Source organism: Rutilus rutilus, assembly GCF_951802725.1.
Source record: "Rutilus rutilus genome assembly, chromosome: 10".
Taxonomy (NCBI): Eukaryota; Metazoa; Chordata; class Actinopteri; order Cypriniformes; family Leuciscidae; genus Rutilus; species Rutilus rutilus.
In genome coordinates, this window is record NC_140215.1 from 41,743,989 (window position 1) to 41,888,167 (window position 144,179).

Sequence of the window (144,179 nt, forward strand, 5' to 3'; positions counted from 1 at the left end):
AGTTTTATGGACAACCTTCGACTCCTTCCTGAGATCGCCAGATCACCCGAGGCTATGCACTCTGCCCGGCCGGGCGGAAGTGCTCGCAGGCGCCGGCGAGATCGTAAACAAAGGCGGGGGAAGCGCGGAGGACTAAGAGCTAAGCTAAAGCTAACACCACACCGGCTCTCTTTACCCAGCATTTTCCTTGCCAATGTACGGTCGCTGTTGAACAAAATGGAGGAGATTCGACTCAACATCACATACAGCAAGAGACTTTTGAACTGTAATGTTCTAATTTTCACGGAAACATGGTTAAACAGCGGAATACCGGACAACGCTATTGAGCTAGCGGGACGCCATACATTCCGGGCGGATAGAACATTACATGGCTCCGGTAAGACCAGAGGTGGTGGATTGTGCATTTACATTAACAAAGCTTGGTGCACAAACTCTGCTATTGTTGGGAGACATTGTTCAGCTAACCTTGAGTTTCTCATGGTTAAATGTAGACCGTTTTATCTACCGCGGGAGTTCACTTCCACTATTATAACTGCAGCCTATATTCCCCCGGATGCTGATGCCAAGTTTGCTATGAAAGAACTTCACGCAGCCATCAGTAAACAACAGACCGTTCACCCGGAAGCTGCGTTTATTGTTGCGGGTGATTTTAATCATTCAAACTTAAAGTCAGTGCTACCGAAATTTCACCAGCATGTTTCCTGTCACACCAGAGGAAACAAAACCTTAGACCATGTTTACACAAACATGGCTGAAGCTTACGTCGCGACACCCCTCCCCCACTTGGGACAGTCAGATCACCTTTCTTTGTTCCTCACCCCCAAATATGCACCTCTGATCAATCGCGTGAAGCCATCAGTGAAGACCATCAAGGTGTGGCCTGCGGGGGCAGATTTCTCACTCCAGGAAAGGTTTCTACACACAGACTGGAGTATGTTTGCTTCTCAAGCCACCAGTGGCTCTCACACGGACATTGACTGCTACACCTCCTCTGTACTGGATTATATTAATACCACCATTGACAGTGTTACAACCCAGAAGCAGATCACCACATACCCAAATCAGAAGCCATGGATGAACAGGGAAGTGCGACTCCTATTGAAGACACGCAATACTGCCTTCAGATCAGGAGATGCACAAGCCTATAGCACATCCAGAGCAAATCTGAAAAGGGGCATCAAAGAGGCCAAGCACTGCTACAAGCTTAAGATAGAGGGACACTTTTCCAACGCTGACCCTCGGCGCATGTGGCAGGGCATTCAGGCCATCAGTGACTACAAACCCTCTCACTCCACCCCCGCAGCCACTGATGTCAACTTCCTGAACGAGCTAAATGACTTTTATGCTCGCTTTGAAAGAGACAACAGAGAAACTGCCACCAAGCTCAAATCCTCAGCTGACCACCCACCGATCACACTCTCCTCCACAGATGTCTGCAATGCACTGAGCAGGATCAGCGCGCACAAGGCTGCTGGACCAGACAACATCCCTGGACGCGTACTCAGGGCATGTGCGGAGCAGCTCGCTGGGGTTTTTACAGACATTTTCAACCTGTCTCTTGCCCAAGCAGCTGTACCAACATGCTTTAAATGCACTTCCATTGTGCCAGTGCCAAAACACTCCAGCCCGAAGTGCCTTAATGACTACCGCCCTGTAGCACTCACACCCATCGTAATGAAGTGCTTTGAGCGGCTGGTCCTGGCACACCTAAAAGACTCTCTACCATCCACATTGGACTCACACCAGTTTGCCTACCGTAGCAATAGGAGCACAGAGGATGCAGTCTCCATGGCACTGCACTCTGTGCTCACACATCTGGACAATAAGAACACTTATGCACGCATGCTGTTTGTTGACTTCAGCTCAGCATTCAACACTGTCATCCCAACTAAGTTAATAGCCAAACTTGGAGACCTGGGCTTCAACACCTCCATGTGCAACTGGATTTTGGACTTCTTGACCAACAGACCCCAGAATGTTCGATCCGGCTCCAACTGCTCCACATCCATCACACTCAACACTGGTGTACCACAGGGCTGTGTGCTAAGCCCGTTCCTCTACTCCCTCTTCACCTCCGACTGCAAGCCTGTGTACGGATCTAATTCCATCGTCAAGTTTGCGGACGACACTACGGTGATTGGTCTCATCAGCAACAACGATGAGACTGCCTATAGGGAGGAGATCAAGCACCTGGCCACATGGTGCACCGAAAATAACCAGCTCCTCAACACCACCAAAACGAAGGAGCTCATCGTGGACTTCAGGAAAGTGTCAAGAGGCACACACGACACCATCCACATCAATGGAATGGCTGTTGAGCGTGTCTCCAGTTTCAAGTTCCTGGGGACCCACATCTCGGCGGACATGACCTGGACAACCAACACCTCCAGCCTGGTCAAGAAGGCTCACCAGCGCCTCTTCTTCCTGAGGACACTGAGGAAGAATCAGCTTTCCTCCACTATCCTGGTGAACTTCTATCGCTGTGCAATAGAAAGCATCCTGACCAACTGTGCTACAGTGTGGTATGGGAGCTGTTCTGTTGCAGAGCGCAAGGCACTGCAGCGGGTGGTGAAAACCGCCCAGCGCATCACTGGGACTCCACTACCTGCCATCGAGCACATCCAGAGGAAACGCTGTCTGCATCGAGCTCGCAGCATCCTTAAGGACTCCTCTCACCCAGCCCACAGACTGTTTTCTCTCCTGCCTTCCGGCAGGCGTTTCAGGTGCCTCCGGACCAGGACCAGCAGACTAAAGAACAGTTTTTTCCCCAGAGCTGTCTCTTTATTAAACTCTAACCCTCATTGATCCCACTCCCCTTATATACTGATTGACTCTCCTCTCCCTCCTCACACCTGCCTCCATTTTGTTATTTGCAATACTATAATGTTCATTTGCACTGCTGACTGTTATTACAGTAACAACTGTTTACATATGCATCTTGCACTACTACCTTGACTGGAATATGCTCATTTGCACTGCCGACTGTTTATTTACAGTACCGACTGTTATATATACATTGCAATATCGTACCTTAACTGTAATATGCAATTACTTTCCACTGCACTCACTCGGATAGCTTCTGTCCAAACTTTATTTGCACTACTTTAAATCCATTGTTATACTGCTCATTAGCCTAACTTATACATATATCTATTTGTAAAATTCTGTTTATAGTAATATCCATCTGTATATTATGCTCACATTCTGTTTATAGTAACAGCCATCTGTATATATATTCATAGTACATATCTATCTGTAAAATTATGTTTATAGTAACAGCCATCTGTATATTATATTCAGTACATATCTATCTGTAAACATTCTGTTTATAGTAATAGCCATCTGTATATTATTATATTCAGTACATATCTAGCTGTAAATTCTGTTCACAGTAATAGTTATCTGTATATTATATTCATAGGACAATCTATCTGTAAATTTTTGTTTATAATAGTATTCAACTCTATATTTATTCAGTACATATCCATGTTCTGCACTTATGAACCACTGTATCCTGCACTTGCTGCTATTGCACTTCTGGTTAGACCTAAACTGCATTTCGTTGCCTTGTACCTGTACTTGTGTAATGACAATAAAGTTGAATCTAATCATCTAATCATCTAATCATCTATAATGCAGGTCGATGGTCACCACCTCAAAGAGCATGCACAGAGAAGTCCAAATTAAACATGATTTAATGACTCATAATGTAAGTACACATTGATGGCCTAAGACACGAAACGAGCGGTTTGTGTGAGAAAACGAACAGTATTTATATCATTTTACCTCTTTTAACCACAGCCACGTCCAAGTACTCTGAGGGCGCGGGCGCTTCTGTCTGCACAAGCGCCGGAAAGCCCCGGAAGTGATCTCTCGCGCGTGTACTCCTGTCTATCCAAGCGTGCCGCACAAGCCCTGAAAAGTGAAGCCAAAACGTCTCGATCGCCCCCCGGTGACTGGTCCTAGTATAGGTCATAAGCCCCGCCTCCCCGTGTTATTCAACGGGACATGAGACCAACTAAACAATTAAATTACACTTCAAATATCTTTTTTCCAAAGGTGGTTTCTTTCATTTGTTGTCGTTTTTATCACGCTGATGTAAGTTCAAGTGTCTGTTTCAAAAATAAGTTGGTTTTTAGTTAGTTACATGATGTGGTGGTGAAACGTCATGATTGACAGCTGTGATTGACAGGTTCTCGAGCGAAGTAGTCACTGAAGCACCAACGGACATTTTTTCGGGATCTTCGGAGGACTGAGGAGATTGTATTTACTTTATTTTAAAAAGTCTCTTGTCGTACTGCAATACATTTTTTAAAAAGTGTGCAGAATCCACTCTCCATGAGTGCATTCTGCAAGAGTGAGGGCGGAGTGTTGATTTCACGGCTTTACTTCCTGCTCACTACTGCGCAGGTCTGGTCCCGAGATCGCTACTGCGCAGACTCAAGTTCCAATATGTCAGCGCCATATCGGGACTCTGGCGGCTTCAGTTCTCATCAATGGAAGAGAGCGAAGGGGCGTCGTCCATCTTTTTTTACAGTCTATGTGTCTATCTAATAATTTGTTAATTTGTGTCCTTCCTAGGAAAGTGATGAAGATGCCCAAAGAGAAGAGCAGAGTGCAGAACCTTTCACATTGGCACAGGTGAGACAAAACTACAGTATTCTCTCTCTTTATTTATATGTATCTCTCTCTCTCTCTATCACTCTGTCAATCTATCTATCCAACAAGTTGTTGATTTGTGTCCTTCCTAGGAAAGTGATGAAGATGCCCAAGGAGAAGAGCAGAGTGCAGAACCTTTCACATTGGCACAGGTGAGACAAAACTACAGTATTCTCTCTCTTTATTTATATGTATCTCTCTCTCTCTCTATCACTCTGTCAATCTATCTATCCAACAAGTTGTTGATTTGTGTCCTTCCTAGGAAAGTGATGAAGATGCCCAAGGAGAAGAGCAGAGTGCAGAACCTTTCACATTGGCACAGGTGAGACAAAACTACAGTATTCTCTCTCTTTATTTATATGTATCTCTCTCTCTCTCTATCACTCTGTCAATCTATCTATCCAACAAGTTGTTGATTTGTGTCCTTCCTAGGAAAGTGATGAAGATGCCCAAGGAGAAGAGCAGAGAGCAGAACCTTTCACATTGGCACAGGTGAGACAAAACTACAGTATTCTGTCTCTCTATTTATATGTATCTCTCTCTCTCTCTATCACTCTGTCAATCTATCTATCCAACAAGTTGTTGATTTGTGTCCTTCCTAGGAAAGTGATGAAGATGCCCAAAGAGAAGAGCAGAGTGCAGAACCTTTCACATTGGCACAGGTGAGACAAAACTACAGTATTCTCTCTCTTTATTTATATGTATCTCTCTCTCTCTCTATCACTCTGTCAATCTATCTATCCAACAAGTTGTTGATTTGTGTCCTTCCTAGGAAAGTGATGAAGATGCCCAAAGAGAAGAGCAGAGTGCAGAACCTTTCACATTGGCACAGGTGAGACAAAACTACAGTATTCTCTCTCTTTATTTATATGTATCTCTCTCTCTCTCTCTCTATCACTCTGTCAATCTATCTATCCAACAAGTTGTTGATTTGTGTCCTTCCTAGGAAAGTGATGAAGATGCCCAAGGAGAAGAGCAGAGAGCAGAACCTTTCACATTGGCACAGGTGAGACAAAACTACAGTATTCTCTCTCTTTATTTATATGTATCTCTCTCTCTCTCTATCACTCTGTCAATCTATCTATCCAACAAGTTGTTGATTTGTGTCCTTCCTAGGAAAGTGATGAAGATGCCCAAGGAGAAGAGCAGAGTGCAGAACCTTTCACATTGGCACAGGTGAGACAAAACTACAGTATTCTCTCTCTTTATTTATATGTATCTCTCTCTCTCTCTATCACTCTGTCAATCTATCTATCCAACAAGTTGTTGATTTGTGTCCTTCCTAGGAAAGTGATGAAGATGCCCAAAGAGAAGAGCAGAGAGCAGAACCTTTCACATTGGCACAGGTGAGACAAAACTACAGTATTCTCTCTCTTTATTTATATGTATCTCTCTCTCTCTCTATCACTCTGTCAATCTATCTATCCAACAAGTTGTTGATTTGTGTCCTTCCTAGGAAAGTGATGAAGATGCCCAAAGAGAAGAGCAGAGTGCAGAACCTTTCACATTGGCACAGGTGAGACAAAACTACAGTATTCTCTCTCTTTATTTATATGTATCTCTCTCTCTCTCTATCACTCTGTCAATCTATCTATCCAACAAGTTGTTGATTTGTGTCCTTCCTAGGAAAGTGATGAAGATGCCCAAGGAGAAGAGCAGAGAGCAGAACCTTTCACATTGGCACAGGTGAGACAAAACTACAGTATTCTGTCTCTCTATTTATATGTATCTCTCTCTCTCTCTATCACTCTGTCAATCTATCTATCTAACAAGTTGTTGATTTGTATCCTTCCTAGGAAAGTGATGAAGATTCCCAAAGAGAAGAGCAGAGAGCAGAACCTTTCACATTGGAGGAGCAGGTGAGACAAAACTACAGTAAACACATTTATGAAGTTAATTACATAATTTGATATGACATTAAATAATCACGAGACAAACAATGCTATGACAAAATGCACAGATTATCTCTGCAGCTCATGGAAGTAATAATAATAATAGTAATAATAATAATAATCATAACTTTATTTGTATAGCACTTTTCAAAAACAAGTTACAAAGTGCTGTACAGTGAAACAAACATGATCCATACTTAAAAATGTAAATGAAAATGAAAAATCAACAATAAAATCAGAAAATACAATAACAACAATAATATAATGTTTATAAAAATGGCATACAGCAAAGGCTCGGTCACCTTTAGTGACAAGACTAGACTTTGGAACCACTAGTAGTGCCCTGCCAGAGGATCTTAGGCATCGGTCCGGCTTGTAGGGAGTTATCAAATCAGAGAGTAGGCAGGAGCCTGTCCGTTCAGGGCTTTAAAAACGAGTAGTAAATTCTTAAAATTAATTCTAATACTCACAGGTAACCAGTGAAGGGCGGCGAGGATTGGTGTGATGTGGTCACTCCTCTTAGTGCCAGTTAAAAATATGGCTGCAGCATTTTGAATGAACTGTAATCTATGAATACTTCCCTTACTGATACCAGAGTACAGAGCATTGCAGTAATCGAGTCTTGAGGAAATAAAAGCATGGATGACCTTCTCTAATGGCCCTTTCAGATAGGAAGCGATTTGCACTGCGCTGGCTGCGGGGCTCAGCGCAAAACCGCAGAGTTCAGCGCAAAAGTTCAACTATTTTGAACTTTGACCGCGGCGTGTGCGCGAGGTCGCCGAGCAGTGCGCTGTGCTGTGCTTGCGCTTTGCTGGACGCAACAACAAACCGCTGTTGCGCGGCGCAAGCCATTGAAAATAATGGGTTTCACAGCGCAGCAGTGCGGTCGTCGCAGTCTGTCTGAAAGGCCCATAAGTCAGCAGAGGAGAGACATGTTCTAATCTTAGTTAGCTGCTCAGCTGGACAAAACAGGACTGCACTACTTCTGTCAACTGGGCATCAAAAGACAGCTCTGAATCAAAAATGACACCAAGGGTGCGAGCTTCTTTCTGAATGTTGTCTGAGAAGACACCCAGGCTAGTGGTGAGGTTTTTATGATGTAGCCACTGCTGGTTCCGATGGAGGTAAATACAATTATTTCTGATTTTGTGTCGTTTAACTGCAGGAAGTTGTTAGACATCCAGGCTTTAATTTCAGTGAGGCAAGAGAGAATGCCAGAGACATTGGAAGAACCAGGCCTTAACGGGACATACAACTGGGTGTAATCTGCATAAAAATGGAAATCAATATTATAAGTCTGAATGATTTTTTTGGGGAAGCATGTATATGTTGAATAACAGTGGCCCCAAAATCGACCCCTGGGGGACCCCACAAAATAGAGGAGCATGAGAGGAGGAGGCTTCTCCAAGGATCATGGAAAATGACCTATTTGACAAATAGGAGACGAACCAATCCAGGGCCACATCACTGATACCAACATAGTTTTTCAGACGGCTAATTAAAAAATCATGGTCCACAGTGTCAAAAGCTGAGCTGAGGTCAAGAATAATTAAAATAGAGAACATTCCTGAGTCAGCTGCACGCAGTAAATCATTGGTGACCTTGATCAGAGCAGTCTCAGTACTATGCAGGGAACGGAAACCTGAAAATGTCATTATTGTTCAAAAAGGAGATTAACTGAGTTGAAACGATTTTTTCTAAAATTTTAGATAAAAATGGCAGCTTGGAAATGGGTCTAAAATTATTTAAAACAGAGGCATCTAAAGAGGGCTTTAGATGTGTACAGACACTGTCTGTCTTTCCTCTTTTTGTTTGTTTCTTGCATGTGTTGTGGCTTCCATTAATTTTTTTGTGCTAAGTACAGTAGAGCAAAACAAGGTTACCTTTATGGTAAAGCAGAACCTTATAAGTTTTAATATGGTGCTTCTTTTTCTGTAATTTTAGGAAAATGCCCCTCAAGAAATACGTGATGATATCCACTCTCATGGACTAATGGAAGGGCAAAGTTGCATCTCTATTTTCTCCTTTGCATTGAGACACAACACTACTGGTGTATTGATGGAAGACCTGCTGAAACTTCTAAAGTTACATTCTGCTGGGACAAATGCAGTACCAGCAAGCAAGTATTTTTTGGAGAAACCATTAGCTGGTATTATAGATCAATTAAAACGCCATCATTACTGCAGAGTATGTACTAAGTACCTTGGCACTTCACAATCACAAGAAGAAACACTTACATGTGTGTCATGTTCCTCGTCCATAACAGTAAAAGACAGTTTACAGGAAGGACATTTCTTTATCAGTATTCCATTAAAGGATCAACTGAAGGATGTTCTTGAGAATCAAGGTATGCACGATCTCTGTTTTCGTCCTGATGACAGTAGTAGGCATGTAATAAGTGATATATGTGATGGCACCTTATATCAGACCTTGAAATCAAACAGTGAAGAGGATTTCCTCTCCCTTACATTTAATTGTGATGGTGTACCAGTCTTTCAGTCCTCTAAATTTAGTATTTGGCCTATACTGTGTTGTGTTAATGAGATACCCCCTGAGAGTAGAGATAAGCATGTGCTTTATGTGCTTTATGGTTTGGAGCAAAAAAGCCAGACATGACCTGCTACTTCCAACCATTTGTAGAGGAATGTGCCAATCTTTCACAAGCTGGCTTTGAGTGGCAACATCCTAGTGATCAGTCATGGAGACACGTGAAGGTGCACCCATTGTGCTGTGTGTGTGATGCATTAGCAAGGCCATTACTACAAAATTTTAAGCAATTTAATGGTGAATATGGCTGCGGAGTCTGCCTTCACCCTGGGGTGCAGATGAGGAAAGGAAAAGGAAAGTCAAGGGTTTACACATGTGCAGATGAAAAACCAAGTGACAGAAATCATAAAACCACAGTAGAGATAGGACAAATTGCTGAAAGAGAAGGGACAACAATACTGGGCATAAAGGGCCCATCTGCCATTGTAGATTTACCAAACTTTGATGTAATCAATGGGATGGTCCCTGACTATATGCATTGTGTGTTGCTTGGTGTGTGCAGACAAATGGCGACTTTATGGATCGATTCAAAAAACTATTCTGAGCCATGGTACATTGGCACACAAACAGCTATCTTGGACAGACACCTCTTGTCTATAAAACCTCCAGGTATTGTTGCTCGAGTTCCAAGATCTCTGACTGAACGCAAATTCTGGAAAGCCCATGAGTGGCAACACTGGCTTCTGTACTATAGCTTGCCAGTTGTTCTAAAAGGCATACTTCCACAGAAGTATCACTGTCATTGGGCATTACTGATAGAGGGCATAAGCATTCTGTTGGGATCTGAAATAAATACAGAACAGATAAATCATGCCCATGAGGCATTAGTGTACTTTGTTGGAGGTGTGCAGTCGCTGCATGGGGAAGAGCACATGACATTCAATGTTCATTCACTTCTGCATTTGAGCAAAAGAGTTGTGCATTGTGGTCCTTTGTGGGCGCACTCAGCCTTTATGTTTGAAGATTTCAATGGATACCTCCTGAAACAAGTAAAAAGTAGCTAAGCTGTACCACAACAAATATGCAAACGAGTTCTGTTTTCCCGAGCTTTTCCCCGTTTAGCAAAGCAATTTTTAACAAATGCACCTGCAGAAGTTACAGATTTCTGTAATGAAATGAGAACCGAAAAGCATCATGTCAAGAAGTTTGCGAAGTTCACTGAGGTAACTGCCCTTGGTCCACCAAATGTAAGATTAATGTCTGTTAGTGATCAAGCTGCCCTCCACACAGTGAGAGAGGTTTCCCCAAACTCTGTGGTAAATTACTACAAGAGAATTGCTGTAAATGGAGAGGTTGTTCATGGTCATACCTACAGCAAAACAAAACAAAGAAACAACTCTATTGTGCTTTTGAAGGATGGGAGTATTTTTAGAGTCTCCCACTTTATTGACATGGGTGATCAGTGTTTATATGCCATAGGAAACTATGGTAATTGCACAGTGCAGAAGTTAGCCAGAGGTTCTCTTATCAAAACTCCACTGAGCTACATGTCAACTGTCCTCTTTCCCACAGGCTTTCACAAAGCCATAAACACTGCTCAGGTAGTTAGACCATGTATGTATATTCAGTGTCCACAGTCCAGCTCAATTGTTTGTTGGCTACTTAAGACATATTACTGTAAATGAACTAAATGTGAAGATGGTCACTTATTCATTCAGGGTTGCTGAGCTGGAAAGTAACTAATTGCTTCTACTGTTACTGTAATCTAATGTGAGAATCTGTCAAAATTATAATGAAAAAGCACACAGCAGTGTGAAAAGTTTACTACAAAATGTAAATGTATTCTTCTTTAATACATTTTGCAATGCATGTCATCAACATTTATGTATTTCATTGTAACATCCAAAAAGACACAAGTGCAAGGTATGGTTTCAAAACAATTATTAAAGTAGCATCTTAATAAACTTAGCTATTTTAAAAATATGCATTGCCACTTAAATTTAAAATGTAAATATGCAACTTGTATAATGTCATATACTAATTAAGTGCAAAATTAAATCTTTCTACGGCAAGAAATGAGTGACTGGGGCTTTTTTATTTTTACATGGCAATTTTGAATATTTGCTGCATACACAAGAACTTGAAAATCTAACTGTAAAAAAAAATTTTTTTGACTATTTTATTGGATAGAATTACTCATAAAATCTTAACAAATATAACCCATGTAATCATTTTTGGAAAAATTCACTAATTGAGATTGAAGAAAGTGTGATCTAAAAACCTGATACAATGCTAGTGTCATAAAATCTTAGAAATGCCATAAATTATTTTTGGTAATCTCATCATGTGCTTTTCCATGTACTTTAATGTCCCATATATGTGACATCTTACATATGTCTATTGTCTTGTAAGGTTTTTATACAATATACCAAGATTTTGGTTTCACTAATGATTGCCCAACTCATTTAACTTTGATGTTACGTGTATCTACTAAGAATATTGTATGTGGATTTACTGTCATATATAGTAATTATAAGTTCCCAAATTATCTTAAATCTCATATTACACAATTTTACTAAGGATTCTGTGTCTTGTTTGACTGTTATATATATTACTTACAAATTTCAGATAAAAGATATAAACATTTAGTAAAATTTATCTATATCTTTTCCATATGGGCGTTCAGCGGACAGACACCGACACACTGTATTTATTACAATAAATGACAACAAAAATCAAATCTATAGAAGCTTGAACAGGTCTGAAGTGGCTGCGTGCAAGTTCTGCTAATTCACAACCTGAGTGAGAATCATACATACTCACAAATGTAAAGTTTAGTTTAGTTTAGTTTAGTTTAGTTTAGTTTAGTTTATTAGTTTATAATGACGTGGACAGTCCCTTTTGATAAAAAGAGCAGCTTTAGCCTCTACGGCTAATTTCCAGATGTAGTCCCCGGCCAGTTGTTAGTAGGCATACATCAAATAAAATACATTACAATTATATTTACAGCAGGGCTAAGCAAGAGGTAGTAAGACATATAAATGTGTGGCACACAATTGAGGCAAGCACAAACAAACAAGCTCTGATTGTAAAGGCATAAAAGCAGTTAAAACAGTACAAATCAACATACAAAATAATCACACAGAGGCCACATTGAAACACATACAGGACCTAACGTTGAGGCAGGCAGCAGAGATCTAGTGGCAGCAGCATGACCATGTCACATCAAATACACATCACATCTGTCAGATTAATGTGTGCAGTTATAATTGTCAGACAGCAAGTTTTTAAGGTGTGTAGTAAAGGTGGAATACGTATGTATGTCTTTGATTATAGTGGGCAATGAGTTCCAGTTTTGTATTGCTGTAACAGAAAATGATAATTGACCAAATGTGCTTTTCCTGAATGGGATTAGAAGGTCACCTCGTGTGGTGCTTCTGGTGATCTGACTGCTATTATTACGTTGGATTATGAATGAATTAAAAGGAGCAGGAGCAGTATTACGCAAAATTTTGTAGAGCAGACAGATGTTTTTGTATTTGATTACATCTTCCCAGCTTAGCAGTTTATGGTTATTAAGAATAATACAATGATGTGAACTGTTAGGCTTCTGGTCCAAAACTTTGAGAGTTTTTTTTTTTTATAAAGAGTTGCTAATGGCTTTAGTGATAAACTGTTAGTTTGTCCCCAGCTTGTCGGACAATATGTTAAATGTGACACAATCATGGCATCCATAAATAATCTGGCAGCATTAAAGGTAAGTGCATTTCTAATATATCTAAAATTAGCTAAGCTAAACTTGACCCTATTGCACACTTTCTTATATGTGCTTTAAAAGAAAGATAAGAATCAATAATACTTAATACGCCCAAATACTTAAATTGTGGCACAATACTAATGGTTTGACCTGACAACGTTATATTTGACACAATGTTACATTGTCTCTTTGTGAAAAACATTCCCCCAGTTTTATCTACATTTCGTTGAAGGCACGGCTGATTTAGCCAATTGGTGATCTGATCCATAGCTATGGTCAGTTTGGCAGCAGCCAGATGTTTTGTCTTGGTATGCACATAAATTACAGTGTCGTCTGCATACATTAGTGTATTGATATCAGGGCAAACTGATTGCAGATCATTGATATATAGACTAAACAAAAGCGGGCCAAGTATCGATCCTTGTGGTACCCCTGTGCATAAATTAAGAGCTAATGAATGATGGTTGTTCACAGAAACGTATTGAGTTCTACAAATATGACTCAATCCATTTGATTGCAGAAGGGGAGAATTTAAAAGTAGAGAGTTTGGCAATAAGGACCTGATGGTTGACGGTGTCAAAAGCTTTACGAAGGTCTAAAAACACAGCGCCAACAACACCTCCCTTGTCAACCATAGCTCGAACAGTCTCTAAAAAGAAACAGTTAGCTGTTTCTTTAGAGTGATGGGCCCTGAAGCCAAACTGCATAGGATGAAGAGTAAATAGACTATTATTAAAGAAAGAGACAAGCTGCTCTGATACGCATTTTTCAGCAACCTTGGAGACCACAGGCAGAATACTGATTGGGCGGTAGTTAAATATGTTCAGAGTTCATATGTTCACATTTGACTTAAATATGGAAGTTACAATTGCAGTCTTCCAGGTAGTTGGAAATATCCCCTCTAGTACTCACTGGTTAACAATTTGTGTGATAGGGTAGGCTAGATGTTCATTCAGGGATTTAAGCATTTTAGAATCCATTCCATAAATATCTTTTGCTGTTGAGATTTTAAGAGAATTAATAATTGCCTGGGTTTTAATTTCAGAGATAGGTTGAATGCTAAAAGAAGGCTTGCTTTCATCTATTTTGACAATATCTCCAGTTGTTAGGGGAAAATTCTGTGTGATTTCATCCACAAAATTGATAAAATATTCATTAAAGACTACAGCTATTTGTGCTGGATCTTGTATTAATTACCATTAAGGTTCAACTCTAACTGGTTTCTAAGCCTGTGGCTAATTCCCATCACATTATTAATCTGTTCCCAGATCAGCATTGTGTTACCCTTTCCCTCATTAATAATTGTTATTAAAAAAAATTGGCTTCAGCTTTTCTGATCACTTTGATTACTTGATTACGTAATGAAGTGAACCTATGCCTATCACTGTCAGAATGAGAGTCGTAGATCCAAATGCAAGCAAACAGTTTATTGAAGGCAGGTTGAACAGATGATAATACTCAAAACACCACGTATAGCAGGCGGGTGACCAGGATACAAATACACCGGAGAGGATGAGTGATATGAATAATCCTGTGTGGATGCCAAACGGGAACTGGAATGAAGAGAACTCCAAACGATCTCCAGAAGTCTAGGCACACAGACCAGATCGAGGAAATAACTCCGTAAGGAAACTCAGGCACCGGAACTGGGTAAGAGAGCATAAACAAGAGTGACGAACCGACACCATGCAATAATCACTCCTGCTAGATATAGGCAGCTAACAACAGAATTAACTAGCTGCAGCTGCGGGCTGATTAAATGATCAGCTAGTTACTAAGCAACAAACAAGACAACACACTCAGATCCCACACCCATAACAACCAACAGATACACAAAATGAACACACGGATTGATGAACCGTGACAGTACCCCCTCCCCTAAGAGTGCCACCTGGCACTCCCAGGAGAGCCTACCTGGCGATTGTAATCATCGATAAGGGAGTGATCCAGTATGTCCCTAGCAGGAACCCAACTTCGGCACCTCTGGACGAATGCGTGAGAAGAGGGGACCGCGACTTCGGATTCCAGACTGGGGAAAATAGGTGGCTGGTACCCTACGCTACACTCAAAAGGAGATAGGCCCGTGGATGACACTGGTAATGAGTTATGTGCGTACTCAACCCATGAGAGTTTCTGGCTCCAGGAGGAAGGATTCTGAGAAACCAAACAAACATCGCAACACTCTCTCTAAGTCTTGGTTGGCACGCTCGGTCTGGCCGTTGCTCTGAGGATGAAAACCAGAAGAAAGACTGACACTCGAAACCACAAAAATTCCTTCCAAAATTTGGAAATAAATTGGGGACCCCTGGCAGAGACCACATCCATCGTGAAGCCATGTAAACGAAAGACGTGATCTATGACAGCAACCGCTGTCTCCTTGGCAGACGGTAATTTGGGCAAGGGGATGAAATGAGCCGCCTTCGAGAACCGGTCCACTATGGTCAAAACGACCGTATTGCCCTGGGAGGGCGGGAGGGCAGTGACAAAATCTAGCGCGATGTGGGACCAGGGTCTCGAAGGGACAGACAGCGGTTGGAGTAACCCATCCGGTGGGCGATTGGAAGTCTTACCATGAGTACAGACTGAACATGCCAAAACAAAACTTCGAATGTCGCGAGCCATGGAAGGCCACCAGAATCGTTGCTTGACCAAAAAACTGGTGCGATTGACTCCTGGATGTCATGCTACGTTGGAACAATGACCCCACTGAATCACGTCGGACCGTAACCTCTCCGGCATGAATAAACGACTCGGTGGACACCCGGGCGGAGGCGTTACCCCTTCTAAGGCCGAATGGACCTTCGACTCGATCTCCCATACGAGTGTGGAGACAATAAGTCTCTCAGGAAAAATGCACTCGGGAGTGGACGGGCGAACGGAACGGTCAAAAATTCGAGATAAAGCATCGGGTTTGATGTTCTTAGAACCCAGACGATACGAAAAAAAGTGCCCACCGAGCCTGCCTGGAGTTGAGTCGTTTAGCAGATCTGATACATTCAAGGTTCTTATGATCGGTCCAGACGATAAAAGGTACCCCCGAACCCTCTAGCCAATGGCGCCATTCTTCCAACTCTAGCTTGACTGCCAGTAACTCTCTGTTACCAATGTCATAACCAAGAAAGAACCGCTCCTACCCCCACCTCTGATGCGTCGACCTCCACCACAAACTGACGTGATGGATCAGGGGCTACAAGAATGGAGCTGAAACGAAGTGGCTCTTGAGGTTGGTAAATGCAGCCTCAGCTGCACCAGACCACCTGAACGTCGTTTTGGTGGAGGTCAAGGCAGTCAGAGGAGCGGCTAGTTGGCTGAAATTGCGAATGAAACGGCGGTAAAAATTGGCAAACCCCAAAAACCTCTGTAGGGACTTACGGGAATCTGGAGTTGGCCAATCCACCACAGCCTTAACCTTGTCAGGATCCATGCGCACACCCTCGGAGGAGATGATATAACCCAGAAATGGAACCGACTGTGCATGGAACGAACATTTCTCCGCCTTGACAAAAAGCCCATTCTCTAACAGTCTCTGGAGCACTCGTCTGATGTGCTGAACGTGTTCCTGGAGAGAAGAAAATATCAATATGTCATCCAGGTAAACATTTAGGAACTGATCTACCATATCTCTCAGCACGTCATTCACGAGTGCCTGGAAAACTGCAGGGGAGTTAGACACCATGAAAGGCATGACCAAATATTCAAAGTGCCCCCTGGGGGTGTTAAAAGCAGTTTTCCATTCATCCCCCTTCCTTATGCGAACCAAATGATAAGCAAGTCCAATTGTGTGAAGACGGATGCTCCCTGCAACCGCTCGAAGGCTGAAGACATCAACGGCAAAGGATAAGTATTCTTTACCGTGATGTTGTTCAACCCTCGGTAGTCAATACACTGTCGCAGAGAACCATCCGTCTTCCCCACAAAAAAGAACCCTGCCCCCGCTGGAGAAGAGGGAGGGCGAATGAACCCGGATGCCAGAGAATCAGAAATGTATTTCTCCATGGCCTCCCTTTCTGGTGCAGAAAGTGAGTATAACTTGCCTTTGGGCGGAGACATACCTGGCAGTAAATCTATAGCGCAGTCATAGGGACGATGCGGAGGGAGAGAAGCAGCCCGGGACTTACTGAACACTTCTTCAGGTCAAAATACTCACGTGGCACGTTAGATAAATCCGCGTGTTCATCCTGAAACAGAACAAGACACAGAAGAACACGCAGACATTAAACAGGAAGCATGACAAAATTCACTCCAGGAGAGAACAGAATTCCAGGAGTAGAAGGAGTGTCGATCAATAGAAAGTCAATGTTCTCTGAATGATTACCAGAAGTGACCAGTCTTAAGGTGACAGTAGAGTGTGTGACGGAGGGTAAAAGTTGACCATTAAGTGCAACCACAGAAATGGGCTTGGAGAGCACCACCACTGGTATCTGGAGTCTGTGTACCAGATCAATATCCAAAAAATTACCCTCGGCTCCTGAATCTACTAGAGCCTCACAGTCGAAATTCAGAGTCTGCAGTCTTAAACTTACTGGAAGATGAGTGGCAGAAAAAGAGGATTCAGTCCGTGCAATCCCACCCATCAGTAACCTCTTACCTACTAACGGGTGTTGGCTTTTACTGGACACTGCAGTGCAATGTGACCGGCGTTTCCACAATACAAACATAATCCCCACTTTCTCCTCCTCTGTTTCTCCTGTGACGATAAACGAGACCTGCCCAGTTGCATGGGCTCAGGATCAGGAAGAAATGTTGTAGTCTCGTCAGGAGAATTAAAAGTAGGATTAGGTGTAGATGTAACATTGGCACTGACTCGCTGTGACCGACGACCTCGTCGACGTAGTCTGGTATCCACTTGAACCGCCAGATCAATCAATTTATCCACCGCCGCGGGTAATTCCAAGACGTAAATCTCGTCCTTTATGTACTCAGAAAGTCTGTGTAAAAACATGTCCCATTGAGCTTCGGCATTCCAGCCTGCCGCCAACGTACGAAATTCAATAGAATAGTCTGTTATCGTACGTTCTCCTTGTCACAGCTCTGCAAGAAGACGCGCCGCGTCTCTGCCAGAAGTAGCGCGATCAAAAACCTTTCTGAGTTCATTAGAGAAAGCTTGAAAGGACGCACAACACGGAAGTCTCTGCTCCCAAACAGTCGTTCCCCAACTGCCCACTCTTCCCGCGAGTAAAGTGATCACAAAGGCCACCTTGGACTCCTCCACTGGAAACGCGGAAGGTTGAAGCGAGATGTATAATGAACATTTGGCCAGAAAGGGACGACACAACTGGGACTCACCAGAGTAGAACGCGGGAGGCGGAAGACGGGGTTCAGTAGAACGAATGGACTGGATCACTGGAGTCGTGGATCTGCCGTAGTTTGTTGTCGAGAAGCAGCAGTCTCAATACTTAATTGCTGTACCTGTTTCGTCAGTTCAGAAACTTGGGTCACTAGCGTCTGTATTGCACGACCCGTGGCCACAGTCTGTTCCTCCTGTTGCTGGAGACGAGCATCGCTTCTGGCCAATACATTCTGCAATTCCGCTGTGCTTGCTGGATCCATTGATGGTCGGTTCGTTCTGTCAGAATGAGAGTCGTAGATCCAAATGCAAGCAAACAGTTTATTGAAGGCAGGTTGAAAAGATGATAATACTCAAAACACCACGTATAGCAGGTGGGCGACCAGGATACAAATTCACCGGAGAGGATGAGTGATATGAATAATCCTGTGTGGATGCCAAACGGGAACTGGAATGAAGAGAACTCCAAACGATCTCCAGAAGTCTGGGCACACAGACGAGATCGAGGAAATAACTCCGTAAGGAAACTCAGGCACCGGAACTGGGTAAGAGAGCATAAACAAGAGTGACGAACCGACACCAGGCAATAATCACTCCTGCTAGATATAGGCAGCTAACAACAGAATTAACTAGCTGCAGCTGCGGGCTGATTAAATGATCAGATAGTTACTAAGCAACAAACAAGACAACACACTCAGATCCCACACCCATAACAACCAACAGATACACAAAATGAACACACGGATCGATGAACCGTGACAATCACTATTTAACTTGGTTTTTAATGATCTTTTTAGAGCACAGTCTCTTTCTTTCATCAGATTAAATATTTCAGTATTGAGCCAAGGGAGTGCATTTGTTTTTTTCTTTCCTTTTACCTTTCTGCTGAACTCCTTAACTAGACTTTGTAGCTTGGTGGCAAACATCTTGCTAACTACTTCTATGTTGATCCCTGTAAGTATATTTGTCCATTTAGTCTGCTGTACTGCCCTTTGAAAATTATCCATTTCATTCTTTGGAATCCTGAGTTGCTCCACAGGTTTATTAGAATGATGAAAGCGCTTTTTTGTAAGTTTTCTTGACAGTAATGTCAGATTATGGTCAGACAGTCCAGTAATAAAATTAATTGTTTTTACAATTCGTTCAGGCTTGTTACTGAATATTAAATCTATCTGTGTCTGAGATGATGTGGTTATTCTAGTAGGACCTTCCAACAATTGGGTAAAATCCAGACTGTCTGTGATCTGCTTAAGGGGTTTCCTATTAGTCTTATTTAACCAGTTACAGTTTAGATCACCAAGTAGTATTACCTCGGTTTTAAAATCACATGCTTGAAGTAGCTTTTAAAAAAGTGATATAAAAATCATTATTAGAGGAGGGTGGACGATATACAACAATAAGCACAAAAGACATTTCAGATGAGAGCACTATATTCAACCCAATACACGCCAAATCATGGTCAAGAGGCCAACATATCTGATGACAGTTGATGTGATCTTTTATGTAAATCATGACCCCTCCCCCTCTTCCCTCAGATCTGTCCCGTCTAAAGATATTATACCCTCGTACATGTAATGCAGCAGATGGAGAGTTGTTATGTAATCACGATTCTGACAGGCCTAAAAAGTCTAAGTTAGAGTTAGTGTCACGGGGTGACGTCAAGCGGAACTATTCTTTTCCATTGTTGTTTCCCTGTGGGAGCGATTTCGACGTAACACCAGGCTGGTTCCGGGTCCTTCCGTGTAAACAGTCTGGCCGGGCTTAGTAATGAGGAAATGAGCGTCAGCTGTGTAATAAGCGGAGATTGAGCCGCGAGAGATATGGATTTGCGAGGGGGATTATAAAAGCATTGGTTAATGTGGAAACGGGAAGAGCAGATCATGAGGAGAGCAGACCACGAGGAGAGCAGATCACGAGGAGAGCAGATCACGAGGAGAGCAGATCACGAGCAGAGCAGACCACGAGGAGAGCAGACCACACAGAGCAGATCGCACGGGACGGGGAGAGACTGCATGTTAGGAAGAAGGAGCCTGAAATCAGCGGTTTTGTGGAACTGTGTTACTTCATCAAACAGTTAAGTGTTATCTGTAATTCCTATTAGGAAGCCTAATGCCTGCAGTGCCCGCTATATACCATAGTTTGGTGAAGCTGCCCCGGAGTCTATTGAAATCTGGTTTGAAGCCTCTAATGCCAGTTGTGTGTTCATAGTACACTTCCCACACAGCCCTGGATGTACAGTTTCGTCAATTGAGAGGAGGGAGTCGGCTGGGACCACGAGTGGAGACTTTATTCACTGTGAGTTGTTGTGAGTTGCAGTGCTTAGTGTGAAGTGAACACGTGTGACCATTTGAAGTGATTGATGTATGCACAGGTGTGGATATTATAATTTTGTGTCTGCCCGTGTCCCCAGTTGGCATACTCGTGGGTCTCGACTGCCGAATTGAAATGAACTAACTGCTGTGTGTTGAGTGTATGCTGTACAGGATTGCAGCTCCATCCTGTCTGAGTTGAAGAGGATTAGTGGAATATTCATGCATTGCTGTTCGACTTCCTGGCTCAAAGAGGAAGCATCATCTGTTTATTGAACTGTCCACACTGAAGGGGATCCCTGGCGTGAGTAATACCCATGTATTGCTGTTTGACTCTATGACTTGAAGAGGAAGCATTATTTGTTCATTGAATTGTTCACACTGAAGAGGATCCCTGGCGTGAGTAATACCCATGTATTGCTGTTTGACTCTATGACTTGAAGAGGAAGCATTATTTGTTCATTGAATTGTTCACACTGAAGAGGATTCCTGGCGTGAGTATCTCGTCCCTGTTTGACTTAAAAAGGGATTTGTTGCACACTCATATACGTTTGTTCTGTGAACATGGAGAAACTGCTATCTACCATTGTACGTTGCCATCGTTGACCTGTGGTAAGAAGACCCAGTTGTTGACTGTTGGATTCTGTATTCATCACTGTTGTTCTGTGAACATAGAGAAACGGCTATCTGCCATTGCATGCTGCCATCGCTGCCTTGTGGAAGAAGCCCCGGTTGATAACTGCTGGATTCTGTATTCACCACTGTTGTTCTGCGAACACAGAGAAACTGCTATCTGCCATTGCATGCTGCCATCGCTGTTCTGTGGTAAGAAGACCCCGTTGTTGACTGTTGGATTCTGTACTCACCACCGTTGTTCTGTGAACATAGGGAAATTGCTATCCGCCACTGCATTCTGCCATTGTTGCCCTGCGGGGGATCTTATTGTTCGTCGCTGTATTCCAACTGCTGCCGGCCTGTGAAAGGAAGGTGACACCCAGTCAGCGGGTGTTGTCCCGTGAAAAGAGAGAGTTCCCTGTCTGCTGCCACCCACCTGTAGTCCCTGGTACCCTGCCCGTCGTCTACTGCCGAATACCGCATTCGTCGGATGGTTATTGCCTTCTGCTTGCCATATACTGTTCGGGTTTTCCACCGAAAAGGGTCTTGGTCCCCCGCCCAACCCCCTCGTCCTGTGAAAGAGGTGACACTCAGTTAACTGATGCTGTCCTGTGAGAAGAGTACCCCCCCCCCCCCCCCTGTTTGTTGATCCCTTACCAGTGTCTGCTCCATTACTTACCTCTGGCTGAAGAGGAACCGCTGTGTGAACCCTTACCAGCATCTGCTCCATTACTTGCCTCTGTCTGCCCGAAGAGGAACCACTGTGGAATTCTTACCAGTGTCTGCTCCATTACTTACCTCTGGCTAAAGAGGAACCGCTGTGTGAACCCTTACCAGTGCCTGCTCCATTACTTACCTCTGGCTGAAGAGGAACCGCTGCGTGAATCCTTACCAGTGTCTGCCTCATTACTTACCTCTGGCTGCCTGAAGAGGAACCACTGTGTGAATCTTCACCAGTATCTGCTCCGTTACTTACTGCTGCCTGAAGAGGAACCGCCGTGCAAACCTTTACCAGTATCTGCTCCATTACTTACCTCTGGTTGAAGAGGAACCGCTGTGGGAATCTGTCCAGTGTCTGCTCTATTGCTTGCCTCTGTCCGTCCGAAGAGGGATCGCTGTGCGAACTTCCCACGCAGCCTGTCGAAGAAGAGAGGCGGATCAGCCTGTGAATTTTAGTTTAGGATTTAGCTTATTTTAATTCAATAAAATACAACCTTTTGATACTGATTATCTTGTCTGGTCTTTTGGTGTCTCTGGGTAACTCCTCGAGGTGGTACACTCAACAGGGGGGAGGCCACCCCGGCCTGTGACATTAGTGAGAAGATGATGTACTTGTTCAGACTTTGGGGTGAGGCTACAGATGTTCATATGCCCTCCAAAGAGACCCCTAGGTTTGAGTTGTTGATCCCAGATCAGTCGAGAGTGATTGACTGTTTTAAAAAAGTTCAGTTTGCGGTGTTTTTTCAGAGCAGGGTTTATGATGCTATTGAACGCACTGTGGGTTGTACCATGCAGATTTTCACGCTTACCTTGAGCGCAATGACCAGTTACCGTGACATCAGGACGATATGATCCAGTAGTGACAGAAACGTAGGGCAAGGAAATAGATGTTTGCTCCTTAACGGTGAAAGCTCCGTTGTTGGCGATCCACGCGCCGACAGATGGCCAACCCAGGCCTTCGGTGCTCACCAAGCCCGGCGTCACAGCCCTCTTTGTCCGAGATCTCCGCTCCCCGCCACCGATAGGACCACCTCCCGGTCGATGTCGAGTGAGCCCCAGCCCCTGAGAAGCAGGGATAATGGTCCTTGCGTCCTTGCAGCTGGCACCGCGGAAAGTCGGACCTGGGCATCTCCGAACAGCAACAGGTAAAGTATGATGATGATGCCACTGTCACTTTGGCGTTTGCCCCGGACTGCATTACTTCGCTTGTGTTGATCCTGGCCGGCCACAGTGTTTACAAACGCTTGCATTAAAATATGCTTTCCGTGGGGGCGCTAGTGAGCAGGTGATGGAATAGAACGTGTTTGGCTGAGCTCCTACCTAATTTTTATCTAAATTTGTATTTAAAACAACATATCTTCTGTAATTATCCCCAACGCGATTTATAATGTATTCCTGAACACACAGTGTGCAATGATCGAGCCTCGGAAAGAGTGATGGCCTCTAAGCTTCGAAAATATAAATACAAAGGATCCTGCGATTCTAGGCCCGATACTCCCTCGACGCAGAGTTCAGCTTCTGACCGTAAGCGCACCGAATCCACCAGACATGACCGATATGGAAGAATTGATGTCGCAGATCCTGACATCTTTAAAAGCAGATATTTCTGCAGTGATAAGAACTGAACTTAAGAACTCTCTCGCTGACGATTTCAACTTTTTAAAGAGCGAGCTGCAAGCTGTCAGAACGGAAATTGCAAACAACGCGAAGCTAATGTGGACTGACATTGAACAAATGAAAACTACCATTAAAGATATGGAAGGCAGTATGTCAACGTGAACGGATGAAGTGAACAAACTACAAGCCGTGGTGGGTACTTTAAAATCAGAACTGAGAGAGCTGTGAGACAAATCCGAGGACATGGAGGGGAGGATGCGGAGGTGCAATATTCGAATCATGGGTGTCGCGGAGGGACCGGGATCAGCTTCCACGCAGTCGGTCTCTAAATTACTATCCGAGGAGCTGAAACTGGATAAAGAAGTTCTGGTGGACCGCTCGTATCGCAGCCTAAGACCATTGATCCCCGGAGGAAAGCCACGGGTGATGGTAGCAAAGCTACACTACTATCAGGATTGCGTCGAGCACGCAGTCAGGCTCCGCTCCAGTTGAATGGAAATTCCATCTCAATATTCCAGGATTACACTGTCAGTGTCGCCAAAGCACGGGCCGCATTCACGGACATCAGGAATCTATTACGAGAGCAACGAGGTGTTCGATTTGGCCTACTGTTTCCTGCTCAGTTACGGATCACTCACAACGGCGCGGATAGAGAATTCCTGGACCCGGATAAAGCCATGGCCCACGTTAAGAAGTATATCGTCACTGGGGATGACACCGGAATGTGACTGAAGATTTTTCCCTCTACTATAGCTTAGTTACCTGTTGCGATGCAGTTATGTTCAATTCGTGATTTTGTCTTGCGGTGACTGTTGTCAATTATGTTATTGTTTCAAGTCAGGACAAATTGGGTGGGGGCTCTGCTTAGTTTAGTTTGGCTTAAGAGCTACCCGGATAAGAACATAATGTGTAGACTTAATTTTGGGGGGTTCCTGGTTCATCATGTTCATGTCGATGACAAAGGTAGGGGTAATGTCAGACCATTTCCTTTTCTTTTCTTTTTCTTAAAAGTGTATGGGACTAATATTTAGCCAATGTTTACGCCCCAAATTGGGACGATCACCTTTTCTTTAGTAATTTCTTCTCAAAGTTGCCAAATATGGTAGTGCATCATCTTATTCTCGGTGGCGACTTTAACTGCGTGCTTTCCTCCACTCTGGATCGTAGCGCATCCAGAACGGTTTCAATATCTAAATCAGCACATACGATACAGAATTTCCTTAAAACATACGGAATGGCTGATGTCTGGAGATTTCGTAACCCAATCACCTGGGCCTATTCCTTTTTTTCTCCGGTACACAACTCCTATTCCCGAATAGATTATTTTATCATAGACACAGGCATCTTATCGTCAGTTATAAAATGCAATTACGAAGCCATAATTATTTCAGACTACGGTCCACTGGCTATGACAGTACGTATTGCTACCAAAGAACCAAACTACCGCCTGTGGAGATTCAATTCCACTCTCAGACGAGACTTTTGTGAGTTATATTGCCTCTGAAATAGACTCCTTTCTTAGTGTAAATATGACTCCGGGAATGGCTGTGTCAACTGTATGGGAAGCGTTGAAGGCATATTTGAGAGGCCAAATTATCTCGTTTTGTGCAGGTCAGAGTAAAACCAGAAAGGATCAATTAAAGAAATTGACAGATCAGATATTAGAACTTGACTCTTTGAATAGCTGTTCGCCATCTCCAGCAAGACTAAAACAACGTATGTTGTTACAAACTGAATTCAATTTGCTGGCAACTAAACAAGCAGAATACCTCATCTCTAAATTGAGGTGTAATTTTTATGAGTACGGGGAAAAGGCTGGGAAACTTCTGGCTCACCAGTTGCGACAGCAATCAGCTCATCATATTATTTCTGAGATATGTGATGATCAAGGCCTGAAGCACATGGATAGTACAGAGGTTAATTCTTGTTTTTATAAATTTTATCAGTCGTTATACTCCTCAGATCCACCCTCTGACCTGTTGACTTTAGAAGATTTTTTTTTTAGAAAACTTGATACACCATTGATAGACCCTGAAAAAGCTGCGCATCTTGACTCACCAATTACAATTTCAGAAATAGAAGCAGCAATCAGAAGTATGCAGACCGGCAAAACCCCAGGTCCGGATGGATATCCAACTGAATTCTTTAAAAAATTGTCTACTCAACTTTCCCCATTATTGCTATCTGTCTTTGAAGAATCCTTATCTCACTCTTTACCATGTACTATGCGTCAAGCAATTATTTCTCTGATTCTTAAAAAGGAGAAGGACCCCTTAGAATGTAGCTCATACCGCCCGATTTCGCTTTTGAATACTGACACTAAGATCTTAGCCAAGGTCCTGGCCCGACGAATGGAAGATGTTCTTCCAGTGGTCATTTCACCTGACCAAACGGGCTTTATTAAAAGTCGACATTCCTTCTTTAATACCGACGTCTTGTAAATATCATTTATGGCTCCTCTTCGACTAATACTTCAGAAGTTATTCTATCGCTCGACGCTGAAAAGGCGTTCGACCGGGTGAAATGGGACTTTCTCTTCTGTACTCTTAAAAAGTTTGGTTTCGGATCCAACTTTATGTCTTGGATTAAACTTTTATATTCAGCCCCATTGGCTGCTGTACGTACTAACAATAACATATCACCTTTTTTTTTTTAAGCTAAAGCGAGGCACAAGGCAGGGATGTCCTCTATCGCCACTCCTGTTTGCAATTGCAATTGAGCCCCTAGCCATAGCCTTGAGGATATCTACTAATATCAAAGGGATGTGGAGGGGGGATTTTGAGCACAAAGTATCTCTATATGCGAACGATATGTTGTTGTACATTTTTGACCCATCCTCGAGTCTTCCAAATTTATTAAATTTACTTAATGAATTTGGTCAGCTGTCTGGTTATAAAGTTAATTATCAAAAGAGTGAGCTTATGCCAATTGGCTCCATGATTCCAGATGTGCTCTCTTCTTCAATCCCTTTTAAGATCACCACGACAAAGTTTAAATATTTGGGGTTCTGGTTTACGCAGCACTTTAAAGAGCTTTATAAAGCCAACTATCAACCTCTTTTAGCTAGTCTGAAGCAGGATTTGTTTTTCTCACAAAATCTTTTTTTTGTAGAGTATTTAAATACTCAAATTATAAGTTTTATTTGGAATAAAAAACGCCCTAGGACAATGGATAAAATATTACAAAGGTCCTGTAGTTTAGGTGGTCTTGCCCTTCCGAACTTTTTATATTACTACTGGTCGGTGAATATCAGGGCAATTCTATACTTATTGGGTGAAGATGAGAGAGCCAGCTGGGCACAGATGGAGAAATCATCCATTCGATATAACCTTCTGTCAGTGTTATGTTCTAAGCTGCCACTGGCACATTCAGTATCTAACCTTACACTCTCCCCAGTTGTACTACAAGCCATAAAAATTTGGTTTCAGTTTAGACGTCATTTTGCACTTAACAACCTTCCGCTTGCCTCACCTGTTGTACAGAACCACATATTTACTCCTTCTATGACAGATGCAGCGTTTGATAAATGGTTAAAAAATGGCATTAGGTCATTGCATGATTTGTATTTGAATGACACATTTGCCTCCTTCGAACAGTTAGTCCAAAAATTTGCTATTCCTAATACACACTTTTTTAGGTATCTACAACTTAGAAGCTTTGTGTCATGAAATTCAAGCCGTTTCCCTCGTTGTCCCGCTCCATCTCTCATTGATTCTATTCTCAAGTACAGGTGTGGAGTAAAACAGTCCATAAGTAAAGTCTATGGACTACTCAATCTACACAATCTGACTGCCTTAGAATCTTTAAAACAAAAATGGGAAAAAGAAATTGAGGATCAAATATCAGACGATGTTTGGCAGGAAGCAATTCGGAGAATACACTCATCCTCTATAAGTCTCAGGCACACGGTTGTCCAGTTTAAAATTGTAAACCGTCTCCATTGGTCTAAGGACAGATTGGCTAAATTTAAAAGTGATGTAAACCCTACTTGTGATCGATGTAAACAAGCTCCTGCTACTTTATATCACATGTTTTGGTCATGTCTGAAATTGCTAGAATACTGGGGCCCAATTTTTGAGACCTTTTCTAAAATGTTTGGTACATGTATCGCTCCAGCCATATCGACAGCAATATTTGGAGTTGTTAGTCATATAATAAGAAAAAACAGAAAATCTAAATACTGCCCTAGCAGAAAGGCAGTGTGAAATAAACAAACCAGACCTCAGCTTCAAATTCATACTTTATCTGCATAAAGTGATCATTGGATCACTGCCAACATATGTTGAGATTTTCTGTTTTATACAAGTCTTTCAATTCAGCAGAAAAATCGCTCCTCTTCATAACATAAGGACGCTATAGACGGAGTAACATAGAGCGCTTACTGAAGGCACAGAAGCTGACGATGCTTTCTTCAACGGTACACTATTATGTGTTTGAGCCAATACTACAAAACAGAACAAAACCTTTTTCAATGCTTTTATTGATTGGAGAAATTAAAGTTAAAAAGAGGTTGAAATTCAGATTTACATAATGGAGATGCTGTATGTTTCTATTACACTTAAATTGTCATCAATTAAGTAGGTTCCCTTTAAAAAAATAAGATTTCTGTAGTAAAGATAAATTCAGAATTTTTTTTAATGCATGTTCAATCAATGAACTCTGTGACAGATGGAATGACAGATCCATCAGTCCACATCCACTGTCCTTCCTGAAGAGTGAATGGAGTGGTTAGAAAGTCTTCTGTTCAGAAACTCATTTCACAAGGTCATTTGTTGTTTACACACTTACTTCTTGCAATTGATTAACTTTTTTCCTTTTTGTAAAATATTTGTGCCCAAATTCATATTGCATCCATCTGACTGTTTCGATCACCAGCTGGAGTGCCCTTGAGAGCCACTATTGTGACCCTCATAAACTACATTTCCCATAATTCTCTGCAGGGACTCATCAGCACTCATTGTTTTCAGCTGTGTCTCATTATCCTGTTTAGCTCACCCTATTCACCTTATTTTTAACGGAAATACGGACGCAGCCAATTGACGGTATTTTGTGCGAGACTTCCGGTAAGGCACTTCCGGTCACTGGCGAGCGTTGTTCGTAACAACAAACTCATCGTTATGGCTTCGAGGAAGACCGGGATTGTTTGTGCAGTTAGAGGTTGTCATAATAACTGGCACAAAAGAAAGATTTACTTGGAGCAGGAGTGTTTTAATCATCGAATTATTGACATTTTAATAATCAGGCGCCCTATACGACCGGCGAAACACTGGCTGCGTGGCGTTTTCTATGTCTTTGCACACCAGAAACGTCTCTGACGAGGCGTTGCTGCTGCTAGGTGACATGATAAGCCTCATTGGTGATATATTCGACATATGGGGAGAGAGTTGTGGAAGGCACTTAATGTTAAACATAAATATATAGCAGCAAAGACAACGTCGGCAGTATTGACGGCAAAATAGGCTACAGAATATTTCGTTCTGTATTGACAGGTGCAATATTTGAAAATCGATAATATATATATATATATATTTTTACATTTAGGCTATATCTGCATTTATGTCAAAACCTAAATTCAAACATCAAAATGTCATTAATATGTATGTATTCATATCAAAATGACATACAAACATATTTTCCTATTCTATTTTGCCTGGAAACGCTTCCGAAACGCTTGCGTGTCGCGTGAAAAATAGGCATCGATTCTATTTCTAGCATGCACGCATTTTCCCTGAGACGCGCGTGTCACGCAGGCAGTGTGCAAGCTCTAAATAACCGGTTAACATGGGAGCCGAAATAACGGACACGCCACGCAGCCCATTTGAAGAAACGACCGTATGTTTGTTCTTTTCATTTCGTGAACACAAGACCTACAGAAGACCACCCGATACCAGAAAAGTGGCTGGGCTACGAAGTCTGAATAAAAACTCCAAGGAGAAACAAAATCATTATAGTAACCCCTGTATTGAATTAGTCATCATGGCATTTATTTTGTATGATTTATAATTATTTATAGCCATCTATGATCTACTTATTGCTATCATGTGTTTTGGTTGCATTCTGATGACATTAATACATTTGACATGACAAAATAGCCTACCTCCATAGATATATTAACTTAGTCCAGCGTTGGCTCGACCGTGTTTAGGGCGGTGCAGAAGGCGCCGGCGAAGTTTTGGCAATCTGCCAGCTAGATGCATGAGTGTTTTCAACCAGGTCCAGAACCCGACCTGGGTGAGGCGGGGCTTTAGTTCTTTGTTGTATTCATCTGCTACGGCATGTGTAACATTTTTCTGTCAACTCTGCATAATCCTTCGCAATCGATATCGTTAGTTAGCCCAGAGAAGCGAGGAAACGGAAGTGCCGCACAAAAACCGGAAACTGGACCCATATTTACTTCCGCGTTCGAAAATAAGGTGAATATAAGCCTGGTTCATTATGTTATTCTCTGCAAAGTCTTGTACATTTCGAACGGTATTTTTGAGTGCTTTTGTATCCTGGTTCTCTTGTTTCTCTGTCTGTTCCCTTGGATTTCTCTAAATTCACATTTAGGAGACATAAGCATTTAAACTTATAGTCTCTCACTTCTGCTAAAATGAATCAGGGATTTTTATGACATCACCTTACACTTCAGCTTCTCATCACATCTTCTGTCCAATCAAATGCTCTCTAAAAATCTAAAGCTCCGCCCCCTCTGCTATAAACACCACCTGGCTAAAGTGAACAGTACTTGGTAAAGTGTGTTCGGTTGCTCAAACGCTCTAGTTTTATTCTGTTTTCTAACTGTACGTTGGTTAAGAATGAAATGGCTAGAATTTATTCACATCTACTATTGAATCCAACGTATCATCAGCGCTCGGATATGCTTCCATGGTGCTGTCAGTCTGTGAGGGAAACTAAACGCTATTGGCTATTTGAAAAGGGGGAGGGGCCATTCAATATGCCCCGCCTTAGCTTCCAGTGGAAATTACGTCAATGCATCAGACAAAGCTGCGCGATCCAAAGCACTTCAGTCGACCTTTAACTGTTATTTTGTGGATTGTTTGTTTGTGTGTGACCTTTGCCTGGATTTTGATTAGGATTGTGGATTACCCTCTTGATAAATACTGCATTTGGATTCTCAGCCTTTGTCTCTCGCAACAGTTTGTGACACTTACAGGGCTTTTTGAGACAGATAATGAAAAAATGTTAATTACTTTTAATCTGCAAAACAAATGTTGGGCAAAGTTAGCTGCTACACTCATCATGGTTGCTTATTTTATTATGAAATGTACCAACTAACCCACAAACATATATGTTGGTAGTCTTGATCATGTGCATAAACGATATAAAACAATGCATGATTTTTCACAGCTATCTATATTTTATTCTGAATCTATGAACAAATAATAAAATCTCCAATCTCCTCCTCTGACTTCAAGCTCATGTGATTGCCACTGACTCGCTGTGTGGAACAGTCATGTTGTATAACAAGGGCAGAGGCTCACAACATCCCAAGTGTCCAAAGACAACATATACGCCTGCCCTAAGCTATTTCATGTCACAATATGTAAAGTAACTTTACGAAAATTCAAACGCAACTTTAAGAAAATATAAAAATAATTAAATGTTTTATCATCTGCATAACCACTTACTTTTACAGCATCATGACCACCAACCCAAGTTGTTGTCGAACCAGGCACCATGTTCAGCAGAAGATCGTTTTCAGCTCTACTGTGCACCGATACAAGATTTCCACCAAAAGTTTGACAGTGCTTCTGAAAAGGCAGATTGTTTTTAATATCATCAATCAAAACTAATTATTTTAGTAATTTGTAACATTAATAATGGTAAATGTAGTATCCCCAGCATTACAGATGTGTTTTTCCAAATGTGATCTGCACTGCAAAAAACAAAACTAAACTAAAAGGACCTTTGCAAAAAAAACTTTAAATGTACAGACTTTTACATGCGCACAAGAAACTTTTCACTTTTATGTATACTATAACCTATTTCATTTGTGCGCCACTGCCATTTTACTATGAAGAAGACAGGAGTATGGCACATGAATTAATAACGCTATATTTGCTCAAAATGTGTCTTTCATTAGGGCAGTAGTCTAGTCTATCTCTAATATCACAGCCTTATCTCTGCTTCATGATATGGGCTGATGGCACAATAGTGTACATTGGGCTTATATACAGTGTTTATCGCTGAATATTGTACGCCAAACACAGAGGTTTTTCAGATTTCCCATCATGCCGTTTTCTCCGTATTTATGATTCTTTGCAGCCTTTAAAAACTGTACAAATATAACATTAGAAGCACATCCTGAGAGGTGTCATGTATTGTCAGGACACGGACGTGTCACTAAACAGAGCTGAGGGCCACTGCCGTTTACATAGTGACATGCAGGACTCTTGCTGTCACGGTTCTTGAATTCACTGTCTCTTTCTCGTCTCGTGTGATTGTTGTTGTTGTGTGTGTGTGTGTGTGTGGACGTGGGCGTGGTCACTGATCACTACTATGATATGTTCACAGTTTCGTCTTGTCTTTGTCAGATCGTTGTGGAGTTTTCCAGTGTTGTTCCCGTTCCTGTTTCTGTCTGGCGTCTTCGTGATCGGTGTGTTCCCGTCTGGATTGTTCTTCGTTTTAATCGTTTCCCGTCTGGATTCATTCTCCCACCTGGCACTTCATGGACCACTTTCCAGCCTCACCACCACCATCATCCGTGTTGCCCATCGAGGTCCCTGCGCCACTCTACAGCCACCGTGCTTGTGTGTTTGTCCGTATCTGACCCGTCTGTTAAACTTCCAATAAACAGCTTTTACTTGCATTATTGCATCCTCATTTTTGAGTCGTTACACTTGCTCATGATGCATCACATGACCATACGAGCCAATACATCTCTGCATGAGCAATTCAGTACAAAAACATGTTTAAATTCTACAGATTTATTTTTCAGTGAACATTATTATGCAACAATCATTTCTATATAGACTGTATTTTTTAAATGAACTTATGAACATGTTACGTGTGCACCAGAAGTGTATTTAAAGATGAAATAATACCCAAAGGAGGATCCAAACATTTCTTCAAAAACCCTGGAATAACTCATGAGCCAAGAGGGTGTAAATGTGGTTACTGATGCAAGTTTGGGCATTTCTCAAGATTTCTTCAAGATTTGCAGATTTGTGTTGCTTATTTAAGTTATACTAATTATTATTATTATTATTAGTAGTAGTAGTAGTAGTATAAATATTATTATTTAAAGTTCATTTCAATAAACAAAAATATCAGAATATTTATTTGATGATCAGATTCTTCAGATCAGATTCACTATCAAGAACTCAGTGTCTGAATTCTTGATATTTCTCTGTATAACTTCAGAAAATGACATTTCAACCTCAAATTTGTGCATAAACATATGTTTCATAACTATATGTAACTAACTAACCCTAGTGCTGTCAGGAGCACATTACCTCTGCTGACATCCAGTCAAGTGGTGTTGTGAAGAATTTGACACATTTCAGTCCAAATGCAGACCATCCAGTGGGGCAGCCATCAGCTGTATATATAATATTCAAGAAACAGTGAGAGTATTTACATACACAATCATTGATTATTCTTAATAACCCAACACAACATGTCATGTAAACACTTTAAATAGGGTTAATATTGGGTAAATATCATAAACTGTTTAAGTTTCTCAAATAAGTACATAACTTCTTGGAAGAATATAAAATGTATTCTTTGCTCTCACTGTAATAACAATAATTATTTCAATAGTAACCTGCTGCGTCCTCCTGAGAGAAGGTCATGAAGAGAAGCAGAAGTGTCAGCTTTTCCATGGTAAACCTGGGAATGAATCAGCAGCAAAGGTAAAATATGACTGTGGATTATAAGAAAATCTACAAAGATACCAAGCAAGAAAAAAGCTTTTTGAAATGCACAACAAAAAATAAATGGACTTAATCAGTGTCTTAGGCTTGTTTTATAATAATACATTTAAAAAAAGAAGAGGTAAACAAGCAGCATGAAATATTAAGACATAAATGTAAATTATACATATTGATTCACTGGCAGAACTTTATTCCCTTAAAGATATAGTTCAACTAAAAAATGAAAATATCATGATTTACTCACCCTATACTGTTCCTAAACTGTATGCATGTCTTTCTTTTGTGATACAACAACAAGAAGTCAATGGGGTCCAATTATGAACTGCACTGACTTCCATTCTATGGACACTGAAACATTCCTCAAAATATCCTCTTTTGTGTTTCATGCAAGAAAGAAATTCAGACAGCTTTAGAACGGCATGAAGACAAGAATATCATGACAGATTTTTCATGTTTGGATAAACTTAATCTCTTTTTTATGCTATAAACTAGTGTAAAGATCTGCCAGTGTTACAAAACAAAATATACACCGTCTGAAGAAAATTCTACTGAAATGAAGGGATGTTAAAATACTTAATTTATTTAATTTAATTAAAGTCAAATTTCAGTAATGCTGTAGTGATGCTCTATGAAGCACTTTCCCCTACTTTTATACTAGATGTTATATGTAAATCACAAGTAGGATAATATTTCAATTGATCATTTTGACAAACTTCCTTTTACACCAGATATAATCTGAAATTTGGGTGGAGTGAGAATTGGATGGATATCAAAGATATCAGATACCTTTATTTGGATTCTTCCATAAACATGCTGTAGATAAATACTCCTAAGTAATGTTAGCATGATATGTTTGCTCAGTCCTAGGAATGAGGACCAACAGCAGAGAGAAGGCAAACAGGATGGCAACACCTTTCCATGCCATATGAGCTTGAACTGGATCAGGTTTCTGTGGGCAACAAACAATGCCTTGTGCCTTTTTTTAAGACTGGCTGATGCCAGATAGACTGAACTGAGAAAAGACTACTCCTCGTAAAAACAAAGGACTCTCCTGAGAATTAGCATTTGAACACTCTCTTGCATAAGTAACCATGCCATCCGAGACTCACCACACCGAGCAGTTCACTCCTCACCCTTATAGTCTCCTCATCACCCATCTCTTCTCTCCTCATGCTGGGATAACCTGAAATTCACCCAAAAATCTATATGGTTATCTACATGTTTGGTGACCTATTATCATACAGCACTATACATGTTTGGTATCATTTAAAATGTCTCAGTGCGACTGGTACAATGGTCTCATCCCCACAGAAGTAAACCAAAAGGTTTTAGGAGTTTAGAGATTTCTTGCTTACAGAGGAGGGTGGGTCTTTCATGCAAAAGGCATTCTGTCCTCAAAAGGTGCAAACTCTGGAGACCGTGATTAATGCAAATTCCCATTGTTAGCACATGTTTCCATTTGAAAGAGGTTTCTGTCTTGGGCTGATTATTTAAAGAGATGTTTCTCTTTAGAGGCTCAGGGCGACTTGTAACGAGATCAGCCTGTAATGCTGAATGTCTTTCAGATACTCAGCATTAAGTATACTATATTTTCAGGTATACATCTTTTACTCTTTACCTCAGAGCATTTGATGTTATGCATTGATTATCTTTGAATTGATTCTGTTATTGGCATGATACATTTACTAATAATAAATTGTTACATTTGATTTTATTCTGACTTACCCTGACATTAATTTCTCAAGTAGATTAAGCGAATGCGTATGTTACCGCAAATCTGCATCAGGTTAGTAACAAACTAAAGTCCAGTTTTGAGTGGAGCATAGGGATCACCAACTGAGATTTTAGAGCTCCGGCTAACACTTTGCACTAGGTCAAGTGTATTTAGACTGTAAAGGCTAAAAAGAGGAATTTCCATTTAGGACAGCAAAATGTTGCTCGACCAACCTAAATAGGGTGAGCCTTATCTCTGTTTTAATGTAATGTTACTCTAGCTAAGTGTACGTGGAAAACCAAGCAATGACCAAACCAAAGCTACTATCAGAGAGGTAATATTGGTCGGCTTATATCTGTAGTAGTGGTCATGACCTCTGACTAGAGACAATGTTATTTTAAATCAAGTGTATACAGATCTATGGGGACTATACAAAATATCTTAGATAGAGTAAGTGTGAATGCGACTCTCTATATTAGCCAATTACCTCTGTTTAGTGACCAATAACTGACGAGTTTGTGATCGTGAGACCTGCGTTAAACAGCCGGCATGTGGACCTCAAAGCAACATAGATTTCTAATGAATGGGTAAAATATAAAGTAAAGAGTTAAATCTGTGTAGCTACACTATTATATAAATGACCAATAACCAGTTGGCATTCCTAAATTCGATGTTGTGATAAAATGGAGTCAGATAAAAGTTTAATTGAAATTAAATTACTTTGCCACGCTGAAAGACAGTAACATGCAGAAACCTTCACCAGCTTACCAGAAACTGTTGTTGGACCGGTTGAGCAGGCTTTACACCTTCATTTAAGATCAGCATCTATTAGGGTGAACATACCGCTATTAGAGTTAACAATTACATACAGCTACCGTCACAATCACAAGAACTGCTTTGTTCTGCCTCATTCTTATTCATAAGTGTGAATGATCATAATATTCGACTCCCAGGAACAGCAAGTTTTGCCATGAGGCTGAAGCCAAGGAACAAATGATATTCACATACTTTACACAAAATGGAGCAAATCTTTATAAGCAGTGTTGGGAGTAACGTGTTACAAAAGTAATGTATTACAGTAACTTATTACTTTTTGTTGTAACGCAGTAGTGTAAGGCATTACTAATCAATTTTCAGTAATATTTTACTCGGTACATGTTCAGTAACGCTTGCGTTACAACACACTTTTAGCCCAAAATTTAATTGTTCAAAAAAAAACAAAAAAAAAACAGCCAGACCGCGAGACATTAACGAATGAAAAATGCAAGTAAGTTATTACCTGTTCGTGGTCAGTCAATGGCCGCGTGTAGAGTCCAAGTTGGTAAATAACAACTAAATGACAGCTTCTGATATATTTGTAAGGCGAATTATTTTATTCATCTCCCTCTTGCTGGTGTACCTTTGTATTGTGTGACATAGGCTAGTCCAGTAAAAGCGTGTTTAGGGCAGGTTTACAGGAGTGCCGCGAGGCATGATTTCGGGCTGTGCTCGTACTGGCCAGTGGAAATAAAGCGGTTAATGGGAGAATATGGTAGAAGAATACTGTACATTCGCGGGATGGACGTATGCGCATTACTCTGTTTGTTCTGTTTTTTTCTTTCTAACCAGAGAGCAGTTCGTTTTCTTTCGTTTTGAAATGTTCTGTTTAAAAGTAGACATGTCTGACTGTGAGGCAAGTAGACGCTGAGTTTCGGTTCATTTATGCCGGCGCCTCCGTGTCCTGGTCATCTCTTGTCTACTATATTTACTTCTTACTTATTAAATCCATGCAATTGGTAGATGAAACATTGATTAAAATTAAGATACAATTAATACAAAACGAAATTCACTTTAAAGAAAGGCTTTGTGCTTTCTGTTTGATGACTCTGTGAAAGCTTAAGAAGTCTTTTTGTGCCGCTTTCAGAGTGGTCGCGTCCGTTATGGAGAACTGACACGACCGTAACATCGTTTTTTCCTCATAAATGCGAACACGAAAAATAAAATAAATGAATATATTATGTTCTGTGGAGAGCCAACCCTTCTTCATCCGGTGGGTAGTATTAGGCCTACTTTTGGTTTACGCAGTGTAATTCATAGAATTACTAAAAAATATTTTGCTGCCTAAAAGTTAAAAAAAATTTGTGTCACACATGCATGCATGTCTATTTCCCTCATATTAAATATAAAACGCATGTGTGTAGACTGATATTTTTCTAATGTCTGGACTCCTTTATTAAGGGAGTAGCCTATTATAAACAGACGTTTCAATATATTGGTATTAAATGCATTTGAGAATTTATATTTCAGGTTTTTACTGCAAATGTCACGTCCATAACGCTGGAATTGCCCAATTTTAAAGAATTTATTCTTAACTACTTTTGTGGTGTAGGTACGTATTTTATAATGTTAATTTCAAATAATACTAATAGTAATTTAAAGATGTAGCTTTGGATTTGGACGTGTGGGGTGTGTCGTGATTCTGCCTTCTCACACGGCGCACCGTGACACAGGTTCATGAATCTGAGTGTCGCGGTTTCATATCGCATATCTGTAACGTCTCAGGGTTGATGAAGAAGATGAAGGTAGGCAAAGATACTAAATACTCAATATTTATTTAAACTGAAGAATATACAGAACAGTGTGCGTGCACAAACAGAGTGCTAACACAAACATTGACCGACAAGTGAAGGGTGAACAGAAGGAACTTAAATACACACACAGATGAACACAAGACAGGTGATGCAGATAATGATGATGATGAACAGGTGGGTAATGAAGGGAGTGAGTTCAGGTGTGGAAACAAGGAGGATTCTGGGAACTGTAGTGAAGACAGGACGATGACAGACGGTGAATGTGACAATATCTTTACAGCCCTAGTCATTTTAGAATGTTAAGTTCTACTTCTGTAGTTATTTTGGTTAAAGTAACTCAAAAGTAATACAGGAGTAATGGAACGCATTACAATTCTGAGACAGTAATACTGTAAGGTAAAGAATTACTTTTAAATAACAGTAATAAGTAATGTATAATGTATTACAGTTTGGAAGTAACTTGCACAACACTGTTTATAAGACAAACAGAACCTCAGATACTTGGTCTCCTGAGATATGGACAACACAAACACATACTGCCATTTGTCTCCACACCCCACAGAGTGAAGTTGCGGGAAGCTTCTTCACCTCCTGTCCTTCCCTTTACACATCCTTCTATTCACTCAGGTCACTTAGAAAGATTATATATAAATTAGAATGTTCTATGTAAATACAAGTGAATTAACCGTCATGTTTGGTATCATTTGAAATGTCTCAGTGCGACTGGTACAATAGTCTTATCTCCACAGAAGTAAACCAAATGGTAATAAGGGTTTAGAGATACTTTGCTTACTGGGTGTGCACTTTTTTCCAGGGTCCTTCATGCAAACTACCTCCTGTTCCTCCACAAGGTGTGAACTCCCTATGTCTATAACTCTAGTCAATGCAAATTCCTATTGTAAGTTCATTCCTCACATTGGGGCAGTGGTTCCCAATTCCAGTCCTCGTGACCCACTGCTCTGCACATTTTGTAGGTCTCTCTTATCTGACACACTCAGTTCAGTTCATGGAGTCTCTCCTAATGAGCTGATGATCTGGTTCAGGTGTGTTAAATAAGGGAGACATACAAAATGTGCAGAGCAGTGGGTCCCGAGGACTGGAATTGGGAACCACTGCATTGGGGGATGTTTGGTCTTGGTCTGAGTACTTAAAGAAATTCTTCAAGAGGATCAGTGTGATTTTGTAGTCAGATCAGCCTGTTATGCTGAATGTCCTCGGACGCATCTTTAACTCTTTATCTCTGAGCATTTGATGTTATTGAATTGATTATCTTTGAATTGATTATGTAATTGGCAGGATACATTTACCTGACTAATAATAAATTGTTACATTTGAATTTATTCTGATTTACTCTGAAATTATTAACTCTATAACACCACAATTCTATGCTCAGGTTAGTAAACAGACTTTTAGAGATCCGACTACCACATTTGCATTGGCATTGTTGTTAGACCAATCTAAATAGGGGTGAGCCTCAACCTCTGACTATTGTATAGTATTATTCTTACTAAGTGTATGTGGGGAACCATGGCAAGATTATACAAAGTTACCATTAGAAGAAGTTAAGTCGGTCGGCTTATTTCTATGGTAATGGTCATGAATTCTGGTTTGATATAATCTTACCTTAATTAAGTGTGTTCAGACCTATGGGGACTAAATAATATATTCTAGAATGAGCAAAGTAGAGTACTGCCGTCTAGGATATTAGTCAATCGCCTCTGTCTAATGACAGAGACTGACGAGTTTGTGGTTTTGAGATCGTATACCCGGCCGGAGCAAGAGTCAAAGTGTTATAAGAATCTGGATGACCTGGTGTAATTTCAATAAAGAGTTAAATAGAATAAATCAAATATTCACCTAAATTGAATGACATCAATAACAGACATCAGTTAAACCATTTTCATGTTTGGAGTAAGATGAAACAAAGAGCTCATTTAATGACTTTGCCATGCTGAAAAGACAGTAACACAAAAACCTTCACCCGCTTATCAGAAACTGCTGTCACAGATCAGCCTAGTCACCATCCTCTGCACTACATTTCCCATCACTCTTCTCGGTTCCCACCTGCACGTCATTTCCCAATCACTTACACCTGCACCTCATCATCACCCTCATCACTGCCACTATTTAACCCTCTGGGGTCTGAGGTGTTTTCTGTTTCTATTTCTGTTACTTGTGACATTTTCATGGCTAAAGTCTGATTACACTGTATTTAGCACAAACTCTGCTACAATAATATCAGCAGCATGTGTGTAAAAGTTTGTAGTTTTGAGATAATGACATTTATGTGTGGTTTGTAGTGGTGGGCAGATCGAGGCTTCTAGAAGCAATGAAACAGTTGAACCAAATGGGCCATATTGTTTCGATGCTTCGAATCAATCCGACACCTGTCTCAACTGTGTCACCTAGTGGTCACTTGTAGGTGTTGATCTGAAACAACCTTGACGAGCCAATCAAATTTTTTTTTTTTTTTTTTTTTTGTTGTCACAGGTCGGGGTGGGCCAAGCCAGACTGCACCCACCCCTGGAAACCGGGTACCACCTCGAGGAACGTGCCAAGGACCAGACAGACCAGAGGATAGAGGAATAACAATTTTCTTTATTAAGTTAAGAGCAGTAATTTGAAAATCCTAATTAAAATCTTCTTTCTTGTCACCAGAGGGAATTCAATGGTCCCCTGGACCGTAGAGGGGAGAACGTTCGTGGCGGCCCTGCAGCTCGTTGAAGAGGAATCAGAGGGGAACTCACACCATCTAGGTAGATCACTGGTAAGTACTCTTTACAGGACTCAAGAGGAAGTCGTGGCTATACGGACCCCATTCAAACTGGAACCAGGTACGGACTCGTGGACGGGAGTGGAACAAGTCCCGGATGCTGCCCCAGAGGTAAGTACCCAGAAAGCGGTTGCCTCAGACTCGGACGAAGCACAGGGACACAGATGGCGAACGGACCGGGCCAGGAGGGGACACAGGTAAGTATATCCCGGTAGGTGTCCTTTATGCCGGACCAGTTAGGACGAGGGCCTTTAGCCGAGACGTGAGGGAACCTTGGACCACAGGAAGACCTTTCGATCGAGGCACGTGCCACAACTGTTCCCTTTCCTTCTCAACGGAGACAACGGCTTGCAACGTAGGCATGGAGGGCCACCAGACAGAAGAACGCTTTGAGCGAACGCTCCACTTCAACTGTGTACTGCAACAACACAACAGGGTTCAATGGTTCAGCGGTATTCAAACACTCAACAGTGATACCTTCTCTCTTTCTGAACAGGGCGGAGGCCTTCAATGGGGCAGATAGAAACCACCAGGCGGGGAGGACACTTTAAGCGAGACACTCCTCTTCGGCTGTGCGCTGTAACCAGGTAGCAGGATTTAACTATTCAACAGCATATGAAACATTCAGTTGAAATACCTTCTCTCTTTCTGGACAGGGTAGAAGCTTTCGATGGGGCGTGTGAAAACCACCCGACAGGAAGGACACTTTGAGCGAAACACTCCACTCCGGCTATGCGCTGTAACCAGGTAGCAGGGTTCAACCATTCAACAGTAGATGAAACATTCAGCTGCAATACCTTCTCTCGTTCTGAGCAGGGCAGCGGCTTTCAATAGGAACGTGTGGAGACCACCAGGCGGGAAGGATGCTTTAAGCGAGTCACTCCACTTCAGCTGTACACTGTAACAATGCAACAGGATTCGACCATTCAACAGTAGATAAAACATTCAGCTGCAATACCTTCTCTCGTTCTGAGCAGGGCAGCGGCTTTCAATAGGAACGTGTGGAGACCACCAGGCGGGAGAGATGCTTTAAGCGAGTCACTCCACTTCAGCTGTACACTGTAACAATATAGCAGGATTTAACAGTTCGACAGCATATGAAACATTCAGCATTAGCAGAGCCGGGCTGTCTCAGACTGGTAAGTTGGGCGCTTGATATATCGAACCTTCCTTGGAGACCTTTATTTCCATCGATTATTTTTGGCAATACTTTACTTTTGACTTGTTGCAATGGGCAAAAAAAGGAAGAATCAGTCCTTTCAAGAAAGCGCTATATTAGCTGGTCACCTCGTGGAAGAGAGCTGCATGGAATCGGCCGACCTGGAGAATATTAATATTGAGACAGATGTTGGTGCCTTTGAAGAGGTTTTTGCAAGGCCTGTTTCCTCTACTCCATCCAAGAATCTTGCGAGTGCAAAAGGCAAGGACGAAGTTTCTTTGTCTACAATCCTTGAAGCGATCCAGAAGCTAACTACTAAAGTGGATGAAACGCACGGTAAGGTTGCCGTTTCTTGCGAAAAACTCGACAAACTATCTGAAAAGGTCTCCCAAATTAATGAAGAAGTCAAGAGGCACGAAATCAAGATCGTTCAACTTGAAAAGGAGAATAAGGATCTGCGAGCTGAAAACGTATGTCTAAAAGAAAACCTGGATGAAATGCAGCGGTACTCGTGGAGATGGAATCTCAAACTACAGGGGGTCCCTGAACGCGATGGAGAAGATGTGAGAAGTGTGACGATCGACATCCTAAGAAAGATGATCCCTAGTATCCAAAACAAAATGGATGATGTAATTGATGTTGTACACCGCCTGGGGGCCAAGGAGATCCGACGGAGTACCCCGAAATATCATCATGCGTTTTACCATGCGAACCTACAGAGACTTGGTATGGCGGGCAGCAAAAGACTCTCGCGTTCTAAAGGAAAACAAGCTTCGCATCAAGGAGGTGTTGATCAAGCAGGATGTGGATGCTAGAGCCAAATTATGGCCGCTTGTCAAGAAGGCTCGTGAAGATGGAAAGGTGGTTTCATGGAAGGGTCCCCATGCTTTTGTTGCTGGAAAAAGACTTGAAATTAACCCCTGAGATGCAACTTCGAGGTGTAACAACGTTCAAATTTAACTCCCGAGTTGTATGTGGACTGATTTCTTTAATTCACAGACTACATGAAGCAACTGCAACTCCTTCTGTGTTCTTGTTATTGTTCTGGGTTTTATTCTTAGTATCCAAGTAATATTCTTTCTTGTCTTTTTCTATCTCGTTTCTTTTTTTTCTTTTATGTAAATGCAAGACTTGGAATTTAATTCTTTGAGTATTATTTTGTTAAACACTCGTGGCTTGAGAGATCTCACTAAAAGAAAGGCTCTATTCTCTTATACTGTAGAAGAACAAATGCTGACTTGATACTCTTACAAGAAACTCATTCATGTGAGAGTGATGTTCGTTTTTGGAAATCACAATGGGGGGATAAGGTTTACTTTAGTCATGGATCTAACCATTCCGCTGGTGTTCTTATTTTGATTAACAAGTTTAATGGAGATATTGTTGAGTCTTTGGTTTCTGCGGAAGGAAGATGGGTTATTCTTGTCACTAAACTTGATAATGCTACTTTTATAATATGTAATATTTATGGCCACAATTTAAGTTCTGCCAACAAGAGTCTTATTTCATCATTACAGGGTAAAATTGAAGTTTTAAAAAATAAATATCAACAGGCATTTATTATTATTGCTGGAGATTTTAATGTTGTTTTAGATAATTCAGCTGACAGATTTCCTCCTAAAATGGGCCTCAGTAATAAATTATTTGTACCTTGTGTGATCATCTCCATATTGCAGATGCATGGCGCTACTATCATCCAGATGTTAAGGAATTTACATGGAGTAATAAGTTGCTAACTTCTAAATCTAGAATAGATGATTTCTCAACAGATACTGCAATATGTGTTTGATGTTAGTCACCAGTATGCTCCATTCTCGGACCACTTAGTAATTAAGTTGAATCTGCAGACAAAACAAAAGAAGAATACCTTGCGTGGTTATTGGAAGATGAATAATTCTCTGCTAAAAGATAAAAATTTTAATGATCAGGGGCCGTATTCACAAAGAATTTTAAGGCTAAAAGTAGCTCCTAACTGGCGAATTTAGGAGCAACTCCTAAAAATAATGGGCGTGTCACTCGTAACTTTAGGACTCCTAATTTTTTTGACTAAGAGTAATTCACGAAGTATTTTAGCCCTAAAAGTAGCACCTAAGCCTGGGACAGCTTAAAAGAAGTCAAGAGGACTCCTAACTCACTAAGACTTATTCACAAACCGCTTTTTGTAAATGCGTACGCGGCGGCTACAGGAGCTTCCAATCGCGAGGGAACAATTTTGCATTGTAGGCATAACTAGGGATGCAATAACGCCACCAACAACAAGCAAAACTAGGCTACTCATTGCATGTAAACTAATTTTAACGTTTGATTGTGAATCAAATTAAAATGTTCTTCTCTTTCCAAACGTAGGCAGAGGCATATAGTGACAGATTAATTCAATAATGTTGCAAAGATATTGCATCAATCCATATGTTTCATTAGGCTACTAGGCTATTTGTTTTGCCTCACTCTTTATTCATTTAGGCTATTTATTAGGGGTGTAACGATACACAAAACTGACGGTTCGGTACGTCCCACGGTTTTGACGTCTCGGTTCGGTTCGGTTCATCTAGGTTCATTTAGGTGAGGTGGGGGGTTTAGAAAGCTACATTTTTTTTATTTTTTTTTAACAGTGCTTTAATTAACAAATTGTGTCTTTGTCTTTAAATTAATTCAATTACAAGTAAACGTTTCACAAGGATAAAAAAAATCATCTGCTAATGCTGTAAACTATATAGGAGCCCTTACTTGCACATTACTATAACATTAAAGCTTAACAACAGAGCCTAGACTTTTAGCCTAAATTCCGTTGCTATTTATTTTTAGATATAATAATAATCAACACTCAAGTAACAAATTGTATGAAAACATGTAAACTGCACATAAGGCAGTTTTTACATTAACATATGTTTTTACTTTAATTTATTATTGAATATAATCATTTACACAGTTGCTGTCATTTTCATGACAGATATTTTAAACATACATTAAATAATCAAGATGTCATTAACAGGTTAAGTAAAATATAATATATAGGCTAATATAGTGCATTTATTTAGTGAAAGAGTTCATTTCATTAGCAAACCAACAAACTGTGGACACTGAATGACTTGCCTGAGGTAACTGTTAAATAAAGCTATGTGAAAAACTAAGCGTTTTATTGACGTATTTCCGCTGTTTAAAAAACACTGACTGACTAGTAGCCTACGGTAATCTGTCCCGCCACATCAAAGAGCGCCAAAACGACATTTAATGTTTGAATTTCGTGATCAAATAGACAGAATTTGAAAGATTACACCTTGCTCATTATCGAAAGTAACAAAACACTGAGCTTATTGCGATTAAATGTGGTTAATGGTGGTTAGGCAACAACACTGTATTCGTTGTGTACATATAAGACATGAGGTCCAATGAGCCGGGACAGCAGGGGGCGGGGCGGGCGTGTTCGGTACGCCATGAGAGTATCGCGATTCGTATCGTGGGTGGTGTATCGCGGTTTTTCGGTTCGGTTCGAAAATCGTTACACCCCTACTATTTATTCAGTTATTCATCATCTTCCGTCCATCGCACTACTTGTGTAGCGCACGCTTTCTGAGACCTGTCACCTGTCACTCATCATCGTATGGGAGGTGTTTGGAATCATTCCCGCGTTACAATCATCAGCCAATCAAGGTGGTCACTTCAGTCAAGCTCGTGCATGAGTAATGACGTCATCCATAGCAACGAAGACTCACTCTTAGTTTAGGAGTTGTCATTTTTCTTTATTAAGAGTAGGTCTGAAAGGCGTTGTGAATAACTTTTAAGAGAAAACTCCTAGCTAAAATCTTTTAGGGCGATTTAGGAGTACTCCTAGTGGTAAGATAAAATGCTTTGTGAATACGGCCCCAGATCAAGGGATTAGTTAAACATATATTTTCAAATAATGAGCTTGAATCACATGATGCTAATTGGGATTTTTTTTAATTTAACCCTCTATTGCATAGCGTTGCCATATGGCAACAATTACTTTATCTTAATTTTTTTTAAAAGCTGTGATATAAAATCTATGTTTTTACAGTTAGTTGTGAAAAGGGGGCTTTAACTTTTAAGAAAATACAATTTATGAGGTCACATGACCAGGATATCCTGTTTGCCAGTCCTTTTTGCTCATGGACATTGACATGCAAACATCACTGTCTGGGGCTCCTGAAGATAGCCTTTTATTCAGAATTTTGGAAAATTTTCATCAAATAAAAAAATTAAATCAGTAGGCTATCTGGGGTAAGTAAACTTTAATTTTTTAACATTAAATTCAGTTTTGATTTTAGAAGTTTTTTGTAATATGCTAAAATACATTTGTTGCCATATGGCAACTATATGCAAATATGGAAACGTCCTGGTGCATTCAACCTAATGGAGTCCCATTGACTTACATAGCATGAAACTACTCTGAGACTATGTTTACAACTTTTGCTTATATTTTAAAGGTAAAAACATTAGACCTTCACAAGCTGTTGTGGTGGGGAAAAATAAAAGAGGGCCCCAAAGCTTTGTCCCGCCAGATCCTGTCCGCAGAGACCGCACAGACCACTGGACCTTGCATGCATCTGAGAAGGGCAGATGCAAAATGCCAGGATGCAAGGGCATTGTAAGAAGCAAGTGCTCCAAGTGTTTAGTTTTCCTCTGCTTCACTGACTTTCACAAGTCATGAAGAGAATTAAATGAAATGAAACAGCAAAAAAAATTACTAAATGAAATGAAAGGAATGAATAGTGTATTTCAGTGAGACAGGTTCCAGGTTCCTGGTTATTATTACCAGACATTTCAGATAACTGTTGAAATTATATAATGTTTTTACTGTATAAATGTTTGTTTAAACATTTCACTAAGTATGAGATGGATTTGTTGAGTCTTGTTTTAAATAAAATTAGTTTTTTTTTTTTTTTTTTGATTTTATGGTACTTTCCACGATTGCATATTGTTGCCATATGGCAACAATTTACCAACGACCCCCCTTTAAACTTTTTTTTAGATTTTTTTTATATATATCTGTTATTTAGCTCATGTTAAGTAATAAAAACATGCAAAACATTTTTTACAATGTCTAATTAATAATGCGTGCAATAGAGGGTTAAAGCTCGATCACTAGCTATTAATAGAGCTAAGGCCCTTAAAGTGGTTAATGCTGATAGAGAAGCTAACTTGTTAAGCAACATTAATAACTTAATCAAAAAAGAGAGTCTCTCTGTTACAGAAATTAGTCAGTTAAAAACCTTGCAATTGTCACAGGTCGGGATGGGCCGAACCAGACTACGCCCACCCCTAGACCAAGAACACTTTGAGGAGCGTGCCAGAGACGAGACCAGAGACGGAGGATAAAAGTAACAATTTTATTGAGAGTAAAATAATTTATAATCCTAATCTAAAAGTCTTCTTCTCTCCCTCGTCCAGGGAGGATCCCAGGCGGGGCAAGCGGACACACCCTTCCCCACGGGCGGCGATTCTCAGTAAGGAGTGCTGGACAGGTAAGTATTGGACAGGTGAGTTCCTCACAGGTGGGTAGATGATCCAAGTTTCCTTTCCTCTTGCACGTGAGGGGAACAGTTCCCAGCAGTCAATAATGGACAGGTAAGTATCTTACGATAAGTAGGTTGTCGACGTTCCTTCTCCCAGGCTGGTATCAGGTGCACGGTGGGGGGTAATGGACAGGTGAGTTCTCCGATGAGCGGATGGTCAAAGCTTCCTCTCCTCTTTCACGTAGGGGACAGTTCACAGCAGTCGATGATGGGCAGGTAAGTATCTTACGGTAGATAGATTGACCGCGCTCCTTCTTCCACGCTGGTATCAGGTTCACAATGGGAGGAGGTGAAACGGGTGAGTTTTCCAATGAGCAGATGGTCACAGCTTCCTCTCCTCTTTCACGTGGGGGACAGTTCACAGCAGTCGATGATGGGCAGGTAAGTATCTTACGGTAGATAGATTGACCGCGCTCCTTCTTCCACGCTGGTATCAGGTTCACAATGGGAGGAGGTGAAACGGGTGAGTTTTCCAATGAGCAGATGGTCACAGCTTCCTCTCCTCTTTCACGTGGGGAACAGTTCACAGCAATCAATAATGTGCAGGTAGGTGTCTTACGGTAAGTAGGTCGACCAGGCTCCTTCTACACCAAGGGCAATTACAACGGTAAGAAGTGGACAGGTAGACTGCAGCAGGTCCTCCGTAAACACCATACGAGACTTCCCCTAGGGCAGGAGGGGGCAAGCTCAGGAGCGGTGCACAACTCTCACGGGTGTCTTGGACGGGTGAGTACTTTGCACCCTACAGATGAACTTCAGGGCTATAGCGGACTCACGGTCACAGGTAGAATGGCTCACGTGTGTCGCAAGAAAGACAGGGACTTCACACCGTACCGATGGCTTCAGGGCTGTAGCGAACTCACGGTCACAGACCAAGCTGGGCTTTAGTCACAGCCTGAACTGGGCTTTCTCTAGGACGGACAGAGTCAATACTTCACACAGCAATATAATGTTCTCACATGTATCGCGGAGAAACCAGGAACTTCACTCCATACAGGTGGGCTTCAAGGCTGTAGCGAACTCACAGTCACAGACTGAGCTGGGCTTTCTCTAGGGCAGACAGAGTCAATACTTCACACAGCAATATAATGTTCTCACAGGTGTCGCGGAGAAACCAGGAACTTCACACCGTACAGGAGGGCTTCAAAGCTGTAGTGAACTCACAGTCACAGACTGAACTGGGCTTTCTCTGGAACAGACAGAATCATAACTTCACACAGCAATATAATGTTCTCACAGGTGTCGTGGGGAAGACAGGAACTTCACACCGTACAGGTGGATTTCAAAGCTGTAGTGAACTCAGTCACAGACTGAACTGGGCTTTCTCTGGAACAGACAGAATCATAACTTCACACAGCAATATAATGTTCGCACAGGTGTCGTGGGGAAGACAGGAACTTCACACCGTACAGGTGGGCTTCAAAGCTGTAGTGAACTCACAGTCACAGACTGAACTGGGCTTTCTCGGTGGGCTTCAAGCTGTAGTGAACTCAGTCACAGACTGAACTGGGCTTTCTCTGGAACAGACAGAATCATAACTTCACACAGCAATATAATGTTCTCACAGGTGTCGTGGGGAAGACAGGAACTTCACACCGTACAGGTGGGCTTCAAAGCTGCAGCACACTCACAGTCACAGACTGGGCTGGGCTTTCTCTAGGGCAGACAGAGTCAATACTTCACACAGCAATATAATGTTCTCACATGTGTCGCAGAGAAAACAGGAACTTCACTCCATACAGGTGGGCTTCGGGGCTGCAGCACACTCACAGTCACAGACTGGGCTGGGCTTTCTCTAGGGCAGACAGAGTCAATACTTCACACAGCAATATAGTGTTCTAACAAGTGTCGTGGGGAAGACAGAAACGTCACTCCAGCTGTCCTTCCCAAGCCTTTCCGCAGTTGGACGTACTCGATCTCTCCAAGCTCTGAAGATGTACAATATACCAGCCTGCCTCTTGGGCGAGCACACGGCAGTTAAAAGCAGACCTTCACACACACAGAATTTCCACTCCAATATACCACACGGGGGAAGAGACGGAACGTCAATTCAAACACTGCAAATCCACTCATCAAGTATACTTAAGGCCAGCACTCACCCTGGGTCTCGGTTCAAAACGCAAAGGATCGGCAGTGAGAGGAAGGAGAATTTAAACACTTCATAGGCATAAACTGGATTCGTTTCACCATCCGAACGGGAAGAGGAGATAAGAATGGCAGAGAATCAGTTTAAGTCACTCAGTGATATCCATACAGTACACTCCAAGCACTTCAACCCACATCTATCTCAGTATCAAACGTGTGGTAGGAGATTCAATAATCAGTTACTTATCTTCACTCTTTCATCCCGACGATGCACTTCCCTCTTTAAATCCTCTCTCCCTCCGTCTTCAATTCCTCATACACACGACGTTCCTTTTTCCTCACAACGAGCCCTCAACGACACACTTCAGAGAACACTTCCCAACAGGAGCCAGCCACATCCAAACGAGAACAAAAGCACCACAAGCAGGAGAGGAACAACAACATGCTTTCTCTTCCTCTGACTTTTTATATTCTCATGAGCTAGCATGGCCCCATTCAAACGCTCAGCGCAAATTACCCACACCTGCTATCAATCCGCCACTCGGTTACCATAGCGACAGGCACTCACCCTGGCTTTGGGATGGTGTTTCACTTCCCGGATCTCAACAAGGGCATTTCTCTGGCGGGGATAGTCCCGGGCTTATTTGTCACCCCGTGACACAATTAGAATTAGACCAGCTATATATTAAAATAGTTAAAGGTGCCTTTATTAGGTCCAGGGCAAGATGGATTGAGGAGGGTGAGGAAAAATACTAGCTTTTTTTTTTCACTTGAGAAAAGGAATTTTAAAAGGAAAAGCATTACTGCTTTGCAAATTAAAGGCACAATATGTATTTTTTTTGCTTTAAAAATATAAAAAAATCACTATATCTATGTTATATATTTTTTAAAGTTGTGTATTTACATTATCCCGACAGTTCCAATTAACTTCTAAATCCAGAGAAATTAATATTTTAATTCGAAGACACGGACCGTGTCTTTATTTCCGTTTTGTCGCCGTCTATGCCATAGATATCATATATAAACGCTAGATGTCTTATGGCGCAGTCACTTCCGGCATCACCGTTCGGCCATCTTGTCACAGTGCTCTGTGCATTAAGGTGAATGATCAACATGCACACAAATCCTCATATCTCGCTGAAATATTGACGGATTTACAAACGGTTTGGTTTCTTACAAACGTTATTAATGTGGCTATAATTCCGAATGCTTGAACATGTATGTTATAATTTTTCATATGTATGCAGTGTATGAATGTAGTCTCATAACTACATCTCTGACGTTTATAACACACCAAACCGTTTGAAAATCGGTAGAAAATTGAGCAAGTTATGTTTATTTTAAAGTATTTGCACCATTAAACAGTGAGCGAGCGCACTGTGGCAAGATGGCCGCCACGTGCGGACGTCGACCTCCATTGGCCAGCAGCGCGCACGAGACATCTAGGGCATGTTCAAGTTCAAAACGGTGTGCAACGTTTTGCTACGGTTTCCGGGTTGAACGTCATGTTTCCTGGAAACGGCGTGCACCGGTGTGCAACGGGGTTTGAGAAAGTTTTCTCTTGTTTGGTGGGTGTGTCAGAACTGCAGTCCAATCAGCAGCAACATGTATATAAAGCACGTGGTATTAAAGTGAACTCGCACAATGGGTTCAAGAAAAGTAATTTACAAATGTGTTTGATGCAGCTCGGTATACGCTAAAACTGAGGATATTAGAAGACATGTTTGTCGAAAGTTTTATTGTAAAAAATATAGGATATCAACATAATGATGTAGTTGTTTATATTTTTAGCTTCATTGCAAGTGTATTGGTATAGAAATAAACAAAAATAAAAAATACAGGGTATTAAAACAGTATGACCTACAAATAAAGTCAGTATGTGAGGCTATGTGTTTTAGTCTGCATTAGGTAAGATGTGTGCTTCAGTTTCAGCAATCCCTTCACTCGATTGGGATGTTCTCTTTTGTTCTGGGCGGCAAGTGCAGTAACTGTAACATCGGGCATATTTTGTAGTATTAAACACATATTTATACCGACTTCATCAGGCTCAGAAAATTCTTCACAAAGAACACAAAGAATGGCCTTCTCAGCTGCCATAGTTGCAATTCTTGCGTCATCAGAACAGTGTGTTCAACGCATCACCGTTTCGGTTTAAAAAACGTTGTGCAACGTTTTGTCGGGGCTGAACGCAGCCCTAGCCTTATATGATATCTATGGTCAATGCCGTCATTTCCGTGTTGTCTCTGGTTTCCGCTCGTGCTGCCATGGCAACCAGAGCTATGACCCAGAGCCCTCTGATAGTAACCAAACTGACGCGGACAACTGTGTAGTTCGTAATGTCTATCTGCACGCTGTTGTTGTTTCGTTCAAACATTATGGACCATGGCAAGCAGACTTTGGATAAAAAAGGAGAACTAAACCGAGAATCAATATCAGCGCGGTGTTTTCGAGATGTCGAGAGCTCCCATAGACAGTATATAAACGAGAGCTCCACGTCCGAGACTTCGACAACTCCTACATGTACTTTATTAAACAGGTGATTACATTTACATAAAACTAATCAATATTATATAGTTCAACAATGATAAAATGTTAGAATATGATCTGTATGTTATTCTAATGTTGATCTAGCTTACTGCTAGTCTCATACAGACAAACTAACGTTAACACATACATTTCAACACATTCAAATGCAGTTTAGAGTGATAGTGTAATGTTAGACCAAGTGAAACAGCGCTGCGTTACCTCACAAGTTTAATTTGTCTAATAAACTGACCTGTGAGTAGTAATTCTGCGTGTAGTTCGGTAGAATGAAATGTCCATATTCCTTTTATATCTGCGGGACTCGCGTTTGGAGCTAATAGCTGTCTCTTAGCAATCCCGAACTGCTTCATATCACAGTCATGATAAAAGCATCGATGTATTCAGTCATCCATAAACATTATTAGATCGGCCGGCTTGACGTTGACGACAACATCCATAATTCTTAGCATGTGTTGCGTCATCAAACTACGCCTTTGTTATTGTAAATAGGTTAGCGACCCCTAGTGGAGAAAAATCCCATACTGTACGTTTAAAGGAGAACTCCGGTCAATTTTAACATTGAGCTCATTTTTTTGTACATTTGGAGTGCTGTCAATACAGAGAACAACGACAAAAATCGGTGTTGCCTACACCGTGTTATTCTATTTTTAAAATGTGCACCCTATTGACCTGGGCCAAGATTTCCCATTCTTCGCGGAATAAGACAGGGTTTCCCTTTAAGCCCATTGTTATTTTTAGTGGTTGTAGAAACATTATCTATTGATATTTTGTGTAATGATAACTTTGTTGGTTTTAGTGTCTTTAACAGAGAGATTCGTATCTCACAATTAGCTGATGATACCACTTTATTCTTAAAAGATAAAGAGCAAGTTTCTCCAGTATTAACTACAATTAATGCCTTCTCTAATGCTTCTGGACTCAAACTTAATTTATCCAAGTGTGAAATGATTTGCTTATTTGACAATGTAGAATCTGAAATTGAAAATATACCAGTTAAAAATGAAGTGAAATATTTGGGGATTCATATAACGAAAAATTTAATTAGTAGACAGTTTCTGAATTTTTCTTCACGTTTATCCAAAACTAAATGTATCTTTAATAGTTGGCTGCAAAGAGATCTGTCAATTTTAGGCAGAGTCTTCTTATCCAAAGCAGAGGGATTATCCAGATTTGTGTACCCTTCCCTGTCTTTAGCTGTAGATAATCACACCTCCAAAAATACTGATAAGATTGTTCTTGATTTTATTTGGAATAATAAATCTCACAAATTGAAGAAATATATTTTAGCAAACAAAAGAAGTGAGGGTGGTCTTGAAGTCCTGAACTTTGATGATACCAACAACGCATTCAAAATTAATTGGTTGAAGAGATGCTTGCTTGGGTCAGACACTATGTGGTATTTTATCCCAAATAACATATTTAAAAAGGTAGGTGGCCTTTCTTTTTTGATGAAATGTAATTACTCCACTGGTAAATTACCCATTAAATTGGCTAGTTTTCATCAACAAGCTCTGTTAGCTTGGAAATTGGTTTACAAACACAACTTTTCCCCCCATAAAACCATCTTATGGAATAACTCGGATATTAAAATTAGAAATAGATCATTCTTTCTTGAGAAATGGTTTAATAAAAACATAATTTTTATTGCAGATCTATTCAACTCTAATGGTGATTTGTTATCCTATGAGAGTTTTTTGAATATCTACCAATATCCTGTTCCGTTTAAAGAATTTAACTCCGTTATAAAGGCTATTCCAAGTGGTTTAAAATGTCTGATGAAAGCTTCCCTTACCCATGAGGCATGTTCTAAACAATTATCTTTGTTATGTTTGGATGGTGTTTCGCTTTTAAGTAAAGACTGTAATAATAAATTTATTATTAAAAACTCTCTCAATCTAGGAATCTATGTACTCCAAAAGGAAAATTCTTTTGGAACTCTATAATAGATCAAATTCAGTGGAAGAAAACAATATTTAACAATTTAACAATATTTAAATATTGTATACCCAATAAAATGAGAGAAGTGCATTTTAAAATTTTGCATAATATATATCCTTGTAATGCACTTTTGTCCAAATACTGTGATTTAGCTGAGGTATGCACCTTCTGTAATAATGAAGTTGAAGACATCTGTCATTTGTTTTTTTCTTGTAATGTTTCTTAAATTTTCTGGAATGATTTAAGCTCTTATTGTTTTTCTAAAGTTAATATGATCAGTAATCTATGCATAAAGGATGTAATTTGTCTTTTTGAAAACCCAAACAAATCTTTAGAGTGTACTGTTAACTTCCTTATCCTTGTGGCAAAATTTTACTTTCACAAGCAAAGGTTTCTTAAGAAAATTCCCACTTTTAATGATTTCCTTTGTGAAGTAAAATATTTTATCAAATCACTAAGAACAATTGATAATAGAAAATGTACGTCTTTTCTGAAAAAATATGATGAGATCTTTCATGCACCATGATTTGTCTTTGCTGTTTTATGTTTATTATTATTATTATTATTATTATTTTTTTTTCAGTTTTTTTTATTTATTTCCTTTTTATGCCCTATGGCTGTGCAAAATTGACTACATTTGTTTAATATATGTTTTTTTGGAAATGTTCTATATTTCTAAGAAATGTATGTTTGCACTATTGTAAAACATTTATTGAATAATAAAAAAATGAAAAAAAAAAAAAAAAAAAGTCATTAGTCACGTGATTTTCACGTTAACAACACAAGCCTCGAATCGGCTTCATCTGGCACGCCCACTTTTTCTCGACACAAGCTCTGACGCCTCGGTTCAAATGTCACAATCACTACATGAAACCCATACTGATTATTTCTTCACAAGACTTTTGAAAATTGTATCACGTGTAATTTTGAGGCATTACAAAAAAACGATAACTAACTAAAACTAATGTGTGTTTGGCAAAACTAACTAAAATAACATAACATAAAATTATAGAGTAAATGTCCTTAGTTTTCGTCTTTGTCAATGTCTTTCATAGAGCAAATAACGTTATATCTTTCAGAGTTGACATTTACGACCACAGACATACAGTTTTCCAACTAGCAGTGTTTCCCACACATAGACTAATTTGTGGCGGTGCGCCACAGAATCAACATCGGCCGCCACATATTGCGTTTCGTTATTCATTTTTTGTACGCTATTTAAAACGTGGCAGTCGCAGCGTATTCGTTCAGCTGCACTTCCTTTCCCTGCTCTCCCTCTGTCTCACTGTCACACACACACACACACACACACTGCCATAGACATAATAAATACATAGACGCCCTATTGGCCGCTTTGGAACGTTGCTGCGATACGTCAACGCGTCCGCCATTTTGCGGAGGGCAAGACTGCGCTGTAATCAAATGCAAATAAACAGATGAGCTGCGGTTTTTCTGGATAAAAACCAAAAAAAAAAAAACATTTATCAACCGATTTCAGTGGTTTGTTTGTGGTGTACAAAAAAGTTCCATCTAGTTATTTAAAATCTCGATAGTTAGACTTATAAAATATTTTTTTTAATAAGGAATGGCCAAAGCTCAGGCTTGTCATGTATTTGGCTTTTTATTCTTGGATAAGAATTGTGAACACCCCCATACTGAGATATAGACTAATTTAATTTTCACATTAAATTAAATAAAGTTTTCTTATTGTGAAAAAGCATATTCTGTCATTGACCCGATATTAGCAATAACAAAGATAACTGATGGATCCTTTATGGTAATACATATGATATGGTACACTACAGTGCAATGCAAATAGTAAATATAAAATAAAGTGAGAAGTAGGCTAATAGTAAATAGTTTAGTCAATAAAATAAACAAACAGTATAGGCTACAGCAAATAAAATAGTAATGAAAAGTATAATTATATAATATCATAAGTACTATAAAATAATAATAATATATTGATAATAGCATATAGTTTATGTATAATACTATAATAATAGCAAAAGAATATGAAATATCAATTACAGAATATAGACAATAAAAATAATAAGTTAAATAGTTACTATGAATAGTACAATAATTTAACAGCATAACTATAATAGATTGATAATCGCAAGTGGTATATTATTATAATAACAATAATAAATAATGTAAATTTATATATTTTAAAATATTTTTACATAGGCTATATAAAATGACGCAACCCTGTCTCTTTTTGTTAAATTTCAGTTTTTAAAAGGTATAAGAAGCTATACAAGTCAAGAAATAAAGTAAACGATTCAGTCAAACATACAGCAGGCTACAACGTTAAAGTTAAATAGCCTAAATAAAGTTATGAAACTTCACTTTGCCCTCAGACAAACCGATTTGTCAAGGAACAAATTATAGATTAATGAGACCAAAGTTTGCCCGTTAGATATACACAAGACGAATTATTCTCATGTTTAACCACTAAAGACATCAGATCCAGCGGTGAACGTCAGAAGCACTAGCCGATGGAAGGCTGTTCTACACGGCGGGGTACATGAGCGCTGAACGCCCCGGTGATCGCTGGATCTCACAACTCCGAAACCGTTAGATAACATTTTTAAATAGGCGCTATCTTTATAAATAAACCACAGATTCGAGCTTTAAACAACTACATTGTCGACTGAAAAACTCTTAAAACTACATTTCGTGACACAATAACAGTAGTATTTTTCAATTTCAAATTTTCAGTTTTGCTTGTGAAAGGTAATTCCCTGAGACCTGTTTTCAATTGTGTGGCGATTTGTAAAGCCCCAAGCAGCACACGAAATAGGCATTTTTCTCAATTCTCGTTATGAGAGGTATGGGAAAGTTGCCCTCCGCAGTATGGCGGCGCCGTTGACGTACGATCCAGCGGCCAATAGGGAGTCTATGTATTTATTATGTCTATGCACACTGCCCCCTCCCCTCCGTGCACACCGCGTCTCCATTAAAACGTGTTCGTTGAAAGCAAGTTCGCGAAAGGTTGGTATCTCGTGAACACCTTTACACAATCACACATTAAAAAGTGGTATAAATTATTATTTTTTAATTCTGAATACAATTTTGTCAGCGTGTTAATGTCGACCCGAGAAGCGATTGCGCCTTCTTTAGAGAGTTAACCGGTCAGGCACGTGCACAGGTAGGGCTCAACCTAGCAGAGCACATGCCCTTTTTGCCCTTACACTCCTTACACTTTTTTTGTGGTGTTTTTTATTTTTATTTTTTATCAATGCTATTGGTCACCCTTTACATCTGTCTGTCAGTTTTACAAATATTTAGCCAATGAAAGTTCTTAAAACGAGCTTTTGTAAATCTTATTCGATCCTCAAGCTGTCAGTAAGCTGATAACTCCGCCCCCCTCTATATTCACTGAATCAACTGAAGTTCCACAGCAGACAGCAGCTGAACGAAGTTTTGCGAAGGGTAAATCAATATCTTGTTGTTTGAATAAGTACTACTAAACACTATGTCTTTAAAGGCTCATATTTTATTTATTTGATGTCTGACTCACTGACTGAGACATGTGGGACGTCGATACATAGCCAATATATAGCCTACACTTAAATAGCCTGTGCATACAGTAGCATTTCATCTTTTATAAAATGCGATTTTGGCCAAATGTATTTTACAACAGGAAAAACGGAGCGCCCCGCCTATATAGCTACAACAAACTAGTTTGTAACCTGTTGATGAAAATGTAATGTGATGCCGGCAGGCGCCGTTTTAATGACGGACAAAAAAATGCACATTTGCACACATTCGCTGGTCAAAAACTATATATTGATAAGTAATACAACAACATATAATTTGTTTTTACCATCGGAAAATCATAACAGGTGCGCCCCCGCGCTGTTTCGTACTGGAACTTACACAAGACAAAGCCATGAGTGATCCTCGTCACCTAGGTAACATATATTTCTAAGAAATTTCTTCTTTGATTTATGATTGCTGATACACTTAATTTATAAACATTTAGGCTAATCATGTTATGGTAATAATATTAAATTATGGTTAATTCAAGGCTGTTAATATGCACGTATTCGCTATGTAGCTCATTTTTTTATCTATAGTATTCTGTACTCTCCGCTCGTCCTCACATGTATAAAATGTAGTAAAACATGGTTAACTAAACAAGTAACTAAAAAAAAAACATTACAGAAGATCACTGTGAAATCTTTATATTTTATCACGCAGAATGTAATTCATGATTTAATTCATTCCAAGGCTTCATTTATTTGATCCAAAATACAGCAAAAACAGTAATATTGTGAAATATTTGTACAATTTAAAATAACTGTTTTCTATTTGAATATAATTTATTTCTGTGATCAAAGCTGAATTATGGTTGTTATTAATCATGAAGTATTAATACTCACCCATGCACACTCACTCACGCACACACCCATGGCACACACACTAAAAAAATAAATAATTAAAAGCTGTATTTGAAACAGCTTATTCATTAATGCAAGGGACTTACATTCTTTTGTTTACCACGTTGGACACAAGTTGATGTAAACTTAACATAGAAAAGCAAACCACATCAGTTTCCAGCTGAGATGGTGCAGTATCTTGCTGTCTGGATCTCAGTGTACTTGAAGTGTTCAAAATATTCACTGTTAATTAATTATGTCAAGTATATGCAGTATTGTATTTCTATTCAACTGCAATGATTTGCCATAGAGCTGCAGCACACGCATCTAGTAGCCTAGTTCATTTTGAGATGGTTCATCTAAATGTGTTGACCCTCTAGAGTTTATTTTTTATTTTCCATGTTCTTTTCTCAGATAGAGCTCCCTGAGCTATTTAGGTTTTTTCCTGCCACAGGTCACTTACACATTTTGCACTTACTGTGAAGTCTTGTGTAGACGGTTTACATATTTGTGCCCATATCTACATTTTATGTTCTGGTGTTATTGTTGAATACATATTTCTGAAATTGCATGATGTTTTTGTTGAGTTAATAAATATAATATTTGAACGGTCCAAATTTTATATTGTAATGTATTCTATGTAATGTGTAATACATGCTGATGTAAGCTGTACGTAAGAAGTACGGGATACACACCTGAGACAGCATGACATAAAACGCATGTCAGTTCAGTAGTCTAGTCACCTGTGTGTCGTCTGATTTATTTGGGTACAAACACAACAATACATGGTGTCAGAATTTGTCAGTGCATCGAAAGAAGCATGGCACAGTTACAGCCACCATCGGACCTGTCTACAAGGAAATCTAGCCGACTTGTTCCTGACGGCTAGCGGCATCGCGAAAAAGTGCAGTGCGCCACATTTCTACACGCCGCTGGTGAAGAGGCAATTTAAGCTTTCAATACTTTTGAATTTCATGACGATGAGAGAGACAAAATCAACGTTCTCAAACAAAAGTTTAAAGACTATTGTGAACCAAAAAAAAACCCCTACCTTACATCCGGCTCAAGCCTCTGCCCCTTTTGTCTCAAAATGTATTGTGCACCTCTCTGATAAATGTAAATAATAATAATTATTAAAATAAATATTATAATAAATAACAATCCACTTATACACCATTACCACTAACAATAATAATACAAACAAATTTTTTTTTTTTTTTTTTTTTTTTGGCGGAAGCATTTGGCGGAGGTGAAGTGGCAGTAGGCGGAGTTTCCTTTGCAGCGCTATGTACGCAGCAGTTCGCCGTGAGTCTTCAAACTGCACGGGCAGCAGCTAACATTAAGCTAATACGGAAAAGTTACATTTATCCTACCATGCTACTGTAAAAGTTGCGGCAGCATGTGAGTTATGCTTAACAATCATAAAAGTATAACTCAAGTTCAGCCGCATTCTGAGTCTGACAATGTAATTTGTTTTTGTCCAAGGCCATAGCAAGTGTTATTAGCTTGGGGAAATACATCTAGTGAAAGGGAATGTTAAGTCCATGTCCAGCTCTAAATTGTAAGGAATTTATATCTTTGATTTCATAGTACACTTTACAATAAGGTTCATTTGTTTATTATTCATATTAACTAACATTAACTAATCATGAGCAAAACATAGGGAGCCAACAAACTCCCTTTTTATTGAACTAAAGGCTCTAAAGTTTAAAGAATTAGTAGAACTAAAAACATTACAGATCATGTACAAAGTAAAAAATCATCAATTGCCAGAAAGTATCCAAGGGTTGTTCACAGAAGGAGAATGCCAACATGCCTTAAGGGGAACTTGTATAATTCAAAAAGAACCAAGTAAGGACCAGTGCAAAATACCATTGTATTTCAGTTAAAGGTGTAAATCTATGGAATAGCTGTCATGAGGAACTAAAAATATGTGGGACACTTCATAAGTTAAAGAAACTATTTAAAATAATGCACTGAAACTATATGAAACCATTTAAAGAATGATAAATGAATAAGCTGCTTTTGTTGTATTTGGATTGTGCAACGGTATTGCATAGGAAATACTCATGTTTTTGTATTCTGTTTATATTTGTTTGTCAACATTATAATGATGTAAGACAATGATTATTTTTATTTCTTATTAAAATATGAGATGTTTTAAAAAGGTAGGCATTATAAGCAAGAGCTTCAGCCTACACCTGTTTCAGACTGCTGTAAATATGCTGTTGTTTGTTAGCTCAACTGTGTTGAAATTAAGTTGTCTGTCTGAAAATAAACTAAACTAAACATTTGTTAGGCTACTGTAGGCCTATTTGTTAATCTTAGTTAATAATAATACAACTTTTAATTGTTTCTTCATGTTATGTCACAGTCAGTGCATTAACTAATGTTAACAAATACAACTTTTGATTTTAATAATGTTTTAGTAAATGCTGAAATTAATATTAAGTGAAGAAGTGCAGTTCATTATTAGTTCATGTAAACAAATTTAACTAATGAAACCTTATTGTAAAGTGTTACTGATTTCATGATCGGAGGAGGTCTGTGCACGCCACTGCTCGGCACGGTTGTAAATATGCAAGTTGTCACCACAGAAACGCAAGAAGAAGAAAAATGGTCTGAATTTGCTCAAGATAAGAGACAAGCAAGTGAAATTCAGGTTGGACACTGGTGCAGAATGTAATGTGATCTCGTTAAAGAAAACGTACAATTCTCTGGGTATAACAGAGAAAATCTACCTGCAAGTTACTTACGTACTCTGGACACCAGATGTCGCCATTTGGACAGAAACAGCTAACATGCGAGGACAAAAGTCAAAAACACAAGATTCAGTTCCAGATTGTTGAAAGAGATGCACCTGCAATTCGAGGAAGATCCACATGTCAAGCATTAGGCATGATAAAAAAGGATACATGAAGTGTCTGTTGATGATGATGACATTCTGAAACAGTAGGAAGATCTGTTCAGTGGTTTAGGATGCATGAAATGATATCATCACATTCAAGTTGATCCAACAGTAAAGCCTGTAGTGCAGCCGTCCTCAAACTCTGGACCTCGAGATCCACTTTCCTGCAGAGTTTCACTCCAACCCTAATCAAACACACCTGAACAAGCTAATCAGGGTCTTCATGATTACTATAACAACAATCCCCAGTGGTAATCACCCAGGTGAAAAGGAAATATATACTTAAATTGTGCTTATTTTGACATACTTAATGTATTTCAAGTGTACTGTACTAAGTGTGTATTAAATGTGTTATTTTGGAACAACTTCAAGTATACTATGTATTTAAGTCAAATTTGAAGGTAATAGCAATATATTTTAATATACTTAATTGTGTTAAAATGGAACTACTTTAAGTGCATTTAGTGTGATTTAATAGCACTTCTTTAAATTGTATTTATAATACACTTTAAAGCCGTATTAGAACTACAGCTGAAGTATATTTTTAGCTTCTCATAAATGTGTTCCCAGTATATTTTAAATATAATATCAGCTTATTAATAAAGTATTAGTAGAACACTATGAGAGCCACTATTAGTATATTAAAAAGACATTTTACAAAACCATTCAGTATGAAAATAATATATTTCATTGTATTAAACATACAGTGAAAAATTATCATTCAGTAAAATACACAGTAAAAAATATTTGTATAAAACACACACACACTTTGAAAACTAGTAAACTTTAATGTACTACACCCAGTGTACATCAGTACATCAGCATATGTAAACTGGAAACAAAATACATTAACATAAAATACAGTGATCTGCAGAGGTACTTTACACAACAACAACAAAACCTACCTATAGTCAATAACCGTTTGCAGCTCTAAATAGTTTGTTAGAAATGCACTTTACAGTACTGTAACAACTCAAACCATCTTCATCCTTCAAGTGGAGATCCTTCTCCTAGACCCCGCAAACAAGATACTTCAGGCCAAAGAAACTGGGCCCATATTCTTAAAGCTTCTAAGAATCCTCTCAGAAAACTCCTAATTTAGCTGAAAAACTTCTACGTAGGAGTCTTAGCTGAACAGCGATTCGGGACCTGAGAGCAACTCTGAGCAAGGAAAAGACAAAAACTTTCATCTTAGTGAGGAGGCGGGGCTGTGTGACACAATCTTTTGAAGAATGTGATTGGTTGGTTGTCCAAGAAGGAAAAAAAGAGAGCGATTTTAAGCATAGGGTCTACTCACACACACACACACACACTATATATATATAAAAAAAAATTATTTACCATCCTGTTAATTTCCTATAAGGTATTTGATTGGCTTAGAATGATCAAATATTTTCCACTCTTTCCAGTTACACTGATTGCTGTCTATTTAAGTGGTGGCTTGAATGTTGGTTTTAATGTAGCAAACATGGAATCAAAAACAAGAAGGATGAGAAAGCCCGACTGGACAGAGGAACAGTGTTTACTGTTAGCCCAGTTAGTGGATGAACATAAGGCCATCCCGGGTGTCACAGCACGGGGCAAGAAGCAGACGTGGGAGCTTATAGCGGTTAATAATAAATTATTAACAGTTCATACCCCTGATTGTGTGCACCAGGAAAGCCTGATATATTCATAAATGCAGTTTTTTGAGCCTGCAAGGTGGGAATGTCCAGTGGAAAGGAAATGAACTGCGACACAATAAGAGGTTCTGTTCTGGAGACTTTCTTACTACTGTGGTTCAATAGTAGTGTGATCGCGGAGTGTGCACCGGTTAGAATGCAAAGGAATAGGCTGGATGGATCTTTATGGTTGTTTATTTTCAGATGGGAGAGTATAGAATGACTAGTTATATATGCGTGTGTGTTGGTTCTGTCTCATGGACGCACACAGTGAAGAAAGAAAAAGAACGAGGGAACATGCAACCATCGCCGATGCTCAGGGCCGACTAACTAAACACAGAAGCTTTCCTTATTCACAAAATGGCTGCGCCCCTAGTGGTAGGCCTGGGAACTGCATGCAAACTAAAAATACTGTATATAAACAGTCTTGTCTTCTTAACAGGTTCTGGAAGTGCTGTAATTGTGTGTGTGATCACTCTGCTTACAGAAGGCTGTGACAGACCCAGATCATCACTGCTGCATTGTTGCCTTTTCCTAGTTGCCAAATATCTTAATGTAGTGATTACTTTAATTTCTGACGCTATGGCATTCCTGCGCTGTGTCGGAGATGTTAGCGCGTCTGTTACGGGCAGTCGGACACCACCCTTAACATAAAGGAGAGACGCACACAGATCAGCTCGTATCAAAAATAGGGGTATGTTTATTTAACAGAATGGGTATCAAATAATAGGCAGGTTAACAATAAAACAACAACTACAGAAGCGGAACGCTTTCTACTGCCGGGTGGACAGCTAGACGGCAATCACTCAAAAGACAGAAAGCACGGCTGTGCATCGACTCTGTTCCCAGTCTCTGTGTGCGCGCTCAGGAGCGGACCCAGAAACCTTTTATAGCGCAAGTAGGCTTCGCTCAGGTGTGGCTCATCTGTAATTAAGAAAAGGGGAAGAGACATTGCACTCATACACATGTGTAGGAACAAACACCAGAGCTGAGGGACGTAACAGCGTCTCTAATAAGATCGGTCACAAACATGATCCCTGCACGATCTAATCTATAGCGTCTTATTAACTCACTGTCATCCATTGTCTGCAACACATTTATTCTCCTCTCCTCTCTCACATGATCTGCTAAAGAAACTCTTAAGCCTCTTAAAAGTTCTCGTCCGTACTCTTGTTAACCATATAGAACCTGCTGATGCAGCAGAGCCAATTGTTAGTTGTCATCCTCAGTTCTGTCAATGTTCTGTTGTAAAGTTTTTCTTTCTTCAAAGCAGACCAGGAGACGTTGGGATCACGTTCAAACAGAAGAGTTTCTTTATTTGAACGCGGCTGCGGTGCTTCCAACATAATCTAACTCTAATACAGTATGCATTGTAGTTATATACATTCCAAGGGGGAGGGATTACATAGAGGCGGAGACCCTGAACAAAGCATGCAAATGGAGTAGGAACACACCCTACTCTGAGTCCAATTGAATCAGCATAACTATTCACATGCTGATACTGGCCAGGAACTCCAATTCCAAGAGCCATCCCAGAGCCATTAAAGACAAAAGGTGAAAGTCAATCAACCTAACGATTCAACATCTGGGCTCCGAAAGGTGAGAATCAAGTGATCTGACTCATTTAAAACACAATAGAGAAAACAGGTCTGGCAGGAAAGGAGACTCTTGCTGGAGACTCAATAAATCAGTCTATAAACTTTATCAGTTTATCTACTATTGCAGTGGAAAAACTAAATTAAACATTTAATAAATATGTAATACAACAGTTCCCAACTTATTTTAGAATTATTATTCTTAGTAAACTTGACTAAACTAAGCTTAAATGTGTCTTTAGAAAAAAAGTCCAAGAGATGACACAAATAGAGGAACTTCCTTAACCTTCATCATCAGTGGAATCATCTGGATCAAGCAGATTATTAAGTAATGCTTGTGAAGGGTGACATTTTTTTTAATACTATGCTTATGTAACCCAGGTGGGTTTTCTGCCTTGTTTTCCCCTCTCGCGGCTCCACACAGTGTTCGTGTTGTTGCGAGACTTCGTGACAGTATCGCGAGATTTGACACAGTGTTTGCATCACTTTCCTTTAAATATGGCCGCTCTGTTGTTTGGTGTGTGTGTGTGTGGGAGCCGGTGTGTTTGAGCTGCTGCAGGTGGGCGTTTAGCCCTGTAAACATATAATTTAATTCTTTAAACTGCCGGTTTGATGTAATGCCTGCCAACCTTTTTAGATGCCTCGACCATTCAGTTGAGACTGTGCTGTTTGAGTGACTTAATGATATGGGAACTGGTGAGTGTCATTGTTTGTATTATACTGCGCTAATCAGGGATGTAGTGGAGGCTAAACGCACGTAAACGCCGTTTACGCACCTCCCAAAATTTGTAAATAGCGTTTGCCCACCTCCAAAGTGCGTTTATCCACCTCTACATTGCGTTTATCCACCTCTAAATTTCACATTATTTGAGCGGACTTTGCTTTCCCAGTGCGTGATTGCCGATCGGCACGATTCGAGCATTTGGGCCGTTAACTACAGAGCAGAACGCGCAGCGCGCAAACACGGAGCAGAGAGCGCAGCGCGCGACACACACACACACGGAACAAAGAGAACGGCGCACATACATAGCAGAAAACACACGCTCGTGAAGTTACTAAACAAGCTGCGCGAGAATGAAACTTGATCGCAGCCGCAACAGGAAATCATTAAAACGATGCAAAAAAAAAGCAATTTTTTTTTTTAATAATATTTTTATATTTATAAGTTTAATATATTTTTATTCATTACAGGCAGCTGGTTTAATGTAGGGAGCATGTCAAAACCCAACTGTACAAGAGATTCAGAGGGAATCAAGCCTGCACCAGGTTAAAGACTTTCCCTCTACAGGGAAACACTGATCCACATTTTTCTGATAGACCAAACAACTAATCAATTAATCGAGGAAATATTCAACAGATTAATCAACTATGAAAATAATCCCAAATCCCTAATCATTATGCACAAGTGCATTGCATTGGAAGCCCTGGATATAAGCCTCCCTCTCGATCTCTCTTAAATATTTTTGTTTTCTCTGTTTTGTCATTTAGTAAACTTTATAGATTTCAACCATATTATTCCTTTTTGAGTCTCTTTAACAAGAACTTAGATTAATGTATGCATTGAATAGTGATTGTGTGACCTATGATGAGGGAACAACCAGTGATACCCTTGGTAGTACCATCAAATAATAGCCTATAGCGATGTCATCAGGATACACATATACCGGTAGGCAGTGGCCCACCTTACCGGGTGACCACGTCGTGGTCCACCAAAATGTATAGTTTACCCACCTCTTTTTTTACCACTACACCACTGGCGCTAATATTGTATATGGACCTGTTAGCCGGTGCTGATGCTGGCTGTACTTGTTTAATTGTACCGATTCAGACTATATATATATATATATATATATATATATTAGGGCTGTAATCTCCCAGTCGAATAGTCGATTATTTGGTCGATACGTTCTGGCTCGACCAAAATTCTGACTGAATCCGTTCATTTCATCAGTTTTGCCGCGTTCATTTCATCAGGTGGAAAGCACTAATTGCTAATGGGGGTGTTTCTTTAGAGCACCCCTGTTTCACAGGTAACAGTCTGTCTTCAGAACACCCCCCTTGTTTTCACTTCTTTTGGATTAGCCCAACCCACTGGAGAAGAGAGACAGATTGAAGAAAGTAGGCTACTAGAAGGTTTGCTGAATATTATTTATTTAATTGTGAGAGCGTTTAATTCATAGTCAGTCAGTTCTCTTCTACCATGTCAACAAAGACATTTTTTTTTAAAGTTAGGTGAGCTGACGAAGCTGAAGCTGAGCTCCACAGAGCGGCTGAAATTATAGTGTCTGTCAGTTATTATAATACATATGACAAAAACAATTGTCTAAATTATGTTGCATATTCCTCAAAAGTTCTTGTGATGATATCACTAGTTGACAACATAGTACTATTTTCGGAAATCATAGGCTATGATATTGCGCAGGTGCACGTGATGCAACGCTGTCAGAGCCGACAGACTCGTGTGTCAGACTCATTTCAGTGCAAAATAATTAGGTCAAAAACGATTTAATATAATGCAAATAGCCTACTAGTTTTTTATGTTTATTTATAATTCATTTAGGCAGACAATAAGGCTACCAAGTACTGCGCACAGTGCGCAGCTAATTAATTGAACGTTTTTTTTTTCCTAACGTAATTTTTTGTCGATTTTTTGTCGAAAATTTCAGGACTTCAGTCGACCAAGATTTTCTTTGGTTGATTACAGCCCTAATATATATATATATATATATATATATATATATATATATATATATAATTATTATTATTATTATTATTATTATATATTTTTTTTTTTTTTATGTATATGAACAATGCACTAATAATTAATTCGATTTAAATCTTGATATTGATATTGAATTATTATGAAATGGTCAACCATTATTTGATCCTGAGATGTATTTTGAAATTATTACTGATAATATTGAATATTTATAAGAGTACTCTTTTTGATTTGTTAAATTATTCATATTGCTATATGCAGTATTTAAATTGAATCATGTACATGATGATGAAATGATGCAATATGATGAAATTGTGACTATGATAATATGATGACATTATGGTATTATGATTATGGTAATATAGTTGTGATGCTTGGAACCCGTGTTACTTAGAACCTGGCCTGTACAAAACAGGACCAAGCAATATGTATGGATGGCGAGCCACTAGGCCCGAAACTGAAGCATTGGAGTGCACGCATCTGCCAGTCTGGTAGGAGGCGCTGCAGCTGCTCCCTTCACACACCTTTACACACCTTCACACACATTAATACTGACCTCATGGACTGTTCCCTCATGATTTTTTTTTCTTTCTCTAACTCATTGGACTCTACCTTTTTTGTGGGTTGTGTGTAGTGAACTGTTGCGGCTTCGAGCACTGATCATTGAGTGAATTCTGAAATTGTTTGTATATGCTCATTAACAACTTTGAACTGAATACTAGGGGTGTCCCGATACCACTTTTTCACTTCCAATACCGATACCGATGCTGCAGCTCTGGCTATTTGCCGATACCGATATCAATCTGATATTTTTATTTTATTCTTGAACTAATAATAATAATAATAATAATAAAATATATGGAAGCACTTTGCTCAATTAGCCACATAAAAACATCTCACTCAAATGGAGAACAAATACTTCTCCAGTATATAGTCCACAACAACAGTTGATAATGACTGCCACCCTTTATTCAAAAGACCTTGAGATATGTTTGGTAATTGTACCTGAATGAATTTAAAATTAATTTGCTATATTTCAGATCAATATATTTGTTTCCTTAAAATTTTTATTAACTTTAACTTTATTCTCATCTGAATTATAAATTATTTATTTCTGTATAAAATAATACTACTATTAAAAACACATTTGATTTTCTTTTTTAATCAATGGAGAATGTGTAACTTAAAAATAAACAGATTAGTGCTCTGTTTTAGGACAAGAATGAAAACCTATGCAATATGATGAATGTCCAAAAGATGAGAATTTTTGCTTTTAAACAGCGTGTGTGTGTGATTTTGGTTGGGTGACAGTTGTAGGTTACAGTTTGACAAGAGTTTACAGTTTGACAAAAGCACAATGTTGTGTTTTACACAAATATAAGTAGGCTAAACATTTTGCAGTTTTAATGATGTCCTGTATGAACAAAATGACGGAGTATGTTTTTATGTTTCCGTGCCTCTCTCTCTCTGACACACACACACACACACACACACACACACACACACACACACAAATAATAATAATAATAATAATAATAATACATTTTATTTAGAAAAGCACCTTTCAAGGTACCCAAGGACACTGTACAAATTGGTATAGTCAAGGAAATACAAAGAACTACTAAAACACAATGCAGCTACATCCATGATTGAATTCACTGATAGTACGGACAGTACAATCAGATTGGGACATAGATTACATACAAGGTACATAAAATGCCAAGATGCAACGGAAACATAAACACCCTCAAAGGGCATACAGGAGTACACTGAGCACAAGGTGAAGACCAAGTGTAGGAAAAGAAAGAAAGAAAGAAAGAAAGAAAGAAAGAAAAAAGAACAATAAAAACAGGGAAAATACAATAAAACAAAAATAAAAAGACAGTGCAAATCGAAATCAGGGGGCTGACAGGAAAGCTAAGCTAAAAATATGTGTTTTTAACTTAGTTTTAAAAGTGGATATACTTGTGCTTTGGCGCATCTCAAGCGGCAGGGCATTCCACAGTTTAGGACCTGCCACACTGAAGGCCCTGTCACCCGTGGAGCGAAGCCGAGATGTGGGGACTGCTAAAAGACACGTATCAGTTGACCGAAGGGTGCGGGATTGCAGGTATGGGGTGAGGAGATCTGATAGGTAGGATGGGGCCAAATTATGTAGGGATTTATAAACAAGGAGAAGGATTTTGTAATGAATGCGGTAATGGACAGGAAGCCAATGCAACTGCTGGAGGATAGGAGTTTTTTCCGGGATGCCGTGAAGTAGAGCATTGCAGTAGTCAAGCCTTGATGTAATAAATGCATGTATAAGTGTTTCTGCTGCAGATGAGTTGAGGGAGGGGCGGAGTTTGGAGATGCTTTTGAGATGGAAGAAAGATGTTCTGGTGATATTTTTAATATGTGACTCAAAAGAAAGTGTAGGATCAAAGATTACGCCCAGATTTCTAACTTCAGCAGAAGTTGTAGTGAAATAGCCAGGGATAGATCTAGCTGCAGATGTTGAAGTTTTTTTTAGAATGTTGGGGGTGGAAATAAGAATAGCCTCTGTCTTATCTTGATTGAGTTTGAGAAAATTGAGTCATCCAGTTGTTAATGGCATTTAAGCAGCTAACCAGATTGGATAATGATAATGTGTGAGCAGGCTTGGTGTGAATGTAAATCTGAGTGTCGTCTGCATAACAATGGTAATTGAGACCATAATGTTGTATTATCTGGCCAAGGGGAAGGATGTAAATTATGAACAACAGGGGGCCTAGGACAGAACCCTGGGGGACACCATGTGAGAGAGGTGAATTTGGAGATCTGAAATTCCCAAATGAAACAAACTGTTGTCTGTCAGTGAGGTATGATTTGAACCAGGACAGTGGAACACCAGTGATACCAAGCAAGGTCTCCAATCAAGAAAGTAGGTAGTTGTGGCAAACAGTGTCAAAGGCAGCTGTGAGGTCGAGGAGAATGAGAATACTGACATGGCCCGAGTCAGCAGCTAACAGCAGGTCGTTGACTACCTTAACCAGGGCAGTCTCAGTACTGTGCATGGCCCTGAAACCAGACTGAAATTTTTCCCAAAATCCATGACATTTGAGGTACTCTTGGAGCTGTTTGGCAACTGTACGTTCAAGGAGCTTTGCAATGAACGGAAGGTTAGAGATGGGCCGATAGTTCTTATAATCCTCTGCGGCTGCCCCAGGCTTTTTCAAAACAGGAGTGATAGCTGCTGTTTTGAGAGACAGAGGAACAGAGCCCAGAGAGAGTGAGGAGTTTATTATTTGTACCAAGAGGGGGAAGAGGGCAGGTAGGCAGACCTTGACCAGTGGGGTGGGCATAGGGTCAAGGAGGCAGGTGGTAGGCCTCGACTTACTAACAAGGTCAAAGACATCCTGTTCATCAACAGGTGAAAAGGCAGAGAAGGATCTGTTTAGTGTTGCACAGGGGGAGGGGGGAGGACATCATCTTGAGTGGTCTGGGTTGTCTGAAGCTGTTTGTAGATCAAGCTAATTTTGCTGTGGAAGAATTCAAGGAATTCACAACAGAGTTTAGTGGATGGGGTAAGTGGGAAAGGTTTAGTAGGTTGGGTTAACTTATTAATAGTGGAGAAGAGGGCTCTCGGATTGTTATATCCTCTGTCAATGATGGTGGTGTAATACGTGGTCTTAGCCTGATTGAGAGACTCTTTGTAAGTGGAGACATGATCACTGTATGCCAGGGCATGGACAGTTAGGCCAGTCTTCTGACTAAGTCGCTCTAGCTGACGTCCAGCCGCCTTCATTTTACGAAGCTCAGGTGTGAACCATGGGGCAGAGTGAGTGAAGGAGACTAGGCGTGTCTTCAGGGGTGCAAGAAGATTGAGAGAGTCAGCAAGATGTGTGTTGTACAGCAGGACTAAGTCATCAATACAAACATCCAATGACTCTATGATGGATTTCGAATTTAGAGTGTCTAACAGAGCAGCTGTAGTAATGTTCTTAGTGTTCCTATATGTGATGGAGCGAGAGGCACATTGGCGATGGAGAATCTCAGGAACAGCAAGATTGAACATAATGGCTTTATGGTCAGACACAGAAAGATCTTTAGGACACACCTTATTTGGCATGATGTCGGCGGTGCAGACAAGGTCTAATATATGGCTTTTTGAGTGGGTAGGGAAATCAACATGCTGGGTGAGGTAAAAACAGTCTAACAGATTAAGAAATTGTTCAGCAAAATTACAGTTTCCAGAATCTACATGTATATTGAAATCGCCAAGCACCAGGATGGATGAGTACATAGGACTAACAGATGAAAGTAACTCAGAAAATTCCTTAATAAAAACAGAAGACATTTTTGGAGGCCGATAAACAAGTAATAACAGGAGCGGTAACCCACCAGTGAATTTCAAGGCTAGACATTCAAATGATGAATAATCCTGCATGGGCACTGATACAACCCTATAGCTGGAGCGGAAGACCACAGCAAGGCCACCTCCCCGGCCAGTTAAACGTGGCTTGGCAAAAAACTCATAACCAGGAGGAGTAGCTTCATTCAATGTAATAAAATCATTTGGTATCTGCCAAGACACACACACACACATTCCAGCATTGCAATCTTGACATCGCAGCCTGTTAATTATGCTGCGTTCACACCAAACGCGAATAGAGCGTCAAATTTGCGTCTATCGCGTCTAGTTCGATGCTTGAACATTTTGAATCCATTCGCACGCCCAAAGCGAATAGGACGTGTGTATAAAGCGAGCGTTTGAAGCGAAATAGACGTGCATTCAGAGCTAAGGCGGGACTGCAGATTAGGTATCCCTAAAGAACCCGCATATGTGTATGCGCGTATCTAACAGTAGTTCCGCATTACATTAATTAATGTGCACGCGAGTTTTATTTATTTTTATACCGTGTATTCTCCGTTTAAATCCATGCACCAAACCGTGATGCACGTACCGTTACGAATACATGTACCGTTCCACCCCTAATAGGTATCGGATCATTTTTTTTTCTCCCCTCCGATCTAGCGTTCTGGGCCAGTATCGGCACAATACCGATGACGTGGATCGGATCGGGACATCCCTACTGAATACTACCTATGTGCATGTGTAAATATTGTAAATGCTTATTGTCTTATCTCTATGTAATACAATTTACAATTTAGCAATGCAACCTCAAGTCTGTGTCTCATTAAACTCCGCCTTTTGACAATTAAAAGCCGCCTTCCGCAGCTTTGGAAGCTTTGCGTCCCATTTTGCTGCACGCACTTACATGTTGCATTTTGGAGCTATCAACTGTTTGTACAGAGCACTTTGCTAAAGCTAAAACTTTGTTGTATTTGTCCGATTTGCAGAATTTAGCCAAATTAACTGGGGTGGATTACACAGAAGTGCTCAAAACAATAATGTCTCAGATTGGACTTTCGGTCCCCGTGCTCCGCCCCTGCGCCTCATGTGGAAGAGCCACCAATCACAGAGTCCCCCTCACTGCCAGAGCCATTAGTGAAGCCATCAACGCAGTCTCTACCAGCCATTCCTGTTCCCTACATGGACACTGCTGCTCCCAGGTTAGTCACTGAGCCCCGCACTGTGCCCCGCATTGATCCGATGCAGCCGGGAATGAGACACTCAACTTCCAGCATTGACATCCATCCCCCTGAGGTACAGCTCTACGTAGTAGAGCACATTATAAAGAATGAGGAGAGTGCAGCACATCACCAGTGGAACAGAGTTTTCTCAGGCTCCCCAGACCTGCGCATGAGGCTGACTACGACACCTGGCGGTCGAGTTAAACTGCTGTTGAAGGATCTATCTGTGTCCGACCTCCATCGCTCCAGGAGCATAGTCAAGAGCCTCCTTCCTCCAGCAGCAGACATGGTCAAGCAATTGAGTTCCAGCACGCTGCCTACAGTGTATCTAGACACTCTTGACTCTGCATATGCTACTGTTCAAGGTGGGGACTAACTGTTTGCTAAATTTATGGACACATTTCAGGACGCCGGTAAGAAACCATCCACTTACCTCCAACGGCTACAGGTTGTCCTGAATTCTGCCATGAAAAGGGGAGGGGTCATAGAGTCTGACGTAAATCGGCATTTTTTGAACCAGTTTTGTCGTGGGTGCTGGGACAATTCTTTGATTGCTGAGCTCCAGCTAAAAGAAAAGAAGACTTGCCCACCCACTTTTGCTTAGCTGCTACTCCTCTTGCGCACTGAAGAGGACCGGGAGGCAACAAAAGCACATCGAATGAAGCAATACCTGGGGTCCACACGGCAGAAAGTTACATCTCATGCCCAGTTTGCTCGTGCTAACCCTGAAGATGGAGGCGCAGTAAGCGCTTTGATTAACATCATCCAGCAACTGGCACAACAACTAGCTGATGTCCAGTGACAGTTAGCCATGCTAACGCCCACCCAGTCAAAGACCAGCTCTATCCCCAAGACTTCCATCTACAGTAAGCCAAATGTCAGGGCCACCAATCAGCAGCCTCGTCGACCCACACCTACACAGGCCAAACTTGGTTATTGTTTTCGGTGTGGTGAGGATGGCCACATCTGTCCCCAGCGTGAGAATGAACCCAATCATACTCTGGTTGCTCGTAAAAACAAACAGTTCACTAGCAACCAACAGAACACCTCCAACTCCATCCATTTAAACTGAGTCCGGTTCCTGTTGTGGGACAGACAGGGGCCAGAGGGGACCAAATCCGTCCCAAAAAAAGATTGTCAAATGTACCATACAACTTCCGAAAGGGCTAGTGGGCTCAAAATGTTCTGCAGTTGTCCAGATTGCTGGGCAGAACTACCACTGCCTTTTAGATACTGGCTCGCAAATTTGCCGTCGCTATTCCATCTCTGAACCAGAAGGCTAAACCTGTGGCGAAATGTCTGTGGAATGACTTCATGGTTTGCTATGGCATTCCAGAGCGCCTACATTCTGACCAAGGCCCAGACTTTGAATCTAAGCTGATTAACCCTCTGAGGTCGGCAAACGCGCGGGCGCGTTTTGCTGGATTTTCTCCACATTGTAGAACTATAAACTTAAATTACTCCGTCATTTATGGTCATACAGAAAAAAGAAATATAAAAAAAGAATCTTTGATATTTCTACTTTTGTATGTGTCCACTTACAATCAAATCAAAACATTGTGCTTTTGTAAAATAAAGAAAATAAACAGGGTGTGCGTTCTGCCTCTCCGTCGCGGTGAACTTTTTTTTCTTGAGCACGTCTATAAACTGAAACAAAACTCAGCGAATACTTGTCACACATTTATGAGCCATACACCTTTATAAACATTTAAGTGTGTACTTTTAAAACGATCGGGTTCAAAACGAAAACAAATATTCTCTGTTTAAGTAATTTGTATAAAACCAACAAGATGTCCAGCTTCTCAAACGCTTGCTCATTACAGTTAATTTGGCCACGCCTACTCGTGCAAAAGATATTCACATGCAAATATCCACATGGAACGCGATCGCGCTCATTACCTCAAAAACAAAACACCAAAACACTTCACTTTTCGTCGAGTTAGGCGCACCGTGAGCTTACATTGGATTTAGGCTACCTCAGAAGAAGAAGAACGCGATTTGAAGACAAGAAAGATTTAAGGTAAGAAATTCTTACATATTAGTTTGTTATTGTTGCATAAATGTCACATTGCAGTTGAACTGTTGCTAGATATATGGGGAATATTATAATATTTAGACCCGTGTTTACTGTTAGGCCTACTGTGTTTGTGGATATCTGGTCAAACGTAGATATGTATGGTAACCATAATGTTTTATATTTGAGCGCGATCGCGTTTGAATGTATCATATTTTGCAGCGCGATCGCGTTTGAATGTATCATTTGAAAATTTGAAAAGCAAAACACACCAAACGGCTTCATGTTTTTACTATTATCTCATTTCATATCATCATAACGAATGGAAACATTTGAAGTAACATGATAATCAATATATTTTTCTCTAGCTTGGTTGTTACTGAAATCTTTTGGAAGATTTATACTGCTATCTATTGTTATTATTATTTTACCCAGCACTGCGCATAGCCTATGCCTACAAGGCACAACAAACCTGGTGTTCATTATATTATATATTGTTGGAAACATTTGTGTGTGTGTGTGTGTGTGTGTATTTTGTGAATTTTAAAAATCAATTTTAACCAGAAAAATCGAATATTTATTCCCAAAATCGTGCAGGCCTTTCTCTTGATATCAGTATGTTCACTTTTTTTTCCAGGGCCCAGATGCCACTGAGTCCTGCCGACTTCAACATTCACATGAGTCTCTGGAACATGAACATGGTAAAGTGAAAATCAAACACCTTGGAAATGAAAGGTATGTACAATGTTTTTAGGAATGGCACAAAGGTCTCTGTCTTTCAATAAGTGCTTTTTTGCCATTTGTTGTGTCTATTTGGATTATGTTGTGTAAATAAATCCAAACAATCTAAAAGCCATTCTTTTTTAAATCTCCTCATTTACAGTATTGTGCAAGGTTGCTCAGAATGACAAGGGCCTGATAGCTCCTAATAGGGCCGTTAGGGGAGTGTCTTTGTCTTTCTCAGGTGTGAAAAACCATACATATTAATGAGCTCACGCATAGAGCTTTCTCACACAAAACACGTCGTAAAAATTTTCAATCAATATATTGTCTTCTCTGAATGAGCAGTCAGGGTGATTTTCACATAGTTTTAGAGCAAATATTCTAGGCTATGTCATACAATTTTCAAAAGTCTTGTGAAGAAATAATCAGTATGGGTTTCATGGCCTTATTTCAGTGAGAATTTTTTTTTGTATTTTCACAAACCACGCATAAATGTCATTATCTCAAAACTACAAACTTTTACATACATGCTGCTGATATATTATTGTAGCAGAGTTTGTGCTGAATACAGTGTAATTAGACTTTAGCCATGAAAATGTCACAAGTAACAGAAATAACCAGAAATGTCAGAGCATGTCAGAACACCTCCAGGGCCCAGAAAACAGCTCAGACCTCAGAGGGTTAAGGAGCTCTGCGATGTAGCTGGCATCAAGAAAACTCGGAAAACTCCATACCACCCCAGGGGCAACCCTGTTGAGCGCTTCAACCAGATGCTGTTCAACATGCTGGGAACTCTCGAGAGCAAGCAGAAGGCTAAGTGAAGGGAGTACGTTAAACCTCTTGTCCATGCGTATAACTGCACGTGGAATGACGTAACGGGGTTCACACCCTATGAACTCCTGTTTGGATGATCACCATGGCTCCCGGTTGATTTGGCTTTTGGCTTGCCAGTCCGTGACTCTCCATCTCCCTCGCACTCCCAGTATGTGAAGGACTTAAGATCACGTCTCGAGGAGAGCTACAAGCTTACATGCCAGAATGCTCAGAAGTCAGCTAAAAGGAACAAAAGCTGGTTCAATCAACGTGTAAAACCGGCAAGCCTGGAGGTTGGCGACCGAGTCCTTGTTCGGAATGTCAGAATCCGAGGAAAGCACAAGCTCAAAGACAAGTGGGAATGAGAGGTGTATGTGGTTGTGAAACGTGCCGGGGATCTCCCAGTTTACATCGTGAGACCAGAGATCAGGGAGGGACCTAGCCGCACGCTCCATCGTGATCTGCTCTTGCCCTGTGGCTTTCTGTCGGCTTCTGCTACAGAGGACTTTCCAGAAGATCTTCCTGCTCAAAAAACACACACTCGCAGCCAGATTCGCAATCGCACTGACCTAGTTGATATAGTTGAGGATGAGGATATAGAGGATGCTGAACCTACCATCCTTGGGAGTTTTCCTCAGTTCCCAATGAAGTTCAGTGTGGAAAGAGCGAGTGGATGTGAACAAGAACCAACGATCCATGAAATTGTGGGGTTGGCCTTACCAACAGCCCCAATTAACACTGATTCTGTTCCACCTTCTCCACAAAGCCCTGCAACAAGACCTTCAATTGCAACATCACCTGAAAACCACTTACCTGAAGTTGAAGAGTCCTGGCCAACCACTGGTGAAGATCCATCTATGTCCAGCTGCGAGGTAGAAACTCCTGTAAAAGAGACTGAGGTGGAAGAACCTGGAGATCCTTTACTTGAACCGATGGACAAACATGTTACGAGAGAGATGGAGCTACCTGTGGAAAGAGAAATGGAATTCCCTGTGGAAGATATACTTATCAATGTGACTGAAGCTGAAGTGCTTCTGGAACCTGAGGCTGAAGCTTGTGGGCCGGTCCAATCTGAGTCATCTATGGGTCCTAATGTTCAGAGTTTTACCACTGCTCCCAGTGATATAATGGGATCTAATGTAGCACCCAGAAGTTCAGGTCGGCAGCGCCAACCCCTTCAATGCCTTCAATACGCAGTATTGGGCAACCCCTTAATTTCAGTCGTTCAAACTCTTTTCCATAGTTTGTCTAATGTTTATACAGAGGCCCTTAGTCAAGCCACTGCAGCAGACTCTGTCCCTAAACTGTAATACTTCTGAAGTTATTATGCAATGGGGACGTAAAAAAAAATGTATTAAGGGGGGAGGGTGTAACCCAGGTGGGTTTTCTGCCTTGTTTTCCTTTCTCGCGACTCCACACAGTGTTTCGCGTTGTTGCTAGACTTCATGACAGTATCGCGAGATTTGACACAGAGTTTGTGTCACTTTCCTTTAACCCTCTGGGGTCTGAGGGGTTTTCTGGGCCCTGGAGGTGTTCTGACATGCTCTGACATTTGTGCTTTTTTCAGTTATTTATAAACATGTTAATGGAAAAGGTGTAAATTCACTCTATATAGCACAAACAGGGCTACCAAAATATGTGATCACCATGCATGTATATTTTTGAATTTTTAAGAGAATAATGTTTATGCGTGGTTATTGAAAAAAATAAAAATTAAAGTTGCTGAGATAAGACCACAAAACACATACTAAATATATGTCAATAAGACTTTTGACTAATGGATGTCTTCGCTTCCAGTTCTAGCTTCAAAATGATGTGAAGATCATTCTGTCTAATCGTTCACAATAACACAATACATTGATTTACACTTTGCAAAACAGTATTTTTGTCAGAAGAGGTTTATGCATGGGAGTGGTAATGGCCTATCAATATTAATGAGATTCAGACCAGGGGTGTGACAGACACTCCCCCACTCACTAATGGGCCATCAAGTGAAGGAGCCTGAAAGTAGAGGAGATTCAAAGGTTTTGTTTTTCAATCTGTTTTATTGTAATTCCTCTATGTGGAGGAACTAAATGTTCTATATTTGCTCTAAGCAAATCAAATGTGAGCAAAATAAAAAAATAATCAGTCTGCTATAAACAAAGCAATTGTGAGCGATAAACAAAAGTAAAGGCAGGTATCTCACAGTAAATGCTTATGCCCCGTTGATGCGGGCTCTAAGCAAATAAAATGTGAGCATAGACTCATGGGCGAATGTGAGTCTACAGGGCTCAGTTGCGGTCCAGTTACCCGTGCAGGACGGAATCGCACAGTCTGTGGAACCATGTCAACATCAGTCTCTGTTTTCCATGCCAGAGTGGACTGCCTGTTGCTTGCCTGCTGGTTAGCCTTGGCTCTCTTCGGGACAGGTGCTTGGACATGTTCATTGTCACATCTGTAAAAAACAAAACAAAACACACTGTGCGCATACTGATAACACAATCAAAGACACTGTATTATTATCATTATCGATCACTAATGGCCATGGATAAAAAAAGACAACAGTTTTTGTAATATCACACAAGAATATGTACTTTTATATTATGATGATGCAAACAATTATATTTCATCTGTAAATATTACGTCTGTGGACTTACTCGGGAAGATTCTCCATCACACTGAGAACCAGGCACGTGCAGAGGGGGGGGCGTTGGGTGCTTGAGCACCTGCCCCTTTGCCCCTTGGTGCCCAAAGTGCCCTTTTGTCAAGGCAAAATTTCCTCTCCTTTTTTGTAATTAAAGGCCCTTTTGTGGATGCCTGCCCAACCTAACTATTAGTAAAATTTATAAATAATAATTTAGCCGTAAATGAAATGATCCACATGATGACCTTTCACCTGACGAACTCATCCGGAACGATTCCTCACGCTGCACGCACATTCTTTAATTTCGCGCGGCTACACGCACTACCAGAAGATATCTTAAAATCTGCGGCTGCTGGTAAGTGGCGTTTCATTTTCAGCGTGAAATTTTTGATGTTTGTTTACTTATTATTATTATTTTACAAGGACGACGTGAAGAGAGCATGCAGAGATGTTGTTTATATTGCAGTGTGTAGGCTGTAGAAGTAACTGTTTTCCTGAATGCCATCAAGAAAACCGAGACTGATTTCATAACAGGTCAATAAACAAATAGTTAAAATTAAGTCACTTACATTTTAGACGCAATGACTGTTTTTGTTCTGTTTCAGCAGCGAAAATAGTTCCAAACAAATATCACCGCAGAATCATCGCGCATCTCACAGCAACACTTGTTGCATTACTGAATGATTCAGCATTTTGAACGAATCGGTTGAGTCAAAGATTCAATTACCCATTCACAAACTGCCTCATTCTGAATAAATCAGCCGATTGAACGAATCGTTTGAATGAATGACTCAATGACTCGCTCATTAAAACGGTCGCCTGCCGCCTCCTACTGGCGGTTTAGTTTCATAAAGTATCATCTTTTCAACATTCCTTATTTTTTTATATTCAAAAATATTTAAAATAATATAATTTAATACAGTTATAATTTTTCAATGTAAATTATTTAATGTGATTGGTAACTATAATATAATAACTATAATATATTGATCAAATTTAAGAATTTGAAATGAATGTTGGAGCATACATTTAATAAAATTAGGGGAAAGATGCCCTTTATAAAAGATACAAAAAATTAGAGATTTCAAACAGTGATGTAATGAAACATTGACAATTTAAGTTTGAAGGGAGAAAAGCCTCTGTTTAGGCTATTAAGGAAATGTAATTTTGCCGAAAGAAGAACTTTTATTGTATGTAAATGTTCATTTTAAATCAGCCTACTTCAGTGTGATATGTTACCATACTATCATGCTTAACACTAAGAATTTGAATAATTGTAATGTGATGATCAGATGCAGATATCTAAATCAAAGAATATGGGCGGTTTGCGGGTGGATTATTTATTTTTAACAGTGGATTCGGGCAGATTCGGGTGACTCAAAGTGCACCAGATTAATGAATTTATCTTTAAAATGTACAAAATTTTCTTACGGGGGGGCATGCCCCCGGACCCCCCTAGAGGTACCAAGCTCCACCCACAAAAATGATGTGGGAAACACATTAGGCTATATGATGATCTACAAAAAAATACACATTTTATTATCTTATTATTAAAATACATTATTAGGATTTTACCACCTCCGCCTCATTTTAAGCCAGGAAAAACACAGCCCCATTTAAAGCCTTGTTCCGTGTGCCCCCCTTTTATACTTTGAGCACCTGCCCCTCCAGAGGTCTCTGCACGGCCCTGCTGAGAACTGAACTGCGTGCCCCTCTGCGGGGTGCTGGAGAAGGAGAGCTAGCTGCAGCCACATTTCTAAAAAACAACAACAACAACAAAAAACTGTTAGCATACATTATCGAAAGTAAACTGATGGGCAATTAATTGTTATGGACGCACAATCTATGTATATATCTGTTGATGGTCCATAGGACAGAGAAATATCACCGCGAGCATTTGTTGATGAGCCATATTACCGCACGCATTTAGTGACGCACGCAATGAACGGATCGTTCGCGAACGACACATCACTACATTTCAAACATTTACACCTGTATTCACAAACATCTGTGCATAAGGCAGTATTGAAGCATGATAAGCAGTGTCATAGTCTAACCAAAACCATATATATATATATATATATATATATATATATATATATATATACAAATAATGTCTAGTATTTAGACAGTAGGCCTAGGCTATCACATATTTTACCGGAGGCTGAAATATATTTTGACTAAATCACATTACACTTAAGCAGATATTCACAAATAAGGTAACGTTACATAAGACATACGGCAGTATTTTAGCATGATAATCAGTGTTATAAGCTAGTCAAAACTGAGTGAAATATATTTAATATACAAATATGTTTAGAGAGTAATAGCCTATCACATTGAAAAAGTTTACACTTGAGCATATACACGAATGTTTGGGATATTGTAAGGCAATCTTTCCTGTAAGATGCCAAAAGCTAGCCAAAACTAAGCAGATATAGTCTGAAAATTCATATGAGTTCTATATTATCAGAAAAATAATTATAACTCCGAAATTGTGTCCTCGGCGGGATCAATTCGCTCTTCAAAATGCTGCCGTTCGTCGTCCGAGTTACAATCTTCCTCTGAGGAAAAGGTGAATTCTTCCTCGCTGTCCAGAATCATCTGAAGGGCGTCTGTACCGGAGAAACGAGCCATCCTCGAAGCGGGATGAACTATCAGTGAGTTCAGCTCATTATAGAGATAATGAAGGGAGAGGGAAAAACGGTACCTCTCCTTGCTTTCAAACGGATTACAGGAGTTGAAAACATTTGTTTTTTATATAAATTACTTCATTTAAAAGAAGAGATTTCAAGCTTCATAAAGACATATCTCACGTGTCTGTGTGAGAAGTATTCGCTGAGTTATGGTTCATTTTCGGACGCGTTTCAGAATGGACTACACTGACAGAGAGAAGGCAGAACTCGCATCATGTTTATTTTTCTTTATTTGGCGAAAAGCACAACACTTTGTTTTTATTGTGAGTATACACAAAAATAATACACACTTAACAGGATCGATTGATGTATGAAACTCCTATGGAAAATCAAAGTCAACAGAGTATTTATGAGTTTCTTTTACACTGATAAAAAAAAAGCGAGCTGGTATCGCCGGCGATACCGTAGACCTCAGGGGGTTAAATATTGCGGCGCTATTGTTTGGTGTGTGTGTGTGTGGGAGCTGGTGTGTTTGAGCTGCTGCAGGTAGCCGTTTAGCCCTGTTAACATATAATATCATTCTTTAACCTGTTAGTGGTCCGACGTCCCGCCTGCGGGCCATGGGGGTTGTAAGAGGTTAACCTGTTAGCAGTCCTGCACATTTTGCCAAAAACGCCTAAAAAAAGGCCTACCCAAATTAAATTGCATGCTGTTCTTGAACCATTTGGAATATATGCATGGTTTTGGTCTCTTTTGAAAGGGGACACTTTGAGGTTTGTTCCTGAACGGTCAGAATCACTGTAAGTCTTACTGGTATTGAGTAACAGAACTTTGAACACACTAAAAAAGGGGGGGAAATTTTCCGCCTACAATTTTTTTTGTAAAAACATGCCTGCAGATAAATGAAGCTAGCGCAAGTTCTGCCAGGAAGACTCAATCGTTCACGTCATGTATTACCTTCTCATCTATCCAATCATATCCTAATAGCCAGTATAAAAGGGTGGTACTTACACATGTCTGAGTTCGCAGATGCTGTTGCTTCAACCACCTCCATCCTCCCCATCCACCACCAAGACTGGACTTTTCCTTCATCTCCCTAACATTCTATGCTGGGTCCTCCCCTCCATCCTCCCCATCACCTCCAGACGGGCTCTCCCCTCTACCCTGAAGACGCCAGGATGTCCTCTCCTCCTTCCACCCCACCACCACCAGATGGCCCCCTTCCTTACTTCGCAGGGGGTGAGCTGCGCCCCTGCCTTCGTCTTCAGGCAGGATATGCAGATTCAGTACCCTCGGAATGCGAGTTACGGACGGGGCCTACGCCAAAGAATTTGATTGTTTGCTGAGCTCTTAAATAAATGTTCATTGTCACAATATTAATTCTCCCGAGTCTTTCTGGTAGAACTACAGCTGGGAGGTATTAGCTGGAAAACACAATGGGATCACAGAATGAAGCCTTACCAAACCCAGTTTAAAATTTGATAACAATACCTTAGATAATGAGTGTTTTACACGTGTTTATCTAAGTTTATGTCTAGGCGCTCCCCAAAAAAGGCCACTTGGAGACTCCAGATGACCCTTTGTAACCACAGACACATAACATGCTGCTATTCTTGAATGCTTTACTCTACAGTCATAATTTTGGGCTCTAATGAAAGGTTACACTTAGAGCTATTATATACCTTATCCAGATTCACTGTCCGTAATTGCTGATACATAGTAACTGAAGTATAAACACATTATAGTGGGTTTTTTTTTTTCAATTCTTGAAACCAAACTTTCTACAAATAAAGAGACAAAACAAGTGCTATGTATTAAAACACTTTAATATTAGAATTCACCATATAAAATAAATATATATGCTCAGCCTCTTGGTGTTTTGCTGGCAGAACCTCTCTGGGAAGGTGGAGGATGGGGCTCCTCTCCGGATGAGGTGCTGTCATTCTGTCCCTCAGTATGTTGTTTTTTACTGACTGGCACATCAGATTCATTTTCAGATGATGGTCTGTGATATATAAATAAAAAAAAGAAATAAGTAATTTGCAAAACATTTACATTGTTTCTGTATCCACACACATATAAACAGAAACACATGCACACAAACACCCAGGCTTATACCATTCATGAGCGCACAAACACAAACAAACACACACACACACACACACACACACACACACACACACACACACACACACACACACGTGCTTGAGCCCACATAAGCAAACATTCCTGCACGAGCACACAAACACACACCTGTACTTGAGCCCACAAAAACAAACATTCCTGCACAAGCGCACACGACAGAAGTTAGCAGGTAGCTGCTAGCCTAGGCTACATGTCAAAACACACACTCGACCTAACACACCAAACACACGACATAAGCTGACAAGTACACCTAAAAAACAAACACATACCTCAGTATATATAGTTAAATATGTTGTATAATATAATAAAACACTTACTTGTCGAGAGTGACGTCTCCACCATCCAAAAACATCTCCTCTGCTACCGAGTCAATGGATGAAACATCGCTCTCTTTATCAGAAATAGCATCCTCCGACTCATCACTATCACGGCGAGTACACTGTTCAATAACTTCTTCAAGTAAGAAGTGTGTTTTTATAGTTATCTTTGCCATTTTTCACCTGTTACCTTCTTTCACTCGTAAACTCGTTCAATGCTGTCTTTACGCACGGGCGCATGAATCACTATGGTGCTTTGCGCACGGACTTCACGCATGACCAGATGAATCGTCCCACTGAAGCTGCATATTATTCTTTACAGAAATTCATTGGCTATCAGAAAAGTCAGTCATTTCCATCATCCATTTCAACTGGATCGATTTACTGTCAATCAAAGAGAGGGAGGTACCATTCTTCATCATAGGCGCTCCTTGGCTATTGATACCTTATGACACCTCGATCATGGACCGATTGGCTCAAATGACCTGTCTATCAAAAGTTCAGGGGTCAGCGGCCATTTTGACATCACATTTTTCTTTATGTTTACATGTGAAATGAAACTAGACCATAGAATGCGTCGAAGTTGTGTCAGCTCTGTCGGCTAACTTGAAATGCTACTACTACATTCCGTGGATGCTTATTGATATATAAATGTGTTATGGACTAAATACTTCGCTGAATTGGATTGTATGGACCCTTGAGAGTGTAACCAAACCATTTTTGTTGGAATGCAATGGATCAGTGAACTAACAGAAGGCTTCAAGGGTGAGTTTCTTCCAGTTTATGTTTGTTTATTTGGCTGTTGGTGGTCTGACAAAGACACAGATTGTACCCGCTGTGTTGATTGTATCCTAAAATGGTTTACATCGTTCGAATCACGAGAAATCTCAGCTTTCCAGAGATATGTAACATGTTTATTTTTATTTTTTGGGAGTTTAATATAATTTAATATAATTACTGAATGTAGTTAAAAGTTAATGACAGAATGAGGATTTTACACCCACATATGGCATCTCTGATGTTCTGCAGAACTTTGCTCAGGGAACAAAGACACTCATGTCACTGTTTCCATTTGTATATGAGAGACAGTCCTGTGGACCAAGGAGGAGCCATATTGTCTTTCTATAAGGCAAAGGTACCCAACTGGGTGGTTGAAATGTGTTTTAGAAGGTAACTGTTATCAAATTTATGTCATAATTAAAGCTTTTCTCTGATTTGATCTTACCATCCCAATACACACCGTTACCAACACACCTTTCCTCATTCATCCTAATCTCTACCTCCCCTTCCAGGTGGCCCGTATATGCCCCAGGAAGTTTGTCGGTTCATGCAGGGCTGCCTAGACTGTGTAATTTCCAAATCTCCTCACCAACTGTCCATCAGCAAGCTCCTTCCTCACCCCGTTCCTCGTTGCCCCCCGTCACACCTAGGACAGGACTTCATCCCTGATCTTGTAGCATCAGATGGTCCTTGTGGCAGTGGATTAGCTTTACAAAGCTTGTTGTCTTTTGCCAATGAAGGGTCTGAATGTAATCCGGATGTACTTCATGCTGTCATTATCATGTGACGCCGTGGACCACACTGACGACTCATATGTCCCGGCTCCCCCCAGTTATTACAAATTGGTCGCCCCTGATCATCCCACTGGAATTTGGCAGGATTGGATCGTCCAGGGCGGCGTCCCATCGCTCGACTCCCCTCAGAGTAAGACCGCTCACGGGGCAAAGGTGCCTCCCCAAGCCGTCCCCGGCGAAGTTCTGCCAAAAGTGTCTGATTGAGTTCGGCCATCTGCTCCTGGACATTCTTCATAAGTTCTGTACGTAACTCCTGTTTCCAGTCAGTCTGTACTGAAGCAGCGGGAGTAAAGGTTCCGCTGGCAGCCATGCAAGCGGTTGAAGCAATGGCTTCGGTGTGATCGGTTTCCTGAGCCAAGGCTTCTCGACGAAGATCGTAGACATGGGGTCTTGTCGGAGTTGTAGCCGTAAGCTCTGTCGTATTGGCACGTCACGGAGCCCCAGGAGGAATTGGTCCCGTAATTGGTCCCGTAATAGGGTGTCTTCATCCCCGAGTCCATGGTTACGCCTCCCTTTCAAACGAGCAAACTGCTCTCGGAGCCGTAAGGAATACGCTCGAAGGTCCTGTTGGGGGCCTTGCCGGTAATTAAAAAACTGAGCCCGGAGAGCAGCCATTGGGGTGGTATCCCCGTATAGTTCAGACAAGAAGTCGAAGACAGCCGATGCATTAGCTCGGGCAGCCCCTGAAGCAGCTTGAACCTCCCTCTTGGCCTCTCCTTCCAGGGACCCCAGTACGAAATGTAACCTCTGCTGTTCATTCAGCCCTTGTAGACCGGCCAAGTATCCTATTTGTGCCTTCCACTCCGACAGTTTTAATTCCGAGCCAGGTCCTCCGAACCTTTGTGCCCAGGGGGCCCCCATGAAGACTGGCATAACTTGGGGTCTGGCAGCCGGTACATCTTCGTCCGCCATCTCTCGAACTACGGGTGCTCAACTCAGGGAAGGAACCCTGCTGACTGCAGCAAATGTCACAGGCCGGGGGTGTGGAGGCGCTACTTGCCAACCGACACTCCCTCCTTCTACTGTACCTCCCCCCGGAGGAGCTACCCCGCAGCTCAAGGAAAACGGACAACAGAATAAAAGTTTATTTATTTAATTCAAAGGCAATCTCAAGGAGAAAGAACAGGCCAACCGGCCCTCCTGCGTCGACAGATCCAGACTAGATGACCGCAGTGGAGATTAGACTCGAGTCGCTAGACCAGCGAGACTTCAGCATAGACTGGTGAGCAGGGCGGGTCAATATGGGTTCAGTATGCTCACTCTTTCTTCCTGAACACAGGACTGGACAACAGCCGTGAGGATTAGGCTCGAGTCACTGGATCCGCGAGACTTCAGCATAGACTGGTAAACAGAGTGGATTAGTATGTATTCAGTATGCTCACTCTTTCTTCCTGGATACAGGATTGGATGCAGCAGCGGAGATGTGGCTTGGTTCACTGGCTCAGCGGGACTTCAGCATAGACTGGTAAACAGAGTGGATTAGTATGGATTCAGTATGCTCACTCTTTCTTCCTGGATACAGGATTGGATGCAGCAGCGGAGATGTGGCTCGGTTCACTGGCTCAGCGAGACTTCAGCATAGACTGGTAAACAGAGTGGATTAGTATGGATTCGGTACGCTCACTCTTTCTTCCTGGATACAGGACTGGATGCAACAGCGGAGATGTGGCTCGGTTCACTGGCTCAGCGGGACTTCAGCATAGACTGGTAAACAGAATGGATTAGTATGGATTCAGTATGCTCACTCTTTCTTCCTGGATACAGGATTGGATGCAGCAGCGGAGATGTGGCTCGGCTCACTGGCTCAGCGGGACTTCAGCATAGACTGGTAGGCAGAACGGGTCAGTATGGATTCAGTAGCGTCGAAGCTCTGTTCATTTGGGTACCACACAGTCTGCAACTTCCCTCCACTCGTGCATGCACTGCAAAAACACTCAACTACACACGTGATGAAAATAACCAGCACTGCATTCACCAACCTCAAACATTAAAGCAGCGTGTGGGCCCAGACGAAAACCTCAGCGGATGGAAACTCTGTTACAGATATAGACAAGCTCTGCACTGCAATGTCACATCCAAAACACTCCTCTTCTTTCACAAGATAATGCCTTCAACCACAGTCGAGTTACAACCTCTTCAAGAAATAGACAGTGTAATGCATTTCCCACCCAATAATACTATAGTGAATCCTCATGTCATATTCGGTAAAAGAAGACTGTCACTTATCTCCTTAGGTCCAGTGTTCTCCACCGCTGGCCACTTCCCTGTTGTATCTCCACAGAAACCTCTGCTGTGTCTTCCCTGCTTGCTCTCCACTCCCCCACCGCGCACCTTCCTCTCAACACAAACCTCTTTATATCCTCATGGTCCAATCGCCCCTTCAGGATCTTTCCCGCCGCGCAGCTGACAGCAATCGCGCTCATCAATCGCGCCCGTCAGCTCTCTTTCATTACTTCTCGCTGCTTCCGCGTTTTCCCGGAACCGGCCTCGTGTTACGCCGGAAGCGCTCCCCGTACACCATTTCCGCAAATAAGGTTCCGTTTTTAGTCACCCCGTGACAGTTACATGCTGTGATCGTAATGATTGCACTATATAAATTATCAGGCAATTTTGTATGTTGATTCAGAATTGGAGGGCTTCTTGCCCAACTGGATGCAAACTGCAAATCCTGAGTTTTAAACAGAAAGGCAAATGAAGAATAATTAGCGTAACTGTTGTTCAAAACATCTCAAGCAAGATAATCATGTGCATCTCATCTAACTAAGAGCACAAGGTTATGAGATGCATTATGTGAATGCTTGGCAACCAACACAGTCAGACCTCTCAACAGCATGCTTTGCTCCCAAGCAGACCAGACAAAGATCATGGGCCTCGTTTATGACAGAACAAAACTTACGACAGAAAACTGGGCGTATGGCCGTTTCCAGTGCTCATCTGTCTCTACGTTAGATTGATAAATGAGTCTCCTGAGTGTCCCTGCCCATAATGCAAGGAGACACACTCAATCCAAGCTGCTTATTGGACTTGATCTCTATTCTTACAGGATAAACAACACCAAATAGGTTGTTTGCACATGACGTCACGCTGTGGCTCGAGATGCAGATGGAGGGCAGGACGCCATTTTCTACATAGTAAAGCACTATCACAAACTCAAAATGCGATGTTTTGCGGTTGCTCAAGTCGAGAAACCACAAGGAGCTTTTATCATTTACGTAAATTTTAGAATTTTTTTACTTTAAAAGTTGTTGGCTTTAATGGTGTTTTGCGTCTGCTGAAACTGAAATGAATATGGATAACTGCTTACCTTTTGACTTGGTTAAATATTCACATTCTTCATGATGTCGTTTGCAGTGAAGAGAAGCTATTTTATCCCATTGCATGATCATTTAATGTTTTCACTGAAGTTTTGTAGAATTCTGTTCACAATGTTGATAGTACTGTGAAAACAGTGTCACGCGCTGCTGCTTCAGCCATCATATGGTAGAAATGTCTAATATAAAAATGTGTTCAACAAGCTGACAGAAGTCGATCCATTTCTTTGTTGGAAAGGTGAAATGTAACTGAAGGTTTATAGTTGTCATTGTAAATATTCACTTTCCCATACAGCATGAACACAGAGGAGAATCGGAGCGTCACGTTCAGCGGACAGACACCGACACACTGTATTTTTTGTATTTATTTCAACAAATGACAACAAAAATCAAATCTATAGAAGCTTGTGATCAGGTCTGAAGTGGCTGTGTGCAAGTTCTGCTAATTCACAACCTGTGTGAGAATCATACTCGCAAATGTAATGTTAATTATTAAACCAAATAAAATACAAAACTTTCAAAAACACTCAGCAATATGATTATTTTATTGAGTGATAAAGTTTAATCAGTGACATTATTACAAGGTTTGCTATCCGGCGTCTTCCCGTCTCCTCTTCAACCTGTTTCCGTTGGTGTTTTTACATATAGACAAGGTGAAAAAGCGTATTATAGTTTTCTTCCTGAACGATGATGTGAGTTCCTATGGCAATTCTCCATTCAGCATGAATGATATTTTTCACAATCACGACAGAAAATCTAAATACTGCCCTAGCAGAAAGGCAGTGTGAAATAAACAAACCAGACTAGAACTCAAAACCTTGATGGCAGGCGAGTCTTATAATTCAGTAGAAAAATCGCTCCTCTTCAGCTTCACATTCTCTATATCTACCGCCTCAAATGGCAGGCAATGCTCCTCTTCATAACATAAGGATCACGTCCAACATATGTTGAAATTTTCTGTTTTATACCTTTCTATACTAGCACAGTACGGACTTTCCTCCATCTCGTCCATTCTGCTTTTCTTTTCCTAACCTCCATCCAGAGCCGGCTCTCCCTATAAGCGAACTAAGCGGCTGCTTAGGGCCCCGCCGCCACTAGGGGGCCCCCTAACTACAGATGGTACCTGCCGGTGTCGCTGCGGTTTAAAGCTATATAAGCGGTTTATACTCAACGCCTCTGCATGAGCGCGAAGGTGCGCGCAGCAAAAATGACATCATTGCGGTGTGGGCGGTCGTGCTCGTTGGGTGCACAAGACCACATTTCGCTTGGTGGTGTTCATTGCTTTTTTTGTAACAACTCGCACGGCTCCACATCCGGATCCGACTTCGAGCCGAATCTGGCCGAGCTCGAACTTCTCACCACACCGGCACCCAGTTTGCACGTCTAAATTAGTTGCTTACATTAAAAAAGGAACATACAATAGCTTAAAAAGTATTTTTAAACATAAAGGTCCATGTTTAATAAAAATGTTCAAGAAACTTTAGTGAAATTAGAAAATATGTAGGCCTATGAGATCGTTAATTTAGTTATGTTGTATACACATTCTCATATCCATATATTTTGTTTTATTGTCACGAGTAATAATCTGTCAACCAACCGTATAGAAATCGTTGTCTTCCCTGGACTTGGAAATTTGACCACAAAAATGAAACGAGTCTATCCATCGGGTGCAGGAAAAAGAAAGAAAAAAATCCCATTATAGTAGAGCTACTACTCTAACGAAATCCAAATTTTAAGCAGTTTTTACTGTAGAATTATTTTTGCATGAATTTTTGAACTTGGCACATTACACAATGCACAAAGAGCCGCCTATTGCATTTTTCTGCACAATTTGCGGTGCTATTTCACAGCAGCCTCGGAGGGTGCGTTAAATCGGACATTATCCCATTATAGTAGAGCTACTACTCTAACGAAATCCAAATTTTAAGCAGTTTTCACTGTAGAATTATTTTTTTATGAGTTTTTGAACTTGACATTATACAATGCACAAATAACCGCTTATTGCGCCTTCAGCCCAATTCGCGTTGCTATTTCACGGCAGCCTCGGAGCCGGAGGGTGCGTTAAAGTGGACATAAGCCCATTATAGTAGAGCTGATTCTCTAGTCTAATTAAATCCAAATTTTAAGAAGTTTTTACTGTAGAATTATTTTGTTATGAATTTTTGAACTTGACATTACACAATGCACAAAAAGCCGCCTATTGCATTTTCTGCACAATTCGCGGCGCTGTTTCACGGCAGCCTCGGAGTGTGCGTTAAAGTGGACATAAGCCCATTATAGTAGAGCTACTACTCTAACGAAATCCACATAAGCAGTTTTTACTGTGGAATTATTTTTGTATGAACTACATGTAGCCTAACGTGTAACAATGACACTCATTTTTTTTTTTTTTTTACTGTAAAATGAAGCCTAGTTAAAAAGTGTTACCTAGAGTTTTTATTAGATTTATGTATATATTTTATAACTAAACATAATAAATACACATTTGGTTAATGATTGTTCGCTGAAGTAGTGTTTTTGTAGTTGGAATATATAAAAAATATAAATTCCAACTCAAACTAGAATCTTTTGTAGAATTGTTTATCTCTTTGATACATCTATATAAGAATATGTTTAAATCACTTTAAAAGGAAGCAAAGAAATTACTGGTCCAACTTCTTCCTCTTTTTAAAGTGTGGAAAAGGGAAAAGAAGTTCAAAGATCGAGACTCCAGCAACACCTGTAACTAGTATAATATTAATAAAATAAAATTTTAATAAAACAATAAATAATTGTGGGCAGTTAAAAGAGGTAGAGATGAAACATGTAAGGGTTAGATTGCAGTTGCTGGTTTGTGGTGGCAATACTCCATTAGGCTATTCACTGCAAGGAAGGGCCCCAAAATTATCCTGATTAGGGCCCCCAGACTTACAGAGCCGGCCCTGCCTCCATCTGAATTTTGCGCGTCGTCAGAATCACGTGTCGACAAACAAGCTATAGACGGAGTAACATAGAGCGCTTACTGAAGGCACAGAAGCTGACGATGCTTTCTTCAACGGTACACTATTATGTGTTTGAGCCAATACTACAAAACAGAACAAAACCTTTTTCAATGCTTTTATTGATTGGAGAAATTAAAGTTAAAAAGAGGATTCAGATTTACACAATGTAGATGCTGTATGTTTCTATTACACTTAAATTGTCATCAATTAAGTAGGAACCCTTTAAAAAATAAGATTTCTGTAGTAAAGATAAATTCAGAATTTTTTTTAATGCATGTTCAATCAATGAACTTGTGAGCAGAATGAGTTTTATTCAAGAGGTCTTTCACAAATATAAGCAAATCTGACATCTTTGCCATCGTCATCCCAGCAGTGGTTACCTAGGATAAGATAAACAATAAATACATGATTAATTTATAAATCAAAGACACTTTTATTAATGCAATTAACTTTATATTTAACTAGTTTGAAGAAATCTGTTATATTCATACCAAAGTTTATGTTCAGAAAGTGCTGCTTATTTTCAGTATTGTCAGGTTGTCCACTGCACCAGTTGTTGTAATCAAAGAGAGATCCATCAGTCCACATCCACTGTCCTTCCTGAGGAGTGAATGGAGTGGTTAGAAAGTCTTCTGTTCAGAAACTCATTTCACAAGTTCATTTGTTGTTTACACACTTACTTATTGCAATTGAGGAACTTTTTTCCTTTTTGTAAAATATTTGTGCCCAAATTCATATTGCATCCATCTGACCGATCACCAGCTGGAGTGCCCTTGAGAGCCACCAGAGGGCACTCCACATCAGACTATTGTGACCCTCACAAACTACATTTCCCATAATTCTCTGCAGGGACTCATCAGCACTCATTGTTTTCAGCTGTGTCTCATTATCCTGTTTAGCTCACCCTATATAAGCCTGGTTCATTCTGTTATTCTCTGCAAAGCCTTGTACATTTAAATAATTAAAATAAAAATAATTAAATGTTTTATCATCTGCATAACCACTTACATTTACAGCATCATGACCACCAATCCAAGTTTGTGTCGCACCAGGCACCATGTTCAGCAGAAGATCGTTTTCAGCTTTACTGTGCACCGATACAAGATTTCCACCAAAAGTTTGACAGGACTTCTGAAAAGGCAGATTATTTTTTAATATCATCAATCAAAACTAATTATTTTAGTAATTTGTAACATTAATAATGGTAAATGTAGTATTCCTCAGCATTACAGATGTGTTTTTCCAAATGTGATCTGCACTGCAAAAAAACTAAACTAAACTAAAGGGACCTTTGCAAAAAAATTCAAATGTACAGACTTTTGCATGCGAACAAGACATTTTTCACTTTTATGTATACTATAACCTATTTCATTTGTGCGCCACTGCCATTTTACTATGAAGAAGACAGGAGTATGGATGCACATGAATTAATAACGCTATATTTGCTCAAAATGTGTCTTTCATTAGGGCAGTAGTATAGTCTATCTCTAATATCACAGCCTTATCTCTGCTTCATGATATGGGCTGATGGCACAATAGTGTACATTGGGCTTATATACAGTGTTTATCGCTGAATATTGTGTGCCAAACACAGAGATTTTTCAGATTTCCCATCATGCCGTTCTGTCCGTATTTATGATTCTTTGCAGCCTTTAAAAACTGTGCAAATATAACATTAGAAGCACATCCTGAGAGGTGTCATGTATTGTCAGGACACGGACGTGTCACTAAACAGAGCTGAGGGCCACTGCCGTTTACATAGTGACATGCAGGACTCTTGCTCATGATGCATCACATGACCATACGAGCCAATCCATCTCTGCATGAACAATTCAATACAAAAACATGTTTAAATTCTACAGATGTATTTTTCAGTGAACATTATTATGCAACAATCATTTCTATATAGACTGTTTTTTAAATGAACTTATGAACATGTTACGTTTACACCAGAAGTGCGAGTGGCTCATTATTGTGAGTGTATTTAAAGATGAAATAATACCCAAAGGAGGATCCAAACATTTCTTCAAAAACCCTGGAATAACTCATGAGCCAAGAGGGTGTAAATGTGGTTACTGATGCAAGTTTGGGCATTTCTCAAGGTTTCTTCAAGATTTGTGTTGCTTATTTAAGTTATACTACTTATTATTATTATTATTAAAGTATTACATAATAATTATTATTTAAAGCTTGTTTCAATAAACAAAAATATCAGAATACTTATTTGATGATCAGATTCTTCAGTTCAGATCAGATTCACTATCAAGAACTCAGTGTCTGAATTCTTGATTTTTCTCTGTATAACTTCAGAAAATGACATTTCAACCTCAAATTTATGCATAAACATATGTCACGTAACTATAATAGTGCTGTCAGGAGCACATTACCTCTGCTGCCATCCAGTCAAGTGTTGTTGAGAAGAATTTGACACATTTCAGTCCAAATGCAGACCATCCAGTGGGGCAGCCATCAGCTGTATATATAATATTCAAGAAACAGTGAGAGTATTTACATACACAATCATTGATTATGCTTAATAACCCAACAACATGTCATGTAAACACTTTAAATAGAGTTATTATTGGGTAAATATCATAAACTGTTTAAGTTACTCAAATAAGTACATCATTTCTTGGAAGAATATAAAATGTATTCTTTGCTCTCACTGTAATAACAATAATTATTTCAATAGTAACCTGCTGCGTCCTCCTGAGAGAATGTCATGAAGAGAAGCAGAAGTGTCAGCTTTTCCATGGTAAACCTGGGAATGAATCAGCAGCAAAGGTAAAATATGTCTGTGCATTATAAGAAAATCTACAAAGAGACCAAGCAAGAAAAAAGCTATTTGAAATGCGAAAAAAAAAAAAAAACTTAATCAGTAACTTAAGCTTGTTTTATAATAATAATAATAATAATAATAATAATAAAAAGAAGAGCTAAATGAGCTGCATTAAATATTTAGAAATAAATGTAAATTATACATATTGTTTCACTGGCAGGACTTTATTCACTTAAAGAGATAGTTCAACTCAAAAATGAAAATGTCATAATTTACTCTATACTGTTCCTAAACTGTATGAATGTCTTTCTTTCGTGATACAACAACAAGAAGTCAATGGGGTCCAATTATGAACTGCACTGACTTCCATTCTATGGACACTGAAACATTCCTCAAAATATCCTCTTTTGTGTTTCATGCAAGAAAGAAATTCAGACAGCTTTGGAACGGCATGAAGACAAGAATATCATGACAGAATATTCATGTTTGGATTAACATAATCTCATAAAAACAAGTGTAAAGATCTGGTAGTGTTACAAAATAACATATACACCATCTGAAAACAATTTCTACTGAAATGAAGGGATGTTAAAATACTTACATGTTTACTTCAGTATGTGCCGTCAAAATGTCAGTAATGCTGCAGTGATGCTCTATGAAGCACTTTCCCCTACTTTTATACTAGATGTTATATGTAAACCACAAGTGGGATAATATTTCAATAAATATTGATCATTTTGACTAATTTCCCTTTAAACCAGGTATAATTTTAAATTTAGGTGGAGTGAGAATTGGATGGATATCAAAGATATTTGATACCTTTATTTGGATTCTTCCATAAACATGCTGTAAATAAAACCCCCAAAGGAGTGTAAGCATGGTATGTTTGCTCAATCCAATGAAACAGTGGGTAATAAAGGCCAGTTTATCAGGTTCAATGAATGAGGACCAACAGCAGAGAGAAGGCAAACAGGATGGAAACATCCTTTCCAGGCCATGTGAGCTTGAACTAGATCAAGTTTCTGGATTCAGTGTTTTTGAAAAAAAAATGTGCCAGCCACCGCCAGCATTTTTAATAATTTTCACAAGTTTGTTGTATGAATATCTGACCCTGCAGTATCTCAAAAGAAATCTAAAGCCTCTGCTTTTAAATAACAAGAACAAAAAATATATTTTAGTGTAGTTTTATTCTAGCTTCATGCATTATTTTTTATCAACACTTGAAAGTAGGCAAGTTTTTTGAGCAAAAGCTGAAAAAAAATCATGTTTTTGTCAAATACTACATCCAGATCGGATCAGAAAGTCAGAAAGATGATTAAAACACAGATGGAGTCGATCGAGTCCATCAACACCACAAAGCTTCACAGTCCTGTATTTCATTCAGTGACATTAGGCAGTTTTTATTTTTATTTATACATTAGGCAGTTAGGATTTATATGCTGTTTAATGTTGATGATCATGTTATTTTACATATTCATATGATTACATATGATATCACTTGTTTCTGCTTCTTCTCCTGCGTTTTGATCAGAAGATCCTGTCCTCTTTCAGAAGATGTGTAATAGCTTCTATAACAGTGAAAACATGGATAGCCGGAAATTTCCATCAATGGTGAGGAAAGAGTTAAAGACACAGCTAAATTTGACATTTATTACAATGGGTTTATGTCAAGATTGTTTTAAGTTCTCTTAAATTACATTTTTTGTATATAATTTTAAGACTATTCAATGTTTTTAATTACACTGTAATGTGGAATGGCTATAATTAATGGGTAAAATAAAAAAATTAAAAAAATGATACATTGCGTCACAGACAGCATCGTATACAGTTCTGTTAGTGGATCTGGAGAGGAGTTGCTTCATTTTGTGTAATTAAAGGCAGGGTAGGTAGGATTTTTCTAAAAAAAAAAAACATTCCAAATTTGTTTAAACTGTCTTTATATACCAATACATAATTAAAATGTAAGTACTCTGAAAAAGAAAATATAAAAATCGAGTGACTGTAGACCTTTTAATCTGCAATAAACACAGCTCATTATTTCCATTCACTCCACCCCCTCCCTTCTGAGCTCCTTCCAAAGCCACGCCCCCAAAACACATGAACGCGCGACGCCAAACGCTCAGGCTCAGCTGGAAGACGCATTTATTACCTGAGACGAGTGGAGAGGAAGGAGCGCAGTACATACAGTGACATCATGTCAGAATCACATGTAATAAAATACCTAACTTTATCACTATGAATATAAACAAATAAGATTTCTTTTAGTACTCACTATCAAGCTAGCATATCGATACTGGTAAAGTTTCATTCGGTAACGAGCTATATTTATAAGGCAAAACTAAAAACAGGTTGCATTGATACACGTTTTTCCATTACCATCAGTTACACTGTGATGAAGGTGAATTTCGTGTAAGATTCATAACATATACGGTGTTTTGCATGTAAGAGTTTCCATGATGAAAACATTGTTGACTCTAATGAAGACTAACGTACACTCCGAGTCCGGAGACAAGTACCGCATCGTCGGTTCGAGGACAGGTCCGGGGTTGAGGGCGAAGCAGAGGAGGTCGTTCAAGAGTGCGGGCAGGGTCCGAGGAAGTAGTTTTTGCCTTGTTTGCCTTCGCTGACTGCATATGCAGGTGCTTTGAGCTGAATATTTCCGGGAACGGTGACATGTGATGAGTGCACGCAGGGCAGCGCGCGCAGTGGGGCTCGGGCACGAGACATGAAGGCATCTGATTGGTTCTTTACACTCGGACCGAGTGGCAGTGATTGGTCAGAGTTTTTACTGTCCTGCAGCTGCTACAGAGGTCTGATTTTTTTCATTCCTTTTTCTGAACACATAATGTATTGACTACTCTCAGGATGGAAGGACCATTTCACCCAGTATAAAAAAAAGTGTTTCTGAACAGGATTACCTACCCTACCTTTAAAGTATGTGAAAATCTGTTCCTTGGATTCAGGCTAATGGACAAACATGTTGTTTCTGGGAGTCCTATGAATATTATGATCATTCACACTAGGGATGTCCCGATACCACTTTTTGCAGAACGAGTCCGACACCGATACTGTAATTTTTGATACTCACCGATACCGTAACCGATACCTGAATTTTCACTGCATTTTTAATTTTTAAATGTATTAGTAGATAAACCAAAAGATTATAAATCATATTAGTTGGCTTAATTTGTTCATCAAATATATATATTTCTTTCAGTTATTTTCATGCTTAATTAAGCCTGCTAAAATGCATATGAGCTTCTGTAAGCCTACTATCACTGTTCATTCTATTGCTCTATCATATTTTATCTTTCATTTAATAGCACAGCACATATTTAGAGCTGCTTCAGCAGGGCTCAGTGCTGAGGATCGGGTCAGCGGTTCAGATGTGTGTCAAAACCAGTGAAATATCAATTATTTAATCCAATTTTGATACTACAACAAAAACTAGCAGCCTAATTAATGTGAATTTAAAACATTAAAGACAAGTAAGCAGTCAGTTATGGGGCGCTGTTTGTAAAGCGGCTCACTCTGAAAATAACAGCAACATTTTGTCACATTTAGCTTCAAACAATGTTTAAAAAAACTGGTATGAATTTTTGACGGTCACTTTTTAGCACATTTACAACAATATTTGTCAACTTAGAGATATTTTAAATAGTTAAATCTAAATATTAAATGTTACACCTAAATGTTAAATGTTAAATCTAAATCTAAATGTTAAATCTAAATCTAAATGTTAAATCTAAATCTAAATGTTAAATGTTAAATCTAAATCTAAATGCTAAATCTAAATCTAAATGTTAAATATAAATCTAAACCTAAATGTTAAATCTAAATGTTAAATCTAAATCTAAATGCTAAATCTAAATCTAAATCTAAATCTAAATATTAAATATAAATGTTGAATCTGTCATGATCGGACAAAACTGGAAACAGTTGCAGGTTCTCAAAAGTGTTTATTAAGCTCAAAAGGGTCAGACAAACAGTTCAGAACAACGGAGGGCGGCGACTCAGGCTCGTGCAGGGACTTGATGGTCTGTGGTGCGCTGGTGCTGTGACGGTGATGAATCCCGATCCAGGTGCTGGAGTGCGGTGAGTCCAATGACAAAGAACAGGAACGGCAGGAAGACACGGCAGGCGAACAAAGACACGGCAACTCCACGGGAAACACAGACACGGCAAACACAGGACCTCAACAAACAATCCGACACTGGAACAGAGAATGGTGTGAGTATATATAGGGAATGGAAATGAATAGCAGCTGTGAACAGTGATTGATGATGATGATGATCAGCTGGAGCGCTGACAGACACGTGAGCGGGACAACGCCCACTCACACATAAACAACAACGACACGAGGCAAGAAGGAAACAATGCATTCAACAACCGTGACAGTACCCCCTCCTCTAGGAACGCCTCACGGCGTTCCCAGACTCCCTTACCTGTCGATTGTAATCATCGATAAGAGAGTGATCCAGGATGTCACGAGCCGGAACCCAACTTCTCTCCTCCGGACCGTAACCTTCCCAGTCCACCAGGTACTGGAATCCGCGTCCCCTCCGCCTAGAGTCCATAATGCGACGGACCGAATAGGATGGTTCCCCATCTACGAGTCGCGGTGGTGGGGGAACCGGGGCAGGCGGATTAATGCGGGGAAAAAAAACGGGTTTAATTTTGGACACGTGGAATACCGGATGAATTCTCCTGTACACTGGAGGGAGGTTGAGGCGGACTGCCACCAGACTAACAATTTTGGTGACAGAAAACGGGCCAATGAATTTAGGAGCCAGTTTATTGGATACGGAGCGGAGCGGAATGTTCTTAGTAGAAAGCCACACTTTGGAACCGACGACGTATACGGGAGGCCTAGACCGGTGGCGATCGGCCTTGGCCTTGATGCGCGCCCGCACACGGAGGAGAGTCTCACGGGCTCTTGTCCATGTGCGGTGACACCTCTGGACAAAGGCGTGAGCGGAGGGGACCGCGACTTCGGATTCCAGACTGGGAAAGACCGGTGGCTGGTATCCTATACTACACTCAAAAGGAGATAGGCCCGTAGCTGACACTGGCAACGAATTGTGGGCATACTCCACCATAGGCAGTTGCTGACTCCAGGAGGAAGGATTCCTGGCAGCCGTACATCGCAAGGTTCTCTCCAGGTCTTGGTTGGCTCTCTCAGTTTGACCATTGCTCTGAGGGTGAAACCCGGAAGACAGACTGACCGTCGCCCCCAGTAACTTACAAAACTCTCGCCAAAATTTGGACACAAATTGGGGACCCCTGTCGGAAACCACGTCTGTCGGGAGGCCATGTAACCGAAAGACGTGATTAACGACTGCAACCGCTGTCTCCTTGGCTGAGGGTAATTTGGGCAAGGGAACAAAGTGGGCTGCCTTCGAGAATCGGTCCACCACGGTTAAAACTACCGTGTTACCCTGGGAGGGTGGGAGGGCGGTAACAAAATCTAGAGCGAAATGGGACCAGGGTCTCGAAGGCACCGACAGCGGTTGGAGTAACCCATCTGGGGGTCGATTAGACGACTTACCAATAGCACAAACTGAGCAAGCCAAAACAAAATCGTGAACGTCGCGAGCCATAAGCGGCCACCAGAATCGTTGTTTGACCAAATAGAGGGTGCGACTAACTCCTGGATGACAGGCTAGACTAGAACAATGGCCACACCGAATAACGTCTGGACGTAGTTCCTCCGGCACAAATAAGCGGTTCGGTGGGCACCGGATCGGAGGCGTTACCCCTTCTAGAGCCTTCTTGACTCTCGATTCGACCTCCCAAGTGAGCGTAGAGATAATTAGGATCTCAGGAAAAATACGCTCGGGAGTAGGTTCGTGTTCGGATCGATCAAAAATACGCGACAAAGAATCGGGTTTGATGTTTTTGGAACCCGGACGATACGAGAGGGTAAAATCAAAACGGCCGAAAAAAAGTGCCCACCGCGCCTGCCTGGAGTTCAACCTTTTAGCGGATCTAATGTACTCCAGATTCTTATGATCCGTCCAGACAATAAAGGGTACCCCGGACCCCTCTAACCAATGACGCCATTCTTCCAAGGCTAACTTGACCGCCAACAACTCCCTGTTGCCAATGTCGTAATTTTGTTCAGCTGGTGATAAGCGATGGGATAAAAACGCGCATGGATGCATCTTGTTGTCTGAGGGTGAGCGTTGTGAAAGAACTGCGCCTACCCCCACCTCTGACGCGTCGACCTCCACCACAAACTGACGTGAGGAATCAGGGGCGATTAAGATGGGAGCCGAAACAAAGCGGCTCTTGAGGTTGGAAAAAGCAGTCTCGGCTGCTTCCGACCACCTGAACGCAGTTCTGGGGGAGGTCAAGGCAGTCAGAGGTGCGGCTAGTTGGCTAAAGTTGCGAATAAAACGCCGGTAGAAATTGGCGAACCCCAGAAACCTCTGTAGGGCCTTACGGGAATCTGGGTTTGGCCACTCTACCACAGCCTTAACTTTGTCAGGATCCATACGCATACCCTCAGCCGACACGATGTGTCCTAAGAAAGGAACCGACTGTGCATGAAAAGCGCATTTCTCCGCCGTGACAAAAAGCCCATTCTCTAGCAACCTCTGGAGTACTCGTCGGACGTGCTGCACGTGTTCCTGGAGAGACGAGGAAAAAATCAGAATGTCATCCAGGTAAACATAAATAAACTGATCGATCATGTCTCGCAGCACGTCATTGACGAGTGCCTGGAAGACTGCGGGACTGTTGGACAAACCGAAGGGCATGACCAAGTATTCAAAGTGCCCCCTAGGGGTGTTAAAGGCAGTCTTCCATTCATCCCCCTTCCTGATACGGACCAAATGATAAGCATTACGTAAGTCCAGCTTTGTGAAGATGGATGCTCCCTGCAACCTCTCGAAGGCTGAAGACATCAGCGGCAAAGGATAAGTATTCTTTACCGTGATGTTGTTCAGCCCCCGGTAATCAATACAAGGTCGCAGCGATCCATCCTTCTTCCCCACAAAAAAGAACCCCGCCCCCGCTGGAGATGAGGAAGGTTGGATGAACCCGGATGCTAGAGAATCAGAAATATATTTCTCCATAGCCTCCCTCTCCGGAACCGAGAGTGAATAAATCTTGCCCTTAGGCGGAGACTTACCTGACAGTAAATCTATAGCACAGTCGTAGGGACGGTGCGGAGGGAGAGAAGCAGCCCTTGACTTACTGAACACTTCCCTCAGGTCATGGTACTCCGCGGGCACGTTTGATAAATCCACTGCTTCCTCCTGCAACACAGGAACAGAGACAACAGAACAGGCAGACACAAGACAAGAACTATGACATTCAGCGCTCCAGGCTGATATGGTTCTCTGTTTCCAGTCAATGCGGGGGTTGTGTTGATGGAGCCAGGGGTGACCCAAGACAATGGGGGTGTGATGGGAGTCCGTGATGTAGAATGATATTGTCTCTGCATGGTTCCCTGAGGTGATGAGTGTAATGTTCTCGGTGGCCTGGGAGATGGTTGGTAGTGACTGTCCATTGAGTGCATGTACAGTGATTCTCTGGGGAAGTGTTCTGAGTGGGACTTGAAACTGTAGTGCAAAGGTGCGATCCATAAAATTACCTTCGGCCCCAGAGTCCACCAGTGCGGTGCAGTGATGATCGTGGACAGACCTTTTAAGTCTTCCCGGGAGGATGGTGGATGTAGATGAGGACTTTTCGGCGGAGATCCCACCCGATAGTAGCCTCATACTTACTATCGGGCTTGACCTTTTACCGGGCAGTTGTTAGCAAAGTGTCCCGCTCTCCCGCAGTACAGGCAAAGGCCAAGGGATCTCCGCCTCTCCCTTTCCTCCCGGGAAAGTCGAGCTCGACTCACCTGCATGGGCTCGGGATCGGAGGGACCGGCCGCGTCCATGCCACTGGACCACTGATGTTCCACCCCCCCACGAGGCAGGCTGGGTGGAGCGCGTGGTCCGACCCGGGCTAGTCGGGCGTCCACCCTCAGCGCCAGATCGATGAGTCCATTCAGTGAGGGGGGTAGGTCCAGGGAGTAGATCTCCCTCTGGACGCGGTCGGCCAGCCCATGCAGGAACCTATCCCACTGCGCTTCCTCGTTCCAGCGACACTCGACACTTGGCGTAGATCAGACAAGACCCTGGCAGCCTCTCTTCCCGCGACCGCGCGGTCGAAAACTCTTCTCATCTCCGAAGAGAGCGCCTGGAACGAGGAACAGCATGGTTCTTGATTCTCCCACACCGCCGTCCCCCATAGTGCCGCTCTCCCAGTCAGTAGAGTGAGTACGAATGCCACCTTCGTCTCCTCTCTCTCAAATGTCCGGGGCTGGAGTGCAAAATGCATGCCGCATCGAGTCAAAAACGGCCGGCAAAAGTTAGGCTCACCAGAGTATGGCTCAGGAGTCGGAAGGCGAGGTTCCGACTGGGAGGCGGGCATCGGTGGTGTGGGAGGGACGGGCGGTGCGGCTGGCGCAGCGGGAGGTTGCAGCTGTTGAAAACGCTGGGTCAGCTCGGACACCTGCGTGACGAGAGCCTGAATCGCGCGCGCCGCTTCCCCTTGATGACGGTCCTGAGCGTCCATCCTTTGAATACTTGCACGAACAAAGTCATCCATTGTTGCGGCGGCGGCACCTGCTGCTTCCATGGATTGGTCGGATTGTTCTGTCATGATCGGACAAAACTGGAAACAGTTGCAGGTTCTCAAAAGTGTTTATTAAGCTCAAAAGGGTCAGACAAACAGTTCAGAACAACGGAGGGCGGCGACTCAGGCTCGTGCAGGGACTTGATGGTCTGTGGTGCGCTGGTGCTGTGACGGTGATGAATCCCGATCCCGGTGCTGGAGTGCGGTGAGTCCAATGACATAGAACAGGAACGGCAGGAAGACACGGCAGGCGAACAAAGACACGGCAACTCCACGGGAAACACAGACACGGCAAACACAGGACCTCAACAAACAATCCGACACTGGAACAGAGAATGGTGTGAGTATATATAGGGAATGGAAATGAATAGCAGCTGTGAACAGTGATTGATGATGATGATGATCAGCTGGAGCGCTGACAGACACGTGAGCGGGACAACGCCCACTCACACATAAACAACAACGACACGAGGCAAGAAGGAAACAATGCATTCAACAACCGTGACAGAATCTAAATGTTGAATCTAAATGTTGAATCTAAATGTTAAATCTAAATCTAAATCTAAATCTAAATGTTGAATCTAAATGTTTCGGGTGAAACTAAGTATATAACTAATATGCAAATTCAAAATGCCGGTAACCGGAAGTGCCAAAATAAAAGCGCGAGGAAGTCAGTGTGTGTTTATAGCATGGTTTAGTGTTAAATAACGAATAAAAACCATCTCATTCGAGGAAATGGTCTCTTGGACATGGATTATCGTGATAATAACTACCTAAAATAATAAACACGTTTGGAGAAACTGTATTTGTATATGATGACAGAGTGATAACATGACATTCAGTCAAAGTGAGCCCCCTCGTGGCTGGCTATTATGGCTACAGTTTATGGGCTACAGCCTACAGGTCATAAGTCCCGCACTTTTCATAAAAGTGACACTAGCCTACTCTTCAAATACAGTTTCTCCAAACGTGTTTATTATTTTAGGTAGTTATTACGATAATCCATGTCCAAGAGAGACCATTTCCTCGAATGAGATGGTTTTTATTCGTTATTTAACACTAAACCATGCTATAAACACACACTGACTTCCTCGCGCTTTTATTTTGGCACTTCCGGTTACCGGCATTTTGAATTTGCATATTAGTTAAATATTTAGTTTCACCCGAAACATTTAGATTCAACATTTAGATTTAGATTTAACATTTAGATTTAACATTTAGATTTAACATTTAGATTTAGATTTAGCATTTAGATTTAGATTTAACATTTAGATTTAACATTTAGATTTAGCATTTAGATTTAGATTTAACATTTAGATTTAGAATTTAGATTTAACATTTAACATTTAGGTGTAACATTTAATATTTAGATTTAACTATTTAAAATATCTCTAAGTTGACAAATATTGTTGTAAATGTGCTAAAAAGTGACCGTCAAAAATTCATACCAGTTTTTTAAACATTGTTTGAAGCTAAATGTGACAAAATGTTGCTGTTATTTTCAGCGTGAGCCGCTTTACAAACGGCGCCCCATAGTCAGTAACAAAACAAGAAATAATCGAATTACAAATAGGACAAATAAATACAATAGAACAAAGAAAGGCTACAAATGAAATAAACTGTTTTTAGAGTTTTTTGGGTAGATCTAACAGGTACAGAAATATGAATAAAGTAATCAAATGTGAAAAAAACCATATTCCTTACTGTATGAATTATATATAGATGGATATTTTTCTAAAGTTGAAAAGGGTAGTCTATTTAGTCAAGAGCAGTGAGTAATTTCTTTGTCCTTTGTTTGATTAACATTAAAACACCGAAGCAGGTTTATCAAACTGCTGCCCCTTTAAGACCGAGCGCACGGACCGCATTTGAACATGCTACGTTCATTTGAGATATAACCGACTTTGTTTACTATAGGATACTCACCAAGACGGGCGTTATTACATAGTTGTGTGTGAATTCGTGAAAGACAATTTAATTCAGTATTCGCGCGCTGAGACGCTGGTTTGAGGGGCGCGCGCTTCGGATGTTTGCATTCATGAAACTTCTTGACCTCTGCACACGTCCTGTAATAATGTAGGGAACCACTCGTTATACTTCAGTCAGGTAACAGTTCATGTTTTACTTTACTTACATATACGATTTAGTTTTCATCCAAATAACATGTGCTGAGTGAACGATCAGCAATCAAGAGCATTCAACAGAAGTGCGCTCGCTCTCTGTCTCTCTCTCTGCCTCTCTCTCTCTCGTCAGTTAACATTAATATAATAAGCTAAAGCTACATGCCTCCTTTAATTTCGTTGCCATTGACATCGGACTGAACAAACTTTCCACTGTTGTTTGTTTAAAGGGATGTGCTCGACAGCTCGTGCGTCTATGACTCAGTTCACCTCGACAAAGCACTCGCGGCGGCCAGTTTCGTCTCGCAAAATGTACGTGGTATCGGTGCGTGGTATCGGCGAATTTTTATGAGTACGAGTATATGAGGACAGTATCGGCCCGATCCCCGATGCCAGTAACCATCCCTAATTCACACTTATGAATAAGAATGAGGCAGAACAAAGCAGTTCCTGTTATTATTGTTAACCCTAATGTTCTCCCTAATAGGTGCTGATCTTAAATGAAGGCACAAGGCATTGTTTGTTGCCCACAGAAACCTGATCCAGTTCAAGCTCACATGGCATGCAAATAGTTTCCATCCTGTTTGCCTTCTCTCTGCAGTTGGTCCTCATTAATTGAACCTGATAAACTTGCCTTCGTTACCCACTGTTTCATTGTACTGAGCAAACATACCATGCTAACAATCCTCAGGGGTATTTATCTACAGCATTTTGATGGAAGAATAAGGTAATAAAGCTATCCATTATCTTTGATATCCAATTCTCTTGGCACTTCATCCACATTATACCTAACTTGTCAAAATGATCAATATTGATTGAAATAATATCTCACTTGTGACTTACATATGACGTCTTGTCAAAGAGTTAATACTGCAGGGCTGAACGCTAAAGATCTTTTTTAATGGTCCAGTTGTGCCAGTTCAGATTTTAAATAAAATAAAATAAAATCTTGTTTTCATTGTTGTTCACCCATGTAACCTTGTAAACAGTGCTTTAATATTTTCAAGCAGGTCTAACAGTAATGTTACGGTAGGAAATATACAGCAAACACAAACATACACAAGATACCAATACACAGGGGTGCACATAACTTTTTTAGTGAGTTACTCAGGTGAGTACCAGGAGATGGTGTCTGGTACTCACCCCATATGTAGCGTGGTCTTAATAAGTGCAGTCTTCCCCATCACTCCCAATTTTGGCAAGTGCTGCATACATGAAATGCCCAAAATAAAAAGGTTACTGCTCATAAGTAATTCTGAATAGAAACATAACACACATACATTTAGAAAGCCAACACTTGAGAGTTTATAGTTCAAGACTCAAAATTAACCAGACTGTTATAAATATTGAGATATATAAGCTCAAACATATTTTGAACTAAAATAATCTGGGATCACCAGTGATCCCTGACAGGTAAGGGGTGTCTGTTGCTTTTTGGACATCTCTGACAGTATAACTTAGTTGACAAGCAACATGTCATGTGTAAGGTTAGATGAAAAGATCGGTTAAGTACGCAAAGGCGCGGAGTAACACAAGTCGCATTACGCATTCCTGATTTTTGTCGCGCATGCATACCTGCGTACCAGTTATGTGCACCCGTGCCTATACATGCACATGCCATCTAAATCTACACAAAAACACTGTGACAAACACTCAGCCCTGGCACTGTCTCAACACCAGCCCATATTACCACACTCTAGTGATGTTACATATGACACTGAAGCTTTGATGCGCGTATCACACAAGCGACACAATTTCTAGTGAAGCCCCGTATCGAGGCGTGTATTGGTTTACTAGAGTCACGTGATCGATGACAAACGAAGCCTCACTTTCTGTCCAGTCACGTGCGTGTTTCGCTTCGGGTGTCAGAAGGCTCGAACTTCAGATCGTATTTAACGAGTCATTGTTGCCTCAGTCTGGTTGATATTTACAATTATTGATATTGACATTTAATAACAGATGATCCTATCAGACAATGTCCTTATTCATTGTGTGTGTGTGTGTGTGTGTGTGTGTGTGTAGAAAGAGAGAGAGAGAGAGAGAGAGAGAGAGAGTAGGCCTACATTAAATTTTATTGAATCATATAAGCTTATAAGCTATTATATTTTATTGTCACACTTTAATGGGAAAATGATTTTTTTTTTTTAATGAACCAATCAAACACAAACATGTAAGGCTTTTATTTGTGCACATAACATTGAAACTATTGAGTGTGTTGTGGTTGCTTCATCTGCCAGAGCTTCTAACACAGGCTTCTGGCTGCTTTATTTTAAATAAGCGCCAGATGGCGCTGTTCTCAGCGCTGTTCTCGACACTCTCGAAGCTTTGAATCTTTTCCCGGAACAGTCAGGGGAAAGCCTCAGTGATTCATGAGGCTTCATTTCCCCATCCCTACCACACTCACAGACACACACATTCACTACTTACATTTGTGTACCGATGGTGAAATAATATAAGCAGACCGTATGCAACAGATATTTAAACATTTAATGTTTGTGACTGGCAAACAATGCTTACTACTTTTTTAGTGAGCATACGTTTATAACAAATTTAAACAAAGTAAAAACAAAAGAAAAAGAATCTGAGTTGTATTGTCAGCAGGCGTTGCAGAAATTCACTCTTCTCTGCCACCCTGTCAGTGACAGCATCTGTATCTAGGGCCATAACGTAACAGACGTCTACTGAAGGCAAGATGTAGAACCCATGTGCAGTTTATTGTTATATTCAAAAACAAGATCAAACAATAAGACATGGACATGGACATGGACATGGACATGGCGCTCACCAACAGTTGTTACAGGAAATCAATAATTGACAAGGACACGTGGCAAACATGAGAGCTTAAATACACACAAGACAAATGACAAGACAAGGGACACCTGTGAACAATGAAACAATGAACCAATGACAACATGACACAATCACATGGGGAACACATGGCAGGATCACATGACTAATACAGGGAATCACATGACAAGACATGACACATGAACCAAAACAGGACGTGACACATAAGTATTTCCTTTTCAGTTGCCATCAACATAAATGCCTCCTAGTGATCATTGTATATGGTGCTCCTGAGTCAATTATTTTATTTTTTTATATATAAATTTGAGTGTTGAGAAGCTTCTCTCACAAGCATACCTGGGCGACGGACAGGGTGAGTAGGAGCATAGTTGGCCTTTAATATAGTAACCATCTGTTAACAAGCTGTATCGCCGTAAAAGTTGATAACAACTTATTGCCGTCTTTATTATATCAGGAAGCAGCGTTAAGCAGTGGACTGATCTTCTGGACATCACTATGTGCTGAGGTACTCTTTATCTGAACTTTTATCTCTGGATCACCATGGCCGTCCAAATATCAGCGTTATACAATCTCTGTGCTCCTTGCACCTCCTCCGCCGGCCTAGTTACCTTCATAGAGGCTCTCGTCACAGTCGCTCTGCTGCCGGTGCTGGAGTTACTGCGTTTTGGTCGAACAGCAGGCCCACGCTGCGTCGTACTTTTGTACGCCGTGGAATCTGTCATGGAAATTGACGCAATCCAGAGGCTCTCTCTCAAAAGTTTGTGGCAAATGTGTTCTGCAGCACCATGCGAATTGCTCATTTTAACACGAGGTCAATAAACAATAAAACGGCACTTATCACTGACACTATTCTCAATAGGAAAATAGACATTCTTTGTCTCAGTGAAACATGGCACAAAGACAATGACTATTTTAATCTGAATATGTGTGCCCCATCTGGATATAAATACATCAACGTGCCTCGAGCTTCTGGTAAAGGTGGTGGCCTGGCTGTAATATTTGGATCTAACATATCTATTAATGTTATTGATGCTCCTAGTGTTTCATCATTTGAATGTCTGGGTTTTAAAATCAATGGTGTTTCACCTGTTCTTGTGCTGCTCATTTACCGTCCACCAAAACCAAATCCTTTATTTCTCTGAGTTTGCTGAGTTGTTGACACTTCTTAGTCCACTCTGTCCTGCTATGGTCTTGATTGGCAATATACATTTTCATAATCCAACTTGTGTTAATACTGTCTCCTTTTTGGACATTTTGGATGGTTTTGATTTTACACATCATGTTACTTTTCCGACCCATAGGTTGGGCCATACATTGGATGTGGTTTGTTCTGCTGGTGTTGGTATTCAATCTCTGGATAGTATTGACATGAGCATAAGTGATCATAGACTTATTACTTTTGACATGAATGTTATGTCATCACGATCTATTTCTAAAAGCATTATTAAATTCCGTAACATCAAGCATATGGACTTCACTTTCTTTTCTACTTCTCTCTCTGGGCTTCCCATTACTAACTCAGTTGAGCACTACAATTCCATGCTATCTGCACTTCTGGACGAGTTTGCACCTGTGCGAGAACGGGTTGTTACATTTAGGAAACCCTGTCCATGGTATACTCCGGAGTTACGTTTAATGAAAGCTGCTGGAAGGCAATTGGAACGGCAGTACAAAAAATCTGGCCTGACGGTACATAGGCTTCTCTACACTCAACAACAGTCTGTTTACCATTCTGCTCTGAATACTGCACATGAACACTGAACTATTACTCAAGCATCACTGGTAATGCTGCAACTAATTCTAAATCTTTATTTAAGACTGTTGACAATCTTCTTAAACCAACTAAGGCCATTGGTCACTCCTCTGTTGACCAGTGTAATAAGTCTCTTTATTATTTCACTGGTATTGAGGGCATATACAGCTCTTTAACCACGATCACCCCAGTTGAGCTAGTTGATACTCAGTCTTTAAATCCTCCGACCACTACCTTTTCAAACTTTGACATGGTTGGAGTTGATTTTATTATAAGTACAGTTAAGTCCATGAACTCAACTACCAGTATTCTATATCCGGTTCCCTGCTCGGTTAATATGAACTGCCTTGCATCAATATGCCCTCATATGACTTCAAATGTGAATTTATCACTGAGTTCTGGAATTATTCCTGCAGATTTAAAAATAGCTGCCATTACACCAGTCCCTAAGAAGTCTGGTTGTAATGTTTCTGATTTGTCCAATTACAGGCCTATTTCAAACCTTCCATTCTTGGCTAAAGTTCTGGAGCGTGTTGTGGCTATTCAGTTAAATAATCACCTAGCACTGAACAGACTTTTTGAACCTTTTCAATCTGGGTTCATAAAAGGTCATAGCACTGAGACAGCTTTAGTGTGGGTCGTAAATTATCTTCTTATTGTGGCAGATTCTGGTGCATGCAGTATTTTGGTCTTATTAGACCTCAGTGCTGCTTTTGATACTATATGTCACTCTCTTCTGCTAGATCGGCTGGAAAATTGGCTGGGTCTTTCTGGAGCAGTATTCAGTTGGTTTTGGTCTTATTTAACGAATCGTACCCAGTTTGTAAGCTTGGGTAATTACAAATCTGATACCGTGCCTGTTCGACAGGGAGTTCCTCAGGGTTCAGTGTTGGGTCCAATTTTCTTTAACATATACATGCTTCCACTTGGGCAGATCATCAGGAAATATCGTCTTGGATATCATTGCTACGCGGATGATACACAGATTTACATTACCACTAGTCTTGATGTCCATTGCTCATTCCCCTTACCAGTCAGGGATCACTGGTGATCCCAGATTATTTTAGTTCAAAATATGTTTGAGCTTATATATCTCAATATTAATAACAGTCTGGTTAATTTTGAGTCTTGAACTATAAACTCTCAAGTGTTGGCTTTCTAAATGTATGCGTGTTATGTTTCTATTCAGAATTACTTATGAGCAGTAACCTTTTTATTTTGGGCATTTCATGTATGCAGCACTTGCCAAAATTGGAGGTGACTGGTAAGGGGTTAATAGCTTTGCACAATTGTCTAGCAGAGATCAGTATCTGGATGCAGAATAACTTCCTGAAGCTGAACGGCTCCAAAACTGAATTGATGCAGATTGGTACAGTGGCGGCTACTCGTAAGGCCGAGCAGATTAGTTAAGATTGTTGACTCCAGCATGGTAAATCCCACTTCACAGGTCAGGAATCTTGGTGTCATTTTTGATCCTCAGTTAACATTTGAAGCACATATAAAACACATTTCTAAAACTGCTTTTTACCATCTGAGAAACGTTGCTCGACTCAGACCTTTTCTCTCTTTTGCTGACACAGAAAGGCTTATACAGTGAGGAAAATAAGTATTTGAACACCCTGCTATTTTGCAAGTTCTCCCACTTAGAAATCATGGAGGGGTCTGAAATTGTCATCGTAGGTGCATGTCCACTGTGAGAGACATAATCTAAAAAAAAAAATCCAGAAATCACAATGTATGATTTTTTAACTATTTATTTGTATGATATAGCTGCAAATAAGTATTTGAACACCTGAGAAAATCAATGTTAATATTTGGTACAGTAGCCTTTGTTTGCAATTACAGAGGTCAAACGTTTCCTGTAGTTTTTCACCAGGTTTGCACACACTGCAGGAGGGATTTTGGCCCACTCCTCCACACAGATCTTCTCTAGATCAGTCAGGTTTCTGGGCTGTCGCTGAGAAACACGGAGTTTGAGCTCCCTCCAAAGATTCTCTATTGGGTTTAGGTCTGGAGACTGGCTAGGCCACGCCAGAACCTTGATATGCTTCTTACAGAGCCACTCCTTGGTTATCCTGTCTGTGTGCTTCGGGTCATTGTCATGTTGGAAGACCCAGCCTCGACCCATCTTCAATGCTCTAACTGAGGGAAGGAGGTTGTTCCCCAAAATCTCGCAATACATGGCCCCGGTCATCCTCTCCTTAATACAGTGCAGTCACCCTGTCCCATGTGCAGAAAAACACCCCCAAAGCATGATGCTACCACCCCCATGCTTCACAGTAGGGATGGTGTTCTTGGGATGGTACTCATCATTCTTCTTCCTCCAAACACGTTTAGTGGAATTATGACCAAAAAGTTCTATTTTGGTCTCATCTGACCACATGACTTTCTCCCATGACTCCTCTGGATCATCCAAATGGTCATTGGCAAACTTAAGACGGGCCTTGACATGTGCTGGTTTAAGCAGGGGAACCTTCCGTGCCATGCATGATTTCAAACCATGACGTCTTAGTGTATTACCAACAGTAACCTTGGAAACGGTGGTCCCAGCTCTTTTCAGGTCATTGACCAGCTCCTCCCGTGTAGTTCTGGGCTGATTTCTCACCTTTCTTAGGATCATTGAGACCCCACGAGGTGAGATCTTGCATGGAGCCCCAGTCCGAGGGAGATTGACAGTCATGTTTAGCTTCTTCCATTTTCTAATGATTGCTCCAACAGTGGACCTTTTTTCACCAAGCTGCTTGGCAATTTCCCCGTAGCCCTTTCCAGCCTTGTGGAGGTGTACACTTTTGTCTCTAGTGTCTTTGGACAGCTCTTTGGTCTTGGCCATGTTAGTCGTTGGATTCTTACTGATTGTATGGGGTGGACAGGTGTCTTTATGCAGCTAACGACCTCAAACAGGTGCATCTAATTTAGGATAATAAATGGAGTGGAGGTGGACATTTTAAAGGCAGACTAACAGGTCTTTGAGGGTCAGAATTCTAGCTGATAGACAGGTGTTCAAATACTTATTTGCAGCTGTATCATACAAATAAATAGTTAAAAAATCATATATTGTGATTTCTGGATTTTTTTTTTTTAGATTATGTCTCTCACAGTGGACATGCACCTACGGTGACAATTTCAGACCCCTCCATGATTTCCAAGTGGGAGAACTTGCAAAATAGCAGGGTGTTCAAATACTTATTTTCCTCACTGTACATGCCTTCATTACAACTAGGTTAGATTACTGTAATGCCTTGTTCTCTGGCCTTCCAGCTAAATCTCTGAGCAGGCTACAGTATATTCAAAACTCTGCCGCCCGTGTGCTCTCGTACTTCTCCTCGTGAACACATTACAACGGTGCTTTCACAGTTGCACTGGCTTCCCATAAATGCGAGAATTGATTTTAAAATTCTCATTTTGACATACAAGGCATTATGTGACTGCACCAGAGCATCTTTGTGATCTCATTAGCCCCTATACTCCATCACATTGAAGTGCTAACGCTCTTTTGCTACATCAGCCTTCAAGACCATGCTTAAGCTTAAGACCATGGGGGAAAGAGCCTTTTCATACAAAGCCCCCAAGCTATGGAATGTGCTTCCTCTTAGCATCAGAAATGCAACAACGTTGGGACATTTTAAAAAGTTGATTACGACACATTTATTTAAGGCTGTTTTTTAATTGTTGTATTGCCCTTTCTGTTTTTGTTTATTTTACTGTAGCGCTTTGGGTTTAAGAAAAGCGCATTACAAATAAAATGTATTATTATTAACAACACACAGCACAGTTCTTACATGTTGAACAACTTTTATTCATAATCTCTACTTGTTCTATATCAGGTCCATCCATCACAATCCTGGTTGTGTACTCCTCCACTGCAGACTTTTCAGTCTCTCCCACTGACCAGCGAGAGTAGTCAGCTCACACTAGCAGCGTTTCCACTGTTGGGCCAAAAGCTCTGTATTTAAGCTCAAAACTCACTTTTTTATGTTTGAATACCTTCTGTTTGTGATCCGATGTGGATTCTGATCACTATATAAGGCAGAAATATTTATACGCGATGCAAAACATCACTTCCTGGGAACCGTATGCGATCACCCGAGCCGAGACGCTGATCTGTGTTGGAGAACGTGCTTCTGTCCTCTGCTGTACAAGACTGGTACAGTGTTATCACTGTTTGCACGCACTGGACGTGGACCCTGGAGTCGTTGTGAGAACCTGATGCAGTAGTTGGATAAACTGTCTCTTGATAAAGCATTGACTAATTTTCTTGACGATCGGTAGGTATTAGTTTTATGTTTTATGTGTTAGGTTGAGAATTAATCTAGCAGAGTAACAATCTCATTTTCAGGTTTGTGAAGGCCCATACCTGCATTCCCAGTCAGGGTGCTTCGCGTTCATTCACGGCTGCAGTGCTGTTCTGTTTCCAAAATAATTTGGGTTTTCAGTTTAGTGTTTTTGTTTCCAACTTATGTATTTTTTTTTTATTTGTAGTGAACTTTGTGACTTTTAGCATCGTTCCTAAGTATCTGAATTGTCTATTGCTTTTTCTTTAATTCTAATCATTTTTCTTTGTGGTTTTCTTTAGTTTTATTTTACTTGCTTTTTTCCATTGCATTAGATTTGTTTATTTGATATGTAATTTTGTATAAATTGTGGTGTTTTCTTTATTGATTTCTTTTTGAAATATAATTGTTTGTATTTTGTTGCCATCTGTCTTTGCTTTAAGCAACTGGTTATTTACTTTATTTTCTTACTTATTAGTGGCAACATTATTTTTCTTGATTTTGTCTTGATTAAGTGGATTGAGTTTATGCAAATTATTGTATTTTGATGTACATCTTTCTGTGTTGGCAGGACTTGAGCACCGGGGGCAGAGGACTGGCTTATTTGGTGGGTGGTATCTTCCTCACCATGTTGTGACCACCTCACCATGTGCTGTGATTGGTATTAACACCAGTGTGTGTGTGTGTGTGTGTGTGTGTACCTTGAAGTGCAGTGATCTTCATTCGTGGGTGGCGTGGCTTGACTTTCTGCCTCTTGGTAAGCCTCGTTCCTGGCCATGATGTTGTCTTAAACCCCTAGTAGCCTGTTGAATTGGAACAAGTGTTCCATAACCATTTTACTATTGTTCTCTTTTAAGAATTGTCAATAAAGTATATTTTTTGTATGTTGACCCTTGTCTCTGACTCATATTGGTGATACGGACCTGTGTATGCCTTTTGTAGGGGCTAATGTTAATTCTTTTTGTGAAATTCCCAGGGTGGCGTAGTCGGAGTATGAATTGTACAATCTTGTTCATTTATTTAATCCTTTAGGAAACCCCCCTTATACCCCTCGTGCCCCCCCCCCTCCCCCCCTCCCCCCCTCCCCCCCTCCCCCCTTGGCTTCTCACAACTCGCACTTTATTCCCCAATCGAACTCGTGTAACTGTCTGTCACACGTTCTACCGTCCACCGAGTTACTTAATAAACAAAAAGTAAGATAAAAATGAGCATCAAACAGAAATAACTTGCATACATGGGGTATTCGAGGCGCACGGCACATACAATACAGACTGCAGACAGTTTAACAGGGAACGCGCAGCTCTTAAAGGGGCCACACCTTATTTCCACTCGTTACAGTAAGTGGACCAGTCGAATGCAGTAGGCTGTGAGAAAGTGAAAATGGATCTCGTTAGCAGAAAAAGTGTTGTTTGGCAGTACTTTGTCAAAAGAAGGCAATTCAAGTTGAGCTACATGTTCAATTTGCAATGCCGATTTAACTCGTGGTGGCAAGGACCCTAAACAATACACAACATCGCCGCTGTTAAAATGCATAATGTTGCTTATTCTTTCTTTTTTTTTCTTTTTTTTTACAGTTAAAATAAAATAAAATGAAAAATCCATTGCTGAGAACGTTGTTTACTTCATTAATGTGTTTACTGTGTTAATGGACTGAGGATGGGAGTAGGATTCGGTATTCAGTTTCGGATTCGGTATTCGGCCGAACCCCAAAAATCTGGTGTAACGAGGTTCAAAGTTGTATTGGCAAGGAAGGAAGAAGACAGGGGTCGGCGTGACTGAAACACTCACTGCTTTATTACAAATGAAAATAAATAAACAAAAGAGGCGCACGTAGCGCATTCACCGTGCCAAGCACAGCACTCACAAAATACAAATAACAAAGACAACTTCCACTCAAGACAACAGCGTTCACGTGAGGTTCCAGTCCAACTCTCTCTCTCTCATCTCCTCCCGCATGCTGGCTTATATCCGGTCTCTCCACACCAATCACTGCAATCAGACACAGGTGTTCATCATTTTGCACTTGACCTACTTACTCACCGATCGGCCCCCTCCTTTCTCTCCTGCTACAGACTTCGCAAAACCACGCCCCCCTCGCCACATCTGGATTCGGTGCATCCCTGCTAATTATTAATTATTTTTAAATATTTCATTGATAAAATACTTTTTTTTCGAGTAACACAGTTAAGAAAAGTAAAAATAGTCATGGGAATTCTTCTCAAACAAAGGCTGTCAACAACAATGACGATGAAACGGCGACTGAACCCTCTCCAAAGACTGACACAAACTCGGTTCAGACTAGCGTCGTTAGTAGGCCTATGTCAGCATCCGCGAGCAGCGAGGTTTGTGAGCTGGACGTTAACATGGACTCTGCTGAGGTCGGGACACATGATTGGATGGCTGCCAGGGAAGATGACAAGCCCTACCAACCCAGGATGAAATTACCAGGCAGGAGATTTGGTGGGGAAACGTTCGAGCGTTCATTTCAATGTGGATGGTTTGACAAATGGAAATGACAGCATTACATTAGAGAATCTGACTCTGTGATTTGATTTATATGTGCTAAAGCGACGGATAAAGGATTACTGCGCCTCACCAACGACAATCAAAGCTCCTTTGTAAAGGTTGGTGGATATAGTAACCGAATTGCACTCGGATTCAGTGCGTGCTTTGGAATCCTTCAAATTAACACCAATCAACGCTGTGATCTCGGATATTGCCGCTCGAGACCAGGCTACGGGTAGGGCTGTGCTGGAGCTTTTTTTCCGCTCAATCAAGCTCCTGGGGCACGAAGGGTTGCCACTTAGAGGGCACGCTCACAGAGATGGAGTCCTCTGGCAGTTAATGCTGGAGAGGACACACGCTCTCCCGAAAGAAAGAGAATGGATGTTACGCAGAGACAATTGGATGTCCGATACAATTCAAAACGAAATTCTCGGGATGTTTGCTCATGCCATACAACGTGAAATCATGTCTCAAACTAGCCACTGTTCTTTCTTTGGACTCACAGCAGACGGAACAACCGATATCAGCACAAGCGAGCAATTTTCATGTTGTTTGCAGTTTGTGGATTCAGATTTAAGGGGACAAAACGTCTTTCTTGGATTTTATAACACCAGTGACTCATCTGCAGAAACATTATTTTCATGCATCAAAGACATATTTATCCGTTTAAACATACCTCTGGAACGTCTGGCAGGATATTGTTTTGATGGTGCGTCCAACATGTCTGGCCGTATAAATGGTGTTCAGGCGAAGCTAAAAGCAGAGTGTCCAGTGTTCCTATATGTGCACTGCAGTAACCATGCTTTGGACCTCGTTCTCCAAGAGGTAGCAAGGGAAGTGAGACTCATTGCAGACACAATGGCCCTCATTTATCAAAAGTGCGTACACCAAATTTCCAGCGTACACCTGGCGTACACCCAAAACCACGGTGACTTTGAGATTTATCAATATGGACGTTGGCGTACGGCACGCTCAAATCCTACGCCAGCTCAGGAGGTGGTGAACGCACGTTTTGAGTTATTGCGGAAATGCGCAGAAAAACAATTCCTAACAGCACAAAACGCACTGACAAACTAAAAGATATGATATATTATGACCCACTGTAAAAACAACAACAGTATAGTAATTATAAACTTCAGTGTTTATTTTTGTGCAACATGGACTTCAGTGTTTAATTTGTGTGACTTTACCAAAGCATTTGATTTGTAGGCATATGTATTCCTTCAGTTGCGAGCCTGTGCGCTTTACCTGACGTTTCAGGGTTAGGCCCGGCAGGTGCGCACGGACTGGGTTCAGTAATGAAAGGCTTTCAATGACCAAAAAATAATTCAGACTGACAAAATAATAAAAATGACATTCTTCTTCTTTTAAATAATAATAATAATAATACAAATAATAATAATAACAACATTCTTCTTCTAAATAACAATAAGCTTCATTAATAATAAAAATCATAATAAGAAGAAGAAGAATATTACAAATTGTCATGCAATTATTAATGTGAATGAATGGTACTCCACATCACATCATCATCACTATTGTACACCCCAATACACGAAATTAAATGCTAATTGTTTCAAAACACGTGCTGTAAAATAATGCATTGTGCTAGGTCATTTGCTCATCCAAGTTTCTCTTCTTTGCCGTCTTCCGTGTGTCCATGGCGTAAAATGAGGGCGTGGGGGGAGCGGAGACTTGAATATATAGGGGCGTGTTATTCTAATGACGATCGTTTTCAGCCGCGGCATTTATCAAGCGCAGGTATTGCGTACACCTGGATTTCAAAGGTACGCACAGCTTCATAAATCAGGCGGTGAGAAGAGTGTAAGCATAATCTTATGCCAATATATACGCCCGTTTCTACGCAACAATGATAAATGAGGGCCATTGAATTTTGTTCAGGGAGTGTCTGTGGTCATTTCAGAATCAGCCAAACGTAAGCAGTTGTTCAGGTCTCTTTTTGGCCTTGTTTGTCATCGTCATTCCAGCAGTGGTTACCTAGGATAAGATAAACAATAAATATATGATTATTTTTATGAATCAAAGACACTTTTATTAATGCAATTAACTTTATATTTAATTAGATTGAAGAAATCTGTTATATTCATACCATAGTTTATTTCCAGAGCGTTCTCATTATTTTCATAATTGTCAGGTTGTCCACTGCACCAGTAGTTGTAATCAAAGAGAGATCCATCAGTCCACATCCACTGTCCTTCCTGAAGAGTGAATGAAGTGGTTAGAAAGTCTTCTGTTCTGAAACTCATTTCACAAGTTAATTTGTTGTTTACACACTCACTTCTTGCAATTGATGAACTTGTTTCCTTTTTATAAAATATTTGTGGCCAAATTCATATTGCATCCATCTGACTGTTTCGATCACCAGCTGGAGTGCCCTTGAGAGCCACCAGAGGGCACTCCACATCAGACTATTGTGACCCTCACAAACTACATTTCCCATAATTATCTGCAGGGACTCATCAGCACTCATTGTTTTCAGCTGTGTCTCATTATCCTGTTTAGCTCACCCTATATAAGCCTGGCTCATTCTGTTATTCTCTGCAAAGCCTTGTACATTTCGAACGGTATTTCTGAGTGCTTTTGTATCCTGGTTCTCTTGTTTCTCTGTCTCTTCCCTTGGATTTCTCTCTTTGCCTCAGCCCTTAAAGGTCCCCTGAAATCTAAATTTAAGATCTAAATATTAAGTAAGAATATGTTAGCCATAAGGTTATGAATAACCTGGTGTGTTCCTAAACAATGACAACATTCACATTTAGGAGACATAAGCATTTAAACTTACAGCCTCTCACTTCCGCTAAAATGGATCAGGGATTTTTATGACATCACCGCGACTTTAGCTTCTCATCACATCTTCTGTCCAATCAAATGCTCTCTAGAATCAGAAGCTCCGCCCCCTCTGCTATAAACACCACCTGGCCAAAGCGACCATTATTGGCACGTCACGGAGCAATATGTGTTGGAGAAGTGTGTTCGGTTGCTCAAACGCTCCAGTTTTATTCTGTTTTCTAACTGTATGTTGGTTAAGAATGAAATGGCTAGAATTTATTCACATCTACTATTGAATCCAACGTATCATCAGCGCTCGGATTCGCTTCCATGGTGCTGTCAGTCTGTGAGGGAAACTAAATGCTATTGTCTATTTGAAAAGGGGGAGGAGCCATTCAATATGTCTCTTGGAACAGTTTGTGACACTTACAGGGCTTTTTGAGCCAGATAATGAAAAAATGTGAATTACTTTGAATCTGCATAAAAACAAATGTTAGGCAAAGTTAGCTGCTACACTCATCATGGTTGCTTATTCTATTATGAAATGTACCAAATAACCCACAAAAATATATGTTGTAGTCTTGAACATGTGCTTAAACGATATAAAACAATGCATCATTTTTCACAGCCATCTTTTTGTTCTGAATCTATGAACAAACAATAAAAGCTCCAATCTCCTCCTCTGACTTCAAGCTCATGTGATTGCCACTGACTCGCCGTGTGGAACAGTCATGTTGTATAACAAGGGCAGAGGCTCACAACATCCCAAGTGTCCAAAGACAACATATACGCCTGCCCTAAGCTATTTCATGTCATATAATATGTAAAGTAACTTTACGAAAATGTAATAATAATTAAATGTTTTTTCATTTGCATAACCACTTACTTTTACAGCATCATGACCACCAACCCAAGTTTCTGTCGAATCAGGCACCATGTTCAGCAGAAGATCGTTTTCAGCTCTACTGTGCGCCGATACAAGATTTCCACCAAAAGTTTGACAGTGCTTCTGAAAAGGCAGATTATCTTTAATATCATCAATCAAAACTAACTATTTTAGTAATTTGTAACATTAATAATGGTAAATGTAGTATCCCCAGCATTACAGATGTGTTTTTCCAAATATTTTCAGCATTAGAAGCATGTCCTGAGAGGTGTCATGTATTGTCAGGACACGGACCGTGTCACTAAACAGAGCTGAGGGCCACTGCCGTTTACATAGTTTACATACGAGTCAATATATCTCAGCATGTGCAATTCAATACAAATTTTTTTTTTTTATTCTACAATCATTTAATTGAACTTATGAACAAGTTATTGCACCAGAATGTGGTGTGTTGCGAGTGGCTCATTATTGTGAGTGTATTTAAAGATGAAATAATACCCAAAGGAGGATCCAAACATTTCTTCAAAAGCCCTGGAATAACTCATGAGCCAAGAGGGTGTAAATGTGGTTACTGATGCAAGTTTGGGCATTTCTCAAGATTTCTTCAAGATTTGCAAATTTGTGTTGCTTATTTAAGTTATACTACTTATTATTTAAAGCTCAATTCAAGAAACAACATATCTGAATATTTAATTGATGATCAGATTCTTCAAGTCAGATCAGATTCACTATCAAGAACTTCAGAAAATGTCATTTAAAGAACAAATTTGTGCATAAACATATGTCACATAACTATAATAGTGCTGTCAGGAGCACATTACCTCTGCTGACATCCAGTCAAGTGGTGTTGAGAAGAATTTGACACATTTCAGTCCAAATGCAGACCATCCAGTGGGGCAGCCATCAGCTGTATATATAATATTCAAGAAACAGTGAGAGTATTTACATACACAATCATTGATTATGCTTAATAACCCAACAACATGTCATGTAAACACTTTAAGTAGAGTTATTATTGGGTAAATATCATAAACTGGTTAAGTTTCTCAAATAAGTACATAACTTCTTGGAAGAATATCAAATGTATTCTTTGCTCTCACTGTAATAACAATAATTATTTCAATAGTAACCTGCTGCGTCCCCCTGAGAGAATGTCATGAACAGAAGCAGAAGTGTCAGCTTTTCCATGGTAAACCTGGGAATGAATTGTTGTGGCAAATTCAAAGTCTTTTTGCTTCGGGTCTCAAAGGAAGCTCTCAGTGTCGAAGTTCCAGGTCTCAGAAGAAATAACTTTATTGAACAATCAACAAAGTGAGATTGGTTCTCTTACGAGAGTTCTCTCGGACTGCGTCTTAGCTAAGACGCTGCGGGAAAAGTCTCTTTTCACGAATATTGAAGCAAAAAATTATCCTTAATTTTATAATATTGTAAAACGCATTTGCAGCAGTATACAGCCACAGGCGAGACGGCTCACTCGCTCATTGGCTGCTCTACGGCAAATGCATAAGCCTATCGAGCGCAGGCTGATGCAACATCAGACCAATGAGGCCACTTCCCGCCGACACGGGCGTGGCCTAGCCCTATAAAGGTAGCTCGAAAAGGCTGACTCACTTGATTTTTCATCTCTTCAGCAAAGCTCACGCATCGTTGGATCACGATAGGAAGCAAGCGTCGTCTGAGTGTAAGCACCTCAGCGGGACGAGCCATCTGAAGTTGCTGGCCTTCGCCGCCTTCCACTGCCGTACCTGATGCGCTTTCCGGCGCTCATATCCTTTTTCAACTGTTCTTGTGTGTGTGTGTGTGTTCGCCCCGCAACACACACTCGTAAAAGAGCTTGCGTCTTTTTAAAGATGCCCTCCTGCGGCTCGTGCCGAGCCCCACTCAGCGAGGGAGACCGTCATTTGATCTGTGTCTCCTGTCTGGGTGAAGACCATGCAGCGCTCGCGCTCGCTGACGGCGGCTGCCCTCACTGCGAGCTGATGCCGATGGTGACTCTGAGGACTCGCCTGGCGGTATTCTCCGAGCCTGCACTCCCCGTCGCGTTGCCGCGCCGTAAAAAGCGCCGCTCTCAGCGGATCCCGGAACCCTCTACAACCCGACCGAGCTCGCCGGTGCGCCCGCCTGCTTCACCGGCCTCGCCTAAATCACTTCCTGATGCCCAGCGCCCGCTGTCTGCCGCCGCTTCATCAGAGGAAGTCGATTTCAGAGCTGCGTCAGGGGACGAGGACACGTGCTCTCTGTTAGCTTCGGGCAGCGGTGATTGGACGAGCTCCGAGGATCTCGCACTTCTTGCTCGTAAGCCTAACAGACGAGCTAACATCGAGAAGGAGCTGATGCGAGTGCTCACGCTGGTCGCGACGAGTCTCGGCCTCGAGTGGTCTGCACCAGTACCTCCCTCTCGGACCCGGCTGGATGGTAGCTTTCTCCCGGGTGAGCGTACTTCTCCTGAGTCTAAGCCCGCCCCCTTTCTTCCTGAGCTTCATGAAGAGGTGGCAAAGGCCTGGAACACTCCCTTCTCAGCACGAACACGTTCGTCTGTTTCACCAGCATTCTCCGCTCTGGATGATGCTAAAAACAGAGGCTACCAGTCACTTCCGCTGGTGGAACAGGCGATAGCGACGCACCTTTGCCCGCCCTCTGCTGGACGGCGGATGAAACCAGTGTTGCCATCCAAAGCCTGCCGCATGACGTCATCGCTGCTCGCGCGAATCTTCTCCGCTGCTGGGCAGGCTGCATCTGCATTACACACCATGGCCACGCTGCAGATTTTCCAGGGTGATCTCCTTCGTAAACTGGACGAGATGGGACCTGATACAATCTGCCTCGCGGATTTAAGGAGCGCTTCGGATCTCACCCTTCGCGCTACTAAGTCTGCCGCTCAGGCTATGGGACGAGTTATGGCTTCCGCCACTGTGGCTGAGAGACATCTCTGGCTGACGTTTTCAGACATGGCCGAGTCTGAACGCACCGCGTTCCTCGACGCCCCGCTGAATCGCGCTGGCCTCTTTGGATCCTCTGTCAATGAGTTTATAGAGCGATTCGCCAAGGACCAGAAAGCGTCGCAAGCCTTTAAGCACTTCCTGCCGAAGCGCTCCAGTTCTGCAGCGAGTCGTGCTAAACCGACCCAGCGGAGCTCTCAGCCACAGCCCCCTCCTCCCGCTGCGTCATCACGACAGCAACGCAGCTCGAGACCCCGCTCTCGCTCTACCAGCCGTCGCCCCGCGCCGCGTGGACCACGGCAGAGGATTGTGGTCAAACCGGAAGCCCCGAAGACATCCTAGCACGACTAGGATAGCGCGGGTGTACGAGTCCCGCTGCGGCCGGGCTCCCACCCAAGCGCGCCGCTGTTTCAGTCCCAGGAATTGCGACTGTCTCAGCGTCTTATGCAACGCGCAAGCCTGTACAGTTGCCCGCTTGCCTGCACACAAAAGCCGTTTTTACGGCTACCCAGATATATCCCGAAAAGAGCCCATCCGTACACACAAGCACAGCCCTTCACACAGGGCTCGCGCCCATAAAATCGACTCAGGTCGATCGCGCGCACCACATAGTAAACGTGCCCACTCCTCAGTGCCCACAAACACTATGTCACACACGTCATGCGGTTTCTGTAAAAACGAAACCCGTGCATGTTCGTTCTGCTCAGACAGACAACGCGTCAAAAGCAGTAAATGTGCACGCTTCCAGCCCACACTTACTCACAGACGGTACTCCCCACGGGACTCGCTCAGCCCTCCCTTACTCGGCTAAGCGCCGTAGCGGGGTCGAGGACGAGCGTTCTGCCCGCTGTGATCAGCGCGCTCCCCGCCTCGAATGTCACAGACATAACGCCTATGTTACAGCACACCGAAGCGCTCTCGTTGCCCAGTCAACAGAGTGTGCTTCGCATCCAACCCTTAGCCATCCATGCAGATGCATGGGCAGCGCTTCCAGGGGTTTCGGAATGGGTGCTAGGCATTATAAAGAGAGGCTACTCGCTACAGTTTTATCGACGCCCTCCCCGCTTTACGGCGCGCGCCGAAACTACGGTGAATTCGAAAGTAGCACACCTACTTCGAGCCGAAATTTTAAAACTGATGAGCAAAGGGGCTGTAGAGCCTGTGTCTCAAGCTCAAAGCGAACGGGGGCTGTACAGCAGATACTTTCTGGTGCCCAAGAAAGACGGGGGCTTCAGACCCATACTGGATCTGAGACAGCTGAACAAAGCATTAGTGAAACGCAGTTTCAGAATGCTTACGACCAGGAAAATCCTCGCGCATATTCGCAGAGGAGACTGGTTCATGTCAATAGATCTGAAGGACGCGTATTTTCAAATACAGATAGCGTCACATCACAGGCAATACTTGAGATTCGCCTTCGAGGGCCAGACATACCAGTATACAGTCCTGCCGTTCGGCCTGTCCCTGGCGCCTCGCACATTTACGAGGTGCATGGACGCAGCGCTCGCTCCTCTCAGACTCAGAGGCATGTGAGTGCTGAACTATTTGGACGACTGGCTGATTCTGGCTCAATCACGATCAGAGCTCGTGGAACACAGGACCATTTTACTCGATCACCTCGAGAAACTTGGTCTCAGAGTCAACTGGACGAAGAGTTCACTGAACCCCAGTCAAACGATTTCGTTTTTGGGTATAGTTCTGGACTATATGCTAGGTCTCATGGCCTCAGCATCACCAGTTCTTCAGCTGGGCCTGCTCCGCATGCGCCCCTTGCAGTTCTGGTTGAAAGCGCGGGTACCGCGCAGAGCGTGGACTGCCGGTCGGCTGCGCCTCAAGGTCAACCAGAGTGTTACAGCTCTAGAACCTTGGACAACGAACGACTGGTACCAATCAGGTGTAAGCCTGGGGACTTCCTCGAGAGTGAGAGTGGTGTCGACGGACGCCTCCACCTCGGGATGGGGAGCGCTGCTCGAGGGCAGGCCGTTATGTGGCCTGTGGTCAGAACGAGAAAAGCTCCGACATATCAACTGTCTGGAAATGCTGGCAGTGGAAAACGCGCTGACGCGTTTTCGTCCCCATATCAAGGACCATCACGTCTTAGTCCGTTCGGACAACATGTCTGTGGTGTCCTACATAAATCGCCAGGGCGGTCTCAGATCCCGAGATCTGTACAGGTTGGCGGAACGCCTCCTGGTGTGGGCTCAGCACAACTTGCGCTCGCTGAAAGCAGCTCATGTGCCTGGGCTACAGAATCTGGGTCCAGACAGACTGTCCAGGAACAACATTCCCACGGGCGAATGGTCTCTACACCCACAAACAGTCCAGCTGCTGTGGGAGAGATTTGGCAGAGCGGAAGTGGACCTCTTCGCGTCCAGCGAAAACGCTCACTGCCCCGCGTTCTTTTCCAAGAGCGAAAGCGCGCTGTCCCAGAGGTGGCCGCGCTGCCCGCTCTATGCTTTTCCCCCCGTCTCCCTCCTTCCACAGGTGATAGAACGGGTGAGGGAAACGAAATGCTCAGTGCTGCTTGTAGCACCACTCTGGAGGAACCAACCTTGGCTTCCAGAGCTGATGCAGTTAGCAGACACTGCCCCGTGGCCGGTGCCATTGAGGAGGGACCTCCTCTCACAGGCCAGGGGCTCGATTTGGCACCCTCAACCGGAGTTGTGGTCCCTCCACGTGTGGGCTCTCAACGGTTACCCGCTGATCTTTCAGTAGGAGTGCTAAATACTATCACTCAGGCTAGAGCACCGTCGACTCGACGGCTCTATGCCTCAAAGTGGTCGGTATTCTCCAGCTGGTGTATAGCTCGGGGATGTTCACCCCTCGACTGTGAGGTGACGGAGGTTCTCTCCTTCCTTCAAGAGCTGTTGGATAAGGGCAGAGCCCCCTCCACGCTCAAAGTATATGTGGCGGCTATCGCAGCGTTCGCTGAAACAACGCTCGGTCAGTCGATAGGAAGGAATGATTTGGTCATCCGCTTCCTCAGGGGAGCTAGGAGGCTGAACCCTCCCAGACCCCTGTGGAAATGCAAATTTATTAAAATGTTTAATTTAGGTTTACATTGAATTTAGCATGTTAAGGTTAGGTATAAATTATGGTTATCAGAGTTTTCTAGCAAAAGACTCTGGTCAGTCCTGTTTTACTGAAACTCTTGGAGTTTGTGTTTTAGCAAGAAAGTCCAGCCAGTCCTGTACTCGGGTCTCAGTGTTTGAATAGATATGCTGAGTGGATTAGGGTGGGCAATGCTCTCAGTCTAAAACTGGTTCCTAAACATGTCTTTTTCGGTTCCTGCCCCTAAATGTATATAAACTGTAAGAGAACATTCACGTCAGACTTGGTGACTGCAGCTACCGACAGCTCGTGTTCTCAATAAAGAATCCTGCTGAAGAAACAACCAAGTCTCCTGGTCTTTCGATTCTAAGTTCACAACAACTTGCTGCCACGACCTGGATGGAGAAAAAGGAAACTCAAAGAACTTCAAGCTCAAAGACCTGAATCCAGATTGAAACAGCAAGCTCAACAAAAGATCTGCTTTCCAGACTGCATCTTTTGGAATCCAGAGCGAAACTTCCAGCTAAACAAAGATTACCAGACTGAATTTTTCCAGCTTCCTCCAGATTGAAACTTCAAGCTCAAAGATCTCAAAGCCTGACTGAGTTCCAGAATCTTCCTTTACAAAAGATTCGGTGAGTTGCACTCCATTCAAAGAACCGCTACAGACCAGTATATGTGTTTATCCTCTGCGCCGTTCAGAGAAGAGTTAACAGACAGTTGCAGGGTTTTGTTAACTAAGTTATCCTCTAAAAAAAGTTTTGTTTAGAGATGAAAGATACCCTCTGCCCGTCAGAGAAGATTAACATTACAGGTTAATATTGTGTACCCTTTGCTTTAGGCAGAGAAGAATTAGCTTTACGTGCTAGTTATTTTCGGTTGATCCTCTGTTTTTGTAGGCAGGGAAGATTTTAGCATATGTGCTAATATTTTGGTTTATCCTTTGCTTCAGGCAGAGAAGAATTAGCTTTATTAGCTAGTTATTTCGGTTGATCCTCTGTTTTTGTAGGCAGGGAAGATTTTAGCGTAAATTGCTAATATTTTGGTTTATCCTCTGTTTTTTTGTAGGCAGGGAGGTTAAGTGTGAAGTGTTGGTCATTTGGAAAGTTAACAATAGCTGATGTGTTAACAAGTGTACCCTAGAGAAGTTTTAGTTTTTTTTTTATTGTGTGGTAACAAAGAAAACTCACAGAAATGTTTAGAAAAAATGCCAGACTGATCCCCACAACGGAAAAAGGTGGCTTTGCGACTCCATCGTGGTCAGAAAGTGAATTCAAAAATATGTTAAGAGAACAAATGGACCTAATAGTCACTGAAAAAGTTAGACAGGAACTAACTCAGAAATATGAAATTCACCCAGACAAAACTTGGTCAGTAGATTAATGTAAAAAGGTGCTTGGAGCAAGCATCCGCAAAAACCATATGAAGGGCATTATTTGTTGTCATAGAGAATTTGTTTTAGCAAAAACTACAGAACAGTCTAAGCGCAACTCAGAGCTAGAGAAACAGGTAAATGAGCTACGTGCTAGAATATCTTCGTTGACTAAGAAATTGAGCCGCAACAAAGCTATAGAAAAAACTGATGTAGAAGTTAGTCAGCCAGATAACATTTACCCTGACTTACAAGCTTTTTTTGATACAGATGTAGCCATCCAATCAGTAACTGATAAGCCAGTAGATTCAGTGAAGGTGTGTGGCGCTAGGAGAAGGTCTCAGGGAATTGAGGGAACTGAAAGTGTTCCTCTCAACTCTTCTGTTGTCCAAGTACAAACTGTTGCCAAAGCGCTAGGACCCAAAGATATCGAGAGACTATCCCAGAGTTTACCCTCAGCACGCACAGAATTTTCTGAATTTAGAAGAGCATTGATAAGTAAAACGCATCTTTACGACATGTCATTGCCAGAAGTAACACAGCTGATGTCACAAATTCTAACTGAATCTGAATTCAACAATTTTGAGTCTGCTGTTACGTCTGCACTACAACATGCCAGTAAAGGCGATTTGAGAGAAGGTGTTTTGAAAATCCTAAAGAATCTCTTAGGACCCAAAATAGATTGGGCGAAAGTTACTAGATGTGTACAAAAGAAATGAGAGACTATAAGTGAATACACTGAAAGATTTTGTCAGTCAGCTGCAACTTACAGTGGAATAGTGGAGGATTCTGAAAGTGTACTAGATGATAGAGGAGCTCTAATCCGTATTTGGGCAGATGGTCTTATAGCTGAGTACAGATCAGCCTTGCCATTCCTACATGTTACGTGGGCTAACGGAACTCTCAGAAGTAACCTAGACAGGTTAGCTACATGGGAAAGAGATGCTGATGTTAAAAGCCAAGTGAGAATAGCAGCAGCTAAGTTTAACCCAACGAAACAAGAAAACAGGTGGTCTAAAAAAGAAGGCAAATGCCACTACTGTGGAAACTTAGGACATTGGGAGCGAGAGTGTAGGAAGAAGTTGCAAGATACAAAAAGAAATGCTATGCATAATTCTGCTCCTTCTTAGCCTGCCTACAATCCTGACATAGTTCCGCCAATGTCCACTGAAACTTTAGGACAGCTCGCTCAGGCTCTTCTAAGAGCACAAAAAGAACAGGAAAAAAACTAATTGTTGGGGCTGTGAGTAGCTACCTTTCCCCTGTAATCCATCATAATGACAAAAGAATTTTTGTGAAAGGTAGCATAAAAGAGAAAGAGATAGATTTTTTGCTTGATACAGGTGCAGAGATTACAATAATTCCTACAAAATTGGCTAAAGGTTTAGACATCCCTTACAAGAAAACCAAACTTTCTTTAAACCCAATTGAGCATCTCTGGAGAGACCTGAAATTGGGTGTCCACCAACGTTTACCATCCAACCTGACAGAACTGGAGAGGATCTTCAAGGAGGAATGGCAGAGGATACCCAAATCCAGGTGTGAAAAACTGGTTGTATCTTTCCCAAAAAGACTCATGGCTGTATTAGATCAAAAGGGTGCTTCTACTAAATACTGAGCAAAGGGTCTGAATACTTAGCACCATGTGATATTTCAGTTTTTCTTTTTTAATAAATGTGCAAAAATGTCAACAATTCTGTGTTTTTCTGTCAATATGGGGTGCTGTGTGTACAATGAGGATAAAAAATGAACTTAAATGATTTTAGCAAATGTCTGCAATATAACAAAGAGTGAAAAATTTAAGGGGGTCTGAATACTTTCCGTACCCACTGTATTTTCAATAATAGTTTTGGATGTAGGTGTTACTCTAGTAAATCTATCAATGGTGGGGAATGCAATGTGTTCATGAAGTCATTGTTTTGCCCCATCTTCCTTAGAAATATCAATGTTGTAGTCACCAAGAAGTATACAGTCTTTTTTTTATTATTCAGTTTATGTAATGGATCTTCCAGTTTACAATAAAACGTGTCAAGAGCAGAGTCTGGTGGACGATAGATTACACCGACGATAAATGTTTTGTCATAATTGTTAATCTCAATGAATAAAGACTCACTGTTACGGGGCGAACAAGACATGAGGCGTGCGGATCCATGTGCAAGCTTTTATTCATAAACATAGTAAACAGGCAGGGTCAGACAACGGCAAGCAGGTATAGTTAGGGCAAGACACAAGAGAAATCCTAGGGCAAGCGTGGGTCTACGATTAGCAAACAATATCCAACAGGGCCAGGCAGAGAGATAATCCAGGTACACAAGCAAAGATCCAAACGAGGGGCAAACAGAGTCCAAAGGGCAAGGCAGAGGGTTAATCCTGGAAACACGGGCAGATGTCAAAACACAAGAAAACAGGCAAGGCATAAACAACTCAGCTCCGTAGAGTAGCTATCGCTAGGATAAGCGCTAAACAATACTCGGCGATCACGGAGAGAAAGTGTAAGGCTTATAAAGAGTGTGTAATTGGTGATAGTGATTCTGAGATAGTTCTCAGCTGGGAGAGTGATTAGTGTAATCAGCTGTGTGTGTCGTCCGTGCAATGAATGATGGAAAATGCAGTCCAGTGTGCTGTGTGAGTCAATATGATGGAGAAGCGACCTCTGGTGGCTATCGGGCAGAAGGCCACAGACCGGATTCGTGACACTCACAATGATCATCCTCTAAATAAAAATCACAGATATTTACTTGGGAGGCTACTCTTAACATAAAGGCAGACCCCTCCACCTGTTCTATTTGGTCTGTTCTTAATGTGTAGATTGTATCCATCAAGGTTAAGTAAATCGGCATTTGAAAATTCATTGAGCCAGGTTTCACTACACCCAATAACATCAAAATGGCAGCTTGAGTTAGATAGTAGAGAAACTAAATCAGAATGATGTTTGTTTAGGCTTCTGATGTTTAAATGTAACAGTGAATAATTATATATATCATTTAATTGTTTTAAGTTATCAGGGTCAAAAACATTACAAGTAGTATTGCCATCCATATCCATGCAGTTCAGTTCAAAAGAAATTAATTTTGCTCTGTTGACTTTGATATTACAAGCAAGTTTCATACATCAATCGATTCTGTTAAATGTGTATTATTTTTGTGTATACTCACAATAAAAACAAACTGTTGTGCTTTTTGCCAAATAAAGAAAAATAAACGTGATGCTAGTGTCACGGTGTGACAAATGAGGGCGGAACTAAAGTTCGCCGCAATTGTGTCCCCTCCGGTACAATAATAAGGAAACACTACCCCCCCGTGTAAGTGTATATCTGTTGCCCTGCCAACCGGGATGAGGAAATTGACACCAGGTGTGAGCAATTAATTTGGAGCCATGACAAAGCCATGTGGGCATTGAGAAGGATATAAAAAGCCAGTGAAGAGAGACTGTTGTGTGGTTCTCTCCCGTGAGAAGTCGTTCTATTTGAGTGTTGCAGAGAGGAATTGCGGGGTGCAAAGGGAAGTGCTGCTGGAGGGGACTTGAGGAGTGTGGAAGAGTTGTGAAAACACACCGTTTGCTTGGAAGGGAGAGAGATAAGTAATCGACCATCGTATCTCGTACCTGCATGTTTCAACACTGAATTTGAGGTGGATTGGAGTGCTTTGATTGTGCTACCTAAACGTCACTGAGTGAATTATACTGATTCATGTTCGATCTCTTGCCCTCTTCCCCCGTGTTGGAACGGTGATGTGAATCCGTCTATGTCTGTGGAGGAAAACCCTGAAACATCTTTTTCCAACATTGGAGCTCGTTGCTTGTGGCACGGAGACCCCTGGGTGAGTGCTGGCCTTATCTGCACTTGTTGAAGTGGATTGCAGTGTTTAAATTGACGTTTCCCCCCTCACGTTGCATGTTTGGAGTGAAATTGCCGTGTGTGTGTGGAAGATTTATTTTCTCTTGCCGTGCGCTCCCCACGTGCCATGCTGGTCTACTGTCAGTAATTGGAGCTTAATAATTCGATCGGTCCCATCTGTTGAGGACTAGAAGGAATAGCATCTGTGAGTCAAACTAACCTCTCTGTTTTGAAGTAGTGACTCTGACTGTCTTAGAAGAAGCTCTGTCCAGCCTGTTGACTTAAGTTCGCTACTTGCCTGTCAACCCACCTGTATGGTGAGAAGGTTTGCCCCCCTTGCAACACACGTGAGACTGCACACTCTATCTGCAATCGTGATTTTGTCTGTCTTAGCAGGAGCTCCGCTCAGCCTGTTGACTTTGAGTCTGCTGCAGCCCTAAGCCCACCTGTACGGTGTGAAGTTATCTGTCCCCTGCAACACACGTGAGAACTGTATACTGCTGTTGAAGTTGATTCTGTCTGTCCTAGAGAAGCTCACCTCAGCCTGCGACTGGAGTCTGCTATAACCCCAAGTCCATTCTGCATGGTGCGAAGTCATCTGTCCCCTGCAACACATGTGAGAATTGTATACTGCTGTTGAAGTTGATTCTGTCTGTTCTAGAGAAGCTCCACTCAGCCCGCGACTTGAACCTGCTACAACCCCAAGTCCATCTGCATGGTGTGAAGTTATCTGTCCCCTGCAACACACGTGAGAACTGTATACTGCTGTTGAAGTTGATTCTGTCTGTCCTAGAGAAGTTCACCTCAGCCTGCGACTTGAGTCTGCTACAACCCCAAGTCCATCTGCATGGTGTGAAGTTATCTGTCCCCTGCAACACACGTGAGAACTGTATACTGCTGTTGAAGTTGATTCTGTCTGTCCTAGAGAAGTTCACCTCAGCCTGCGACTTGAGTCTGCTACAACCCCAAGTCCATTCTGCATGGTGTGAAGTCATCTGTCCCCTGCAACACACGTGAGAATTGTATACCGCTGTTGAAGTTGATTCTGTCTGTTCTAGAGAAGCTCCACTCAGCCTGCGACTTGAATCTGCTATAGCCCCCGGTCCATCTGCATGGTGTGAAGTTATCTGTCCCCTGCAACACACGAGAAGCTCCGCTCGGCCTGCACTTTGAGTCTGCTATAGCCCCCGGCCCATCTGCATGGTGTGGAGTCACCTGTCCCCGGCAACACACCCCTAGAGTTCAACTGTCTACTCACCTGTGGAAACTCACCTGTCTGTCGTCGGTCCCTGTGAACCCTGCATCAGTGTGGGAAGAGGAACAGCCCGACCGTCTACTCACCTGTGGAAACTCACCTGTCTGTCGTCGGTCCCTGTGAACCCTGCATCAGTGTGGGAAGAGGAACAGCCCGACCGTCTGCTCACCTGTGGAAACTCACCTGTCTGTCGTAGGTCCCTGCGGACCCCGCATCAGTGCGGGAAGAGGAACAGCCCCGACCGCATACACACCCGTGGAAATCCATCGATCCATCTCAGGCCATTGCGAACCTTGTATCGGCGTGGGAGTGGGCCCCGGAGACTGCTGCATTGCCTCGATTCCGGGGAAGAGGAGGAAAGGAAGATTTTAGCTTAGGTTATTCAAATTACTTTTAACTTTAATAAAAAGAACTGTGATTCCCTTGAATTCTGTTTCCGTCTCGTCTCTGACACGCTCCTCAGGGTGGTCCTGGTTCAGGGGTGGGCGCAGTCCGGCTTGGCCCATCCCGACCTGTGACAGATTTGGCGTAAGTCGGCAGGATACCACCTTGAGTTGAGCGATCAGAGTGAGATGGCTGAAGAAGAAGAGCCAGTAGCGCGGCAACCGGCAATGCCGATTTTTATGGGAGCCCCGTGGGCCCAGAAGTACGGAGGCCCTGGATCAGAAGTGAGTTTGTCATGTTGGAAAGCGCAGGTTGAGTACTTAGCCGGACTTCAAGGTCTGAGTGCCCCCCAGAAAGTACAGTTTGTTTTAAATTCCTTGGAAGGAGAAGCAAGAAGAGAGGTACAGGCAGCGCCGGAAGCAAATCGAACGACGGTCCAAGCAATCTTTGAATTTCTCACGGGACAATATGGAGACACCACCCCGGTAGCTGTCCTGCGAACGCAGTTTTTCAATTGTAGACAAGGGCCTCGACAAAATGTCCGTGCATTCACACTACAGTTGAGGGAACAGTTCTCCCGTTTGAAAGGAAGACAGGATCGCGGTCTGGGTGATGAGGAAGTCCTGTTGAGAGATCAGTTTCTATTAGGATTACGAGAAGGCCCTGTGCGTCAGAGTCTGCGGGTCCAACTACGACGAGAACCCGACCTCACTTTTGAAGAGCTGCGTGGAGAAGCTTTAGCCCTTAAACGTGACCATGCTGCGAGCGTAGACCCTCCCAGTTGTCTGGCTACCAACGCCACTAGTGTTCCACCGCCCCCTGCTACATCGGACTGGAAACAGGCCCTTCGGGAGGAGCTGAAGAAGGACGTACGTGAGCAACTGTCCGAACTGTCTAAGTCCCTCGTGGCAGAACTTCGCCGGGAACATCCCCGTTCATTGCCTCCGCCACGGGAGCGGGCGTACTTCGATGGGGGCCATCTCCCAGAACGCCGTCCACTTCGGCCTTTGGGGCCTCGATTCCAGTGGGATGAACAGGGTCGTCCTCTCTGCAATAACTGTGGAGAACCGGGTCATTATTTCCGTCAGTGCTCCTCCAGACGGGCATCGCAGGGGGGTTTTTAGAGCGTCCGGCCACTGTGGGTCAAGTGGTCGGGACCCCCTTGTTAGACCCTCAGCTTCCCACACTCCCCAACGAACACCTGGTGGGCCGTTGCCCGGTTGTGGCGATTCAGGTCAACGGCCAGGAAGTACAATGCCTCCTGGACACCGGGTCGCAAGTAACCTTGTTTGCGGAGAGCCTGACTCATGAGTTATTTGGTGCCCAGGGTCGGTCGACGGCCGAAGCCCCCTGGTTGACCCTGCGTGGGGCAAATGGACTTGACATACCATACGTTGGATATTTGGTGATGGATCTGGAGATACACGGGGTTGTGGTACCCCAGAAGGGAGTAGTGGTGGTGCGAGATGGCTGTCTGGGGTCTCATCGGGCCCTACTGGGCATGAACGTGATCTCTGAGTGTTGGGAGGAACTGTTCCGGGGCAGACCAGTGCGAGCTGCCTCGTCATCGGATGGCCAGGAGTGGGATCGGGTGAGAGCCGACTGTCGCCGGGTTTGCCTGGCCGAGCAGCAGGGCGAACGGGAGAGTACTGGGAGAGTGGCCTGCCGTTATGCCTTGTCCGTTCCCGCTCGAAGTGAAGCCGTGGTCTGGGCCAGGGTGCCCTCTCGGCTTTATAGCCCCCAGGAGTGGGTTTTGGTGGAGCCCTATCCGGATGGCCCCAAGGTGGAAGTTGCTCGGGGGCTGGCGTCCGCAAGGAGAGGCCGAGTCTCAGTTAGAGTCCGAAACACAAATTCTTTCCCGATCCATCTATACCGCCACCAACGCCTGGCCCGAGTTACCTCGGTGAAGCCCCATCAAATTCGAGAACAGGGAGAAGTGGAATTCTGTCGAGTAAGTCCAACAGTGGTAGAGGTGGCCCTGGCACAAACGGGTCGACACGTGGAAGAGGTTGGAGGAAGACTGCCGACACACCTGGAAGGAGAGTCGTTACGTGGAGAGGGATTGAAAGAGGACCAAGTCCAACAACTCCAATGTTTCTTGACGAAATGGCAACATTTGTTCTCTACCCACGACGAGGACTACGGCCGTACGGATGCAGTTAAGCACCAGATCCCGACCGGAGAGGCCACACCCAGCAGGGAGCGTTATCGACCTGTGCCTCCGACCCTGTATTCAGAGGTTCGCACCCTCCTGCGGGGGATGTTGGATAAGGGAATTATCCGGGAGAGCAGCAGTCCTTGGGCCGCGCCGATAGTACTGGTACGGAAGAAAAATGGTTCTTGGAGGTTCTGTGTGGACTACCGGCGGCTCAACCAGGTGACCAAAAGGGATGCTTTCCCATTGCCCCGAGTAGAAGATTCTCTCACCAGCCTTACCCAAGCAGCTTGGTATTCGACACTCGATCTGGCCAGCGGATACTGGCAAGTCCAAGTGGATGAGCGGGACAGGGAGAAGACTGCGTTCACTACCCCCTTTGGGTTATATGAGTGGGACCGGATGCCCTTTGGCCTCTGCAACGCCCCAGCCACCTTCCAACGGCTCATGCAGCGTTGCCTGGGCGGCCAACTAATGGAAACCACGCTTGTCTACCTCGACGACGTGATCGTCTATTCTCCGGATTTCGGGTCCCATCTCCAACACCTGGAACAGGTCTTTCTCTCCCTGGAGAGGTATGGGCTGAAACTCCAGCCGAATAAATGTCAGCTTTTCCGAAAGGAGGTAAAATTCTTGGGCCACATTGTGAGTGCTGGAGGGATTTCTGTCGATCCGGAGAAGGTGGTGGCTGTGCAGGGGTGGACCACCCCTAAGACGGTACGGCAGGTTAGATCCTTCCTGGGCTTCGTCGGATATTATAGGCGATTCATTAAAGACTTCTCCAGAATCGCCAAGCCGATCAATCAGCTGCTGGGAGGTACGGGACGAGTTCGGGGTCGAGGGTCGCCATCGATCCAGTGGGATCCGGCGTGTGAGGAGGCCTTTCAGAGGCTCAAACAGGAGTTATTACAGGCCCCGATTTTGGCTTATGCCGACTTCACACAGCCTTTCATCCTGTACACAGATGCCAGTAACCTGGGTTTAGGAGCTGTCCTGGCTCAGAAGCAACACGGAAAGGAGAGGGTAATCGCTTATGCGAGCCGAAGCCTGCACCCCACCGAGAGAAACGACGCCAATTACAGTTCCTTTAAACTCGAGCTGCTGGCAATGAAGTGGGCGGTGAGTGAAAAATTTAAAGATTACCTGTGGGGAGCCAGGGTGCAAGTGGTTACGGACAATAATCCGCTCGTACATCTGCAGACCGCCAAGCTGGGGGCGGTAGAACAGAGATGGGTGGCACAACTGGCGAACTTCGATTACCAGCTCCAGTACCGGCCAGGGAGGGAACACACCAACGCCGATGTCCTATCTAGGTTGCCAGAGGAAGGATCATCGGGCCCGGTATTGGCTCAGGAAGCAGGACATGACGAAGGACTAATGGTGGGGATTGTGGAGGCACCCGGCCAGCCCTTGGAAGAACCCCCGGGTAGTTGGGGATGGGACCCGCAGCGCTGGAGGGTATGGCAGGGCGAGGACGAGGATCTGCTGGTGGTCCGAACTTGGCTGAGGCGGAAGGCATGGCCCGCCGGTGCGGAATGCCGAGCTCAGACCCGAACAGTGCGAGGACTGTTGGGCCAGAGAGAGAGACTCTACTTGAAGGAAGGGGTGATTTGCAGGGCCCTCCAGGATCCCAAGTGGGGCGACAGGGTCTGTCAGGTGGTGGTCCCCGAGGGACGCTGGCCAGCGTTGTTGGAAGCCTATCACACCAGGATGGGGCATCAAGGGCAGGAGAGGACGACGGCCTTACTACGGCGACACTTCTATTGGCCCGGGATGGAGGGCACGACGAGAGCCTATTTACAGAAGTGCCCACGCTGTATACTGTTTAAGACCAGGAAAGAGGTACGGGCTCCGCTGGTTCCAATTCAGGCCAAGGCACCCTTGCACATTGTCGCTATGGACTATCTGACCCTGGGTCGGCCGGTGGACCGGATCCAGTATATCCTTGTGGTTACGGACCTGTTCACGAAGTACGCTTGGGCCGTTCCGACCCTAGATCAGACTGCCATTACCACCGCCAACGCCCTGTGGAAGTACGTGATCCAGCCGTTCGGGTGTCCCGAAGTACTCCATTCTGATCAGGGGCCTAACTTTGAGTCCAGGGTGATCCACGAGCTGTGCCAGCTGTATGGAGGGAAGAAGACCCATACGACCCCTTATCACCCCCAAGGGAACGGGGGTTGTGAGAGATTTAACCAGACGCTGCTGAGCCTGCTGGGGACCCTGGAGGAGGACCAGCAGGGCCATTGGGCCGACAGACTTCCGGCATTAGTTCAGGCATACAACAATAGCGTACACAGTACTACGGGCTACGCCCCAACTTACCTGATGTTTGGAAGGCATGTGAGGCTTCCAACTGATTTGCTCTTGGGGACCATGGCGGCGGAAGAAGGGAGCAGTCTGACCGATTGGGTGACCAGGCACCACCAGCGCCTTCAGTCGGCTTATGAGCAGGTCTCGGATCAGATCAATCGGGCTGCAGCGAAGAACAAAAGGCTATACGACCGGACGGCTCGGGAAGCACCGCTACTACCAGGGGAGAGAGTATTGGTAAGGGACAACCGTCGCCAGGGGAAGGGCAAATTAAGCGACCGGTGGGAGTCACAGCCCTATGTAGTCCAGCGGCAACCACACCCAGACCAGCCGGTTTATGCCATCCGTCCCGAAGGGAGAGCCGGTCCAGAGCGGGTGTTGCATCGCAACCTGATTCGCCCCTGTCCGAACTATCCGACTCCTGCTGCCGAAAAGCCCCCCGGTGAAACAGCATGGATGCCCCAGTTGGTAGGATGGGCGGTGGTCCCGAGGGGACTAGGCATAGAGCCACGGCCCGAAGAGCCTATTTCTCCACCCAGGCGGCCCCAGCGGGAGAACCGAGGTCGGCCCCCAGCTAGATATGGAGAATGGGTGTCTGGCTCCCGTTCTCGGGACTAGAACGGTTTGGCGGGGGAGTATGTCACGGTGTGACAAATGAGGGCGGAACTAAAGTTCGCCGCAATTGTGTCCCCTCCGGTACAATAATAAGGAAACACTACCCCCCCGTGTAAGTGTATATCTGTTGCCCTGCCAACCGGGATGAGGAAATTGACACCAGGTGTGAGCAATTAATTTGGAGCCATGACAAAGCCATGTGGGCATTGAGAAGGATATAAAAAGCCAGTGAAGAGAGACTGTTGTGTGGTTCTCTCCCGTGAGAAGTCGTTCTATTTGAGTGTTGCAGAGAGGAATTGCGGGGTGCAAAGGGAAGTGCTGCTGGAGGGGACTTGAGGAGTGTGGAAGAGTTGTGAAAACACACCGTTTGCTTGGAAGGGAGAGAGATAAGTAATCGACCATCGTATCTCGTACCTGCATGTTTCAACACTGAATTTGAGGTGGATTGGAGTGCTTTGATTGTGCTACCTAAACGTCACTGAGTGAATTATACTGATTCATGTTCGATCTCTTGCCCTCTTCCCCCGTGTTGGAACGGTGATGTGAATCCGTCTATGTCTGTGGAGGAAAACCCTGAAACATCTTTTTCCAACATTGGAGCTCGTTGCTTGTGGCACGGAGACCCCTGGGTGAGTGCTGGCCTTATCTGCACTTGTTGAAGTGGATTGCAGTGTTTAAATTGACGTTTCCCCCCTCACGTTGCATGTTTGGAGTGAAATTGCCGTGTGTGTGTGGAAGATTTATTTTCTCTTGCCGTGCGCTCCCCACGTGCCATGCTGGTCTACTGTCAGTAATTGGAGCTTAATAATTCGATCGGTCCCATCTGTTGAGGACTAGAAGGAATAGCATCTGTGAGTCAAACTAACCTCTCTGTTTTGAAGTAGTGACTCTGACTGTCTTAGAAGAAGCTCTGTCCAGCCTGTTGACTTAAGTTCGCTACTTGCCTGTCAACCCACCTGTATGGTGAGAAGGTTTGCCCCCCTTGCAACACACGTGAGACTGCACACTCTATCTGCAATCGTGATTTTGTCTGTCTTAGCAGGAGCTCCGCTCAGCCTGTTGACTTTGAGTCTGCTGCAGCCCTAAGCCCACCTGTACGGTGTGAAGTTATCTGTCCCCTGCAACACACGTGAGAACTGTATACTGCTGTTGAAGTTGATTCTGTCTGTCCTAGAGAAGCTCACCTCAGCCTGCGACTGGAGTCTGCTATAACCCCAAGTCCATTCTGCATGGTGCGAAGTCATCTGTCCCCTGCAACACATGTGAGAATTGTATACTGCTGTTGAAGTTGATTCTGTCTGTTCTAGAGAAGCTCCACTCAGCCCGCGACTTGAACCTGCTACAACCCCAAGTCCATCTGCATGGTGTGAAGTTATCTGTCCCCTGCAACACACGTGAGAACTGTATACTGCTGTTGAAGTTGATTCTGTCTGTCCTAGAGAAGTTCACCTCAGCCTGCGACTTGAGTCTGCTACAACCCCAAGTCCATCTGCATGGTGTGAAGTTATCTGTCCCCTGCAACACACGTGAGAACTGTATACTGCTGTTGAAGTTGATTCTGTCTGTCCTAGAGAAGTTCACCTCAGCCTGCGACTTGAGTCTGCTACAACCCCAAGTCCATTCTGCATGGTGTGAAGTCATCTGTCCCCTGCAACACACGTGAGAATTGTATACCGCTGTTGAAGTTGATTCTGTCTGTTCTAGAGAAGCTCCACTCAGCCTGCGACTTGAATCTGCTATAGCCCCCGGTCCATCTGCATGGTGTGAAGTTATCTGTCCCCTGCAACACACGAGAAGCTCCGCTCGGCCTGCACTTTGAGTCTGCTATAGCCCCCGGCCCATCTGCATGGTGTGGAGTCACCTGTCCCCGGCAACACACCCCTAGAGTTCAACTGTCTACTCACCTGTGGAAACTCACCTGTCTGTCGTCGGTCCCTGTGAACCCTGCATCAGTGTGGGAAGAGGAACAGCCCGACCGTCTACTCACCTGTGGAAACTCACCTGTCTGTCGTCGGTCCCTGTGAACCCTGCATCAGTGTGGGAAGAGGAACAGCCCGACCGTCTGCTCACCTGTGGAAACTCACCTGTCTGTCGTAGGTCCCTGCGGACCCCGCATCAGTGCGGGAAGAGGAACAGCCCCGACCGCATACACACCCGTGGAAATCCATCGATCCATCTCAGGCCATTGCGAACCTTGTATCGGCGTGGGAGTGGGCCCCGGAGACTGCTGCATTGCCTCGATTCCGGGGAAGAAGAGGAAAGGAAGATTTTAGCTTAGGTTATTCAAATTACTTTTAACTTTAATAAAAAGAACTGTGATTCCCTTGAATTCTGTTTCCGTCTCGTCTCTGACACGCTCCTCAGGGTGGTCCTGGTTCAGGGGTGGGCGCAGTCCGGCTTGGCCCATCCCGACCTGTGACACTAGTTCTGCCTTCTCTCTGTCAGTGAAGACCATTCTGAAACGCGTCCGAAAATGAACAATAACTCAGCGAATACTGAGTCAAACAGGCATACAGACATACAGGCATGAAGCTTGAATTCTCTTCTTTAAAATGAGGTAATTTATATAAAAAACAAATATTCTCATCTTGTGAAATCTGTATTAAAAGAGAGCGATTAGTAATTGAGTTCAAAGTAACAATCTTTATTGAATAACAATCAACTTGGGAGAAGGATAAGCAACTCTTTTCTTCTAGGGCTATTCGACCGGGGTGGCCGCTGGATCGATTCTTCACGGTCTTCAGGGCACAATAGTGCAATAGTAACTCTAAAAGCTTACTTCACAGCTTTGGCTGCACATCTGCAGGACTCGGACAGTAAGTAACAGGTAATGTATGCTTCTCAGTATCAGATACGTCGTCGGGCACAATGGTGAGACAGTGATTCTAAAAGCTTACTTCACAGCGTTGCTGCACATCTGCAGGACTCAGACGGTAAGTAACAGGTAATGTTTCTTCTCTCAACCGCAGATCCTCTTATCAGGACATAAAAGGAGAATTGTGACTTTAAAACTCACTTCACAGCGTTGCTGCACATCTGCAGGGCTCAGACGGTAAGTAACAGGTAATGTTCCTTCTCTCGACAGCAGATTCTCTTATCAGGACATAAAAGGAGAATTGTGACTTTAAAACTCACTTTACAGCGTTGCTGCACATCTACAGGACTCAGACGGTAAGTAACAGGTAATGTTCCTTCTCTCGACAGCAGATTCTCTTATCAGGACATAAAAGGAGAATTGTGACTTTAAAACTCACTTCACAGCGTTGCTGCACATCTGCAGGGCTCAGACGGTAAATAACAGGTAATGTTCCTTCTCTCGACAGCAGATTCTCTTATCAGGACATAAAAGGAGAATTGTGACTTTAAAACTCACTTCACAGCGTTGCTGCACATCTGCAGGACTCAGACGGTAAGTAACAGGTAATGTTTCTTCTCTCAACCGCAGATTCTCTTATCAGGACATAAAAGGAGAATTGTGACTTTAAAACTCACTTCACAGCGTTGCTGCACATCTGCAGGACTCAGACGGTAAGTAACAGGTAATGTTTCTTCTCTCAACCGCAGATCCTCTTATCAGGACATAAAAGGAGAATTGTGACTTTAAAACTCACTTCACAGCGTTGCTGCACATCTGCAGGGCTCAGACGGTAAGTAACAGGTAATGTTCCTTCTCTCGACAGCAGATTCTCTTATCAGGACATAAAAGGAGAATTGTGACTTTAAAACTCACTTTACAGCGTTGCTGCACATCTGCAGGACTCAGACGGTAAGTAACAGGTAATGTTCCTTCTCTCGACAGCAGATTCTCTTATCAGGACATAAAAGGAGAATTGTGACTTTAAAACTCACTTCACAGCGTTGCTGCACATCTGCAGGGCTCAGACGGTAAATAACAGGTAATGTTCCTTCTCTCGACAGCAGATTCTCTTATCAGGACATAAAAGGAGAATTGTGACTTTAAAACTCACTTCACAGCGTTGCTGCACATCTGCAGGACTCAGACGGTAAGTAACAGGTAATGTTTCTTCTCTCAACCGCAGATCCTCTTATCAGGACATAAAAGGAGAATTGTGACTTTAAAACTCACTTCACAGCGTTGCTGCACATCTGCAGGGCTCAGACGGTAAGTAACAGGTAATGTTCCTTCTCTCGACAGCAGATTCTCTTATCAGGACATAAAAGGAGAATTGTGACTTTAAAACTCACTTTACAGCGTTGCTGCACATCTGCAGGACTCAGACGGTAAGTAACAGGTAATGTTCCTTCTCTCGACAGCAGATTCTCTTATCAGGACATAAAAGGAGAATTGTGACTTTAAAACTCACTTCACAGCGTTGCTGCACATCTGCAGGGCTCAGACGGTAAATAACAGGTAATGTTCCTTCTCTCGACAGCAGATTCTCTTATCATGACATGAAGGGAAATTGTGACTTTAAAACTCACTTCACAGCGTTTCTGCAGTCGTCAGGATTCTTCTCCCAGCATCAAACACTTTCACCAGACATTCGCGAGAGACTCAATGGGCGGCTTTACCAGCGAGGCTGTACCTCTTCAGAGCTCAGTCGGTAAGTATAATAGTTCGGACTTTTCCACAGCCATACGGTTTTTCCCCGAGACTTGTAATTTCAGAGAAAAAGAGAGGATTAACAAAAGCCTTCAATGAGGAATACTCCACAACAGTACTCAATGGAAGAGAAGATACTACAAAGCATTACTTCACCAGTTCAGTTGTTTCGTTCTGGAATTTGGATGGAGACAAGTAGATCATTTCACAAGAATGAAAGCAGGCATTGGGAGACTTTTCTCAGCATAGCACACAGCACTCGTGTTCACTATAAATCCACAGCATTAATTTGGCGTGCATCAGGTAAGGCAAACAACTGCAAATCACTCACACAGTAAGGCTGATCAAAAGCCTCGCTTCATCCATGCATTTCATTGGGAATATTCAACTCTCAGTTCTTCTCCAGTGTATCTGAAACAGACGTCCTCCTCAGTAGTAAGTTTCACATTCACAGTCTTTTCTTCAAGCTTTACATTTGATTCAATGATGTAATTAATTCACTTATCTTTCTCTCTTCCTCTTTCAGCACAGATCCAAGCAGCAGTTCAATCCAGTAGTATTCCACACACAGCTCTAAATAACAGACTCCAACGGCAGTTCTTCACTTACACGAATTTCCAGGGTTGCCGCGTTCAACGTAAGCGCCCAAACAGGAGATCTTCTACCCCCAGACGCAACAACAGAGACCCAGCCGAACAAATAGTCCAAGGAACACCGACCAGCAACTACACCACAAGCAACCGTCTTGACCGACTGAACCCCAAAAAACGACCACCCCTTCTGTCCTGAACGGCTCCTTTATCCTCCTCTTGTGAAGCAAAAAGCCTATACCAACGCCGCTCCCCTCTCTCTCACACCTGCCGTGCATCAGCGGTAATCAGGTCGGGCAATGCCTCGGCTACACCCGGAACCGGAGTAAGGTGTCACACCAAAATAATCCCCTCGGGGAACATAGAAAAAGGTTCCGCTTTTCCAAGCATTCTGTCACCCGTGACAGGACACAGTTCTTGAAGTGGTTGAAAATTGAGTTTGTTGATGGGTCCGTGAGTGTCAAATGCCACTGTACAAGTTGCAATCATTTTCTTCTCCGTTGGATGGAAAAGATATGATGAACTTGCATGGTTATCTCGACGCTGATCTCATGGCTGGAGTGCAGATTGTGGCCTGCCGACTCTGGGCCGGCAGGACACGCAGAGCAAATGGTGGGAGTTGTGATGGACTTCGTCCACATTGAATGAAGACATTGAACTCCTGAGGTTGTCCTTGATGCTGTTGTGGTTGAGAGAGTCCTCTCTCTCCTGAGTGAGCACATGGCTGTGGTGAGTCGAAGCCTGCTGCCCTGGGGCCTGCTGAGGCCACGCTGGACAGCACGGCATCCTGAACGTACCGAGAAGCCAAGAGTTGATCGTTGCAAGAGTGATGGTAAGGTTACAGTTTTCTTCTTGGTTGGATTTAAGAAAAGACAGTCAAGATAGGCGGTGGTCATGGCCTTCTGGGGGGGGAGTCCCCACCGGATCAACCTGAAGAAGCAGCAGTTGAGGCTAGAAGAGAAGAGAGAGGAGGGTCACTGTGGATTTGTCTCTAATAAAGGCTGAGAAAGGCTCCACCTCTCCGGGTTTGCTTGACCAATGAGAAGGGTGGAATTTCCAAG

General features: G+C 42.0%; 1 protein-coding gene and 2 long non-coding RNA genes across 4 annotated transcripts; 1 reads left to right on the top strand and 2 right to left on the bottom strand.

Moving 5' to 3' along the window:
- Positions 1–4,925: 4,925 nt before the first annotated feature.
- On the top strand, positions 4,926–11,108 carry LOC311298818 (uncharacterized protein). The gene is made up of 7 exons (XM_084422072.1): positions 4,926–4,981; positions 5,606–5,665; positions 5,776–5,835; positions 5,946–6,005; positions 6,116–6,175; positions 6,286–6,345; positions 8,496–11,108. Exons 1-7 carry the CDS (start codon positions 4,929–4,931, stop codon positions 8,542–8,544), a joined length of 402 nt encoding a protein of 133 aa, XP_084278198.1. The 5' UTR covers positions 4,926–4,928; the 3' UTR covers positions 8,545–11,108.
- A 16,905-nt stretch (positions 11,109–28,013) lies between these two features.
- LOC311298018 lies at positions 28,014–94,285 on the bottom strand. Of its 2 annotated transcripts, none has more exons than XR_014628900.1 (4): positions 94,199–94,285; positions 93,890–93,975; positions 30,975–31,097; positions 28,014–28,051 (listed from the first exon to the last, which is right to left on the bottom strand). It is a non-coding gene; the product is annotated as an uncharacterized lncRNA (long non-coding RNA). The 2 variants fall into 2 exon arrangements; XR_014628901.1 differs by lacking the exons at positions 93,890–93,975; positions 94,199–94,285 and adding exons at positions 32,802–32,887; positions 33,113–33,211.
- A 24,195-nt stretch (positions 94,286–118,480) lies between these two features.
- On the bottom strand, positions 118,481–121,358 carry LOC311298017. Its single transcript, XR_014628899.1, has 4 exons — positions 121,176–121,358; positions 120,867–120,952; positions 120,046–120,168; positions 118,481–118,591 (listed from the first exon to the last, which is right to left on the bottom strand). It is a non-coding gene; the product is annotated as an uncharacterized lncRNA (long non-coding RNA).
- Between the last annotated feature and the right edge of the window lie 22,821 nt (positions 121,359–144,179).

Coding starts and splice junctions, on each gene's coding strand:
- LOC311298818 (XM_084422072.1), top strand. CDS start 4,929: ATGAAGATGCCCAAGGAGAAGAGCAGAGTGCAGAACCTTTCACATTGG. Junction 5,836..5,945: donor AACCTTTCACATTGGCACAG/GTGAGACAAAAC, acceptor TGTCCTTCCTAG/GAAAGTGATGAAGATGCCCA. Junction 6,176..6,285: donor AACCTTTCACATTGGCACAG/GTGAGACAAAAC, acceptor TGTCCTTCCTAG/GAAAGTGATGAAGATGCCCA.